Here is a 140,081-nt window from a genome sequence, read left to right on the forward strand (position 1 = left end):
AGAGCACTTTTTTTAATTCACAGACTAAACCACTTAGTGTAAATAACTATGTAATTTTGTGGGAATTACAGAACAGTATGAAAAATCTCTTTGTTGCTGTGCAAAATATTCATTTAGTATCAGAGGTGCACCTAAGTAATTTTGGAGCCTTGATCTAAAGGCCATTGAAGCCCCCCCACAAATTAAGCATCATCATGCTCCACTGGGTGACCACACCACCCAGGATAAACTAAAGAGGATTTGGGGGCCCCCAGGGGCTGTGTAATCCCTGGGCTTCAGCCCCAAAGTCCAGGGGTAAGAGCGCCTCTGGCTAGAATACAAAATTACCCCACAATACCTACTGAGAGTAACCCACTGAGTGTTAAGTTAGTGACAACTAATTATTATGGATACTGCGTTGTAATCATAATAGTCAACATGATCCACAGCCCTCTAGAGAGGTCTGCAGATCTGCAAGTAACTTTTAGCATCCCTGCGCTGGAGGTTGGAGGGAAAGGGAGACACAAACATGATTTTCTAATTCTAGCCCAATAATTGCATAATGATTTCATTGCAAAGCATATTAAAGCTGAACCAGTGTTAATGTTCCTTGCAATGCTGAGGTGCAGAACTTGTGTTACTACCATAGGGCCCATCCAGGGGCATCGAGAAGGAATAAAAACAACTGTGTGCTTCAGTGCAGCAGGGAATGGTGTTGCTTAGCAAAAGGATGGCCACGTATTTAGCAACAGATCCTCTGTCCTCTTCAGTTATACACTTGAAAGAATGGGAAATGGCATCTTGACAACTCCTAGCATTGTGTAAAATCCACTGCTGGATCCCAAATGTTACACAGGCCATATCTGTGTGAGGCATTTATTTCACATCCCATATATCTGGAAAGAAGGCAATGAAAGCTGAGCAGTTTTCATTTGTCTGAGACTGACTGTATTCTGGATTTAAACTGCAGGAAGGTAAGTTTAGATTATCCTCTAGGAAAGGTTCCTAACTCTATCTAAGAGCAATTCAGCCATGGAAGAACCTGCCTGGAGAGTTTGGGTAATTTCCTTCATGGGGTTTTAAAGTAAAGGCGCGCGCGCACACACACACACACACACGCTTGTTGATGTTCTGAAGAGCCTGGTATTGTCAGAGGCTGATACTGCTAGCAGCAGTAAGTATCAAAGAACATTCCATACTAGTACACATTAGGACCACATTGATGTTGGTTCTACTCCATATCAGAAGCCAAAAGGCTCTGATCCCACCCCTCTGGCTTCACTTAGATATTATATTTTGAAAAATCAAATGTTGGCAACCCTATCTGAACCCTTGTATGGTTGAAATAAAAATATCCCAAGTCCATATTTTTAACCCTTCCAGGCTTTTTGAGAAGAATTTATGAGACGTGATGATAAGCAAAACTTCTTTTACTTCTGCTAATATGTTGCCCCGGGAAAAGCACACACCTTCTAGTATTTGGAAACAGAAAATTCTCAATTCACTTGATCTACATCAAGAGAGAACACAGCTTCTCAAACTAGGGTAATAATGACCAAGCAGCAGAAGAGATCCTACCATGGGGATCTTTGTCAAACTACCCAACTCCTCTCTCCACTAAAAGAATTTCCGAAAACTTAACTCAAGAATGCATTTTTTAATGTTGTTACGTTTAGCTGCTACAGATCTATATTTTCCCCTTGGTATCATATCTCACTACCTCCAAAATATTATAACTCTCAGAACTTAATATATACTATCCAAATAAACTTTATATGTATTACCAAGTATACATCTGGTATTATAGTATAATACCAGACGTTGAATCTGGTATTGTAGTATGAATGCTGGTATTTTACCAGTCAGATACATGTATAAAGAGTGAAAAATTGGTGCACCAGTACCTTGTGCAGATGTTATGCCTATCATACATCCCAACGCCTGAGGGGGGCAAACAGGAGTGTACTGGCAGCCACGCCCCAAGGAGTGTGTTGGCTAGCCAAAATGAGTATTGGCCATGCTGCTTGGACCTCTATACATTTGGTGTTTGTCTGCAGAAGGGAATGCAGTGAAGCCCCCTTCCTGGGGTACAGGGTTCCATATCATGTAAAGGATCCCTCCCCAGTTCAGTACTGCCCACTTCAGACAAAGGCTAAATCCATGGAGGCCTGAGGGCATGGCCAATGTGTGTCTCACCAGGGGTGGAGAAGGGTGTATGGCTAGCCCACACAGTCCTGTTTACTCTGTCCTGTGCTATCATACACAACAGGCAAAATCTATGCATAGTGCTGGTTTTAAAAAAACCAGGCAATGTACTTAATATGCAGGCATAGCTGGACAATGCTAAAAAAGTAGCACAAGATAATGTCAGTAATACATGTTGAGGTGAATGGAATCCCAAGGCTCTACCACACTTTAAAAGGGCCAATATATCCTTCTTTTGCCCATGACAAACATCAGAACTGCACAAGCCTTCTGAGCAGAAAGGAGTCATCAGTGGATTTGCTCTGCATTTGTACTGGTGTAATTGAGAAGACAATTTGCCTCCAGGACTACAATAAGCAAGAGCAACCACAAATGAACTGTGAAGGTGACTGGGTTATTCTCTCATGTACAAAAGCAAAACTACATGGCAGATTCCACTCCTGCAGGATGTCATTAACGCCTGTTGACTTAATTGTGTCTTGTGGGCAAAATCGGACCGTGTTGTAACCTAGTGTGGTTCCACAAACATGAAGTCTGACATACATCACACACAATACACACACACACACACACACCCCATACCACTGGTTTTAAAAATGAGAGCAAAGAATAAATCCCTTGTGATTTTTCCTTGTTTCTGGTTCTTTCCGATACAACTTTAGGAGCACAAGAATTACCTTTTTGGGATCAGTTCAAACATGGATCATCTGGGAAATCCACAAGCAGGGCATAGTCACTGATCTCCTTCTCCTGTGCATTTGATTTTCAGAAGTATACAGTCTTTATATATGGAAGTTCCATATAGTTACCCTGGCTAATAGCCATTAACATACATCCTCCACGAATGTATATAATCCTTGTTAAAAGCTATATCAAATAGCAGACATGATCACTTTAAAAAAAAAAAAAGATGTCAGTGGCTAAGCCTGTAAAATAAAAGCACCAGAAATTGTGACTGCTTAAAACCATTTGAATTGCTTTTGTTTCTATTCTTCATTATTTGGCTGAGGGTTTTTTTTTTAGGTCAACTTCAATGGCAGGCAGGGAAAGGGGACATTTTCGATTTGCATACCTGTTAATGAATAAACATATGCAAATGAGCAGTGGCCTATTTTTCTTTTACCTTCGGGAGAGGGACAACCCTAAATCACACTGCTATCAACTTTGTTGGAAAGCAGCAATCATTTCTCTTATGTTGGGTCAGGGAATAGCCTACAATCTGTATATCACAGATTCTGTGGTACCAGTCAGTGATTTAAAAAAACAAACACCATGCAACATATTTTGTGTTGTTTGAGAACTGACACAAACATATTTATGAAAGAAGGAGGCTCTCCACACAAGTGGTGTGGAGAGCCAAGGAGGGTTTGACAGAGAGTGTGGGCTTGGCCTGCTCTCCCTGCAGATTATCATGCTGCTAGCCCTGGGCAGCCAAATTGGCCACTCACATGATAACTGGCTCCATCATGGAGCTGGTGGGGGGGGCGGGATCAGGGCCCCCCTAGCCCCCAGAAGTCCCAGAATGCCCCACGCAAGTGCACAGGGCATTCTGGGGAACTTCCCGATGCCAGGAAGCTTGTTGTAGCCTTCCAGTCAGGAGGTTCCCCGTGAGTCGCTAAGCCATGGCATCTCACAATTTTAAAAAAACGGGGTTAGAGTACTCTCTCCGCTAACTTGATTTTAGGGGAGGGCTGCTTTGGTGCGCTAGCTGCCATCGGACTCGCTCATGAGCCCAGTGGTTCTCACAATGCGGGGGGGGGGGATGGGCTGGGCTCCCTTAGCCTGGTTTTCTCCCATCCTGAGAATAGCCTCAGGCTCTGGGTCAGTTACCAGCTGTGCTATGAACTTACTAGGGAGCCCACATAAGACACAGTCCAAGCTCTCTTTCTGTAATGTATGGATATTGATACTGATCTTATTTTATTTATTTATTTATTTATTTGGCGCATGTTTATAGCACCCCATAAGTAATGCCCTGGGTGGTTCACAATCTAAAAACACAACAATAATTGAAACATTAACACAATTAAAACAATTTAAAATACAGATCAAAATGCTAAGAACTTAAAAGTTTAGAATTATGAACTAAAAGCCTGATTAAACAGGCATGATTTCCAATCTTGCTTAAAAACATCCAGAGAAGGGGAGTCTCTAGTTTTGTTTGCATTCCAAAGTCCTAGAAAAGGCCCACTTTTTGGTTGCCACCAACCAAGCCGGTGGCATCCGTGACTGGACTTCCCCTGATTATCTTTATAAGTGGTGGGGTTCATGAAGAAGAAGGTGTTCTCTTAAATATCTTGGACCAAGCTGTTCAGGGCTTTATAGGTATTAACCAGCATTTTGTATTTCTCCCAGAAACTTATTGGCATTTATTTATTTTTAAAAAAATGATTTAATACGATATCTTTGGGTAACCTCAGAGACCAGCCTGGCTGCTGCATTCTGTACAGGGCTGCTATGAGGATTATTGATGCTGCTGAAGTTAATAATTATCCAGCTGAGAATACAAATGTATTAGCTCATAATGTTTGGTTGTATTACAGACTGAGCACCATGTACCCCAAAAGTTTTCATCCTACTTAGAATGCAAAATGAGATTCTGCATATCACTATCAACAATCAGTGGATCAGGTACCAAAACCCACTTGCTTTGTAGGTACATGCGCAGAAGTTTAAGGTTAACTCTTTACTCTCACTGATCCTCTGGTTGACTGTTGTGATCTACGTGACCAGACCAAGCGGACTTTTATTTGGTGAACAACTTTCTCTATTTGGATCAATTCTCTTGTCTGTTTCTTGTCTGTTTCTTGCAAACAGTATGTGTAGTTGCTGTTCTGCATCTAGCTCTAAAACACGTTCTTGTTCCTAGCTGTCCAGCATGATTGGTGTTGGGAAGTATAATTTCCAGGAGGCAAAGTAATAAAGCATGCATACACATGACATCATCAGCTTGCATGTACTAAGAAATTATAGATCAATTTAGAAATCTTATATATGCATATGTGCATGAATCCCTCAGACCTGTTAATGGAACTGGCCCAGGGGTGTTTGGTCAGCACCCCAATGTTCGGGCTTTGTGAGGGAATTAGCTCTTGAAGGAGGTCAGCTACACCAGTTTTATTTTGTGCAAAGGTTTGGACTCAAGAAATGACTAGATCGAGACAAGGTTATAGTTTCAAAAATAAAAAGAAGAATTTATTTGAGGGAGGGGGAATACAGGAAGAGAATTGTGTGGTTAAAGCAATAAATTTGTTACTAAGCAAATTAGCCATGGTAAGACATTTCTAACTTTAAAGAGCAATAAAGTATGTTTCTAAATAAATCAACTTCAATGAGGCATTTTAGCTTAGAATCCTAATTGTGTAAATTCCCAGGCGGGTGAGAGAAAGAGGCTTGAGAGAGAGAGAGAGAGAGAGAGAGAGAGATAGCGGGCAGCTTGGATCTAAGAAAGAAATAGTTGGGGGTCCAAGAGTGGGGCAAGTGTTCACCTTCACCTGATCAGGACGACAAGACTTCTGGGCTGCAGAATTGCGCTCCTCAGTGTGGCGAGGAAGCAGGAGAGTTTGGATTAGTAGAGGGAGAGGCACCCACGAGAAGAGTTTCTATGTGGGTCCAGCTTCCTATGGGTGCGAGGCAAGCTGGATGGATTGGCACAAGGACCGATCCAGATAGTGGTGCAAAAAGCTAGACACCCTCTGATGCGGTGGAAGGTGAGAAGCCGATCACCCAAGCTGGTACTGATTTCAAGCTCTTTGTAGGTTGCAAGAGAGCATATGAAATGCTCAATGGAGTCCTAAGTACAGCATACGAGTCTGCGTGAAGATCGCTTGTTGGAGTCCCAGGTGGCAAGACCAAAGGAACACACTGGGTCATGGAACTGGGGATACTTATATCCCAAAACATGCCTTTGGGGCACATTCCTACTGTCCTACTTTGCTGATTAGAAGTGCCAGGGCTCTCCAGTAGTCCTATCAACAATTTCAGTGAGTACACCTCTAGATCTACGTCACTGACTCATTTCTTTGTAATGGGTAGACCATTACTACACTACCTTATCTACTTTTCTTCGTGCTTGGCATAATTGGCTCATCATGTTGTTATTTTCTGTGAAAGGAGTGAGGGGAGTGAGGTGGTTCACTCTAAGTTTAGAGTGGCCTTGGATGCCAGTGAACTTGCTATAGTTAACTCTCAAGTCTAGGAACATAGGAAGCTGCCAAATATTGAGTCAGACCATTGGTCTATCTAGCCCAGTATTGTCTTCACAGACTGGCAGCGGCTTCTCCAAGGTTGCTCATGCCGATGATGTTACATTACTGTCAACTATTTGTTAACCATGTTATGTGGATGTTATGTGAATAAAAAGTGGCAACCTGAGTAAATGCAGGTCTGGCCATGCCAAGAGTGAGCAGCTTTCACATGAAATAATGTTATTCAGTATATTAACAGGTCCATTTCCCCATCATGGCAGTGTACATGGGATTCCCATGCAGTTTCCCATTCAGGTATCCACCAGACTTAGCCCTGCTTAGCTTCAGCAAGATTGCTGTCTTACTGTATGTGCCCCCGACTATGTTCTGAGACTCAATCATGCCTTAAATTTATTTGTTTGTTTATTACGTTTATATACCACCCCATCCAAACGGCTCTGGGCAGTGCAGAGCAACAGAAATAAAACCCACAAATTAGTCCTTTAAAAACAATCATTACAAAACAACTTTAAAACAATATATAAAACCATTAACAATCAAAACATTTAAAACAGTTTTAAAACCCTGGAAGGCCAGGCCAAACAGATAGGTACTTTTAAGGGCTCTCCTGAAGGCCAGCAATGAACTCAAACTATGGATTTTGGCTGGGAGTGCATTCCATAGCCCAGAAGCAACTACAGAGAAGACCTGCCTCTGAGTTGCCACCAGATATACCAGGTAAATGAATACAAAAGTTCAGAATCTATCATTAGGGATGTGCACGGCTGGAGTAGTTTCGTTCGGGTTTGAACTGGGATCAAGCTGGGTATCCCAGCTTGAGTACTGGTTTGCCTGAGCCACCTTTAGAGAATAATAGGGAGTCAAACTGCCCCAATTCCCCCCATGGGTAGCACCTCGGGGCACAAAATTGGGTTGCGTTGTAGAGCACCATGGGTGCCAACTACCACCCAACCCCCCAAACAATCAGGCATTCAAGTGATTTTAAAGGACTTTTTTTAGTTTGGAGTGATTTTGGTTTTTCTGCCATAGAGAATAATGCCATAGAGAATGATGGGGATCTGCAGTGGCCCTCTAATTCCCTGTGGGTAGTGCCTACATGCCCCAAAGCAGGTTGGGGTAGGGCACCATGAATGCCAACTACCACCCAACTCCTAAAGCAATCAGGAATTCTGGTGGGGTTTTTTGGGAAATTTTTATGTATTTCAAATTTTCTGGTGTGTTATAACTTTTTCTCATAACGAATCCCTATGAAGAACCCAGGTAACATTAAAGAATCTAAACACAGTGTGGATTCTCGGTTGCTGTATAACTTATTCATAGTGATTCCTTATGACTCGATGTACCATCTACACTGGGAACGATGGGAGGAGCATCACAACTGTGATGACACACTCCCTAGCCACAGACCAGCCTCGACTTCTCAAACAGCGCAAGCAGAGTATAGAGTAGCTCGAAGTAGTGAGCATGCTTCTGACTCGGTTTGGCAGCTCTTTGTGCAGTATGTGGGCCACTAGTATGAAGGAAGCACACCTCACCAGAATGAAAAAGTCAGCACAACACTATGCATGTTTGCTCAGAAATAAATCCCACTGTGTTCAATAGGACTTGCTCCCAGCAAGTGAGTTTAGGGTTCCAGCCTAAGTTATGTCAGAACACTTAGGAAAGGGGCAGGACTTCTACCTAGAAATATCACAAGCATGTTATTTTAAGACTTTCTGGTGGGGGCTAAGCACTACTTACACCTGCTGCAAATGCCATAAGCATTTCATTCCACCACAGCCAATTTTTTTCTGTTAGCACTCTTATAGGTCCTCTAACATAACGTTTCTTCCTTCGTGTGAGTCTTTGAACTTGTGTCTATGGATCCAGTGCGTGATTGCAGAGGCTGTTGGGCAATGTGTGGTGTAGTGGTTAGAGTGTTGGACTAGGACTGGGGAGACCTGAGTTCAAATCCCAATTCAGCCATGATACTTGCTGGGTGACTCTGGGCTAGTAACTTCTCTCTCAGCCTAGCCTACTTCACAGGGTTGTTGTGAGGAGAAACTTAAGTATGTAGTACACCGCTCTGGGCTTCTTGGAGGAAGAGCAGGATATAAATGTAATAATAATAATAATAATAATAATAATAGCTATAAAGGCTGGTCTAACAGTAAGTCTATACTCATGACTGGGCGGGTGGGGGGGGAGGCAGGGAGGAACCTACCTTCCCCTCAGATAATCCTTGAAGGTTTTGTAGGTGCACTGCGGTGCATTGGGGGATTACCCCAGGAGTTGGGTGCCCTAGGTGCCTGACTCTGTTTATGCTCGGGCTGCGTGTTTGCAGCCTGAGCATACACACAACCCTGCAACTGGGGTAGAGGGTGTGCTCACGCCCTTTAACCCAGGTAAAAGACCCGGTACCAAACCTGGGCTTGAGGAGCAGGAGGGAGCTCCGGGAGAGCCGGGTGCTGCATGTGAGCAGCCCTACCCAGGTAGGGCTTCCCTAACCTGGGTAGGGCTGCTCATGTGCATAGCCTTCTTCCGTCATATTTAGATGTTCACAATCACCTTGTAGCTTGTTTTTGCTTTGATCTATTTCAAACAAAATATAACAAAATAAATTCTATTGACTACACAAGACTATGTCAGCCCAGTAACAATGTGTGCACACAAATTACACAACTGTGTAAATTATACAAATGCAAAATTGCACAAATGATGATACACAAGAATAACTCCTTTTTTCCAATGGGTTTACTCTTGTGTAACATGATTTGTGCAGTGTTTGCACAAGTTGTGCAGTTGCACAACTCTCTTGCATCCAGCATTACTGAGCTGACATACCCACATCAGCCAATATTATTAATGGGATACACAGGATAAGCTTTGCAAGAACTCGGGTGCTTGATCAAAGCATGTTTGATCAACATGCTGTTTCCATGTTGTGGTGTGTTGTCTGATATTTGGGTTGAGGAACAGTTGTGTTTGTATCAGTGCTTGCCCTGTTATATTTGGTTCATTGGATGATTTGAGATGTGGATAGGGACATGCAGTTTTCAGGGTATGTATGGCCAGAAATCGTGCCTGATAGATTCTGGGAGTGTTATATGGCATTGCTTTGGAGAACCGAGTCTGTAGGAACACAATGGTAAACATGCAATGATAGTCTAACAAGGATGATTAGACTATTAAATAGCCCAGAATGAGTTGCTGGAAACATGTCATCCCTCAGCATGGTACAGCAGGAGCAGCTTAGCAGCCTTCAATGTACCACTCACAGCAGGCTCTGATAGTACAATAGCTTCTGTAACCTCTGCCTGTTCTCTGTCACTTTTCTTGTTCAGTATTATTTATTTTATGTTGATACTGTCGGTGCACTTAAAGAGATTATATATTTTTCCCATGGCATAAACAAAATGACTTGGATTTCACAATGAGAATAATGGTAATGAGTAGCCAGACTTGGAGGAGACTGATAGCAAGGGGAAATAAATCTTCTGCATTCAACTTGAATTAGGTGCTGCTGTTTCCTAACAAATATCATGTCATCTTATGGGGAGGAAATGGACCGACGTGGAACTGAGGGCACAAATTCATCTTCCAACCAGTCAACGTGTTGGTTTGGTCCACACTGGCCACTGCTCCCCTACATAGGTGTTAGGGAACATATGGGGCTTTCACTAGACTCAGAGCCAGGTCAATACCAGCACTTCTATGTGGATGTTTTATATCTGACCTCTGTGATGGCCATAAATGTCACTTTTTGGATCTACTGTGATCATGCAAATCATAGCTGTTATATATGCAGCCCCATTTCAGAGGTCCTTGTTTACATATAGAATTACAGGATTGTAGAAAGGGACCTTGGAGATCTTCTAGTCCAACCCCCATATCCTGTGCAGGAATCGGCTACAGCATTCCTGACAGATGACTGCCCAGCATCTGTCTGAAAATCTATCGTGAAGGAGCCCACCAGGCAGGCACAAGGTGTTTCTTCTACTGGTAGGAAATCCTCCGCATATCCAGTCTGAATCTGCCTCTTTGTCATTTTAGCCCATTGGTTCGAGTCCTGACCTCAGGAGCAACAGAGACAAACAGAGAGGCATGCAAACACATCCATGTGGACATGGCACAACCACCACCACGCTTGCTGGTAGTCCTACATGCTCCTAGGACACTTGCATGTGCGTAACTGACAAGCATGAAATGGCTCATGGTTACACTCTCCCCAAGTGACTTGTGGGGGAGAGAGTGGCTTTGCACTCCCCTCTTGTCTCAGGCACAAAGCTGAGAGAGGAAAGGTTGGAGCTAGGGAGATGCAGGGGAAGGAGCAAAGGACGGCCGCTGTTAGGCTGAACTCCCCCCTAAGCTTCTCAGTGTGAGGGGAAATGACAGCCAACCCACCTTGGAAGGAACAGTGTAAGATTAGCTGATCACCTTTCCGGGCAGAGTGGGAATCTCTTCTAGAGTTTCCAAAGGTTGGCGGGGTTCACTACTTCACACTGTTTCTGAATAGGTATGGTTATGTAGATAGGTTTGATCACAATAGTTCAATGCAGGCTGGGCAAGAAACAGCATGTCTATATTGGTGAGCACGTTGAGGTATTATAATATTGAAGAGAGGATTATTCAAACCAGTCCCTAAAGACTGTTTGGCACAAGGGAAACTGGGGTGGGACCTCAAGCACAGGTAACTCCAACATTCAAATTCAAAACCTGGGTGGTGGTGGGGAGACTCAGGCACATACACTGCAACCAGCTGGATGATGTGGATATAAATACCACAATATGGATGTGCAAAAATATTTTGACGTTGAAATCTTTTAACTCAAAACAGGCCATTTCAAATGTTTCAAGATCGAAACATAATGCCCTTTAAATAAAGAGCCTGTTTTGACTTTGGAACAAAACAACCCCATTTGCCATATTGGAAGCCTGTTTTCCCCTTGCTGATTGGTTTTCTGGCACTGGCTTCTGATTGGCTTGTGATCTCCTTGCTTCTTTGTTGGCTTGTTATTATGCAAATCAAGTGTTAAATATATTTTTTTTTTAAATACAAATTTTTAACCTTTCCCTCAAACCCCATAGGATTAAAAACCACCTGCTTGCCAATTTCTTTTGTGGGTTGGATGGTAGGTAGCAGCCATCATGCCATAGCATCCAACACACTTTTGGGTCCCTAGGAGATACCTATGGAGAGCAATGGGGTGTTTCAAGTTTCCCCATTGTTCCTATGGCCAAACACTTGAACCGTTTTGTCCACTGTTTTGATGAAACCTTTTGGCCATCTGCATTTTGTTTTGAAATCAAAACAAAACACAAAATCCTATGCCACAGTCCCAAAGCCCCTGACCCTGCAGTAGTGAATATGGGAATGTTCAGCGATATGACTTAGCACCTCATAAAGAAGACAACAGTGGAGTAAGACTCTTGCATAAAACAGTCCTGGGTTGAAACATGGTTTCAAAGACAATCCAAATGAAAACTATTTTGGCTGTCTTTAGGGTGTGCTCTCAAACACTCTCCTCCCCACCATGCAGTGGTGGCTAAGAAGAAACAAAATGATACAAGAGATTCTCTCCAGCTGTGTTGGTTGAAAAGTTCAGCTGGAGATCAGATGCATGTTGTTCCTCTTCTCCCCCTCATAGAGGAGAAATGGGAGTGGTTTGAGGGAGGAAGTGGTGGGGACCACAAAATGCTGCTGCTCGAAATGGCTTGGTTTAGCCTTTTGTTCACTGAGTGGCCAGCACAACTGTGTCATTCAGGCATTTGTTGGCTTCTGTTTCATGTTGTCATTGCTCCTTTTTCTTTCCTTTTGGTTGCCACCCAAATGGCAAATGGTGGCAGCTGAAATGCAGTGTGAGAATAGCATTAAATATGTGTAATGTGCCATAAACAAACAGAAATAGACAGCCAGAAAGCTGCGGTAATCAGTGCTTTGATGTAGCATGAATTATGGTTTCTGTGAAAGCTTCATGTCCCTGGATATGCTTATTTTTGCTCAGTTGAGTCAGCTTTGGGAAGAAATGCAATCCAGTTTTCCATCTGAATCCAGGTTTCTCCCCTTTGTGCTGACAGCTGTTGTCCCTTGATTAAGTGGAAAGTGATCTCCCCCTCTCCTCTCACCCCCACACCCTTGGAGACTGGACTTTTGGCCTCTCCTAGGAACAAACAGGGCGTGTTAGTTCAGGGTGCCTGTGCAAATGTCCAGGCTAAGCCTCAGCTCTCATCGAGAGCAGCTCCTTGAAATCTCCTGGATTTTGTCTGCGTTTGTATCTTCCCTTAAAATGCTCCTGTGTTGAACTGACACCAGCACAGCTCCACTGGGGCTAGCAGCAACACAGATAAGTCTCTTGTGGCACTTTAATCATCATGCTGTCTAGCCTTGCACAGAACAGTTAAAAATAAATAAATAAAAGGCGGGCAGTTGAGTCACTGCAAATCTTGTGCTTCCACCATGGCTCGCTGTTAGCTGCCGATACGGCACTGTCTCGACAACAGGTTTCTATTGACTTTTTCAGGGCGCTGCATAGCAGACTCATTGCTTGGAGAAACCTCCTGTCAAATCCTGATACAGTAGCGAAGTGTCTTATTAAACGAGAGCTGCCTTTTCTTCACTGTTTTTTTTTTAAAAATAACATGCATTATCATGTTAGCTTCGCTTGACTGTTTGTTGTTGTTTTTATTTATTTTTTAAGTTCCTTGGTCTGAATGGCCACAAATGAGATGAAAAGTACTTAAGTGCTGCTAAGGTTCAACAAATGCGCTGACCTTATGATAATGTAGGTGTCAGAGGGCACCAATAAATGCCAAAGAGCTGTCTTCCATTCCATAACTAGCTAGATAACTGCTCCAGAATGCGATAAAGCTTCAACCCTGCCTGCTAGTACTCTTAATGAACTACGAGCAATAAAGTCTCTTTAGACTGGTGTCAACGAGAGTCCTCTAGTGGTAGAAAGTTTTAAGACGCCAGCAGCCAAAGATTGCGAGGCAGTTTTAAGGCACTCTGGCTCAAAGAACTTGGTTACATGAAGATGACATCCCGACTCCTTCATATCCTTCTTTTAAGAAAAACAATTTAGTAATACAGACATGAAAGAGGAAAGATAACATAGAAGGCTGCTGGTTTGAAAATAATTGTCATATCAAACATTGGTACTCAGCCGCACTTGTTCAACATGCAGGCCTTCACCCTCACAATGTTCTCACAAGCCATAACCAACCCCCTCCTCCATATTAGGCTCCTAGCCCTGAAACACCCCTTTTATCTCCTACCAGGCACATATATGATACCATAAAGATGCACACATTATCAGGATTCAGAATATGAAGCCATTTTATACTGTTAAAAATGGGGTTCAGGTGATGGATTTCTAGTGCCTTCTAGTTCCTTCTGACCACTCTTCTTTACTGGACCATAGCTTGCAAATGTCCCCAAGATAAGTTTGATTTTGATTTTTAAAAACCCTGCCCTCAGGTCTCTTATTGATTTTGCAGTGTCTTGGATTCCCTTTCTCTCTTGATTCTTGAAGGTCATATGGGATGTTATCAAATATGGGTTGTCCCTCTAAAGTTAGTGCTGTTTATAAAGAAAGAACTGCATGCAGAAGCCACAAGAAGGGTACTCTCAAGTGGAACCTTTTGCACCACAAATGGAAGTCCCTTCCATTTCAGCTTTTGGATGTCATGTTCCCAGCTAATACCTTACTCCTCCTGTCATACCTTTAACTCAAACAGATTTCAGATCTGTTTAAATACGTGGACTTAGAGCAGCAGAGAGGAATGAGGACATTAGTAACATCCTTTGCTATCTGATGCTGTGAGTCCACAAAAAAGACCAGTGTGTCCAGAATGATTCACTCATCCATCCATTCATCATATTTCTATACCACCTGATATGTGCATCCCTATGAGGTAGTAGGCAATGACAGCAGTGAGAAGGGTGTGGAAGGGGCTCCTCACAGATCGTTGTGGTTACAGCAGTTGAAGGCTTTACATCACTCAGTTTCATTCACTGGCTCCTCTGTGTAAAAGCTAGGGTTGTGCGTTTTGTTTTTTCCCCTGTTTTGTTTTTGGCCCGAATCCAAAACACCCACGTTTTGTTCTTTGTTTGAAATCAGCCAATCCGAAACACCCCAATTTTGTTCTTTGTTCGAAATTGCAAAATCCGAATCCGAAACGTTTTGGATTTTGAAAAATGGCCCCGGGGGAAAACTAGTGGGTGTGGGTGGTAGTGCCCAATGGGTGGAAACTACCACCCAAATTTAAGAGGAACTGGGCAAAGGGCTGATTTTTGGTGAATTTTTGAAGTATAGGATTTTTCCCATAGGGAAGAATGGAGGTTTCAGCAAACATATAGCTTCATGTTGGGGGGAAAGGGGTGGCCCAGAGCAGAGTAGGCTGGGTGGTAGTGCCCAGTGGGGGCAAGGAAGCTGCCAGAATTATTTCAAAGGAATTGGGCAGAGGGCTGATTTTTAAAGATGTAATGGAGTTTGCACGTCTGTAAAGTTCTTCCCCATAGGGAATGATAGACCTCCATAATTCCTGCCCCATAACTGCACTTGGGAGGCACCAGGGTGGCCCAGAGCAAGTGGTGGTGTAGACCACATAGGGTGCCAATTACCCCCATGGGTTGCTAACCCCTGGGGTACTGGGTTCTGTTGTTTCTGAGATGTTTGAATGTAGATTCAGATTCTCTGGTAGCATGTGAGAGTGGATTCATGGTTTGTCATTGAAAATCTCATATGCTACCAGAGAATCTATACTCAGAACACCTCAGAAACAACAGAACCCAGCACCCCATGGGTCAGCAACCCCAGGGGGTGGTTGGCACCCTGTGTGCACTATACCACCACTCGCTCCTGGCTACCCCAGTGCCCCCAAGGTGGAGTTATGCGTCTTCTGAAACCTCCTTTATTCCCTGGGGGGGGGAACCTTAAAGAAACGTAAACTTCAACAATTCCTAAGAAATCAGCCCTTTGCCCTATTCCTTTGGAATAGGGCAAGTGGCAGGCACCCCTTGGGGCACTGCCACCCAACCCACTGTTTTGCCCCTCAGGCCCCCTTTCTGCCCCAAATCTGCCCCAAAGACATGTCAACTTCAGAAATTCTTTTAAAATAAGCCCTTTTCCCAATTCCTTTTGAATCTGGGTGGCAGCAGGCACCCATTGGGGCACTACCACATGAACCACTCTTCTTCCCCCAAAGCCCCCTTTCTGCCCCAAATCCACCCCAAATAACATCAACATCACACATTAACAACAGCAGAGCTTTGGAAAAAATCAGGCAGATTTCCAAAGGTCATGCACATCCACATCCCTCCCACTCAAAATGCAATTGATCTATACACAACAGTGTGAAACAACAACAATGAAATGCACACTGCCCCACTGGCCAATGAGGGTAAATGCACACTGCCCCACTAGACAATGAGGGTAAAATTAACCCTTAAATTTGCTTAAAAGGAATAAGGAGGCAATTGCCAGCAGATCAGCCTATGCTTTCGCTGGTCAATCTGCGGGCTGGAAGGGCTGGAAATTCCAACAGATGTCAAAACTGAAAATGGAGACTGAAGGAGAAAGACTTTCTGCGACTGCAAAACGGAGTTCCAAAACAGCCGAAACAACAAAACGTTATGTATCCGAAACAGGGACGTTTTGTTTTGGCTACAAAATTTTCTGTTTCGAGCATTGGGTGTTTTGTTTTGGCTACAAAACAGCTGAAATGGCCTGTTTTGTGCACAAAACGTTTTGTATCCGAAACGAAATGCACATCCCTAGTAAAAGCCTTGGAGTATCTGGTGCTGGGGGAGAATCATGGCTATCACAGCTGGTATGAGTGCCATTGTCAGTGGTTGGTTACTTTTGTGGACTGAATTATGACTTAGATGGATTATTGGTCTGATTTAGAATGGCAATTCTTATGCTCCCATATTTCCAGTTGCAAAAAGTTATCATCGTAAAATCTGTCTTTGTAATTGCTCTTTGAAAGTTCACAAATGTTTACCTACATTATTATAACATGTCTATTGCTGTTATGTGTAGAATGCCCATGGTTATGATGAGTGGGATGTACCCCCCCCACTCTAGGCCACCCACTCTAGAGCAGGCGTAGTTCCACCCATGGCAACATTTGCCCAAATTCCAGGACTTATTTTCCCCTTTATGAGTAAATGAAGCATTCAGTTGTGCTGGGAGATTAAAAGGGCCACTTGGGGACACTGTGTTGCTCTTGGTGTCTCCAGCGTTTGTGTAAGGCTCAGGTTTTGCCTCCTTTCAACTGTGTCCAATATTTCAGCCCATTTATTTTGTCCCATTGAACTAAATGGGTGCTTGGATAACCAAGACCGCTCCCATCTCCTTCACTCCACCCTTTCATCTGCATAGCCCAATCCTGAATTCCATTCTTGTTCATGTTTGAGTGTACTAGAACCCAGGAAACTGCCTTTTTGTATTCCTTCTAACCTCTCCCCCCGCTTCTTTAAAACACATGAAACAATACCAATAGTAAAGAGGCACATTTGCAGCCCATCTTGGGGTCATAACATTGTCAAGCTATCTCTTCCTTGTTTACATATTAACGAATCATTTAAATTATATTTCACACATGAACATATTTTTTGCTGTGATTTATTCTTCTTTGCAAGTCATTAGAATATAGTTTCGATTGCATCAGATTCTTCCTTTTTGTGCTGCATGCATTAACCTTTCATTGGTGTGTGTTTGGAGTTACACTCATCCAAAGAATTCAAATTCATCATTGATGGTTGCTTATAAATTCTGGCTTAAAGGACTTTTCCTTCTGATTCAACAATAGGGGAATACAGTATTAAATTGTCTCACGGTTTCTTCCAGTTTTTTCTCTATTTCCCCCCCCAAAATAGAAAAATGCATTCCAATGTGCCCTATTTCATAAAACATATCACATTTGCAAGAAGTCATGCTATTAGAAATGATACGGTTCCAAGAAAATGACCCTATTTCTCAAAATTTATCTTGTTGATAGTTAAATTGAAGCATGCATTGTCTAAATTGGTGAGATTTGAAGCTTCTGTCTCTGTGCATTTTGTTTAAATCTCCAAACGCTTCCTACTCATTGAAACACATTTTAAAAAAAAATTCTATCTGTTGCAATAGATGGCTCTCTTTTTATAGCTATGTCATCTCAGTTGTGAAGTTGAGCACATGCAAAGAGAAACAAGAACAGAAACACATGGGAAAAAATAAGGAATATATATAAGGAATGTATCCCCAGCTTGCTTTAAGGAATGTCTCTTCACTTTTCTCCTAATCCACAAACTTATGCATAGTGCAACAGAGTTAATTTGCAGATTTCACTGCTAGGTGCTTCCACTTTGCTGAACCCCATGTTTCAAAGCAGTTTGGGTGAGAACTAGAGGAAAATACTGTTAATTGATTTTTAATTGTTTTTATTTTAATGTAAACTGCCCGGAGTCATTTTTGGAAGGGCGATATATAAATCGATTAAATATATAAATAATTAATAAAATAAACTATACATGCAAGCACATGTGTGCACTATTTTTTCCTTGAGCAACCCATTCAGTAACTCTTGAGGCTGTTCTCACACATGGGCAAAACCGGGCTAACAAAGCCAAGCCTGGTCCTGCCTGCATGTGAGAACCGCGAGGATCGGACCTGATCCCAGCGGCGCCTCAGCGACAAACTCACCAAGCCAGTCACCCTCATAAATGATGTTAAGAGAGCAAGCACTCTCTAAATCCAATTTTTGTAATCATCTGCCAGCCCCGGCTGCATGCAGCCAGGCTGGCAGACTGCAGAGCACCCAGCCAGCTTCAGGGAGGGTGATCCCCATAATGCACCGCACACTCGTGTGGTACATTATGGGGGTTCCAGGGGTGGGGCGATGCCTCCTAGCACCCCAATCTCCACACTGCCTGGGGAGGCAGCTGCACGTCTGGGAGCGTGATATCTGTGCCCAGACTAACAACAAGGATTGTCTGTGGGGAGGTAAGCTTTTTAAGGCTTCCTCCCCACTGACTCTGTAGCCCTTTCTCACCAATAGCAAGAAAGGGCTCCTTGTGTTAAAACTCTTATGTTTTACAACGTGGGGTCGTTTAGAAACTTGTGGGTTCAAAATGGCAAGTTTGGCTATACTGTGTGTATTCTCAGAATTAGACAAGGGCTGCATTCACATGTAATGCGAAACCGCATTTAAATGGGGGCAGAGGTTGGAATGTAAAACTTATTGCATAAAATATAGGTAACATATGGTCATACCTATCTTTTATGTGGTAAGTTTTAATCCTAAATATAGATGTATTAACAAACATAGAAAAAGACATAGAACACATATCTGTGTTAAAGGGGGTTCTTAGTTAATCAGCATACTTTCCTTGAGCCCAAAAAAGTTTTGTTTAGTCACTGCTCACATGCACATGCATTTGTGGTGGCAACATAAAAAGGGCAACCCCATTAGATCGCAGGGATGGTAACATATGGCAGGGCAGTGATACTCAGGGTCAGGTTTAAACAGCAGCCCCAACCAGGGATTTTTCAATGGCCCTGGTCTATATTTTGTACAGTGATGTTGAGGAATGGGGACCCAGCCCCTTCCCCTTGTGTTAACACATGCTGTACCTAGGTTTACTCATGAGAAGGGCTGGACAGCATGATCAGCATTGCCTCCAGTGAATGTAGTGATTCTACATGTGTGGTTATGATGGATGCTGCTCCTGAGCAGACTGCTCTCTCATGAGAATGAAAGGCCATAGGGATACCCCTTCACAATGCATGAGAAGAACCATCCAGGGGGAAAGGGGGGTCAGGTAGAATCAGTAATAATGTGTGATGAAAACCCTTCTCCCACGGACTGCTCGATCATGAGAGTGTTAGGTCATGGAGACATGCATGCAGGCCAGATGGCAAATGCCACCCAGCCTGGTTGCTGTACACAAGCAAGCCGCAAGGATGGGTACTCCAGCAGCATCTCTCCCTGCCCTGCTGACTGCTGTGCCAGCCAGTCCTCCCATTTGAACATATCAATCTTCAATTTTGCCCAGAATGTGACTCCACACTTGTGGGGGCGCAGACAACCGGGACTGTCCTCTCCCGCGATTCCCCACTGCAGAAGATCTGTATACACCGCAATGCCGGTCCAAGCCCAGGAAACTAGAATGAGAGTAAATATCTGTCCCTGGCCCCAGTGTTTCCCCAGTCTGCCCACCCGGCAACACCCAGACACATGGAGCGTCAAATTCCCCTTTGGGTGTTTCAAAGGCTTCCTTGGAGAGGAGGGGATCACTATGCAAAAGTTCTATCATTAGCCAGAGAGCCAGAAAAACACCCCTTTTTGGGATGGCTCAACTCATGAGTGCGCAGTCTGATGGAAAATCAAAGGCTTTCAAACCTAAGGTCCTCCCCAGAAGACTAACCCTCTCTTACTAATCCCCTGGTGGTAAGCTGCCACAGGGGCAGGAGTGTGGTTTGGTTTCCATGGACTACTTTCCCGGGTGAGCTATCGCAAGACCATCCTTGGTCACAGCAGGCCAGACCTCAGGATCCTTTGCCACCTTCATATACATATCTCCTCCTAGGAAGTCATCATGTTCTCTTCCCTTTCCCGGGTAACAGGAAAATATTGCCCTTCATCATCCCCCTGCTGCCAGAAATTGTGCTTGTGTGAGATTATTTTGTTGCGGGCTTTTACAAGGGTGGTGGTGCAATCGCCATCAGATGAAGGGCTTGGATGGTATTTAAAGAGATTTAAATGCCCTTTCCCTGCCAAGGGTGGGTGCAACATTCCAAAAAGGCATGATCACTCTTGGCATTCCCCTTGAAGATTGTGGCCAATGGTTGTTGTCCTGCAGATGTTCTGACGCCTTGCCCACAATCTGGCAACGTGAATGCTACAGAGCTTGTTGGGATGTAAACTTGGTGGACCAGGAAGAGAGAGGGGCTCCCCTGCTCTGAATATGGAGGTTGCTAGGCCGCAGTTGGGTGAACGTTTACCATGTGGTTCATGGTTAGAAAAATTAACTGCGGGTTCAGCAACCTCCAATTTCATGTTACAGTATGTGTGAATGCGGCCAGGGTTTGCTTTTGTTTTGCAGAAATAGATAGCTGATTGTAAAGGAGATAGAGTTGAGACTTTATGGTCCTTGGTTCCCTGAATGGTACATATCTTGTATCACATTGGGTTTGGCATAGTAATTGTGTAGGTTTTTAAATTGTAATCTTGTAGTTGAGTTAATCTAAATGGAAGCTGCTAATAGGGAAACTCAAATTAACTGCAGCACAGTGTCTGAACACTGCAATTCTGTCCTTTACATTTAAGAAAGGCTGAATCCCAGGTCTTTGTATATCTTTGGAGTGCTCTACTCCTTAGCTGCAAAAGGGAGTACCAATGTTTACTTACCACACAGGGTTGTTATAAGACTTGCATCAAGATAATACATATGGAACATATATACATGTTTTTTAGTGTTTGCACACCCCAAAAGTGCTATATAAAAGCTAAGTACTATTATGCTATCCATCACAGTTTTCTGTTCTTTCCTAAAATACACTTAATCATGGATTTCCCTAAATACTCCATGAAGCTATTTTCACAAGCAGTGTTTTGTTTTGTTTTTTAATTAGGTTTGTTTCCTTTTAGCACTTATTCTGTTAAGGCACTTACCAAATTATACAATTAATAATTTTTATACATCAGGATTTTCCTTAAGGATCGTCACAATCATGATGAAGCCCAGAAGGCCTTTGTCCTCAGGGAGATTTACTCATTCCAGCAAGTTCTAAAAGGCTTGTTTCTTGTGGGTAAGCAGGGCTCACACTTAACTGTCTGTAAGTACGTAAATCTGTACTTAACTGTCTTCCTCTGTGTGTGTGCACTCTAAGGGGACTTCCTTTGTAAGGATGTACAGAACCAGTTTTCAATCGAACCGGACCGCCACAAACTGGGGCAGTTCGAGCGGTTCAGTTGCAAACTGCTTCGAACTGGTTTGTGCTAGTTCGTCAAACCGACTGGCCCAGCTAATCGGTTCAACTGATCCAGTTCACTTTGGTGTGGTTTGGTCCAAATTTGGACCGAACCACACCCAATGGTTTCATGTAGGAAGAATTGTTGCTCCAGTTTCTGCATTCTGTGACTGACCAGTTTAGGTTCTCTCATCCAGTCTCTCACTTCTGACAAATATACTTGTATTAAGCATTTAACAACTATTGCATTTCTAGAACTGAAACTATTGCTAGGTGGCGGGGGTGGGGGGAGACTGATATGAACACCAAACCTGTGGCCTGTATATCAAACATGTCAGAACCAAAGATTCTGATATTCAATATCAGGAGTTAGATGGTCTTTCACGGCAGGAAAGGGGAAGAGGAGTGCATATGACACACTGAGCAGAGGAATTAAGAGTAGAAATACCTCTTGTAGCACAAGCCATTACAAAAAATATGAAATGGCCTTAAATCTCATCAGACCACAGATCCATCTACTTCAGTATTGTCTACAGCAGGGCTGCACAACTTTGACCCTCCAGATGTTTTTCGACTACAGCTCCCATAATCCCCAGCCACAGTGGCCAATAGCCAGGAATTTGGGAAGATGTAGGCCAACATCTGCAGCAGGGCTGAAGTTGTGCACTGCAGCCCTGGACTACAGTGGCTACAGTAACCCTCCAGGATTTCAGGTAGGCATCTTCAGCTCTGGCTGGAGATGTCAGGGATTGAATCTGGGGCCTTCTTCATGCAAAGCATGTCTCCATATTAAAGGCCATAGCATACCAGAAAGAAACATCTAGGAACATGGAAATGTCAAACCTAGCCCCATAGTTGGCCATAGCCACACCTCTCATGTAGCGGTGATTGTGAGTGAACTAAGCAATATGGTTTTTCCTATGGTCTTACTAGCAAGCTGCATGATGGAAGCAAAACTATTGCCAATGAATGGCTTTAGCTCTTGCTGCACAGATTATCACCATTTTAAACCTCAAGGACAACGCAAAGTGTTTTCTCTATTTCATGATAAATCTGGGTGAGCGGCAGGCATTACACCTTTTGAAAGTCAAATCAATGTTTATGCAGTGCACTTCTTTCCATTTAGCAGTTTTTAAATGCTCACATAAATTAATAGATAAACTTGTTAACATCGGCTGAAAAAAATCTAATTAGTTTGTTGATGTAAATTGTAACTCAGCAGGAAATTTGGGTCTGCGAAATTATCACACAGTTTTAGTTGTTGACAGTTGCAATGCTTTAAATCAATTATTTTCACAACTCTCATAAAACACCAAAGAGTTATAGCTAGTTTGCTGAATTCTCTTATTTAGAGCCATGTTGACACCAGTTTGATCTTTCAACATCTTAATTCTACCTTGTATCCTAGAACCTTTTCCTTCATTCTAAGGACTGGTTTACAGATATGGCAGTACTGCTGAATTCCCTGTGCATGACTGTGCTCAAGGACATGCCTGACTGGATTCATGTAGATAGAACAGGGGTGTACAACTTCATCCCTACTGCAGAGGTTGGCTTACAGTTCCCATCTGCCCTGGTGATTGGCCACTGTGGTAAGGGATGTGCATGGAACCAGGGAGGGGTGGTTCGAAGGTGGTGGTGGGGGTACATCTTTAAGGGTGGGGGAGTGTGCACTTATCCCTCCCACCGCTGCCCCCCCCCACCGCCTCCCCATTTTCCCCTTTACCAGAAGTAACCGGAAGTATCTGATGCAGCTGCATGCACTGGGCACGGGCGTGTGCACCCCGTGCATGTCATGTGTACGTGACCACCATGTGTGCGCCCTCCCATGATGTGCGTGCACCCGTGTCTGGTGCATGCGGACACGTCGGATACTTCTGGTTACTTCTGGTAAAGGGGGCAATGGAGCGGCAGGGAAGTATGTTCAGTCACCCAGCAAGTATCATGGCTGAATGGGGATTTGAACTCAGGTCTCCCTGGTCCTAGTCCAGCACTCCAACCACTACACCACGCTGGCTCTCAATTTTTAAAAGTAATCAGGAAATACTCACGGAGAAACATGGAAGAAATGTAATATAATACCAGAGAATTGCAGGGGAAGGGGAAATAATGAACATCAGAGTCTCAGAGGACCACTTTTAAAATGTGAGTTTAAAAATGGGCTAAAAACCTTTTAAAACTAGGTCTGAGCTGAAATGATCATCACTTTTCACAAATGCTTTCATGAACAAGTCTCAATAGGATTGCTGTTTCCTATACATTGCCACACCGTTTGAGCTATGGGCACCACACTTTGCACAGTGACTTCCTAGGACCCTTCAAGTAACATAGGGTACCCTAGAACCCCTAGGGTAAGGAAAAACAAGTTTCCATCCAGTGACTCTAAAGACTGCCTCCGTCACAATGGAAAGGTTGCAAGATTGGTTGTTTGGTTAATAGCATAAGCCTGCTGTTTGGGCTCATAACTCAGCTTTCTAGGCAAAAAGGCACGTTTCCAAGTCAGGGCTCTCTTAGCAGGGGGAGAGCAACTGTCCCTATTCCATCCTAGCACAGATTTCTTCCCAGTGGCTGTTACTGGTCTCTCCTTTTATGTTTCAATTTAGGTTGTGAGCCTTTTTGAACAGAAAGCAGTTTTCTCATTCCTTTTGTCATGAAAACCACTTTGAAAAGTGCTTTTGTTGTTGTTAAAAAGCAGTATATAAATATTTTAAATAATTCGTATACTATTACTGCTACTGCTACTAATAACAACAACAAGAAGAAGAATGGCCAAAGTATCCCAGAATGAGTTCCTGAATCATTCTGCCAAGTGATAAGAAGACTTTAATCAGATATCAGGTGTAGATGTCTATATCCACAGTGGGCTATTTTGGCCAATGGCCCATCCTAACTGTGTGAGGGAAGAGCATGACTGTACATATATGCACACATATCTCCCCACCCAGAGCACTATCCTGCCATCAGTGAATTGCGTATCCAAACCACCCCTTAATGTGTGGATGAAATACTACTTCAGACTTTGAGGGATAGTATAGGTGAAACTGTCCCCTTCAGCTGACGGCAGGGAGGAACTGGTGCATCAAGTGGGAGGAAAGACATATGTCCCTATGCTTCTTTCCTGTGCAATTGGGATGGGCCAGTGGATGTATTGTCCAAACAAGCCCATTATGAAACTTCATATCTAATATCGTCTTGAGCCATGTCAGGTTTTCTGACAGGGAGAACAAAACAAAAGTAAATGTCCTTGAACAAATATAGATGTGTTCATATTTGAATAGTGATGGGATATCTAAGTGTTATGGTCTCCACCATTTTGAGGATTTCTCTGCCAGATGGACCTTATCATCACAGAGACTGGGGCATTTGGCCATCTGGATGGGTTAATACCAGACCATTGCCTGGGATGGCTGAGACGATAGTGCTTAGATATCCCACCACATTTCAGATGCAAATACAAATAAATCTATATTTGTTCAAGGACAACATTAAATGCTTTGATTTGTTTTTTTCCAGTCAGAAAACTGGACAATTGAGTATGGTCTGTGGTGTTCACTGATATAGTAGTGCTGTGACTATTGCTGGGAAAGATTCCATGCATTCCACTGACAACTGAATGCAGGGGATTCCTTTTCCAGAACTAGTGGCTGGCCAGCTCTTTTGTGCTGCTAAAGGACGAATTTGGGGGCATTATTTTTTCAACAATGGGAGATGGGGTAGGCTGGCTGTGACTCAACCACAGGGAATATGAAGCATCATCACCCATTTTGCTGCAGCTGTTAGGCTCATTATAAGCCACACTCTTCTCTGGATCCTGCAGATAAACATGGGAGTTCAGTTAAATGTATTCTTTTATTAAGGGTGACTTAACTCCTGTTAGAATTTAGTGGACTTTATTTATTCACTGTCATGGCTAATTGCAGATGATTAAGGGTGCAAAGGTCATCAATTTCCTGGATAATGGGTAATATCAATGCCCCTGTGTTTTGATGTAATTCTTTTAATTGCTAATTTACTTATTTAGAAAACTTCTACTGCAAGGCAGAATGTGGGGTTTAGCACTATGCCGCATATTTATTAACCCTTCGTTCTAGAGTAGGGACTGTGCACCTTTGCTTTAGTGGAACTTCCAGAAAGAGGAAATCCTAAACTCAGTTACCTGGAAATGGGAATGATAGTTGGAGGCTATTCACATGAGGGGAGAAAATCGGCCTCCGCTAGCCTGATTTCCTCCCATCGTGAGAACCACTGGGCTCGGCTGTGAGCCTGGTGGTTCTTAAGCAGGTCACCTGCTAAAGTACCGCCCTAAGCCCAGGTTAGCAGAGCGAGCGCTCTGCTAACCTGGGCTTTCTGATGGTCAGTTGCCACTCTGCAGCTCTACACTGCAGCAACTCATGAGTAGACCCCTGACTGGGAGGCTGGAAAGCAGCCTCCCTGTTCAAGGCTCTCTCCAGCATGCCCTGCTCACTCGCGCAGGGCATGCGGGAGCTTCTGGGGGCTGCGCGGCCCCCGATCCCCCCAGCTTCTGCCAGCTCCGTAACAGAGCCAGCAGTTGTGTGGGTGGCTGGTTCGGCCGCCCAGAGCAGACTGACTGCTCGTCTGCCGGGAGAGCGGGCTTAGCCCACTCGCCCTGCAAACCCCATCCAGGCTCTTTTCACTAATCATGAGAAGAGCCTCTTGGCATTGTGCAACTGTTGAAAGCGAGCAAGAAAGGGCTGAGTTCAAAACTCAAGCTTTGAACTCATTAGGTAGCATTGCATTGTCTTGCAGCCTCTGGCCTACATTACAAGGTTTTTGTAAGGATTACTGAGATTGTATTAGAATGTCCTATTCCTGAGGGTCAGCTTGTAAATTCGTAAAATAAATAAATACAGAAATAATAGGCTCCCCGTTATTATACATAAATAATAGCCTCCCCAATGTTTAGTAACTTTTCTTTGTTATTATTAGCATTTATTAAGCCTGCCCCCATTGTACAGAGAGAGGTATTTTCCTTAGCACTCTGAATGCTATTCACTTCCTCTCTTTAGTGCTGAAGCAAAGCTATACTGGGATATTCTGTTTTAAGGATGAAGCAATATGTCTGCTACCAGCAATGCTATTTCCCTCCTCTAACCTTTATATATTTGTTGATATCATAGTATTGTCCTGAAATCAGAATGTGGGCAAACACTGAACAAAGGATAAAAAGTGGTTGAGAGATGCATCCACTGATCCTTCGATTATTCTCTTGCAGTTCATGGGGAACTGAAACTGATGACAATCTCCTACTGTACTTTAGTTATGTTACTTGAAGTTGTGGGGTCATAGTGGAAAGCTAGTTGGAATTGTCAACTCAGTGCACGGCAGCTGTGAAAAAGGCAAATTCCATGCTAGGGATCATTAGGAAGGGGACTGAAAATAAAAATGCTAATATTATAATGCTCTTATACAAATCTATGGTGTGGCCCCATTTGGAGAACTGCATACAGTTCTGGTCACAGTATCTTAAGAAAGACATTGTAGAACTGGAAAAGATGCAGAAGAAGGCAACCAAGATGATCAGGGGCCTGGAGCAGGCTGCAGCATCTGGGCCTTTTTAGATTGGAAAAGAGGCAACTATGGGGAGACACGATAGAGGTGTATACAGGTATGCATGCAGTAGTGATTGTGGACGGAGAGAAGTTTTTCTGCCTCTCTCACAACACTAGAACAAGGGGTCTTTTCATGAAACTGAAGGCTAGAACCGACAAAAGGAAGTACTTTTCACACATCGTATAATTAATCAATGGAATTCTTTGCCACAGGATGTGGTGATGGGCACTAGCTTGGATGGCTTTAAAAGGGGTTTAGACAAATTCCTGGAGGACAGGTCTATCAATGGCCACTAGTCTGGCCACCTCCAGCCTCAGAGGCAAGATGCCTCTAAATGCCAGTTGCAGGGGAGCAACAGCAAGAGAGAGGGCATACCCTCACCTCTTGCCTGTGGGCTTCTCAGAGGCATCTGGTGGGGCACTGTGTGAAACAGGATGCTGGACTAGACTGAGCCTTGGGCCTGATCCAGCAGGGTTGTTCTTCTGAATCCTGAAGAACAGAGTAGGCTCCCTTTCCACCAAAGGCTGAAACAGGCAGAGGAAGAGGGAAGGGGCTCCAGGCTTCCTCTTTGGCTTTCTTTGCACTTAAGGAGAGGAGCAGTTGCCAGATACCACACACAGTGCCAGCTTCAGGATTCTGGGGCTATCAGGCAAGGCACCCTAGGTTGCCCTCTTTAACTTGGAATAGATAAGGCATATATACCAGGAATTCTTTCATGCCACCTCTGACCTTGGGTCATTATTATTATTGTAGTAGTAGTATTCATTTATCTATTTATCATATTTTTACACCGCCCAAAACTTACATCTCTGGGCCGTTTACAAGAAGATTAAAAGTAAAACATTAATTAAAAACAAAAATGAAAAATTTAAAAGCAAGAAATTTAAAACACAATTTAAAATTTTAAAATAATATTCTAAAAATAAACATTAAAACAATCAAAACAATATCAGTTAAAAATCTGGGTGAAGAAATGTGTCTTTAGAGACTTTTTAAAAGATGACAGAGATGGGGAGGCTCTTATTTCACTAGGGAGCGCATTCCAAAGCCTTGGGGCAGCAACGGAGAAGGCCCGTCCCTGAGTAGCCACCAGACAAGATGGTGGCAAATGCAGATGGACCTCTCCTGATGATCTCAATGGGCGGTGGTGGTAGTAGTAGTAGTTGTGATAATCATCTCAATACTGTTGAGGCAGTGGGTCTTTTACCAGCATTTGCTGAGGCAGTGGGCCTTTTGTGGGCTTCAGCAAATGCCTGACCTTGCCACTCTCTAGAGCTGCCTTTGATGTGGGGAGGGGCTGTTGTTGATTGGCAGGGGCTGTACTTTAAGCTCTGTGAATGAGCAATCTTTTCTGTTTGAGAGGAAGCTTTTCACAACCCCTGCATTCGTATTTAGTGGTCACATAGTAAAAGAACGCTTTTAAAACAGGATTTAAGGAGTTTTGCATATAGAAGATTGCAGATTCAATCCTTGGTGTATGGAGGGAAAGACCCGCCCCCCCGAAACCGCTACATGTGGTAGTGAGCATGAATTGTCTCCTTTGCCAAGCAGGGTCCACCTTGGTTTGCATTTGGATGGGAGACAACGTGAGTGCTGTAAGATATTTCCCTGAGGGGCTGGGGCCATAGCTCAGTGGAAGAGCATCTACATGCCTGCATGCAGAAGACCCCAGATTCACTTCTGGCATCTCCAGATAGGACTAGAAGATCCTGCCTGAAACCTTGGAGAGCTGCTGCCAGTCAGTGCAGATAATAATGAGCTAGATAGACAAGGGTTTCTTAACTTTGAGCTCCCAGATGTTGTTGGACTACAACTCCCATCATCCCCAGATATGGCATTTGTGGCTGAAGATGAAGGGAATTGTAGTCCAAAAATATCTGGGGGCCCAAGGTTAAGAAACCCTGAGATAGACCAATGGTTTGACTCAGTATAAGGCAGCTTCCTGTGTTCATTTTGGGTGTGGACAGTAGCACCTTGCTGTTTTTAAAGCAGCAATACTTCATCTGGCAGCATCCATGTTTATGAAACAAATTAAACCTCTCAAATTAAACCTTGAGAATGGGGGCAATCCTTTCTGTTTGATAGGAAGCTTTTTACAACCCCTGCATTCTTATTTAGTGGTCATATAGCCACAGTGTGCTTTTTTAGGATTTAATTAAGGAGCTACTCCTCTCCAAACCAGATTTGATTGTCTTATTCTGTGAGTTGTCTTGAGGCAAAGACCTTTGCAAAAGCATATGCATAGCTCAGATCCTCCTTAAATAACTGAACCATTTCTTCCTGAAAATCGTTTCATTCCCATTAAATGAGATGTTGTTTTAAAATGTATCTTTCAAATAAACTGCACTATAACTGTTGCATATGATGATAATAATTCTGCACTGCGAATCTGTTTGCAAAGTATATTGGCGATACTTAGGGCTATATTTCTAAACCTTATGCCTGCTTAACTGCCATTTTGGGGCACTGTTGCTAGCAGTGCTGTGTAATTTGCACTTCCAGTTGGATGCATCACAGCTAAACAGTGGTGTATTTGGATAAGAAATGCAAACATTTAACTTATGGTGAAATTAGGCATAATAAGTCATATTAAGAGAAGGCCCAGGTAAATAATCACCCAAATGTGTAGATGAAAACAGTGCTTACTGTATTTGTCCATATTAAGCACTTGCATTAATCTGACAGGAGTCATTTGAAGTGAAACAGTTTGAAACTCAATTTAAATGTTCACAAAGCTCTGCTTTTCAAGGCTGCAGCCATATACTCTCATATTCTTATCATGATGATAGTCAAACAAATTGATTACTCATAAAAACAATGGCTGACATCCAGATGATCGCAGCGCTTGTGCTATTAATGCTGTGCAGTTCCTGAAGAGGAATTTTTGTTGATCTTCCCTTTTCTCTGAAGCTCACTTTGCTTGTGAAAATATGTCCCTGAGGGATGCTTGATCCTCAGGGACATATTTTTCACTGGCACAGTGGGCTTCAGAGAAAAGGGGAGATAGATGAAAATATTCCCTTCCTCCTAGCACCAGTGTAACATTAGCAGCACAGACACTGGCCGCCTTTGGACGTAGTGTGAAACCTTGAGTAGATGAACCTGTGGTATGTGAGCCCAGGAATCATCCCACAGACGCATTGAGCCGTGGCCTAACAGTCTCCAGCTTGTGGACAGAGGGGCTTCTTCCTCTTCCAAGTCTGCTGAGGCCACATCCCAGCAAACTCTGTAGCGCTTGCATCATTAGACTGCAGGAAAAGCATCAGGATGTTGGTAGAATGTCAACATAAGGACAGCCCTGCTAGATCAGGCCCAAGGCCCATCTAGTCGAGCACCCTTTTTCACACAGTGACCCACCAGATGCCACTGGGAGCCTACAAGCAGGAGTTGAGGGCATGCCCTCTCTCCTGCTATTACTCCCCTGCAACTGGTACTCAGAGGCATCCTGCCTTTGAGGCTGGAGGTGCCCTATAGCTCTCCGACTGATAGCCGTTGATAGATCATCTATCATCTGATGATCATCATGGTTGCCCTCTTCTGCACCTTTCCCAGTTCTACAATGTCCCTTTTTTAGATGTGGTGACCAGAATTGTATGCAGTACTCCGGGTGTGGCCGCACCATAGTTTTGTATAAGGTCATTATAATATTAACAGTTTTATTTTCAGTCCCCTTCCTAATGATCCCTAGCATGGTATTGGCCTTTTCCACAGCTGCTGCACATTGGGTTGACACAACCATTGTTCAATATCTTTAAGGGGTGTGTGCCCAGTGTGATCATGCCTTTTCAGCATTGATCAGCCGCCCTCAGCAGGTAAAGGGCATTTAAGCCTGTTTCTCATACCACTTGCATCATTGCCCTTGAAAGGGCCTCACAGCCATCCAGTCTTGCACAAGCACAACTACTGGTATCAGAGGATGCAAAGGGGTGCTAGTTTTCTGTTACTCCGGGAAGGGGTCATGATGACTTCCTAGGCAGAAACATCTATATGTGGGTGGGTAAAGGATCCTGGGGTTTGGTCCACTGTGGCAAAGGATGATCTTGGAATGGCAAACCCGGGCCAAGCAGTCCAGGAAGCCCCAACACGCTCCTGTCTCTGTGTCAACTTTCTGGCTAGGGATTAGCCCTACCATGGGAGGGCCAGTCCACTGGAGAGGACCAGAGGCTCCTTGAGTGTTGGGTCTCCATTGGACTGCACTCTCATGAGGTAGGCCATCCAACTCTAGGGGTCCACTGATGTGGGCCCCCTGATATCTCTGGTTAAGAATAGAACTCATTCTCCATACCTTCCCATCTCCACTTAACCCTCCACTCAACCAGGGAGTCCAGGGTGTTCCATATGTCCAGGTGGTCTCCTGCTCCGTGGCAGTAGCTGGGACTGGGAAAGATGTTGCCAGGTTACCCTAAGGTTTGCAGTAATCTAGCAACTGGACTGGGCAGCAACAGCCCCCGGCCTGCATGTATGTCTCTATGGCCTGACACTCTCATGAGAGAGCAGTTCTTGAGAGAAGGGAACGTACATCTATTTCACATTCTGTCATCACACAGGGCTTTTGAGCCCATCCCTGTTCAAACATCATCCAGGTTTAACCCAGGATGGTTCTTCTCATTGGGTATGGCTGAGGCTACATGCTTGCACCCAAGGGGAAGGAGCTGGGCCCACCTTCCTGGTACAAACTGGTACAAAAATTAGAACAGAACCACTTAAGAATTCTAGGAGCTATCTTTTAACCCAAACTTCAGGTTCTCCCTTGGATGGCAGACTTTCCTTTGCTGGTACACATGATACCGCACCAGTCTGGAGCATGTCCAAGCTGGGGGGCCAAGGATGGACATTTGGAGACACATACATATATGTGCAGTGTTTAGGGGAGCACTGTATATTGTTGGTGGGAGCAGCACCATCCATGTTCTTATTATCAATGGCTACTAGTCTGGTGGCTATAGGCCATTTCCAGCCTTAGAGGAAAGATGCCTCTAAATACTAATTGCTGGAGAGCAACAGCAGCAGAGAGGGCATGCATTCACCTCTTGCCTATGGGCTTCTCAGAGTCATCTGGTGGGCCACTGCGTGGAACAAGATGCTGGACTGGAAAGGCGGCCTTAGACTTGATTCAGCGGAGCTGTTCATATATTCTTTTGAACCTTAGTAATACAGGCACTGTCCAGGCATCCAGGGAAATCAGTGACCTGCTGACTGACCAGACTCCACATGCAACACTTTAGAAAGGATCCCTTGCTGGGCAGCTGCATGTGATAGGTGTGTTATTAATTAAAGAGCTCCTTGTGCGTGTCCCTCTCCCCTTCTCTAGATGGAAGCTGTCAAAATGTCTTGTATGGGAACTGCACTTAAAGATCCTGCATTCCGAGCAACATGCTAAGGTGTGCATTCTAAGTTGCTCAAGTAACACAAGCAAATGGACAGATACAAACAGGAGATTGTTGTTTCTTTCATTATATGACTGGACAACAGGAAAGTTTCCACAGACGGGGTTTTCACAAGTTTCTGCACTGGGTTGGCACATTGGTATTTCTGCCAAGCTATGTGGTATCACTCCCCTGGCATGTGTGATCTTTGTTGGGGGAAAACTGAGTTGCCAGTTCCTGGTGTCACTGGGGCTCCATGTGTTTGTGCACATACTTCTGTAGCCGTTTATTGCTGGAGTAGTAATGTTCCCATCTTGACATCCCATCCTTTTTCTGTGGATTGACTAAGCGGGGACCATAAGATACAGTAGAAAGTGGGCTTTCCCCAATGTGGGTCTCTCACTTTACATGCATTGAAGCTGGGGACGTGGCAAACTGGTGTTCCTGTTTGCTGGGCAATGGCAGGAGGAGTGTGGAGAGTGAGGAAGGCAGGACAACTGATTGGAGAGGCAACTAGCGAGAAGCGCACAGGCATAGAACAGATGCATTTCTGGTCTGAGCTGAGCTGCCCTCGCTGTGGTTCAGGAGCAGCCACAGCACAAAACCCAGATTGCAATGGTGGCAAAATTCGGATGACACAACTCCACCTTCAAACCTGAGGTTTCAGCAGTAAAACTCACTACAGCCCAAAAGTTCAAATTACAGTTTGGGTAATTTGATCAGGTTAGTTGGGTGATAAAACTGCAATTTCACACATTTGAATAACCACAAAACCCAAACATGATTGAGAAGGAGGCCATTGTATGTCCTGTATGTCAGGCAACAGGTTTTGTAATGTATGTAGGAAGATCCAGTTTTGCCAGGGTGCAATGTCTTGCAGTCAACAATAGTTCTTTTAATCATAATTTCCATATTTTGCAACTCCCTTCATGCACACACAAAACCATATCTGCACCATGCATTACATATCTTTGAGATTATCCATCCAGATCACTGCATGGAAAAGAATGGAAACAAATTAGGCTTAACTCTCAACAGAAGGCAAATAGCAGTTTAGTGTAACATTTTTCGTGGCTCAAGCAAATGAGCCACCCTGCATCGTACAGACTAAGAGCTGATATACAGGTGAAACTCGGAAAATTAGAATATCGTGCAAAAGTCCATTAATTTCAGTAATGCAAATTAAAAGGTGAAACTGATATATGAGACAGACGCATTACAAAAGCTGGACCTTCCTCTGCTGCCCCACCGCGTTTCTCGGTGTGGTGCTTGCTGTTCAAAGGGCAACTTGCAGCTGCAGCACTGCTCTCAGCAGCCTGCGTATGGTGTCGGCACGCACATGGTTGCCGTGCATAGGCTACTGGGAGCAGCACTGCAGCCGTGTGCAGCCTTTTGAACAGCAAGTGCCACACTCGGAAAAGCAGTGGGGTGGTAGAGGAGCAGGTACGGTCCTGCTTACCTGCTTTTTAAAGGAACCAATCCCTGCCTTGCCCACAGCTGCCCGAGCCATTTGTGCAGATCCTTAATCTATTGCCTTACCAGCTCCAGTCGCATAAGGGGAAATCCCCTGTGCTTCTGCTTACAATAGACAGATGCAAAGGAATGCAGAACTCCTATAACTTTAATAGTTGTACAGAAGAAGGAATGTTAGCATCTGCAGGTTCCATGAGAAAAGCCATACCTGTTTAAATTTCCTCTTAAAGCCACAGGAACCCTGTCCTCTGACATTACTGCCACCATAGGTCTGTTTTGAAGCCAATCATGTTCCATTTCAGTCATGGGCTATATATTTCACTGTTTTTGAATCAGTGGCTGACATCCAGACTAAATTATTCCCAAGCAGTCCTATTGACTCTTTTAGAGTAACTTCTGAGTAGAACTATTGAGTAACTTAGTCTGGATGACTCCAGTGTTTTGAAATAAATTTTAGGGCACATCAATCTGGTCATGAATGTGTGTACATTGAGCCATAATCCAAAGCATGGTTAGATCAATTTAAGGCTTTGCCTTCAGTGGCTGACATCCTTGGGCTGTAGGCCACTTCCAGCCTCGGGGGCAGGGTGCCTCTGGGTACCAGTTGCAGGGGAATAACAGCAGGAGAGAGGGCATGCCCTCAACTCCTGCTTGTGGCTTCCAGCAGCATCTGGTGGGCCACTGTGTGAAACGGGATGCTGGACTAGATGGGCCTTGGGCCTGATCCAGCAGGGCTGTTCTTATGTTCTTACTAAATTGATGGTCAAGTAATTTCAATGCGAAGTCGCATTGAAATTCATAGGACAATTTAGTCATGACTAGTTTGTCCTATTTATTTCACTGGAATTTCTGTCAAGTAATTTAGTCAGTAATTGGTAATGTTTGGTATGTAAGCATGCCAAACCCAGTGGTGGATTGGGGCCCATGGCAGAAAAGCCAAAGGAAATGTGTTTTTTACATCAACTATTTGCCTGTAAAACAGAACATACAAATCAGTTCTACAGCTACCTAAGATTACTAGCCAGTTTGACTGTAGGGGAAATTCCTTCTGAACCACAAATGGAGTGTGAATCAAAACACACCCTTTAAGCCTCCCCAAGACAACCTTATTGAATTTCTATCAACAAACAGATATATCATAAAGAAAAGTCTATCTGAATGGGGTGGCAGAAACAAGATAATTCTTCTCACTCCTTCCATAACCATGTGTTCAAATGGAGAATAGTCCATTCTCAGGGGGGAAAGTGACATCAGCATGGCATATATATTTACTATTTTTAAAAAAAGTTGGTTTAGCTGGAGGAAACACTACTAACATGCTTTTATCTTTGCTGAGAGGGAATTAATTTTGCAGCTTCTCGATCCTAAGGGAGCAAAAATTAGTTATCTACTGTGCTGTGTTATAATAAGAAATGTTTAGTAGTCATACACCCACAATTCACAAATATGTAATAACAACAACAAACCAACAACTGTTATTGTTATTTGTTAGCCACCCCATAACAAATTGTTTTCTGAGTAGCTCACACTTAAACAGTAATAAAACAAAATATTCAATTAAAACACACACACACACACACACAAAATTACAATATAAAATACAATACAAAACATTTTTTAAAACTTAAAAAAATACACACAATTTTAAAAAGCCTGAGTGAACAGGAACTGGTGTCTAAAAGAAGAAAGTGTTGATGCTAGGCATAGTAAGAATGCAGTAAGAATGCTTGGAAAATTCTCCCCATCTAAATATCCTTCAAAAGCATAAAAATAAGTCCTATAGCAACCCAAGATCACACACCAGATTGATCAGAGGGAAGATTCTTCCTGAAAGATCATACTTTTCATTGTATCACACAACAATTTTGTACAGTATCACCTAAGATGTCAACAAATACATGTACACAGATTTCATAAATGCAGAGGTGGGAAATATTACTCTTACATTTTACACAAGTTATGTGACAGCAAATTAGGCAGTTTTCTTTTATTAAATTGGCCAACATTTGCTTATTTTAAAAGGAAATTTAGTAGCTTGCACATGATAGGAGGGAGGCAGACATTCACAGTGTTTTCAAGTACATTCTTCTTCTTCTCTCTCTCTCTCTCCAGACTTTGTTCAACTACTGTTCATGCGCGTCTTTTTTCTCATTATGATTACCAATGAGCAAGAGCACATATGCACATTGATTCAATCACAGTGCGAAAAGGAATGCAGTCGTAAGCCTGGCCCTCCTTGCAAAAATGTTCATTTGTTTTGCCTTCACTGGTTCTCCTCAATTATTATTGCACTGCCAAAGCTGATTGGCCGTGCAGAACTGTGACATTGTGGAATTGCCTCAATATTCTTTTGTGTGTGTCTTTTAATCAATGCACCTTTAGGCTCATGTTCATTGATAAACTGTAGGGAAGAAAAATAAGTATGCTACAAACTGTACATGTGCGAATTCTAAAATTAATTTTAGAAATTTCCCCAGTTAAACCAGTAGACAGGTGGAGTGGAACCAGGGGTGGCCACTGCAGATGAACTGGGGGTGGGTGGGACGAGCTGCAGGTATTGTTCACCCTGCCCCAGGCTGCATTGGCTCTCACTGGCCCAAATCCCCAACCATGTGATGGAAATCCTCAGTCACATGGTTGGGGATTCCTGTTCCCAACAAGGCCAATGGCAGCCTATGTAGGCACATTTTTCTCCCCCAATCCCAGCTCACCTGCAGGGGCTGCTCCTTAGTGGAACATGGAGCAGATACAAAAAAGAATAGGGGATATCCACTCATCCCTAATACGTACAACCTCAAAGGAAGGGATTCACAGGGACACTTGTGCCAACATAGTAGGAACTTCCCATTCCAGGATCTGTGGTTTTCCTGTTTGCAACATTGATTTATTTATAGAGCAAAGTGAATGAGAATCCCTCTCACTCCTCCTCAACTGTATTTTTACTGCTCACCAGCTCTGAAGTGCAATAACTTCTCTGCCAGAGAATGTAATTTCTCTCACCTCTTTATATATAGCTGCAGCCTGAGAGATCGTTTGCTAAATATATGGGGAAAAAATGCTTTCAGTATGCAGCTTGAGGTTTTTTTGGGTGCCTTCCACCAACCACAAATCTATCAATAGATTTGCACAAATGCATCTATGGCTAATCGTCCCAACCAGTTCTGACAAACAAATAAGAATGGAGACAAACTGATTCAAAAAGTCCCTTTGTTGTGTGTGTATGCATGTGCGTGCAGGGGGAAGAACTCTTTACAAAAATATTCATTTATTTTGCCCTCTCAATTACCCTCAGTAACATTATCTCATAGACCCATGGTTTCCAACCTGGGTTCCTTCATATGTTGCTGAACTACAACTCCCATCATCCCCAGCTACAACTGCCATCACTCCCAGCTACAATCTATTGTACCTGAGAATTATGGGAGTTGTAGTTCAGCAACATCTGGAGCACCCCAGGTCGGGAACCCCTGACATAGACAAATCTGGTTAACAGCATCCTATACCTTGTATGATCCCTGCCTAAAAACATATTCACACAAACAGCCTAGCCCAGGCTAGGGCAGCCCTGCATGGGCTAGGCTGTTTGTGTGCAGCACTGGGATTGCAGGCAACCTGAGCAGACACAGAGACTGGCTCCTAGAGCGCCCATCTCATGGGGGTATTGCCCAATGCATTGTACTCATCAGGCAGTGCATTGTGAGATATCTGGAAGCCGGGATGCATCATCTCGGCCTAAGAGATCCACATGGCTTGAACTGCACAGATCATGTGGGCACATGATGGTGCACCCACAAAAGGATACTGGATCATTTGTGGGGCAGTTGGTAGAACAGACATACACACCCCACCTGCCTGCCTCGTGGTCATGTGCATGGCCCCTAAGTAGGAACATCTATGGGACTGATCAAGGAAGAAGGAAGCAGCTGCAACCCCAGGGGGGAAATGACATCAAAGAAAGCAGCAGCTATGGGAAGCAATGGTGTTAAATTAGATAGAAGAAGTGAATGTGTGCATCCAAGTTGTTTTGGGAGGGGGATAATCTGACCCAAATTGCTAGTGTCTAACTCAGAATTAAAAATGGAGAATATGCAATGCAGCTCTAAAACAAATATCCATATACACAATGGTACTGTGTAGAATATCTCTCTCTCTCTCTCTCTCTCTCTCTCTCTCTCTCTCTCTCTCTCTCTCTCTCTCTCCCTTTTATTTAAATTGGGTTAAATCCTAAGATCTCTGTGTATGAGGAAAATTGCTTGCATAAACATGTATGATCCCTGAGAAGCTTGCAGGAGAGAGAAGAGGAGAGACAACATCTGCTCCTAGGTAGACCCTAGGGTGTGAGACTGGGTGCCTGCCTGTTTGCTTCTCCTGCAGCCCCCCCGTCTGTTATCTGCCCCCCAAGACTGGCTGCTGTGCTGAGGTGAGGCCTTGCAGGATTGGGGCCGGGGACGTGGGTGACTTGGCAGTTTTTCCTGCAATCCATCCACCTAGAGCTGCCTGCTCAGGGCTATATAGGCTTCTGCCAGTGGCGGCGGGCCTGCCACTGGTGGGGTTGCCACCAAACGGGTGACTCCAAAGGGGGTTGCCCCTTTGGGGGAGCCACTTCGGGGGACAGTGAAGGCCAGGTCTCTTGGCCTACGTATTTGTATATGGGGGGGGGGTGGCATTTAATAGTGGAGCTTCTGTTTTAATTTGTCCTGGGTGAGACAATCTTAGAATATGTCTGGGCCTAACTGGAGATGGGGAGACAGGGGGCGTGTCCACTGACTGTGGGGCACATCCACAGATTCATGTCCGGCGGAGATGTTCAGGGTTGTGAGAGGGCTACTGAGTGCCCCCCCTCCCTTGAATCAGAATCTGGAACCATTGATTATCCGCTGTGATGTGTTTAATGAATTCTTTGTGGGGGGAAATCTCTAGTATTCAGGCCGACTTAGACTCCGTCTCGACAATTACCTCAGAGTCTGATGTGGAGGTGTCCAGCAACTCCTCTTGTGTGATTAGGTTGGATCAGTTCCAGTCGGTGACTCCTGAGGATGTGGACAAGCTGATTGGAATGGTGTGGCCTACCACCTGTTCTCTTGACCCTTGTCCGACATGGCTTATATTATCTGGCAGAGGGGTTGTTATAGAAGGCCTGGTAGAGATTATAAATGCGTCTCTGAGGGAAGGTAGGATGCCTCCTTATCTTAAGGAGGCAATTATTACACCTCTTTTGAAGAAGCCTAACCTGGATCCCTCGGACTTGAACAACTACAGGCCTGTCTCCAACCTTCCATGGCTGCGCAAGGTAATTGAGAGGGTGGTGGCCTCCCAGCTCCAGACAGTCTTGGATGAAACTGATTATCTTGACCCATTTCAAACTGGCTTTCGGGCTGGCTATGGGGTGGAGACTGCCTTGGTCGGCCTGATGGATGATCTCCAATTGGAAATTGACAGAGGAAGTGTGATTCTGTTGGTCCTTCTGTTTTCGATACTATCGACCATAGTATCCTTCTGGAGCATCTGAGGGGGTTGGGAGTTGGAAGCACTGCTTTGCAGTTGTTCCGCTCCTACCTCTCGGGCAGGTTCCAGATGGTGTCCCTTGGAGACTGCTGTTCTTCAAAATCTGAACTTTTGTATGGTGTTCCCCAGGGCTCCATATTGTCTCCAATGTTGTTTAATATCTACATGAAACCACTGGGAGAGATCATCAGGAGATTTGATGCAGGGTGCTATCAGTATGCTGATGACACCCAAATCTATTTCTCCATGTCGGCATCATAACCTCCCTAAATGCCTGCCTGGAGTTTGTCATGGGTTGGATGAGGCATAACAAACTGAGACTGAATCCAGATAAGACGGAGGTACTCATTGTGCAGGGTCGGAACTTGAGAGAAGATTTTGATCTGCCTGTTCTGGATGGGGTCACACTTCCCCAGAAGGAACAGGTACACAGTCTAGGGGTGGTTCTGGATCTGAGCGTCTCCCTGGTGTCCCAGGTTGAGGCGGTGGCCAGAAGTGCCTTCTATCAGCTTCGGCTGATACGTCAGCTGCGTCCATTTCTTGAAGTGAATGACCTCAAAACAGTGGTACATCTGCTGGTAACCTCCAGACTGGATTACTGTAATGCGCTCTATGTGGGACTGCCCTTGTATGTAGTCTGGAAACTACAGCTGGTCCAGAATGCGGCAGCCAGGCTGGTCTCTGGGTCATCTCGGAGAGACCATATACTCCTATATTGAAGGAGCTACACTGGCTGCCGATATGTTTCCAGGCAAAACACAAGGTGCTGGTTATAACCTATAAAGCCATAAACAGTTTGGGCCCTGGGTATTTAACGGAATGCCTTCTTTGGCATGAACCCCACCACCCACTGAGATCTGCTGGAGAGGTCCGTCTGAAGCTGCCACCGGCTCGTCTGGTGGCCACTCAGGGACGGGCCTTCTCGCTGCTGCCCCAAGGCTTTGGAATGCGCTCCCTGGTGAAATAAGAGCCTCCCCATCTCTGACAGCTTTTTAAAAGTCTTTAAAAACACATCTCTTCACCCCGGCTTTTAATTAATGTGTTTTAATGGTTTTAATGCTGTTTTAAAATATTATTTAAAAATTTAAAAATTGTTGTAATGCCTGTGTTCCCCTCCCCCTCTTTTCTGTCTTACTAATGAATGTTTTACTTTGTTTTTATTCTGTTGTAAACCACCCAGAGATGTAGGTTTTGGGCGGTATAAAAATGTTTTAATAAATAAATAATAATGAATTAAAAAATAAACTTCATCACCCCCTCCTCTCCACAGCAGTCCTCCTGAAAAGCTGCTCTTTAGGGAGACTCTGGGAAGGGGAAGGGGATGGGGCTCAGGGAACCAGGAGGAGGCAGAAATCCTCTTCAAACTGGGCACAAACTCTTTGATGGGTAGAGGAGGAGAAGAGCATGGGGAAGTTTGCTTATAAAATGTTCTTTGCATTCACATGTGTCAATTGACATGTAGGTTGCATTTTCTCATATTTTCCCAAATACAAGTGAACTTTGAATTTAAGATGAACCCCTTAAAAACAGAGGTTAAATACAAGATATATCTATATTTACACAAAAGGAAGAAGACTCTGAATTTAAGATGACCCCCTGATTTCTTACATCAAATAACTTGGAAAAAACTTAGTCTTGGATTCAGGTAAATAGAGTATCTTCTCCACAAAAGTGGCATTGAATGCTGTAGTGCCTGTGCCATCTTTTCTCCACAGAATCCCTGTTAGAGAGTCAGGAAGCATCACTGAAAAGAGCTAAACATCATGATTACGTGCATGAGTGATGGCAGGGGTGGAGCCACCATTGGGCAAATGGGTTCAAAGAACCTGGGCCATGCCCAATCAGGGGCCGCGCCTCGTGACCCCGACACACTCCCCACATCTGACATCAGATGCAGGGGTGCTGGTGTAGTTCCCAAGCAGGAGCTGCATGGCCCCCGTTCGGGAGTCAAATGGCCAGTGCTGTGGTGCCTTTAGGGCAGAGAAGAGCTGCTCCTGGCTGCGCTGCGAATGCAGCATCAGCACAAGGCTAACTCCCGAAGGGGCCATGTGGCCCCTTCAGGAGTTAAATGGCCAGTGCTGTGTTCGCGGCGTGGCCAGGCACGGCTCTTCCCTGCAGGGAAGAGCCACTCGTGGCTGCGCCATGAATGCAGTACCAGCCCGACTAGCTCCCGAAGGGGTCATGGCCAGCGCTGCGAACTCAGCACCAGCCTGCCTCCCAACGCCAGAATGGAGCTGTTGGGCTCTGTTCAGGAGCCAGATCATGCCCCCCTGCATCTGACGTCAGATGTGGAGGCATGGCTAGCCCCCGCGTCTGACCTCAGATGCAAGGGGCAAGTTGAGCGGGGCCGCCGCAGCCACACATGGGCCGCTGGTGGTCAGGCTCTGCGCCTGAGAGATGGGGTGGAAATCCTGAGTTAAAACTTCAGCTCTCCTGTGAACTCTTTGGGGATGGTATTACGTACACCATATGAAGTTGCCTTATCTGACCACTGGTCCATCTAGGCCAGCATTGTCTACCCTAACATAAGCTCTCCAAGTTTTAGACAGAAGCCTACCCAAGCCCTTCTTAGTGATGTCAGGAGTTGAATTTGGGACTTGCATGCAAAGCATGGGCTCTGCCACTGAGCTACAGCTCTTCCTCACAAAGTACAAAGCACTGCCTTCCAGCTCCCACCACTGTAAACTTGTTGTGAGAGTTTATACTGCCTTAGAAGGCTGCTGTAAGGATTTCTGAGATGATGTAAGCAAAGTGTTTTGAACAGCTGTGCAAATCACTGAATAAAGACCATTATTGTTATTCAGCAAAGCTGAGGCTGGTACAGAATGGTGCCATGGGTCTCAAAGGCCCACAAGAAGCCAACCAATCTGGACGTCAAAGGTTTTCTTGTGTCCCTCTTCACAATGTAATGAAAGCCTCCTTATATCATTATATGTGGCTGTCATACTATATTAGGACCAGTGGCAAATGCCACCCAACTGGTTGCCTCCAGAGCAAAGCCATACTTTGTGATATTGCAATGATGCACTATGATATTGCAATGATGAGTCCGGTGCAGCTGCTCTGATGCACTGCATCACTCACACAGAGCCTCCCCTGCCTGCTTGAGCAGCTGTGACAGACTGGTAAGTGCCATGCAGGCACTTGGTGCTCAGCTCCCGGCAAGGTATGTAAGTCAGTTTCCATTCTTCCTGGGTTAGTTACATGGGTGATCTCAGCCAATTAGAGAATTGGAGAGTCAATGGGATGACATCACAATGAACAATGAGAAATCATCATGGAAGCATTACAGCTCAGTGGTAGTAGACATGTTTTGCAAGCAGAAAGTTCCAGGTCCAGTCCCTGGCATCTCCAGGCAGGGCTGGGAAGTACTCATCTGAAACTTGGAGCACTGCTACAAGTCAGAAAAGACAATACTGATCTAGATGGACCAATAGTCTGACTCCTATCTTCACAGTCAAATGGCTACACGTTCATATACTGAGAGCAAACGAAGAGAAAAATACTTTCTAATCAATAACCAAAATTCATTCAAAGTGTGGTGATGTGCTTCTTGATGTTGCTAAAACGTTTATGAAGTAGTCCTTTCAGCTCAGCTCTTGGTGGGTTGTTTTTTTAAAAAATAATGTTGCATACTTTATGGCAAATCTCAAAATGTAGTCTAGTCAATATGTTGCCTGACTACATCATGAAGATTAAATGAATCACAGAATTCTTATCCTTACGATCTCTGCTAGTTACTGCTACACTTTCAAACTACAAATGACACTTGCTAATGGCAAATGAGAAGTGCACCTTGACTTGAAAGAACAGGTTTTGATTCAAATGTATGCTGAATAGCTATGGAATGGATGATGGGTTTCCCATATATGGGGCAGTGTGGTATATTTTAAATGCAAGACTCTCTTAATGAAACAATAAAGCTGCAGATCTAAAATGAAAAAGGTCAGGAGGTGCAAAATGTAAGGTTTCTATAGCATCACTAGCTTGGCGGCATTCTGTGGATGAAATATCTTAATAGAGCCATAGCATTGCAGAACTGGATGGAAAACCTGCAGACTATCTAAGTTTAATATCTGCACTGCAGCAGGATGTCCTCGATCCAAATTATTTGTAAATTGAAGCACATTAGGAGATGCTTGTTAATGAGGCTGCTTTCTGTGAGTACGAAGGTACATGTTCTCAGCTTCATAGAATTCTTCTCTTTTAGAAGGACTGATTGCCCATCCTTTGATATCAGATGAAGGAGAGCATGCTCCATGGTGATGTGCAGCATTACAGCCCCAAAATACTGTGCCTCAAGGTTGCTGTCGACTTGGACTCAACACGCACTGCTGAGGCTGCTGCAGGCTCAACACTGTTGAGAATGAGAATGGTTGGTTGTTCCAGCAGTGCTTCCACAGTTTTCTCCATTACAATGAATGGGAAAAACTGCTGAAGCACTGCTAGTGCAGTTGCTCATTCTTAACAGCGTTGGGGTGACATTCCAAGTCCTTAGCAGCCTCAGAGCTGTAACACCACATATTATGGCAGCAAGCAGGTCCATCACCACAGGCATTCACATACCACTGGCAGCAAGGAAGCAAAACTGCTGATGACATATTTATCCTGTACAGAATTCTAAGAAATCATGTCTGGACTGTGGAGCTTCGGAAACATTCATGCTGAAAAACCACTATAACACTACTGCTAAATATAAAGGATGTCTGATCGAGTGCTCCTAATATAAAGCTCCTAAAATTAGGGTACTCTAAGATAGGGCTGTGCATGGTTCAAAATATTGGAGCTGATCTAATTCTGACCCAGTTCAGGAGATGGTTGTATTGTTCTTCCAATGCAAATGGACTGAATTGGTTCAAAACACTGTATCAATGCATTACCCCATAGGAAATAATGGTAAACCACCAAATGGCTTGATTACCATTGATAGTGGTGAACCACCAAATGGATTTCATGTAGAGGTGTCAGGATTTCTGAGAAGAAGGTGCACCCCACCTTTTCGCTTTTCTGATTTGCTTAGGTGCCTGGATACTTGGATGCCTGGAGGCTATGGTAGCCCCTTCTAAATGTATTTATGTGCTGGAGTATTTTTTTAGAAGAAGGCACACCGCTTCTACCCTTCACAGTTCTGCTTTGCATGGATGCTTTGCTTCTTTGAGGACTGTTCTTCCTAAGAGTCACTAGCAAAAGGGCAGGGCTTAGCCTGAGAGAGGTTAATATGTTATTTCTACATCCACCCCCCAAAGCACTGTGATTTGACAGGTACTGAGATGCAGATGAGGCAACTGAAACATACTTTCATCACCTGCAAGCCTGTGAAGACATTCAAGCAATGGCCAACTACAGATGTCAGTCAGATAACTCCTCTCCTTCCCCCCTCAGAGTTTTCCATATATGCAACATCACCAGATTCAAAAAGATATAAGCTTTGGAATGAAACAATACGGGGGGAGTGGGGGAGGGGAGCTACCTGATCTTCCAATACAGTTTGATACATTTCTGAAAATATCATGCAGTTTTGAACTGGATGGAGCTCACTTATAACAAATTTGCATTTGGAATAATACAGTACAAAAGCTATACTATGTGTGCTGTATCAAATCAGAAACAATTATTGTCCTGATTCAATGCACAGCCCTGCTATATAGCAGGCATACATTGCTCACTAAATCAAATAAAGCCCAACAGCCATAAGTTGTGCCCTGTCCAGTTCTTGAGAAGCCCTTTCCCACAGCAGTCCCAGGCAGGCAGGCAGCAGCAGCAGGTTTCTTGATAGCCTCATGGCCACCAGACATGACTGGCGGTATGGTGGGAAACAAATTGAACCTTCATGCTCTTTGGTGATTTGCCATTGCTTTGCCACATGAAGAAAGCCATTGTGGTCCAGAGAAAAAGGCTTTGGAAAACAAGAATTCAACTGGTGAGCCTGTAGGGGACACTGGATAAACCACTCTCTCCCAGCCTTAGGGTAGGACTACAAGTTATGATGAGGTACCTGGACATTCAGATCTGCATTTGCTTCATGAGGCAATTGGGACATTTGAGATCATCAGAGCAGAGGCAGGGGAGTGTTTCTTCCCATGGAGAAATGATGCAAATAGAGTCAGTTTCCTGCCAGGGATTATGGCAGTCCAAAATCCCAGTTCTTGGCAGAAGTTCTGCTAGGGTCCCAGGAGTACTACCTGTCACTATTTTCCTCTTCCACAGTCTCAAAGATAAGCCTATGACTTTTGGGGCAGGGGAAAGTAGGGATGTGCACAAAACCAGAAAACTTGGTTCAGCTCGAATTGAACTAGACTCGAGCCAAACCACGTCCAGTTCAGTTCTATGCATAGTTGAGCTGGGCCTGGCTCAGTTCAAATAGGAACCAGTTTGGGCCTGGCTTAAGAAGGGCAGGGGGCAGTAAAAGCATTAAAAATATGACAAACTTATCATCGCCACGGACTTTGGTAGCCTCAGGGGGTGCTACAGTGGCTGCAGGGTGCTTCTCTGAGGCTCTCCCTCCCCCTGCCAACCCCCTGGCCTCCCACAGGCTGTTTCAGCCCATTTTGTGCTGTTTGGGCCTTCTGTGTGTGCACGATGGCCATTTTGGGGGCTGCCATGGATGTGCGCTGGCCATTTGCATGACCTTAGTAATGCAAACGGTGAGTGTGCATGCATGGCAGCCCCCCAAATGGCCACCATGTGCACACAGAGCACTGAAAAGGCCCTGAAATGGACCAAACCACCCTGTGGGAAACTTGGGGGAGGCCGTGGGGGGAGGGGGAGCCTCCAGAGACCCCGCCCCCACGGCTGCCACAGCACCCCCTGAGGCCTCCAAAGCCCTCCGCAGTGATAAGTCTGTCATATTTTTAAACACTTTTACTGACCCCTGACCCCCTCAAGTCTGTCCCAAACTTGCCCAGCCATTCAGCTCGAGCCTCTGAGCCAGCTCAACCTCAAACCGGCTCACACATCCCTAGGGGATAGGCAAGGCAGTGATGGAGATTCACAACACTGAGACAAGTACATGTCTGCTTGAAACAGCCCTGTGCTCTTTTGATCCTGCTCGCAAGCATTTGAACAAGGGCCATATTTTTTTTTTAGCACTCCAAATTGAATACATGTGGCACTTCTAAAGTTATATGGCCCCATGGCCCCTGATAACTTGGCAAAGAGGTACTTTTTAACGTGGTGATTCTCTTTATTTAGCAGGGGGAGAGTAACAGGCCCTCTACACCCCCAGCACAGTACCTCCAGTGACTGTTGCTGGTGTCTATCTTATGTTTCTTTTTAGATTGTGAGCCCTTTGGGGAAAGGGATCCATCTTATTTATTATTTCTCTGTGTAAACCACCCTGAGCCATTTTTGGAAGGGTCGTATAGAAATCAAAATAAATAAATAAATAATAATAATAATAATAATAATAATAATAATAATAATAATATAAAAAAATAATAATATGGGTGGTGACCAGTGAGACAAGGGCTGTTATGCTGTCTTACATATGGAACACTCACCTTCCTCAAAGAAGTTTACTTGGCCCAACTCTGATATCTTTTCAGCACTAGGCAAAGACTTCTTTATTCACCCAGACATTCCAGCACATTGTGCTGCTGGTTTTAACTGTCATGTTAGTGGCTTACATACTGCACAGTGAGCTGTGCACCCAAGTGGGATGTGGTCTCACTGCTTGCCACTCCATTGCCAGTCCATTGTCATTCCATAGGGAGGCCTGTGTGCAACAACTGCTCCTGACTCCAGTGGTAAGTACTGCGCAAGCAGTGAACCCATGCTGCATCCCTCTTGTAGGGGTATGCAAGCCAGCTTGGTTCAAGCCAGGCTCAATGTCAAGCTGGCTCGTTTGCTGAGTTTGGGATTGAACTGGGCCCAATTCGAACTGAGCTGGCTTGGAGCTATACTGGTAAGGGGGGATCCGGTAAGGATTCCCCTATACCAGTACAGGCAGTAGAGGGAGGCTTTCCTAAGCATAGAGGGGACAGAAGGGGAGTAAATATGTACTTACAAGTATAAGCCATGACTGCAGCAGCCACGGGGGTTGGTGTGGCAGGGGCAGCCGTAGTGCCCCCTACCCCGCTGGCCTCCCTCTGAGTAGCCTGAGCCAGAGATGGCCCGGTTTGGGCCTCTATGCATGTGTGGGGCCATTTGACCTCTGCACATGGGCAGAGGTGATTTGTGTGACCACACAGTGAAGTTTCAAACTGGGCTGCCATCGGCCTGGGCTACTCATGGGGTGGCCAGTGGGAATGGGGGAAAGCCCCCTCCACTCCTGCCACCCCCGCCCAAGTGGCCGCAGCTATGGCTCATTCATGTAAGTACATATTTACTCCCTTCCTGCCCCCTCTATATTTTTGACAGCCCCCCTGACCCTGTACTGGTAAAGGATCATCCTCACAGGATTTCCTTTTACCAGTATAGCTTCAAGCCAGTTGAGCCGGCTCGGTTCAAACTCTAACTGGGTCCAGCTCGACCGGGCCAAAACTGAACTGGCAAATCCGGTTTTGTGCACACCCCTACCCTCTTGGGTGTATGGCTCTCTGTGCAGTATGTAAGCCACCATTTGAATTGATTACATATATTATGTGGCTACAGCTCCCTGCTATGTTTTCCCCTGTTTTATTATCATTTTAATTGGTACACCACCCTTGGAACCTTGTGCTGAAGGACACTTAATATATTTTCTAATTAAATAAGTATATATAAAGCAGGGAGGCTCTTTCAGGTTTTAATGGGAGGGGGCAAGATTTCTATCAAAGTTCAAGGTCCTGCTCTTGGATATATTTTAGATTAACTGCCAAAAAGTAGTGCAATTTAAGAGCACTGTGTATCTTTTTGCAATCAGAAAAAACCTCAGAAAAACAACCAGGGTGAAAGGTGTTCCTTCAGAATAAGCTGATACAATCAGAAGCCCAACAGGGAGGGACAGCTGTCAGAATAGCTGTCCCTGTCCTACCAAAATGGTGCTCTTGGTAGAAAAGAGCACCCCAAAGAGCACTTTTTCTTTTCAATGTTTTGCATGCCCACCACATGCCATGAGGAGGGTGTTCATCGAATCACCCTGTCCCAGCTCATCAGGGAGGAGGAACAAAACTTGCCAAAGGATGGTGGCATGCAGGAGGGCTTTGAAGGGTAGTTCCTTCCATCCCAGACATGGATGCCATAAATGGGTGAACAAAGCAGTTCTGTTTGGCTAGGACAGTTTCCCCATGCCAAACAGCCCATGCCAAATAATCCGTCACAGCTCAGAGGCTGCTGCCCAAACTTTATTCACTTAAGAGAAATGTTTGTCTCTGGGTAATGCTTTAAGTCAGACACCGAGGTTTCTAGGGCATGAGAATTCTCAGTCCTGAGAAGTGAATAAAAGGACTCTGCCATTCTCTGCAGGCAAGGAGAGACTCTAAATTCCCCTCTGTGTAGGCTTTTCTTTGTTTTTAGTCCAGATACTGTCTTAGATCCAAGCCAGACCAAACAAAAGCTGATTATCTCACCTTTAAATAGAAGGATTGCTGTAGAAAGCATTTGAAGCTGTAGAGAATCCATGGGCTGCTCTTGACCAGCTGAGAATACAGCACTGCATGTGAAACAAAAGTGGAGGGAGAGGGAGAAAAATAGCCCATACTGCAGTTGTGCCATTGGTTCAGCCATTTGTTGCTGTGTGGGGGATCATTTATAGTTCTTTGTATAATTAAGAGGCATTATCTGCTAAAGAGATAGCTAGGCAGAATGCTTCTCTTGATTTTTGAGCACTATACAATCCTTTTTTAGGTTTTAGGCCTTAATAATGGCAGAGTTAAAACACACCCTGCAAAACTGAGCAACGTGAAATGCAAAACTGAGCAACGTGATACTTGGCCTGCTCTCATGATGCATGATAGCAACTTGGGACTGTTTATAAGAAGCACACTAAATGAAATGCTGTGAGTATGCCAAATTATGTACCATGTAGGTAGGAAAGGAGTGTGAGGGCGGACAGCATGAGCATGCCATAAAAACAGGCAAATACAGGGCTAGGGGAAATATCCTGGACAGGATGGGGGAGGAGCTTTCTACAATGGGAAATGATGTAGAGTGTTTCCTGGTGGACAATGGAACTGAGGTAAGAACTGCAAAAGCAAAAATGGTGGAGGGAAGTGTAGTATTTTGGAGGAGGTGGGGGAAGTATGTCACAACTGAAAGCATGTTCCAATGCAGGATAATATTCTTCATGTAGTATCACCTGGAAATACTTGGTTTCACTGTAAACCCTGATCATTATGGTAAAAAATTTTTTTTGCAAAGGGCTTAGACAACATTAACATAATTTTAAAAACACCCAAGAGCAAGGAAATGCAAAACTGAGCAATTTCCCCCCTCAGTGAATTGCTTTTTACTGCTTCATGTTTGTACTGTGACAAGTACTAGTGAAGGAATGAAGATTTCTCAAAAGGACACCTGCCTAACAATCATGTGCAATATGGAAATGCAAAAACAAATTATACTTAATTGTGCTAAAATCCATGTGATTAATATTTGCCATAATGTGTGGGAGATGGAGACGCTGGGGGGTGGGGGGAGTGAGCAGAGTTTGAATAGAAACATTATCCTTTTAAGCTGTGGCTTAATTTACGAGTCATGTGTGGACATAAAATGTGTTGTCGAAATAATGAACAGTTTATGGGACTGACTAGAAGATGTGCTGAGAGAATCTGAAATGCAAACTCCCTTCCAGTACTGCCATAACGGAGCTGCTTTGCCATTTGATGTTATAGAATGAGATAACCTATATACATAGAAGTATTACCCAGAAGCTTTTCTTTTTCCAAATGCACAGGCACTCTGTTCTGATACATGCAAGGCTGGCATTAAAAATCAGCTGGTTTTATCTATGCATTTGGAGCCCAAGATTCAGTTCAGAACATGACCACCCCATGACTTATAATGGATGGTTCCTTATTCTAAAATATCAGAAAGATACTGTGAGGGATTTCTTTCTTCTTGTGGCCTGCAAATAATCTGGATTGGGCAAGACAGTGCATGGTAAGGTGAGCAGCAAAGATGTCAAGAAGATCACTGCTAGGTGTGAAAATATCGCACAGCAAGTGTCAGAGAGGTTCAATTTGTAGCTGAGGTGAAGAGTCAGAAATCTGAGTGTATCTGAAGTCCATCTGTCCCTCAGAAAAGCTATTCTGCAGAACCTGATGTGATTATGGTACAGAAGTGAATGAAGAACTCTGGGAAGAGTAGAAGCAGAAGCTGACCTGTGAAGGTAAGCAAGCTTTTCTACAAAAAAAATCAAAACAACTCTGTTTCTTCAAACAATCAGCTGCGGTGGTGCAGTGGGGAAGCAGCTTTCCTAGAGAGCAAGAGGCTGTTTGTATGAGTCCTTGCGGTGTGCTTCCCAGACTGTGCATAGTAAATATATATTGTAGTCACCTATATCAGGCAGCAGCGATATAGGAATTAGGGGTGTGCATGAATCTATTTTTTTCATTTTGATTTGTACCTGAATTGAAACACCCCTGATTTGTTTTGGGTCTGAATTCTGACCCCCCGCCCCCCGCATCATGCCAGATTCTATTTGCACCCAAATTTTCTGAATCTGAGTCTGAATAGATTCAGATTAAAAAAGGGCCCTGAGGCCAAAAGAGTGGGGTGGGTGGTAGTGCCCAATGGGTGGAAGCTACCACCCAAATTTCAAAGAAATTGAGCAAAGGGGTGATTTTTAAAGAATGCTTGAAGGTTTTTTAAAATAACTAAGTAAACAAACAAACAAACAAACTTTATTTGTTAGCGGCCGCATAACAAATTGTTCTCTGGGTGGCTCACAACAGAGGATTAAAACATACAATAAATACACATAACACATTAAATAATAACAGACAAAAAAGCAGACAAAAAAGGTAAAAAGAAAATACAGAATGCAATTCAAAACAGCTTAAAAATTCATTTTAAAATTAGTTTAAAAATCAGAACTAATCTGAAAACTCGAATTTAAAAGGCCTGTGTGAACAAAAAAGGACTTTACCTAAAAGAACAAAGTGATGAAGCCAGGCAAACCTCACTGGGGAGGCTATTCCATGAGGGACTGGGTGCCTGCCTGTCTGCTTCTTCTCCCCACTGCTTAGTATCTGCCCCCCAGGTCAGGCTGCTGGACTAGGGTGATGAGTTGCAGGACTGGGGCCAGGGAGGGTGACTTGGCGTTTCCATCTGCCGGAGCTTGCTGCTCAGGGCTATTTAGGGTGCTGCCAGTGGTGGCGGGCCCACCACCGGTGGGGTCATCACCAAAGGGGCAACACCAAAGGGGGTTGCCCCTTGAGGGGAGCCACTTTGGGGGACAGCAAGGGCGAGAGCCAGGCTTCCTGGCCCAGGTATTTATATGTGGGGGGGCATTTAATCGTGGGGCATCTGTTTTAATTCATCCTGGGTGTGTTTGTTTTAGAATATTTCTGGACTTACCTGGAGATGGGGAGACAGGGGTCGTGTCCACTGACTGTGGGGCAGCCATTCTGGTCCTGGTGGGGAACAGCAGAAGTAACGTTGGCAGGTCAGCGGGCTGTTAGGGGAAGGGGACTTGGAAATCTGTTTCCCCTTCCGGCTGTCCTGCCAGCTCTTTGACCTTGGGGAGCAGTGCCAACCACCCTTAGAACCTCACTTTGCTCCTCTGTAATGCCAGGTCGGTCCAGAACAAATCAGAAACCATCCATGATTTGATTCTGGATGAAGGCACCAACCTGGTATGTATTATAGAGACCTGGTTGTGGGAGGCTGGTGGCCTGGTCTGGTCCTAGTTTCTCCCTTCAGGGTACTCTGTTGAGGAGTGGGAGAGGGACCGTGGGCGGGGATGTGGAGTGGCTGTGGTCCATAAGAACAATATCTCCCTTACCAGGAATCCTGTTGAGGTGTCAGACCACATTGAATGTGTGTACCTAAGTTTGGGGACCAGAGATAGAATGGGACTTCTGTTGGTGTACTGATCACCCGGCTGCTCAACAGAGTCCCTAAATGAGTTGGCGGACTTGGTCTTGGACTTGGTGTTGGAGTCCCCCAGGCTTGTGGTGCCGGGGGACTTCAACGTTCATTTTGGGACCAAATTGTCTGGGGCTGCTCAGGAGTTTATAGCAGCCAGTGGGCCTATCCCAAGGATAGGCCCATAGGCCAACTATGGGCCTCTCTCAAGTGGTCTCGGGACTGATGCACATTGCAGGTCACATGTTTGACTTGGTCTTTCACTCTGATCCGGGTGGTATTCCGTGGGTGAGGACACTTGTGATTTCCCCATTGTCATGGACGGACTACCATCTGGTTAAGGTTGGACTTACAGTCACTTCCCACCTTTGCAGGGATGAGGGAACTATTAGGATGGTCCACCTGAGAAGGTTATTGGATCCAATAGGATTTCAGAAGCCTTGGAGGGATTTAGTGTTGGCTCTGCCAGCAATCCTGTTGATGCCCTGGTGGAAACTGGAACAGCAAACTCACTGTGGCAGTAGATATGCTCGCTCCTAAGCATCCTCTCTGACCTGCTTCAAAGTTGGCCCTTTGGTATACGGAAGAATTAAGGGGGCTGAAGCAGCAAGATAGATGGCTGGAGCGCAAGTGAAGAAAGACTTGACTCGAATCCAACAGATTACAATATAGAGCTCATTTGAAGATCTATGCTCAGGCGATATGTGAGGCAAAGAAGTGATTCTTTTCTGCCCATATTGCATCCACAAGTTCACGTCCGATGGTGCTGTTTAGGGTTGTGAGAGGGCTAGTATGTGCCCCTCCTCCCTGGAATCAGAATCTGGAACCATCGTTTACCCGCTGTGATGTGTTTAATGAATGCTTTGTGGAAACAATATCTGATATTTGGGCCGACTTAGATTCCGTCTCCACAATTACCTCAGAGTCTGATGTGGAGGTGTCCAGCGACTCCTTTTATGTGGTTAAGTTGGATCAGTTCCAGTTTGTGACTCCTGAGGATGTGGACAAGCAGACTGGAATGGTGCAACCTACCACCTGTTCTCTTCACCCTTGCCTGACATGGCTTATACTGTCTGGCAGGGGGGTTGTTGTAGAAGGTCTGGTAGAGATTATAAGTGCATCTCTGAGGGAAGGCAGGATGCCTTTGTCTTAAGGAGGCAATTTTTAGACTGCTTCTGAAGAAGCCTACCTTGGATCCCTCAGACTTGAACAACTACAGGCCTGTTTTCAACCTTCCGTGGCTGGGCAAGGTAATTAAGAGGGTGGCGGCCTCCCAGCTCCAGACAGTCTTGGAGGAAACTGATTATCTAGACCCATTTCAAACTGGATTTCAGGTGGGCTATGGGGTGGAGACTGCCTTGGTCAGCCTGATGGATGATCTCCAATTGGGAATGGACAGAGGAAGTGTGACTCTGTTGGTCCTTTTGGACCTCTCGGTGGCTTTCGATACTATTGACCATAGTATCCTTCTATAGCGTCTGAGGGGGTTGGCAGTGGGAGGCACTGCTTTGCAGTTGTTCCACTCCTACTTCTCGAGCAGGTTTCAGATGGTGTCCCTTGGAGAATGCTTTTCTTCAAAATCTGAACTTTTGTATGGTGTCCCTCAGGGCTCCATATTGTCTCCAATGTTGTTTAACATCTACCTTAAACTGCTGGGAGAGATCATCAGGAGATTTGGTGCAGAGTGCTATCAATATGCTGATGACACCCAAATCTATTTCTCCATGTCAACATCATTGGGAGGGGACATAAGCTCCCTAAATGCCTGCCTGGAGGAGGTAATGGACTGGATGAGGGATGACAATCTGAGACTGAATCCAGATAAGATGGATGTACTCATTGTGTGGGGTTGAAACTCAGGAGAAGAGTTTGATCTGCCTGTTCTGGATGGGGTCACACTTCCCCGGAAGGAACAGGTATGCAGTCTGGGGGTGCTTCTGGATCCGAGCCTCTCCCTGGACTCTCAGGTTGAGGTGGTCGCCAGAAGTGCCTTCTATCAGCTTCGGCTGATATGCCAGCTGCGTCCAACCTCAGAACAGTGGTACATATGCTGGTCACCTCCAGACTGGATTACTGCAACGCGCTGTATGTGGGGCTGCCCTTGTGTGTAGTCCGGAAACTACAGCTGGTTCAGAATGCAGCAGTCAGGTTGGTCTCTGGGTCATCTAGGAGAGACCATATTACTCCTGTATTGAAAAATTGACACTGGCTGCCGATAAGTTTCTGGGCAAAATACAAGGTGCTGTTTATAACCTATAAAGCCCTATATAGCTTGGGCCCTGGGCTTTTAAGAGAACGTCTTCTTTGTTATGAACCCCACCACCCATTGAGATAATCAGGAGAGGTCCGTTTGCAGTTGCCACTGGCTTGTTTGGTATCTACTTGGGGATGGGCTTTCTCTGCTGCTGCCCCAGAGCTTTGGAATGTGCTCCCTGCTGAAATAAGGGCCTCCCCATCTCTGACAGCTTTTAAAAAGTCTTTAAAGACATAACTGTTCACCCAGGCTTATAATTAAATATTGTTTTTAACAGTTTTATCATCATTTTAAAATGTTGTTTAAAAAATTTAAGTTGTAATGTTTTAACTTTTATTGTTTCATTTATTTTGTTTTAACTACTGTTTTTTTAATATATATATTTATTTACGGTACAAGACCAAACATAACATACATACAACAAACAGCAATAATACAATTTTCAGAAGAAGAAAAAGCGGGGAAAGGAATAACGCATAAAACAGATCAATTAAAATTTGTTAAAACATTTCTTATTTTTATAGCAGCTGCACAAAATCTGGTTGTGGCCAAAGTAATTCCCTTGTGCCGACCTGACAGGAAGAGCTCAACACAGAACTCATCCTGATGTCCCCAAAATTTGCACAAATAAGGTTCGAGCCAGAAGGTACGGATGGTTTTGTAAAAAGTACAATGTAAGAGCACATGCACAGTTGTCTCAACCACTTCTGCACCACAGGGACATAGTCAATCCTTATAAGGAATGCCCTTATACCTTCCCTCCTAAACCATAGATGGTAAGACATTAAATCGAGCCTGGGAGAATGCTCTCCTTTGGGTCAGAGCAGACAAGTACGTGAGATACATTGCTGGAAGTGGGTAACTTGAGAAGTAATCATTATAAACGCCAATGGAGACCCTACTCAGGTCCCTTTGTTTCTCCAGGTCCCAAATTCTCTATTTAAATTTTTTTTTAAACTAAATCTGGGCCTGAGCGGCATATGAATTGCTCAGAAAACCCACAATTACCCAGTATGACCTGTACTGTTTTAAGTTTTTTGTTGTCATTTATTTTAACTAATGTTTTAATTTTTTGATTGCTTGTTGTAAACCACACAGAGATGTGAGTTTTGGGTGGTATAGAAGTGTGTTAAATGAATAAATATAATAAATAAATGGGGTGCAACCACTGAAAAGGCCCTCTCCCTGGTAGCCACCAGCCTTGCCTCGTTTGGCAGGGGCACCCAGAGGAGGGCCTTTGAAGAATATCTTAAGGAATGCGTACGACCATATGGGGCAAGGCACGCTTTCACATAACCCAGTCCCAAGCCATTTAGAGCTTTAAAGGTTAAAGTCAGCACCCTGAATTGGTCCTGGAAACAGACTGGGAGCCAGTGAAGCTGACGAAGCACTTGCATAATATGATCAAAACATCCAGTCCCGGTTAATAAACTTGCAGCTCTATTTTGAATCAGCTGCAGTGTCTGGACTGTTTTAATGGCAGTACAGTGCATTGCAGTAATCTAAGCGAGAGGTTACCAGAGCATGAGTAACTGTGGCCAAGCTAGCTCTGTCCAGGAAGGTCGCAACTGGCGTATCGGCTGAAGCTGATAAATGGGGCTCGGAGCCACATAGGCCACTTGAACCACTAGTGACAGTGCTGGATTGATGAGCACCCGCAGACTGTGAACCTGGTCCTTCAGGGGGAGTGCAAACCCATCTAAAACAGAGAACGGGCCTCGAGGTAGGTGTGGAACCACCTTCAAGAAGTGCTTCCCACACCCAACTCAGCCAGGATATCATGGTCAATGGTATCAAAAGCCGCTGAGAGATCCAAGATAATTAAGAAGATTGCACTCCCCCTGTCTCTCTCGCTCTCTACATCGGTCATCCCACAGGTTGACCAAAGCAGCTTCTGTTCCAAAGCCGGACCTGAAGCTCGATTGAAATAGATCTAGACAGTCCATTTCCTCCGAGAGTGTCTGAAGCTGGTCAACCATGACACGCTCAAGCACCTTGCCCAGGATGGGAATATTGGTCACAGGCCTATAGTTGTTTGTATCCTCTGGGTCCAGACTGGGTTTCTTTAGGAGTGGTCAAATAATAGCTTTTTTTCAATGAAACTGGGGCCACTCCCTTTCTAAATGAGCCATTTAGAACCTGTTGGACCCAGCTAAAAATCCCCTCCTTACTAGATTTAATAAGCCATGAAGGGCAAGGGTCGAGCATGCACATGGTCGGCCGAAACCAACTAAACACCTTGTCCACATCCTCAGGGAACAATAATTGAAACTCCTCCAGCACAACTAGGCCAGGTTTTACTTTGGGCACTCTCCCATTGATCCTGCATCAGCCATAGTGTCCAACTCATGGAGAATGTGAGCGATTTTATCCTCAAAGTGCTGTGCAAATGTAATCACAGCTTGCTTCCAAGGGTCTCAGATGTTTGCCATCCTCAGTCTAGCAACCTCCATAGCATGGTGTAGTGGCTAGAGTGCTGGACTAGGACCAGGGAGACCCGAGTTCAAATCCCCATTCAGCCATGAAACTAGCTGGGTGTCTCTGGGCCAGTCACTTCTCTCTCAGCCTAACCTACTTCACAGGGTTGTTGTGAAAGAGAAATTCAAGTATGTAGTACACCGCTCTGGGCTCCTTGGAGGAAGAGCAGGATATACATTAAATGTAAAATAATAGTAATAATAATAATAATAATAATAATATTTTTTTCGGTTAAGCGACGTTTCTTCCAGTAACCTTGCAGTCTCCAGCCCTGGTTGCTCAACTGAAGATCCTGAGTCCTGTTGCCCACTTGCCACCAGATGTTCAGGGATTATAGCACCTGGCGCGGTCCTTGTTGACCCGGGCGACGACCAATCCGGTATAGATTTATTAAAGTTACGTCTCACCATATTGTTGATGGGAGAGGCACTCTTTGTCTGCCAATTACAAAAAGCAGCTTTACTGGGAACAGCCTGTATTCTGCGACGATATCTATAACAGCAACAATATTGACAATAAAATTCAGCCATCCTAGGTCCTTGGGAAGGACTCGAGGTCTGGATAAAACAAACCAGTCAATAACACCTGTCTGACTGTGTAAACAAGAAATAATAATAATATTCAGGACAGGAGAGCCTCTCCCTCTTCCTTTTCTGCTGAGGCCAAATCTCAGCAAGCTCCATCGCGCTCACATCTCCAGACTGTGGACAAGGCATCAGGACATCTCCAGAGCGGCAGCCATTGGCCACAAACTTCAAGGGGATGTACTGAGTGTGAGCATGCCTTTTCAGAATGGTCCCCCTGCTCTTGTCAGGGAAAGGGCATTTAAATCCCTTTAAATGCCATGCCATGCAAGCCCTTCTTCTGACAGCGATTGCACTGCTGCCCTCATAAGAGTTCCACAACAAAACAATCTTGCACAAGCACAATTTATGGTGGGGGGATGCTAAGAGGTACTATTTTTCTGTTACTCCGGAAATGGAAAGGAGCATGATGACTTCCTAGGGGTCTGGCCTACTGTGACCAAGAATGCTCTTGCAATGGCTCACCTTGGCAAAGTCATCCATGGCGACCAAAGCACACTCCTGCCCAGGGCTGTCCCTAGTGGGGTGCGGTGCTGGGGGCGAATCAGCATGTGCGGGGCCTCCTTAACATTTCATATCATTACAGAATCATACTGATTGATGACATACAGTATGAGGTTTGGGGACATGTCCAACCAGCTTGGACATATAATGCATTTCTAAAGAATTAAAAATAAAAAGCACAACACATGCTTCACAGTTCTCAGACCTTCTGGGATGCAAATCAACTTGAGCATAGTGCATTCATAAATAAATACATATTATATATTGTTCCAGAAGTTTTTGTCATTTTTTGTCATTTTCTGCCATGAAACAAACCACTTATAGGACTTTTGGGATGGTTAAAAACAAAACAAAACAAAAAAAACACCCAACAATTTGTCCAGTCCACTTCAATGTAAATTTACATATTTCTCCCACCCTGCCCTCCATCTCTGCTCAGTACCGAAGCCCTATGCCAAGTCATTCCAGGACAGGTGATCTAAAGGCTGGGGCAGAAAGGAGGGTGTTTTACCTTTTTTATGAAGGCAAAGGGCAGATTCTTCCATGGGGAGAATCCCATGGGGGTGGGATGATGATCTAAAGGGGTGGGGGCTTAAGTTACAGACATTTTTGTAATTTTCTGCCACAAGGCAAGCCACTTATAGGACTTTTGGATAGGGTTTTTAATTAAATAAAAAATAAATAAAAGCCACAATCCACTTCAATTTAAAGATACATATTCCTCCCACCCTGCCCTACGTCTCTGCTCAATACCAAAGCCCTATGGCAAGCCAATCCCTAAATATTCAAGGGGAGGAGGGGAATAATCACAAAAAGGAAATCACATCATACCTCCGTTACTAAGGCTGGGCTGGGCAGAGCGCCTGCAGAGAGCTCTGCAGCTGGACACTCTCTGCCTGCCTGCCTGCTTGCTTCTTTCCTTCCTTCCTTAGCATCAGGCTTCAGCGAGGCCTGCATGGAGGCCTCTCTGGAATCCCTGCCCACTCACCAAACAGCTCAGAGGTGGGGAGAGACTGAACTCTAGCAGCTTGCCTGGGAGCCATTCAAGCTGTACACAGACACAAAAGATCGGCTCCTGCTGGACTGCAGGGTGGCTGGGACTGGGGGAGAGAGGAGGGCAGGTTGCACTGCAGTGTGCCAAGAGCGGGGCCTGTGTCAGCACGGGGCTAGGGGCAATTGCCCCGGTCACCCCGCCCTAAGGACGGCCCTGCCTGGAAGGTTGCTGATAGGAACTGGGTGGTATCTAGTTCAGTGAGCAAAATCCCCTAAGGTGTGAGGGTGCACACATTTCAGATAAGCCAGAAGGGGGCAGAGTAGAGCCAGGAGTTGACCAGAAGGAAACATGACAGCTGGCCAAAAAGGTCAAATGATGGTAAGAGGAGAGGAGAGCTGGTCTTGTGGTAATAAGCATTACTTGTCCCCTTAGCTAAGCAGGTTCTGCCCTTGTTGTATTTGAAAGGGAGACTACATGTGAGCACTGTAAGATATTCCCCTTAGGGGATGGAGCCACTCTGGGAAGAGCATCTAGGTTCCAAGTTCCCTCTCTGTCACCTCCAAGATAGGACTGAGAGAGATTACCTCCTGCAACCTTGAAGAAGCCACTGGCAGTCTGTGTAAACAATACTGAGCTAGATAGACCAATGGCCTGACTCAGTATATGGCAGCTTCCTGTGTTCCTAAGGGAAATAGCAAATGACATCACCAGATGAGGGACTCAGCTATGGGTGTCTATATACAAATTCCAGAAGCCTCCAAGTGAAGATGGGTGAACTGGAGTGCTTGGTTACTAATGGAAACATAGATCTAGTGGGTGTAACAGGAATCTGGTGGAATGGTGAGAACCAGTGAGACTTTGTTATTGCTGGAAATAAACTCACAGAAGGGACAGGGAGGGGAGGATTGGGGAGCACTGTATATTAAAGAAGGGATGGATTCCAACAAGCTTGAAAACCTAGATAGACCTCAGAATCATTATGGGTGGCAATACAAGGATCGAAAGAAAATGTGTTATTAGGGACGTGCTATCGCCCTCTGGACCAAAATGCTGAGAGTGACCTGTAGTTGGAGAAACAAATAAGAGAGGCATCAAAGAGAGAAAGGGCTATAATAATGGGTGTCTTCAACTACCCACACATAGACTGGGTAAATTTACATTCAGGCAATGAAAGAGAGGCTAAATTTCTAGACATGCTAAAATGACTGTGCCTTAGAACAGTTAGTTGCAGAGCCAACTAGAGAGATGGCAAGCTTGGACTTAGTCCTAAGTGGTGCCCGGGACCTAGTGTGAGATGTCAGAGTTGCAGAACCATTGGGGAGCAGTGACTATAGTGTGACCCAATTCAGCATATATCTGGGTGGAGAACTGAATATATGTGACTGTCAAGGAAGTTCAGCATAAATGAGTAGGACTTCAGAAGAGGAAACTTCTCAAAAATGAGGGGACTGGTAAGAAGGAAGTTGAAAGGGAATGTCAGGAGGGTCAAATCACTCCAGAACCACGATTTAAAACCACAGTACTAGAAGCTCAGTTGGAATGTATACCAAGAAGGAGGAACAGTACCACCAAGTTCAGGAGGATGCCAGTGTGGCTAACAAGAAGAGTCAGTGAAGCTATACAGGGGAAGAAGACTTTCTTCAGAAAATCAAAGTCCTTCCCCAATAATGAGAACAGGAAGGAATACAAACTCTGGCAAAAGAAAAGCAAGGACACAATAAGGGATGCAAAGAGAGAGTTTGAGGAGCATATAGCTAGAAATGTCAAGGGGAATAACAAAACCTTCTTTAAATACAGTTAGTTTAAGGTATTCATCAGTTGAAAGAATTAGAAATGTATACATAGGTATTATTTAAAAATGCCAAACTGAGAGACATTGCAAATGTGGCTTGTGCACAGTAATACTCAACTCGTCAACTCCTGGGAACTCTGCTTGTGGCCTACTCTAGAATAAGTGTGATTCCACAAAATCAATATATGTGGGTCTTTCTGTAGTGGGTTTCTTAAGTTAGGATGCATTTATCTATTAAAATATCTATCCACTCAGAAATGGAACAGGTGAGCGCATGTTTTCTTCCTTCTAAATATGCTGGGTTGTGATGTATGCATTCTGTCAATAGGGGCAAGCAGTACTAGATATCCATAAAATCTCTTCTTCATGTTTACACAAAAATGTATATATAGTCCAGAAAAGAAAGATTTTTCTGTATAAGATAAAAATAGCTTTTGAGGCAACAAAATGTGTGCCTATGATTGTCATCTCCCTGTCTTTCCAGAGTGCCCAGAAGGGATTTTAAAAATGATAACCCAGTAATACATTTTGATACAACTCAGTTCATTTATTCTCTTCTGAAAGCATTCTAATTACCAAACCGGAACCTTTAACATTTATAGACAATTGTGGTCTACCTTTCTGACTTAGTGATATTTCGGCAGCTGTTATTCTTGGAAGCATTTGTGGGTGGCGGTGAGTGATCTACCTCTAAGGAGTGACTCACCACAGTTTTACTATTTGCCAGCAGAAAGTCTATTTCTTCTTCAGATTACAGAACTACCAACAAAATAAAATCTTGCCAATGACTAAAAAAAAGGTGTATTTTTTTAAAATGAATAGTATAAGGCAGTGACACACAGCCTGTAAATGGGAATGGACACAACACAACATAACATAAAAAGACTCTTTCTGGATCAAAGGCCTTCTTGTTCAGCATCCTGTTTCTCTCAATGACCAATCAGATGCCTCTGGGAAATCTACAAGATGAAGGCAACACTCCTCTTTCACCATTACTCCCCAGCAATTGGTGTTCAGAGATATACTGCTTCTGAATCTAGAGATAGCATATAGCTATCATGACTAGTAGCTACTGAGATACTTGTCAATTAATTTGTTTAAAGCCTCTTTAAAACCATCTAAGCAAGCAGCCATCACATCTTGTGGTTGCTAATTCCACTTATTAATGATGCACTATGTTGTGCTTCCTCTTGTCCATTCTAAATCTCCTGACAGTTAGTTTTCAATACCTCATTGTAGGATTATGGAAAGGTGGTGGTGGTGGTGGGGACAGGATGCTGGACTAGATGGGCCTTGGGCCCGACCCAATAGGGCTGTTCTTATGTTCTTCAACTCCTCTCAATCCAGTTACTACTATGTATAATTTTATAAGCCTCAGTCATTCAATTGGGGCGGTGGGGAGGTGTCACACACACCCTGTCACTTTTTCTCTACATTAAAGAATTCCAAATGTGATAGCCTTTCCTCATATAGAATATGCTCCAGCTCCCAGACACAAAGGTAAGGCAACATGTTTGTGGAACTATCTTCCATAGCTTCTGTACCACTTCAATTTCTTCTGTTTCAGCTTTCCTCTTCATTTCTGGCACAGCTTTAAATATGTTAAATCAAAAGTGCAGAGGTCTAGGTTACCAGTGAAGCTGATAACATGTTACAAACTCTTTCCATTCTAGGTCACTGGTTTGAATCAACAGAAGCAAGGAACTACAAGTAGTTACTATCTGAGGGCAGCTCAGTGACCTCAGTAAAATGAGTTTATTGGCTCAGGCCAAAACAGCCAACTTCAATAAAGAAAGTGAGATTTGTCTGTGTATGGACTGTGAATCAGCCTTTCACCATATTGCCACTGTGCTTAGGCACTGCTACTGAGGTGGCTGTAAACAATGTATTACTTGTGTTATGCAGTGATTCCCAAACATTTTGCCAAGAAGCTCCACAGATACTCTGCTATTAATTATAAAATGATGAGGGCATTGAACACTCCTTTTGATCTCTGCACATTATCCAAAAATTCAATTCTTGATAAAAGTGCAACCCTTCTATAAATTGATGGTATCACTATTTGGATATACATCATTATAGTATAATATGATTCCTATCCTATACATGTTCAACTTCCAGCAAACATAACAGACAATAAAGGTAAAGTTGCCATCAAGTCGGTGTCAACTCCTGGTGACCACAGAGCTATGTGGTTTTCTTTGGTAGAATATAGGAGGGCTTTACCATTGCCATCTCCCGCGCAGTGTGAGATGATGCCTTTCAGCATCTTCCTATATTGCTACTGCCCAATATAGGTGTTTCCCATATTCTGGGAAACATACCAGCGGGGATTCGAACCAGTAACCTCTTGCTCCCTAGTCAAGTTACTTCCCCACCACACCATTAGGTGGCTTATAACAGACAATACTGAGGCTGAAAATACTCCAAGTAGGGGTGTGCAAACCAGTTCAACTGGCTTTAACTCAAATGGACCAGCCCTCCAAAAAGGGAGGCCAGTCTGAGCTTGAACCAAACTAAGGCCGGTTCAGATCGAACCAGTTTAGCCCAGTTTGACCAGTTCTAGTGCTTGGAAAGTAGAATCAAGCAAACGTTCACATTCCTCTCTCACACACATAACACTAGAACCAGGAGTCATCCCATGAAATTGATTGCCAAGAAATTTAGGTCCAGCAAATGGAAGTACTTTTTCACACAACACATAATCAACTTGTGGAATTCTCTGACACAAGATTTGGTGTTGGCTACTAGTTTGGATGGCTTTAAGAGGGGTTTGGATAACTTCATGAAGGAGAGGTTTATCAACAGCTACTAATCTGAGGGCTACAGGCCACCTCTAGCCTCAGAGGCAGGATGCCTCTGAATACCAGTTGCAGGAGAGAAGGCATGCTACCAACTCCTGCCTGTAGGCTTTCAGCAGCATCTGGTGGGCCACTGTTTGAAACAGGATGCTGGACTAGATGGGCCTTGGGTCTGATCCAGCAGAGTTGTTCTTATGTGCATATTTACAAGCACCAGGGGAACCCTATGGGGTTGGAAAGGGTGGGTGGCAGTAGGTAGAGGTTACCTCACGTGCTGTAGCAGCAGTGCGGCTCCTTGATGGTGGCAGTGGGCCAGCGGTGGCCCCATCCCCCCATCAGCTCAGGCCAGCAGGGACCTGGTTCAGGCCTCTGTGCAAACACAGAGGCCATTAGAGTGACCTCTGTGCTTTTAGAGAGGCCCTAACCAGGCCCCTGCCAGCCTGAGCTAATGTGGAGATAGAACTGGTGAGGTCTAGGGGAGCCAGTGGCGGGCCACCACCAGCCCTGAGGAACCGTGCCACCACTGTGGTGCATTAGGTAACCTCCCGCCCAACCCCCCACCTGCCCTTTTTCAACCCAATAGGGCCCCCCTGGTGCTTGTAAATGGGAACCCTTACTAGATTCCCCTTTGCAAGCACTAGAACCAGGTTTGAACCAGTTTGACTCAGTTCAACCCTGGTTCCAGGAACGAACTGAACCACTGGCTGGTTCATTAGAACTGGTACATGGACCAGGCAGTTCGGTTCAATTTTGATTCAAAATCGAATCGAATCCAGCAGTTCCGTGCACACCCCTAACTCCAAAGATGCAAAGTGCATTGATCTTCCTTTCATGTCCATACTGATCCTGGAAGAGTATTTTTCAATCTTATGTTAGGTAACACTTGTATGCAAAGGCCTTGATCATTCTTAATCGACACAATGGGATAAGTGATTGCTACTTCCATTTTTTCTCCAGTTGAAGAATTAAAGTTGAGATATAGTGACTTACCCAAGGTCACCCTTTCCTCTACCTGAATACCTTATTACTACATGGAATCACCAATATGTTTTAGCCTTTGGGACCCATTTCTGAGTCCTAAACCATGACTAGTCTTCTATTTATGTTTTCAGCACATGATTCACATATTGTTGGTAGTCTAGTGATCCACTTTAAAACTCCCAGTCTTTGGGTGGGTGCTGAGATTTCAGATGGGATATGTAGGCACTGTATTCTGTAAAGAGTACATGTGGCAGCTAAGTGGTGAAGCCCCCACATGTATGGTAACATGGAGGGTAAGACCAACTAGTTCATACGCAACCATCTTTAGAATCATCACATTCTAAGGTTCATACCTTAGAATCATCATGCACATCTATCAATCCTTTCTCCTCACTGTAAGTGTTACTTGGCCACATCACTCAGAATTTACTTGCTGCTGTGGGAATCAAATTCCCACTGTGGCACTTATGCTCCTTCATGACTTATAAGAGCTTGGAGAATGAAGATATATTGTACATATGACATGTTCTTCTCCCTATTGCTATGCTTGCCTTGTGATTGCCACTTGACCATAAATTGATGGCTGATGATCATACAACATATGATAAGGAACTATAACAGTAATGTGCAATATTAAAACATTGACTGACACAGAGCAAGATTGCACCACTGCAGTGAGAGAGAAGTCTAACTTCCCAAAGAGCTGTACCAGTGTAGTGGAGAAGTTGCGGTTTTTTATACCCTCTCTGTCACGCCCTCGATCTCCGACAGCGAGGAGGAAGGGGAAGCTGTCAACTTTCCAGGCGATGTAGGAGTGTCTGAGGGGCAGAGCCCGGCTGTCAGTGTTCATGAAACAGCTGTGGATAATGACTCTGAGCAGGCACAAAAACCTGAGGCAGCAGAAATCGTGAAAGACCAATCGGAAGAGGAGCTATGCAACCAACCCCCGCTGACTCCCCAACAGCGGCGTGTCACGAGACGCAGGGATCAATTGGAGACTATTAGGAGAAGCAAACGCCTCTTGCAGAGGGCTGATAAGCCTTAAATCCCTGTCAGCTGGGAGCTCTCGGCTTGCACTATAAATCACGTCACCAGTCTTCTACTCACTGCTGAAAAGCAACATTCGTCAAACTCTATGTCGACAGCGTGCAGCCAAGTCCGGTCAAGACGAACTTCCTAGCCGTATCCAGTTTCAGCAGCTCCGCTTTGTCTCGTGATCTTCCCTGGCAGTTGGCCAGACCTTGAAACTCTCCTTCCCCAGAAATCCATCTGTGTCACCTGAAAATATCCCCAAGGGTTGTGCAGCCCTCGGGGACATATTTTCAGGTGCAACAGAGGGCTTTCTGGAGAAGTGGAGGGTGTAAAAAATTGCTGCTTCCTTGTTGCACTGGTACAGTTTATTGGGAAGGGGTATTAAGGTGCTCTCTCATTGCACCAATGCATTCTTGCTTTGTATGTCAGCCTCTATCTATTCGAATGCATTTCCATATTGTTTTAGACCAAGCTTGCTCAGCCCCCTGCCCCCCGCCCAGCTCTGTTTGGACTACATCCCCAGCCACAGTAGCCAATAGCCAGGGATTATGGGAGTTGTAGGCCAACATCTGCAGCAGGGTCGAAGTTGAGCAGGCCTGTTTTAGACTGGTGAGGGTGTACATGTACAGTCAATGATATACAGACACCACCATGCTATTTAGCAGAGGATATATATACACTTATACTGTCTGGAATGTTAAGCAGCTGCAGCAGTAGAGTTACAATGTGTTTATTGGAGTTTCATCTTTGCTGGCTTTCAGAGGGGTTTAGATAACTTCATGGAGAAGAGGTCTATCAACGGCTACTAATCAGAGGGCTATAGGCCACCTCAAGCCTCAAAGGCAGGGTGCCTCTGAGTACCAGTTGCAGGGGAGTAACAGCAGGAAAGAGGGCATGCCCTCAACTTCTGCCTGTGGCTTCCAGCAGCATCTGGTGGGCCACTGTGTGAAACAGGATGCTGGACTACATGGGTCTTGGGCCTGGTCCAGCAGGGCTGTTCTTATGTTCTTAGGTGTGGAAGATACTGATGGGCACCTTTTGCAGAATAATTTATGGCTAGAAACTTGCTTCTTGCATGGCTGTCATAAGCCACACTTGGACTCAGCTGTGCTATATGGCTTGTGTGGTTTTTTTAAAAAAGAACAAACAAGTAGCAATCTGGTATTTCTTCCACTATATTATTAAGCCTTCCCATTTCTTATTAAACAAAAATGAACCCACAGACTGTAAGCTAAGATTTGCCTGGCAAACAGAAAAGGTCTCCATTTACAAAATGGCTACTAACAGCAAGCTGACTGAAAGGAACATTATGTACTTCAAAATTTGCCCAGACATGTTCCATATATTTATACAGGGTGACAAACACTCATCCTACATTATGACCTATTAGATTGATACACTGAGTGAAATGGATATGTTCTCTGCCTCAAAAGCAAAATACATGTGACTTGTCTTGTTCAAACCTTCCCACACACTTTAAAAAGGCATTTTACTAGATCTAAGGAGTGCCTCGTGGCTCTAAGCAGCTGTCTTGATCTGCTCCTACATTGTCCGTGGGCTGGCTATAGCTAGCAGCCATATGGCTTGCATTATGTCTCCATAGCCAGGCTTCTTTCTTGAAGTCTAGCACTGTAGATGGATGCTTTTAAATTAAGCAACAGTTTGCAAACACTTTGTCAGGTGTTAGGGCATAAGTATTTGGGGCTCAAGCCTAGCAACAGTCATAGATTTTCCAGTTTACAGGAGTTCTAAGAAATGTAACAGGAGAAATGGGGCTCTGGGCACTTTTGTGCATGGACATGCTAGTCCAGAATCCATATAAGTGAAGCACCTATTTTAAGCAACATGCTTAAAGTAATATCTATCTATTTATTAAAAAAAAATTATACTGCTTCTCTAAAAATACATTTCTGTGAAGCAGTTAATAATAAAACATACAAGAAAAAAATCCAATCATAAAAGAAAGCTAAAGAAACTATAAGCGAAACATCAACAGAATAACATATTATAAAAACGTTTAATTTTTGTTCTTAGTTAAAAATGTCAATGAAAAGCCAGATAAAATGGATAATAGGAGTTCAAGGCCTGTTTGAAACTTATACGTGTGGAGGTCTGATGAATTTGCTTGCATAGGGAATTCTGTAATTGTGGCACCACCATAGATAAGACCCTTTCCATGGTCTCTACAAATAGGACCTGTGACTACAATGGACCAGAATGCGGAGCCTGAGATGGACATCTTAAATCCAAGCAGATACATGTGACAAAGATGTATGTAACTTGGACCTAGACCGCAGCATCTTTTAAAGACCAGTTCATAAACTCACTTCCTGGGGACATAGGATAGAAGAGTGGGCAGGGCAGGCATGTATACAGCTCTCCCTGTGCATATGAAATTAGTTTCATGTGGCCAGTATTTGCATATTTCTAAATCAACACAATCACACAACACAACACAATGTAACTATGGGAGAAGTTACATTGTTACCTGTGACTTAGCCAGAGTTACTCCATTTTGATTGTAGCTGAAAGGAACAGGAGCCTCCTCCATTTTGTGTTCCTGCCTGCATGTCATTTGGAAAGAATTTGCTTAGATTGCTTTGGTTCTCATCCTCTCTGCCTTGCTAACCTTGTACTTGTAACATATTGAGGCGGGTCTCACGATAGGTGAGACTCGCCATAATGCAGGGAGAGCAGGCTTAGCCCGCTCTCCCCGCAGACAATCCCTGTTGCAGCCCTGGGTGGCCAGAGCGGCCGCCCACACGACTGCCGGCTCCATCATGGAGCTGACGGGGGCTGTGGGGAACGGGGTCTGCACGGCCCCCGGAAGTTCCAGCATGTTCTGCGCGAGCATGCTGGAGAGACTCCCGAGCCGGGAGGCTGCTTTTTAGCCTCCCAGTCGGGGGTCTCCTCGAGAGTTGCCGCGGTGCAGAGCTGTGTCGCAGCAACACACGATCTGAATGCCCAGGTTAGCAGAGCACTCACTCCGCTAACCTGGGCTAGGGGGAGGGCTCCGTAAGCGCGTTACCTGCTTGTAAACCACCGGGGTCGCCTACGAGTCCGGTGGTTTACACAACCAGCAAAAATCGGGCTAGGCTCTCCTAGCCTGATTTTTGCTGGTCATGAGAATAGCCTCATTATCTACTCACTATGCCTTCTTTGTTCTGGCTTACTGGTCAGGAGAGGGAATGATGCTGATAATGTAACTGTCTGTTAGAGGCTGTGTAGTGAAACCTTAACAATGGCAATGGTGTATTCTAGTGGCCTAATAAGGTATTGTACTACTGGACTACCTAGCTAGTGTGTTGTGAATGATGACCTGCTTGAAATGTATCAATCATTGTAAAAAGGTACAGGGCAGTCATGCTTTAGGCTGCTACCCTGCTGTGAAGCTATTCCATAGGGTTGTAGTTTTGCTCTGCAGAGTAAATAAAGTTTTGAACTATATCTCCTGTTCTGGTGAGTTATTGGCTGTTCACACCAGGAAAAAGAACTCATTTATTGGAGTTAACATAAATTAGATGTGTGTACCTATATGTGGCTGTATACATGTACTGTATACATGTATACATGTACTGTTCATATCATACATAATCTCACACATGTAGCTGGCCCACCCATGAGGATGACTGAGGTGGTCACTTCAGATGGCAGACTGGTGGGGAGTGCCCTATGTCTGCCCTGTATCCATCAGCCTTAGGCCACCCTCCTCCCAGCTACCCTTTTACCTAGAGACACTCTGTTTGAGCACCACCACCACCAATGCTAACCCAGACTTTCTCCTCCTCCTCCTCCTCCTCCTTCTCAGAGGCATCTGGTGGGCAACAGGGTGCTGGACTACATAGGCCTTGAGCCTGATCCAGCAGGGCTGTTCTTGTGTTCTTATATTCACATGAGGATGTGCACTCCTCTTTCTCAATTGTGTATATAGAATTCCTACCAGGTGTGTCTGTTAACCAGTCTAAGAATGTATTTGGGCATTACAATTCATAGGTGCTTGATATAGTTTCTGAAGCCACTCATTGTATGGAAGGTGAATGAAAGCTGAGCTTGATAACTCAGGCAGAGAACTGTTCATCCATCCCTCACAGAACACAACACACATTCATAAGTAATTGGTAAATGTGCATCATGTTTTTAGGCCACTAGAACAAGATTATAATGGATATTAAGGAAGTAGTTTATTGGAAGAAAAACCTCACAGTTAAGAGAGTATATTAGTCAAAGATTATTATTCTGCAGAGAATAACAACTTATTATTTCCCACTAATACTCTCTGATATCACCACAAATTTGATGACATTCCATCAGGGAAGTTTCTGTCTGAAGATGCTGCTGCTTGTGAGGTCATGCTGTTATCTCATTTCATTTTGAGGAAAAACATGTCTAGACTAGCAACTGTCTCCTATGTTAATGTTCTGAGGCGATAGCAACTGGCAATCGTTTCTTCAAATAAATTCATGATAGGTTGGAAGTATGATGTAACAACTAATGGAGCTGGTGTAGCCAATATGCAGTAGCATTTGAGGTGATAAAATTTGTTGTTTGACATACCACTGACATTAATATATACTTAACAAGTTCCACAGGTTAGAGTGAGTCTGGATAGATGGATGGATTTTGTGTTGAAAGGACATTCCTGCTTCTCAGGGGAAGTTGGTCATGAAGGCTTTTTAGATTCCAAATTGCATGATGGAGCCATGGAACTTTTCAAGAAAACATTGAACATGCAGCTGTCTGAAGGAATGGCCAGCAGGCCCATCAGAACTAAGCATGCTTTATGAGTGCAATCACGCCCACCTCCACATGTTCACTAAACACACAAGGGGCAGATCTGAAAAGGGCTACAGATGCAGGAATTACCCAACCTGCTCCACACGCCCTCTTCTAAAGTATGAGTGATTGCATTTTGAGGGGGTGATTTTTGCCACTCTCCCCCTTCCCCAGGAGTGCTCTGTGCAGCATGCAATTATCTCTCTGAGGGCTGCTCAGAGACATAACTGTATGTTGCCTAGAGCACTTCTGGGGGAAGGAGAGATCGGCAAAAATCACCTCCTCTGACATGTGAGCATCCGTACATTAGAAGTAGGAGTGGAGTCACTGTGGCTCTGTATCTTTTGGCTGCCCACCTGCAGTGCTAGTGAGTCTGTTGACTGCTGTACATAGTTCCACTCTTATATGCAATGTAGACTCACAGAAAGGTAGACATTCAGAAAGCTAGATTAAAAATCAAATAATAAGGGTATTTGCACAACCTGCGTGTGGACAGGCAGGCAAGCGGGGGAGAAGGCAGGGTCCAACTCACCTTCCCTCCAGATGACAGTGTGCCTCCTCTTTGGGTGCATGGTAGCCCGAAGCAGTGTGGATCTCCAAAGGCTGGGATGCTGCATCTCAGGCTCCAGATATCCCACAATGCTCTGTGTGATGAGTATAATCCGTTGGGAAATTCCCCCATGAGATGGGCACGTTAGGAGCTTGTGTGCGCTCTGGCTGCAAGCAGCCTGAGCTTGCACATGATGCCAGCACCCAGGTTAAGGGTGCGCTCACACCCTTAACCTTGGCTAAAGGCTCAGCTTAGAAGTTGGGTTTGGCTGGGCGAGAGTGCTGGGATCCACATGGAGGCTGCCCTAGCCTGGGCTCAGCTACTCGTGAGAACAGCCTTAAAGTTTACAGAAAAAAATATCAAGGTAAATCAATTTATGGATGCAATTCCATGGTGGATCTCATTCATGAAGGTTTTATGTGGCAGTCTTGCAAAACATATTGTATGAAAACCAAAGACACATATGATCATAGGAGTCAGAAGAATCACGAGAAACAATAAAACATGTTTAAATAGACAATTTCTAGACGCTCATACACTCAAATGCAACTTCTGTGTTAATCTTGGAAAATTGGCCCACTGTACATTTTTCCATACACAGTTTTTAGGTGTCTCCTTCATTTCCTTCATCAGTTAAGGGTGAAGCAGAGATGTTTTAAAGAGAACATTCAGAAACTGCATCTCAGTACATGTATTTAATGCCTTCTGCTTCGGTTGTCAATCAGACTATCCTAGTATAAATGGAATATACCGTCCTATATTGCAGGACTATAATGAGTTGGATTTACCCCTGCTAACTTGGCAAAGAGGCATCTTTTAATATGATGATTCTCTTTATTTAGCAGGGGGAGAGTAACAGGCCCTATCCACCCACAGCACAGTACCTCCAGTGACTGTTGCTGGTGTCTATCTTATGTTTCTTTTTAGAATGTGAGCCCTTTGGGGACAGGGATCCATCTTATTTATTTGTTATTCCTCTGTGTAAACCACCCTGAGCCATTTTTGGAAGGGTGGTATAGAAATCAATCAATCAATCAATCAATCAATCAATCAAATCAATCAATCAATCAATCAATCAATCAATCAAAGAAACCTGCTATGTAATGTAGGAGTAGATAGGAAAGTTCCTTTCCCCCACCACACACCAAATTAAATATCTGTAATGAAGAAAGGTATCATAATGAAGGAAAATTAATTGGAGTCTGCAGCAGAGTGTGACAAACTGTCCAACACACATTCATAGTGTCTCCTGTGCTTTTATAAGTTAAACCTAGGGAGTCTGTAATTTATTGCCATTTATCAATGATGTAATTAAAGAGAGTATTAATGTTTGGTGGGAAAGAGAAGGTGCAATTTAGCAACAAAAACACATACTGAAAATGACAGTATTGCCTTTTGGAACCTCAATAACCAATACAGCTCAAGCTGCAGTTTATCCAAAATATGGAAGAATATCCCTATAAGAATTGTATTTAATCATTCTTAAAAATTTTCACTCTATTCTGGAAGCTATCTGTTATAGACCTGTAAGTAACCTTCATGAATGAATGCTTCCTTTTATGGAAAAAAAGCCAAGAAAACCACAACACTGAAAGCTTGCACTTCAAGAGTAAGGGTTCTAGCCAAGCCTTCTGCCTGATATGCTGGTTGTCTATGTAAAGGGAGGGTTTAAAAAAAAGAAAATTGAGATCATGTGAGCCTCCGCTGGAAGTCTGACTCTGAAGTGACATAGCCCACGTACAAGTTTACACTTACGTGAGAAGTATGTCTACCAGTGTTCCCTCTAACAGGGATTCCCAGATGTTGTTCACTACAATTCCCAGCATCCCAAGTTGCAACGTCCTTTGGCTGGGGATTCTGGGAGTTGTAGTAAACAGCATCTGGGAGTTCCTGTCAGAGGGAACACGGACAACTACTAAGAATCTGAAAAGACAAATCTGATAGAATCCATATTCTAGTGTAGCTAAATGTGTAGTGTAACAACTGAAATTATTGCATATTATTGCCTGTTTACGCTACCAGCACCTCTCTTTCCTCTTTTGTCTCCCCTGTGGTGAATGTCACATTGTAGGGACATGCAAATCAATTTGTGGCCAAATCTATTCAACTCAAATCTGGTAGATTTGAGTGATTCAGCCACAAAACTAATCGCCCTGGGGTCCAGTGGCCAGATTCAAGCTTGAATTGATTCAACTACTGGAGTCACCATTTTGAGGCTGTGAGTCTTGGTCTCCATTTTGTTTCCCTGCAAAATATCTTGAAAATCCTGCCCTCCGAGCTTCTGGTTGGTCATTTACAAGTATGATGTGATTGGCTGGCAAACCCCTTTGTTCTTGGTTGGCTTGTTGTCATTCAAATCTTGTTTTTGCCGGGGGGAAGTGTGCCAGCATTGGCTAGGGGGGAGGGACAAGGGAGGCAGATGGAGGGAATTTCGAATGTACTTCAGGAGGACACAGTCAGCCATTCTGCCACATGGGAGAAGAGAGAAGACTCAGAGAGAAGCGCTGTTGCTTGAGCCCCTGCCTTCATTTGGATTCTGCTGCTTGCTCCTCCTTGCTGCTACTGGGATGAAGAAGATTGAAGAAAGAAGATTTTCATTCAAGATCCCCCCCCCCCATTCCTGTTTTTCACCCCGTTTCCTGCTGAAAAATCATTGCTGCCTGCTTGGTCTGTGGAGAGAGGAAACCCTGTGGCCACTGGCCCTAGGCCAGACCATATATGCCCCCTTTTGCCCCTGGGTGGCAATAGTAAATGAGAGTGTGAAAAAGTGAAAGTGGGGTCATGAGAGTTCTTTAATTGAAAAAAATCTCATTTGCTATCATTGAATGAGAATTCACACCTCAGAAGTTTTTCTGAAGGGATGTTATTCCCTTATTTTCTGAGGTGTGAATTCTCATTCAATGATAGCAAATGAGATTTTTTTTCAATTAAAGAACTCTCATGACCCCACTTTCACTTTTTCACACTCTCATTTACTATGAATATCAATCTAGCAAACTGCACCTTATGAAGAAAAACCTCAGAAATTCACCAAAATCCAGCCCTCTGCCCAATCACTCTGAAATTGGGGATGGGTGGTAGCCTCCACCCATTAGACACTATCTACCAGCCCACCCTGCTCTTTTGGGGCAGATCCACTTTCTGCCCCCAATCTGCCCCAAAGACACCAAAACTTCAAAAATTCCCAAAAAATCAGCCCTCTGCCCAATCCCCCTGAAATTGGGGTGGTAGCCTGCACCCATTAGGCACTACCACCCCACCCCACTCTTTTTGCCCAGATCCCATTCTATGCCCTCGAAATGCCCCAAAGTCACTAAAACTTCAAAAAAATCCCCCAAAATCGGTCATGAGCCGAATCACCCAAATTTTTCGGCCCCGAAATTCGGGTGATTCCGCTCAGCCCTGAAAAATATCGGGGGACATCGAGGGTGATTCGGTTCGGCCCCGAATCACCCGAAATTGCTCATTTTGGGCACAGATCGATCTGTGCCCAAAATTTTTTGCACATCCCTAGTGAGTACCCCATTTATTTATTTTCTCACACACACACACACACACACACACACACACACACACACACACACACACCAAACACAGAGACACAAATTAAAGTATTGTATTGTGTATATTCTGTATTGCATTTTTTCTGATTGGGTTAGGGAGGTTTAACTTGGTGGGTTTTTTAAGGTTTCATTTTTTAAAAAGTTTATTTAGCTTTTTAAAAAAACATTTAATTTTAAGCAGGGGTTCTGTGGGAGGGATACTCATTAGGTGGTTTTAGGAGAGGGAAGAGTTAGCATTAGTTGGTTTCTTTTGTCCCCCCCCCCCATTAAGAATTAATTTTAAAAACTTCAAATTCCTGCAGCTCTGTGTGTGTGTGTGTGTGTGTGTGTGTGTGCGTGTGTGTCCACCAGTACAGCCTACATGCACTGTGCATGTGGGACACACTCTGCTGAACCCCCGCTACACCCAACCACTAGCCAGCCATGCCCCTTGCTGTTTTGTGTCCCCCACCAAAAAAATCTAAAAACGTTTAATTCCATTTGCTGCAAGCTTTGTGTGTATGTGTGCCCATCACAGCCCATTGGCACTGGGTGTGTGGGATGTGCTCTGCTCCCCCCACACACAGTTTGGACGACCCTGGCACTACCCACAGGGAGTAATGGGGCTGCTTCAAATCCCCATTATTGCCTATGGAAGAAAAAAATAAAACCACTCCAAATTCAAAAATTCCTTAAAAACTAGCTGACCCCGCGCAGAGCATCTGTGCAGTTGTGCTCTGAGCTTGTGGCATCCCCCCACAGCCCTCTTGCTTGCTCACTCTCCCCCCGCAGCTCGCTCGCTCTCCCCCCCACAGCTCACTCGATCGCTCTCCCCCCCGCAGCTCGCTCGCTCTCCCCCCCACAGCTCGCTTGCTCTCCCCCCGCAGCTCACTCACTGCTCTCCCCTCCACAGCTCTCCCCATTGGGCGGGCCAGGGCCAGGCCATTCCGCCGCTGCCTTCCACCACCACCTCCCGGCTGGTAGGGCTTTGCCCGACGTCTGCCCACCTCCTCGCTGCTGCCATTATTTCTCCCTGCCACCGCCTCCTCTTCCTGGCTGGCGGGGCTTCACCCACCTTCCACTCACCTCTTCTGGCCGGAGGTGCTTTGCCTGCCAGCCCTCCACCTCTGCATCCTGACTGCCACCATTATTTCTCTCTGCTTCAATGCTGGAACTCTTGCACACTCTGGAGCATCTGTGCTTTAGTACTTGATTGCTCCCCTCACCTCAGAGATCTCCCCACCCTCACCTGAGCTGCACTCCTGCTCCTCCTCCATCCCATTGCTTCCATCCCCCTGACCCTTCTTGGTCGTGGCTACAGCATTGCTGCCGCCTATTGGCCAAGCTGCAGCCCCATATCCCCAGAGACCTCCTCACCCTCACCTGAGCCCTGCTCCCCCCCCCCCCCGCCAGGAGCAGCAGCAGTGGTTGACCAGGCTGTTCCTCTCTGCTGCCACCACCATGGCTGCTCGTTCCCCTCAGGCCACTGACAGGCCTGGGCCCATCCCTTGCCTGCCTGTCTCCCTCTGACAATGGCCTCAGTAGCCCCAAACAGCAGCAGTGGTTGACTGGGCCGTTCCTTGCTGCTAGTGCTGCCATGGCTGCTCATTTCCCTCAGGCTGCTGACAGGCTCAGGCCCGTCTCTTGCCCTTCCTTCTGTCTCTCTTTCCCCTCCCTTCTTTTTCTCTTTCTCTCTCCTCCACTCGCTCTTCCCCACTCTTTCTTCCCCCTCCCTTCATGTTTTTTCTCTCCCTCCCTCCCTGAGTTAACAGATCTTGTTCATCTTGTTTCCTCATTTAATTCACACAATGGCATTCTCTTTCTCCTGAAGGGGCTCCTTCCTCCCTCACAACCTGTCTTTTTGCAGACCCCTGCCTGCTATCCTTAGATAGATAGATAGATAGATAGATAGATGTCTCTCCTCTACAATCAAGAACATCTTCTGACCAGTAACAGTTGCATTCCAACTGACCTTAACCATCACAGTCCTCCTCCTTATCTGCATAGGGAATCCCCACTGCCCAATCACCACAGTGCCACAGGCTCCTCCTTCCTATCTGTATATGGAATCCCCACTGCCCAATCACCATGGTGCTTCTGCTCTCACAGGGTCCTTCTCCCTATCTGCATATGGAATCTCCACTGTCCAATCAGGTGCTTCTGCTTGCAAACTCTGTCAGCCAATCACCTCCTTTCTACCACATCCCCACGCATGGCCCGTCTTGCAGAATTAATAATATAGATAATCCCTTTGCCCAATTTCTTTTGTGTTTTGGTGATAGTTGCCATCCATTGGGCACTACCACCCTCCCTACTCTGGTGCCCTCTGGCCCTTTAATTTTCCCCAAATTGATTCAAGTTCAAATCAAATCCAAATCAATTTGAATCAAATGTGGGCTGATTCGAGGGGGTCAGATTCAAGGTAGAATTGAATCTGGCAGATTCGATTTAACATCAAAGAAAATAAAAAATCAATTTGTACACATCCCCATCAGACAGTCAAGTCCTTGGAGCAGAAACCTACCCCCTCATACTCTTTATGTATTTATAGCCCTAAACAATGGTAGATGGAATTACAGAAAATGGTTTTGGTTTTGTATGTCACCTTTCTCCTTCTCCACCTAGGTTAGTCTCCTTTCCCTCCCTCCATCCCTCCTTTATTTCTCCTTTTTTATTTGTGCCTAGAGAAGTCGCTGCCTCTTCTGTACATGTTTTTCTGGCCTTCCATCTCTCCATTCTTCTTTCTTTCCTTCCAACCCTTCCTTCCCAGCATTCTCTTGGGCTGTTGGTTACAGTTGTTCACTGTATGTGTTACGAGTTTAATAATATTATTATTTTTTCAATTTGGGCAGCTATATTTTTAACTGTGGTTTGAAGTGTTAGCAATGCAGTTTCTTAGATGGACAGCAGATGTCACTGGTCAACATGAGCATTGTGAAAATTAAAACGAGGGGCAATGTGAAACAGAATAGACATGCCTGCTTGCCTTTCCAGAGATCTGGCCCCCAACTGAAAACAGCAGAACTTATTTTAAGGGTAACTAAAGAAAATTAAGCTTCTTTTATGTATAGGTCTTTTATGTTTAGGTTCTTTTATGTCAGGTCTGAATTTTTAAACTCTTAGATGTCTTGGAACATGAAGGGAAGGGGAAGTATGGATTCTGGAGCATGAACAACCAACCCACAGCACACTTGGAAATTATATGTTAGATAATAACAGCAACAATAACAGTAATGCTCTGGATGAATCAATCTTGTGTTTAATTCTGCTTTTATTTGTTTTGTTGCCACAGTAATATTAATTTGTAGTAAGAGTTAGTTATATCATAGTTGTGTCACTTTTGAAACACTTAAAATGATGCTTGTGAAATATTTTGAAGGATGCTGTCTCTCTTAACTATATACAATTTTTGTAACAGCGATTAAAAACAAGTTCGTTCTCAAATGTGTGGGCTGTGCTAAAGGTTTATTCAGCCGCAACTGAACATGAATTAGTGACATACTTTCTAAAGCAGGAGTTCTCAACCTTGGGTTCCTATATGTTATTGGACTACAACTCCCACCATCCCCTTTCAAAGGCCATTGTGGCTAGGGATAATGGGAGTTGTAGTCCAACAACATCTGGTGAACCAAGGTTGAGAATTCCTGCTCTAAAGGGTTGCCAGTGTGCTATACTTGCAGAGAGGTGGAGTGGCAAGCCCAGGTTGGGACACACCTTTGTACATTATGTCTGAGTGACAAATACTTTCATCACAATCCAGGTTGGGTTTTTTTTTACCTTTTCCCTTCTGCTGAGAACCATCAAGGTCCTTTCTATGGTTAGCTTACATGAGCTTTAAAACTGGAATGCTTTAAAATCTCTAGCATCATATAACAAAGCCAGCCGTGCTGCCCAGTTGGCACAACAGCCCCATGTATATTCATCACTTGATGACTACAATGTCAAGGAATGACTTGTGTTGAGAGGAAGAACCATGCAGATCAAATACCAAAGAATAAAGTTTCAGGGCCAGCACTAGGTTTGAGGGTACCCTTAAACAAAGAGTGCCCACTGCAGGTCCCCCTCCCTCCTGCACTGCTTCCTCCCAGCCACCCCATATGCAAAGGGAATGTTTACCGATGGGAGGGGTGCCTGGAGGAGGCAGTGGCGGTTTATCAGGGGGGAAATTCCCATTTGCCGGCAGGAGGAGGTGGTGACATGGTGACAGTCTTGGCCAGGAGAGTTTCTGTGCTTCCATACAATTGTGGGCTGTGGGCACACCAGGTTATGGCAGTGGGTCCTCTGAGGCCCCAGGGCACAGCAACTGCCCAAAGGTGTCAACCACTGGTGCCAGTCATGGGGGGCCCCATGTTATCTTAAACACACTACTTTAAATAGAGTAGATGCACTTCATTCAGTTAGGAACATATAGGAACACAGAAAGAGAAGAGCTGGTCTTGTGGTAGCAAGCATAATTTGTCCCCTTAGCTAAGCAGGGTCTACCCTGGTTGCATATGAATGGGAGATTTGATGGGTGAGCACTGTAAGATATTCCCCTCAGAGGATGGAGCTGCTCTGGGAAGAGCAGAAGGTTCCAGGTTCCCTCCCTGGCATCTCCAAGATAGGGCTGAGAGAGATTCCTGCCTGCTGCCTTGGAGAAGCTGCTGCCAGTCTGGGTAGACAATACTGAGCTAGATGGACCTTTGATCTGACTCAGTATATGGCACCTATCTATGTTCCTATGAAGCTGCCATATACTAAGTCAAACCATTGTTCCATCTAGCTCAGTATTGTCTACGCAGACTGGCAGTGGCTTCTCCAACCTCCGGAGATTTACAAAATATTAAATTTTCATTCTTATGTTGGATTTATAACTGCTCTGTCCAGACATATTACTATGGTAAGAGTAAAGTATTTGCATGCATATATATATATAAATATATATATATATGTTGTAAGTAATTAAGATCCAGTTCACACGTTATTCGATTAATGAGGCATCACATTATTGAAGCCTTTGTATGCCTGTTGAGAAATACAAGTAAATATTGACTTTATGCCCATAACCAAAACCTTGGGTTGTGTCTGTGTAAAATATATATATCTTCTGTCAAGTAAGCCTCAGACTGCTTTACACTATATGCTTATGGGCTATAATACTGTAGCTATAATATGCTATTTAGCTGTAATAAACCTTATTAGGAGCCAGTTTAAAGCATTTTAAAGGGTGCAAATGGTAAATGAAAGGCACAAAAAAACTCAGGGAAATCAAAGGGTGTGGTTCTGTAAGAGCAATTGGTGAAGAGTGGGGGGATTAAGATGTTTTCAAAAGTGTAAAAAGGCTTTTAAAATGCAAATTGTCTTTTTTCAAATTGTCCTTAGGTCTTGTGCATTTCCTGGCTATGCACCCTGTAGCGTTAGAATGCTTGCAAGGTTAGAAGTCTCACTTCGGAGAAATCTGTTATAAATGTATAACTAGACAAAAAGTATATGTGCAAAAGGAAATCTAACCTATAATTTAGTTACTCAATAAGTAAGAACCAGATCCAACCTCTGAAGGTTTACAAAGTATTAAACTTTTGTGCTCATGTTGGATTTGTAACATTGTAATATGTCCAGACATATTATTATGGTAAGATTAAAGCATTTGCATATATATTTGTTATTTTTGAAAGATAATTAGATATCTTCTGTTCAATATGATTTATATTACTGTGAGCTAAATTTCAGAATGTCGTCATTTCCAGACAGTGCATATTTAAGACTAATAACTGTGAATTTTACTTTTATTTCTTGCTTAGTAGATTAACTTTCTCTCACAATTATAGCAAGGAATAACACAGAAGGCATGATCCAACCAAAGATATGCACTTGAAGTTCCACTGATTTTAATCAGAGAAGTTTACCATATGTTTAAATTGTTTCCATTGAAAACAAATGAAAGTTCAAAATGCCCAACTTTTAAGTTACTCAAACTCAGTGGGACTTTCTTTTGAGTAAAAAGGGGAATTAGGTGCCTTGATGTAGCATCTCTATATATAATTCTCTAAGGCGTACATGTGGCTAATCCCGTGTGTGACAGCTCTTGTGAGGAGAGTTCGCAAGCAGAAGCATCATGGTGATTTGACAGTGGGTATTCCATATGCAGATGAGGATCCTGTGGCACTGTGGTGATTGGGCCATGGGGATTCCCTATACAAATAGGGGTGAGGAGCCTGTGATGGTTAAGGTCAGTTGGAATGCAACTGTTACTGGTTGGAATATGTTCTTGATTGTAGAGGAGAGGAATCTTAATTAATTAATTAATTAATTAATTAAAAGTTGTAATATATTGCCCAATCCTCAGGACGGTGTACATGGCAAGAACAGCATCCGAGATTTAAAAAACAACACCTAAATTAAAGGGCAAACAGCTGGCTGAAAAAATGTCTTCAATAAGGATTTAAAGGCTGAAAGGGAGGAGGCAGACCAAATCTGGGGGGGAAGAGAATTCCAAAGTGAAGAGGCAGCAACAGAGAAAGCCCTTCCACGGGCCCTAGTACTATGGACCTCTCTAAGACCAGGACCAAAAGAAGGGCAACCTAAGAAGATCTCACAGGACAGGCAGTCATGAAGGTTAACAAGCGCTAAGCCCTGAAGGGTTTTGAAGGTGAGAACTAGCATTTTGAATTGGACCCAGAAGCAAATAGGTAACCAGTGCAGTGACTGCAAGAGAGGTATCACACTATCATACGTTCTAGTGCCCATAAGCAGCTGGGCCACCACATTCTGGACCAACTGAAGCTTCCATGTCATCTTCAAAAGGAAACCCAAGAGCACATTACAGTAATCCAAACGAGAGATGATGAGGGCATGAGTTACCATTGCCACGGCCTGCTGGTCGAGATAGGACCACAACTGGCGGACCAGCCAAAGCTGGGCAAAGGCACCTCTGGCAATTGGCCAGGTTGAGAAGTAAGTAAAAACAACTCGATCTTTGTGGGATTCACTCTGACCTTGTTTTGGCCCATCCAGACCCTATCAGCCTCCAGACACTGGGCAAGCACAGAAACAGCATCTTCAGAGTGTCCCAGGGTGGCAATATACAGCTATATTTAAAAGGATAATTGGCAGGGGTCTGTGAAGAGAAGGGTCGTGAGGGAGGAAAGAGCCCCTTCAGGAGAAGGAGCCTCCTGTTGTGTGAATTAGATGAGGAAACAAAATGAACAACATCTGTTAACTCAGGGGGAGTGGGAGAGAGAGAGAGAGAGAGAGAGAGAGAGAGAGAGAGAGAGAGAGAGAGAGAGAAGAGAATGGAGGGGAAGAAAGACAGAGGGGAAGAGCAAGTGGAGGAGAGAGAAAAGAGAAAAAGAAAGGAGGCGGAGAGAGAAAGAAGGAAGGGGAAGGGACGGGCCCGAGCCTGTCAGTGGCCTGAGGGGAACAAGAGGCCATGGCGGCACCTATTGGCAGCAAGGAATTTCCCAGTCAAGCACTGCTGCTGTTTGGGGCTACCAAAGCCATTGGCTGAGGGAGGCAGGCAGGCAAGGGATGGGCCCGGGCCTGTCAGCGGCCTGAGGGGAACGAGCAACCATTGTGGTGGCAGCAGTGAGGAAGGGCCCAGTCAACCACCACTGCTGCTGCTCCTGCGGGGAGGAGCAGGAACAGGGCTTGGGTGAGGGTGGAGAAGTCTCTCCGGATAGCGGGCTGAAGCTTGGCCAATAGGCAACAGCAACGCTGCCGCTGTGACCAAGAGGGGTGAGGGAGATGGAGTAAAGTGATGGAGGAGTGACCAAGAAGGATGACGGGGATGGAAGCAACTAGATGGAGGAGGAGAAGCTCAGGTGAGGGTGGAGAGATCACTGAGGTGAGGGGGGCTGTGGCAGAGGGTGAGGGGAGCAATCAAGTACTAGCGTGCAGATCCTCTGCTCAGGTTAAGCTAGTTCTTGATTCATATGTGATGGTGGAAGTTATTTTAAATTACATGTAGTATCTCACATCTCCATTTGTTAAATTTCTGACTTGTTCATCTTTTACTCTCTGCTCAGCACCTTTTTTTGGGAAGGTTTTAACCTAAACAGCTTGGGATCAGGTTGCCCCAAAGAGCGCCTTATCCCATATGTTTCTACTCAGACCCTGAGATCTCTTCAGAGGTCCTGCTCAGATTTCTCCTGCCAAATGAGTTGTGGCAGGGGCTACTAGGGAATGTTCCATTGTGGCACCCTGTTTATGAAATAGGCTCCCCAGTGATGTGTCTGGCACCATCATTATGGTCTTTTAGGTGCCAGGTGAAGACCCATCCTTTTTAATAGTCTTGATGTTTTAAAATTTTGTTTTAATTTTTATGTGTATTAATTGTATGTTGTTTTTTGGCTTTGTTTTGTAAGCCACCCAGAGAACATTTATTGTGGGGTATCTATAACAACTATATAAGTAAAGTTGTTATTGCTATTGTTGCTATTGTTATGGAAATCTCATCTCAGTGAAACATATGTTTAGTAACTGAACACTATGAGCATTAGCAGATAGAATGCTATCATATAGCTTAATATTTAAGAGCTATACATGGAGAACCAGATGTTACCTTTCTACTAGCAGATGGCTAGGAAGCCACAAGGGTTAAGTTCAAAAGATGGGGGAAATTTGGGTCACTAATTTTATGACAGTACAAGTCCCCAGCTTAAATTCCTGACATAGAACATCTTTCAATTGAACTAGAATAACTCCTGGCATTCTTACTTTTCACCAGTAATTCTGCAATCTATATAGTGAGCAATGAGTAATCCTGGTCAAATAATGCTCACAGAACTAAATATTAAGTGCTCTCTCTTCTCCCAGGGAAACTGGTCCTGTAAAGCAGATCTGTTCAGTATGTGGATAATAAAAGACAATATGGATCCGCATTTTTGGATGAAAAGTCTCCAAACTAACATCAAATAGAGCCCCCCCACTTCCTGGGGGCCTCTATTGCTGGATTAGAAATGGTTCACTAATCCATGTGGTGAGTCCTTTACAAATATCATGACAGCAATATGGAGCTTCCACTACATGAAAGCATGCTTTGACAGCTACTACAATGCTGCAGTAATGCACAGAGAAGCTATCAGATCCTGCATTCTTGGTGTTTGCTCCATATCTGGTCATAATCAAAACAAGACTGAAATAATGATTGTTGGCAGTGTTGTGACTTAGACAGCATGGAGACATCCATCACTAGCAGGTTTAGCTTCCCCTGATTCTCCCAGATTGGGAGACTTGAAGTGTCCCTAGATCCATCACAGTAAGTGAAACTTCAAGCTACAGTTGTAATGGGAAGCCTGTAGCTTTTTAATTTCAGATTAATTCCTTGCAGTGCCATCATGCTCTGTTTTGATGGCCATGTTGTCCACAATCACAGTTTGTGGTATTAGTTTTCTAAGAATGTAGAATTCATGTACCTATCTTAAATTAAGGTCTTTTCAAGATTGCATTCTTTCATCAAATGTTTTACTCTACCATCCAAAATGCAATTGCAACAAATGGGCCTATGTCACATTATTTTCTGCCAACTCTTGAAGAAACCTGTGACATTAATTCATTAATTCATCCAAATAATAATGAGGCAGTTAATGCTTACCAAATTGAGGATAATTCTGATGATGTTTTTACAGATTGTGAGCTCTTTGTTTTCTCATCTCAGAACATTATATTTCCCTTTCATTTTTATCTATGTTATTTCCAACATTTTGCAGCAGCAGAAATGGCAAAATTATCTGAGCACTTAACCATTTTTGGTTGTTACAGCTCAATAGCAGCTTATGGCCATTTAGGTAAATTACACACAGCAGTCATCCATAGTTAAATGAAATCCTCATTGTAAATTTCTCCCCTATACGAATGTAGATTTGCTTTCCCTAGGATACTGTAAATCTTTAGCAAATGTGTGTCATTACATCATTTGAAAGTTGCCTATTTTGGTACTCTCAGAAAAGGGCTGCCTTTATCCTTTTTCTATTAGAATAAACTAAAAAGCTGCTTCTTGAAGATGCTCTATTTTAAAATGTACTCTTCATTTGATTGTTGTAATGGCCATTGATTACACTGAGAAATGACTTATTGGTTCTTATGCTTGCAGAACAAAAAGGTTGCACCATGTTCCAGTTTACAACATCCATGGGAGATGGGATTAATTTAAAACACAAATTTACTGTGTTGAAAATAGAGTTACAACTGAAATTTCATTTGAAAAGAAATTCAAAATGAATCTGAATGCTAATCCTTCAGCAAAATACATCAGTCCTCAGCAAAACACATGAATCCTCAAATCAGCAAATCACATGAATCCTTGTGTGATCAATATGATCCTCAATGAGACCACATGAATCCTTCATGATTCATGAAAACACATGAATCCTCCAGCAAAACACATGAAGAATCTTAAGGGGTTTCAAAAACCCTCATCAAAGTTCTCAGGGAGATTCATCATATCCCTTAGGTTGTTACTGGATTTTGCCTAAAGTGAACTTCATCAAGAATTTGAGGTTTCTCAGGCAAACATCTGAGAAATGTCAAGGTTTATGAAAGTTCCTGCATCAGGGGAAGATGGCTTCACATTACTTTAATTACTTAAAACTCAACGCATGATGGACTAAATCTGAGAAATGTCATGACACAAAAATCTGGTCTTTCCCTATAAATCATATTGCTGGGTTAAATATAATGGGAACTATATGGCTGAGGAAAACATAGATTATTGTATGTATTCCCACAGAAAGGAAATTATGTGAAGAAGTTTAACTTCTCCCACATCTCCAAATTTGCTTTTCAGTTTAAAATGCAGTCCAATAAAAATATAACAGAAATATATTATAAGAATGTAGAGTGACATTTAGTTTATTGTACATGTTGCCTGCATCTTGAAGCTAGAAACTTTCTCATAGATATTGTAAGTTGTGTAAACTCTATAGTTCATCACCACAAAGTAGAGTATACTGAAGATGAAATATTCTTAAGAGAAGAGCCCCATATTCAAAATTTATTTTGTAGAATCATAGAATCAACGAGTTGGAGGGGACCTTGTCCACCCCACTGGTCAATGCAGGAAATTCAGAGCTGGAACATCCCTAACAGCCTCTGCTTGAAAACCGTCAGAGGAGGAACACCCATCACCTCTAGGTAATTGGTTACACAGTTGAAGTATTATTACTATTAAGAACTTTCTCCTAATGTTCAACTAAAATCTACCCTCCTGAAACTTAGGCCCATTAGATCTAATTCTGCCTTATGAGAAAGCAGAGAACAAGTATTTGCTCTCTTCTTTGTGACCATCATTCAGGTATTTGAAGAATGCTGCCATGTTCACCTTTAGTCATCTCTTCTCAGGCTAAATATGTCTGGTTCCTTCAACATTTCCTCATAGGTCTTTCCCCCCAGACCTGACCCAGTTTGACTGCATCCTTTGTAAAATGTGATGTACAGATGGACAAAAGACTCCAGAGAAGGCTTGATTAATGTGGAATGAAGTGGAACTATTAATTCTTGTGAACTGGAATCTATATTTCTGATAATGCAGCCTAAAACTACATTAACCATTGGGTTTTGTTTGTTTGTTTGTTTGTTTGTTTACCAGCTGTATCACACTGCTGATTCATGTTCAGCTTGTGATCAATAAAAATCCCAAGATCCTTTTCACATGTGCTAATACCAAGGAACACATAACCAGTCCTATACCTGTGTATTTTATCTCCCTGCCCCTCCCCTCAATAAATATAGAACATTCAATATGTCTATGTTGAATTTCATTCTGTTCATTCCAGGCTAGTTTTCCATTCTATAAAGATCATTCTGAATTTTATTCCGATATTCCGAGGTGTTAGTTACCATTCCAGTCTTGTGTTATCTGCAAATTTTATGAGGATTCATTCCACCCATTCATCTAAGTCATTGATTAAAAAATGTTGAAGAGCACCAGGGTCAGGAGCAAACCCTGCAACACCTACTCACAACCTCTTTCCAATTTGATGAGAAGTCATAGATGAGCACTTTTTTGAGAATGGTTTTCCCAGCCAGCTGTGAATCCATCCGTTAGTGGTATAGTCTAACTCTTATTATACTTGTTTGCTACCCAAAATATCATGGAAAGCATTGTCAAAAGCTTTTCTGAAATCATGATAAATTAGTATTCCCACAATCCATCCGTTAGTAGTATAGTCTGGCTTACTGCAAGTAGACTGACCAGTTTATCGTTATGTGGATTGTCCTTCCCCCTCCTTTTTGAAGGCTGAGAAAACAGTGAGGCTATTCATATGTGTGAAGGAAACCAGGCTAAGGTAGCCCAGCCCGGTTTCCCCTGTGCTTGTGAACTGCCGGGAGCTGTGCGGCTCCTGGTGGTTAACCCGTTTAATTGCACCCTCAAAAAATGAGGTCAGCGGAGCGAGCGCAGATCGTGTGTAGAGTCTCAGTAGTTCATCTCCAGTCTTGTGGCTCCTCACACATTCTCCAGGATTTCTCAGAGATGATAGAGGGAGGTTCAGGAGTACATCAGGCAGTTCTTTTAGTATCCTAGGAAGCAATTCATCCAGACCTGAAGATATGAACTCATTTAAGGCAGGTAGGTGCTTCCTGGCCAGCTCCTTATCAGCTCCTTGAATGGCAATGCTTACTTCTTGGCATTCATGCTACTTTTGTGAGGTTGCATGAAGTTCTACTTTGGTTAAATTGAAAGCAAAACAGGAGGCTGTTCTCATGCACAGGCAAAACCAGGCTAGGTAATCCCAGCCCAGTTTTGCCTGCGTGTGACAACTGTCAGGAGCCGCATGGCTTCCGGAGGTAGCACGGTGGCAAACCCACAAGGTAGTTTCAGCAAATACATCATTAGCCCTGGGGTAACTGATAATGTGTTGGCTCCGTGTGGCACCCACACACCAATCGGGGGACTCCCCATAATGCATTGCGCTCTTTCACAGTGCATTATGGGAGATCCGGGAGACTCCTGGCCCCCAGACCTCTCAGCTGCTGGCAGAAGCCAGCAATCATCTGGGCAGCTGATCTGCCTGCCCAGCAACAAGGAGAAGATCATCTGCGCGGGAGGTAAGCTTTTCAAGGCTTCCTTCCCTCGCCCCTTCAAGCCTTTCTCATGGATCATGCGATAGGGCTCTAGTAGTTGAGCAGTGTGCCTTTTTGGCACCCAATAATATTTCATTGCCCTTCCTGAGTAGTAGGCCTACCGTTTCCTTCCTCCTTCTTTTACTTCAAGCAAACCTGAATAAGCTCTTCTTGTTGTAGGAGAGGAGAGCTGGTCTTATGGTAGCAAGTTTCAGGAAAGTTTAACCCACATCCTCAATATGGCAATCTGTAGTAGTCTTCAACTACAGTGTTGTTTTTAATTTCCTTCTCCTTTTATTTTCACCCAGATGCTGTCCACTGGGCTACGATGTTTATTTTCTTGGATTTCTACGTAGATGTATACATTATATACTGTGACTCCCCCTCTCTTTCTATTGTTTTTGAACAAGTTATATCCTTTAGTTGATAAATTCTAGTCCTGGCAGTAATCCTACCAAGTCTCAGTTATACTATCAAGTCATTTTTATCTTCCTCTTCTAGAAGCTCAGGCCCATCTTGAGTATTTGCTAAACATTGTATATTAGCGAGTAGACAATTTAAGCCATGGATATAATGCTCTAACGTCTCTGCTGCTCTTTTATATTAGGACTTGCTAGGCAACCCCACAGCTTCTCCATTTTCTCCTGTGGTATTTAAGTCCCTAATTTTCATATTGTTATCTTTGTATTTACCTCAGGTTTTTGTCTTGGTCCCCTAAAGTATTTAGTGCCCTGCTTTCAAAAAGGCAAATTTAAATTGTTCTCTTTTTTAAAAATCTCAACTTTTTGCAAAGTGTAACTTTTAATATGCTGCAAGACTCACAGCACGAGTTCTGTAGATGCAATACTGGTTTCCTGTACCACCAGGACTACTAGTCAAGGGAGGCAATTAAAACCATTTCCATTTGGGGCACCATACTATAGCCCATAACATTCTGGCTTGAGAAGCAAACGATACCAGAGGACTAAACTGGTGCCACTGTTTGATATAAATTGTCTGTGTCTTTTTAATCTGGCTAAATTGTTGTTGAGACTGCCAACCTTCAGCTTGCTGACCAACCTGTCCCCTTCCTGCCAAAGATACTCTTCTGTCACTGAGCTTGTGTGCCTGAAACAGTGATAAAATTTTGTCAAGGAAATCTGCCATTCAGTTGCTGTCATGGAATAAATTTTACAACAAAAATTCCACATTTGTTCCAAACTCTACTTCTGAAGTTCAAATTTTGAAATTTAGCTTAATAAATCTGTATGTTTCGATGAAGTCACCAAAGTGGTAACCAAATTTATTTATGAGGCAATGAGACAGACATCCCGCCACAGTCTTTTATAGGTTTGATTTTATGGTAGTTTTAGTATTATCTGTATATGTATTGTTATATTTCCTTTATTTACTGTAACTCTGAATGGTTGTGTTATTGTCACTTTTGTTTCTATTTGGCCTAGGGCTGCAATAAAAGAACTAACTAACTGTATATTTCAAACTTGTTTCAGGGTTGGCTACTATACTTTGTTTTTGTTGGGGGTTGTAATTTTTACCCCCCCCCCCCGATTAATTAGCAGAGCACTAAAGAAGCTACCCACTCCAGTTACAGAGTAGAATGCAGAGTTTAGCAGTTGCAGCTACTTAGAGAAGACACATGGAGATTCTTGTAAAACAGGCCTGCACAACATACAGCCAGTGGGCTGCATGCAGCCCGTGAGTCCTTTGTTCCTGCACCCTGGGGCTATTTCCACTTCCTCCCACTGCTGCTTAATCCCCCCCCCCAAATTCCAGTCACTGCGCGGCCGAGGAGATGGCTGCGGGGGTGCGGGTGTTCCTCCTTACCCTCCACCACAGCAGCAGCGGCGCACAGCGGCAGAAATCAGAGCAACGCTTAGGCCTGTCATTTGGCCCAGTGTTGCTTCCCAACTGCGAGGCACGCCTGCGCAGTTAAGTCTCTTAACTGTGCAGGCATGCCTCGCAGTTGGAAAGCGACGCAGGGCCAAATAGCAGGCCCGAGCGTCGCTCTGAATTCTTTTGCCGTGCGCCTCCGCCGCCGCCATGGGGGAGGGTAGGGAAGGACACCCGCACCCCCGCAGCCATCTCCTCGGCTGCACGGCGGCTGGAATTTTGGGGGGGGGTTAAGCAGCAGGGGTAGGAAGGGGAAATAGCCCCGGGGCATCTCCTCGGCTGCGCGGTGACAGGAATTGGGGGGGGGGGTGCGGCGGCAGCAATGAGGTAGGAGGCGGCGGTGGACAGTGGCCCCACGAGGGAGTCCAGTGGCGGGGGAGGGCAAAAATGGCAGGGATGGAGGGAGCCCGGTGGAGAGAGAAAGCGTTTCCGAGGGATGGGGAGGGAAAGCTGTTAGTGGCAGGAGGAGAATGGGGACCTCCAGAACAACGGGGAATGGACTGTCTCTAACCAAGATTGCTCCATTAACTCTCTCTCTCTCTCTCTCTCTCTCTCCCTCCCTCCCTCCCACCAAGATTGCTCCATTCTCTCTCTCTCTCTCTCTCTCTCTCTCTCTCTCTCTCTCTCTCTCTCACACACACACACACACACACACACACACGACTGCTCCATTCTCTCTCCCTCTCTCTCTTTCGCCAAGACTGCTCCATTCTCTCTCTCTTTCTCTCTCTCTCTCTCTCTCTCTCTCTCTCTCTCACACACACACACACACACACACACACACACACACACACACGACTGCTCCATTCTCTCTCCCTCTCTCTCTTTCGCCAAGACTGCTCCATTCTCTCTCTCTCCAAGCCTCCTGCTGCATCCTTTCCATCTTTCTTCCCCCTTCTCCCTTCTTTTCCAAAATTATGAGAAGAGCTTCTCATATTTTTTCCCTTAAAAGTGTTCCATGTTATGTGTGATGATTTGGCAGAGGTGGGAAGGAAGAACAATGCATTTTATTATGTACAGACTGTATAATATTTATATTATTAGAATGAATTTTAATTCAACTTATTTCATATTAATTTAAATCAATCTTGGCCTGCCAGAACATCAAAAAAATATTGATTAAATTCATTTTTAATTCATTTTTAATTCATTTCACTTTAATTTGGTTGATTGATTGATATTAAGTGTTACTCTAATAATCTATATAATGAGTTAAAGAAAATATTTAAAATGACATCTCCTAAGAAGCCAGAATCCTTCCTGCTGGGAATAACACAAGGAGTGTTTTCTACAACTAACTTAATATTTTTTATGTACGCTACCACGGCGGCCAGAATAATATATGCACAGAAATGGAAGAGCAATGAACTGCCTTCAAAAGAAGATTGGCTGATAAAAATTTTGGAATATGCGGAGATGGCAAAACTTACAGTACTGATAAGAGATCAAAATTTAGAATGTTTTAAAGAAGATTGGAAACCATTCTTATTGTATTTAAAGAACTATTTTCCTAATATTGATTTTACAGCAGGGTTTGAAATTTAGTAATATTAGCAGGTTGAGTAGATCAAAATCGTGTTTGTAAGGTTTAAATCTATGTTTTGAATTATTATTATAGCAAGGGTTAATTCTATAGTTGGTGATTCACGAGGAGGTGTGAGCGGGAAGTCCATATTTGTTTAATGTGTTGTGAATGATTATTGTTAAAATTAATAAAAATTTAATATTAAAAAAAGTGTTACTCTAATAATCAGCACCCTAAGAATTGACCTTGGTCCCCATGAACCAAGTCATGGTTGGTTTCGGCCCGCCAGGTCATTTGAGTTGTGCAGGCCTCTTGTAGAACTAAATACTAAGTATTTATTGGTGAAGTACCCTTTGGATAGGAACAAACTGATCCTAATCTACAGAACTACATAATGATTAAGCGGGGTGGGTGGGAGAGATGTTTCCATCTGCTCTCTAAGAGGAAAGGAAGGGATTCTGACTCAAACAGAAATACCTGAGAAGTCACATTAGGGGTCATAGACTAGGGACAGGTAGAACAGCTAGGGAGAACCTTACTCACTATCTACTCCCAATGCCCCTAGTGGTCATTAGGATAGTTGGTGCAGAAGGTCAATGCACTGGAACTCCCAACAGTTTTACCTTTCTTCTTGGCTTTTCAAAGTCTTATCTGACCATACCACTCATCCAGGCTTGAAACAAGATTGAAATATAAAGATCTTTATAAATTAAATGCTGGATATCCATATTAGAGAAACATATAGTCATTTCTGCAAAGCTGTCTGTCAGAGGGGTCAGGAAATATAATTAAGGCAATACACACTACACTGTCCATCTAAACACAGGTGAGGTTGATTGAACATAATTATGACTATGGGGTAAAGTAAATGCTAGGTCTTTGACATTATGCCAACCAGGAGCTGTTATCTAAAAGGCATTTCCGCACAAACAAATAAAATGAATAAATACCTGTAAGATATATCTAAATGACAAGAAGGAGCACCAAAATGAGCAGTCTGTAGTTTAAGTTACATTTGACATTATGAAAATCTCTGTGAAGTTAATTATTCACTGAAGTCCCACCAGTAGTATTCCAACTGTTCCTCACAAGTGCACTTGTTTAAGACATAGCAAAGACTTGCTTTTCATAACATACATTGCTTAGCCTCCTGTTAGCCTTTCTCTGGTGTCTGAACTTTATTAAGGCTTGGTTCACTCAATCACAATGGCCCTGGTTTAAAAGTTAATCAAGATTAGTGAGCCCAGCAGAGCTGACTGTGTGAACCCAGAATTCCAGGGTAATCTTGGTCAAACCGCTCTGGTTAGCCAGCATTTAGCCATGTATAATCAAGATTCACAAAGTTCCCCCACTCCCAACCCCTGGTGTCAAAAGTCACTGAGACACTGAAGAAAATTAACAGAGTTCTATACTCCCTCTGTCATTTCCCAGCTGAAGATCTTCCATCAGGCCAACCAAGGTAGTTTTGGCCACATAGACCATTGGAAAGTTAGTCTGAATTGGCACTAGATCCTCTAAAACCTCCTGGAGCTGAGAAATCACCACCCTCTCACCTTGCCCAACCATGGGAGATTAGAGACTGGAATATAATTGCTAATCTCTGAGGGATCCGATGAAGGCTTCTTCAGAAGCAGTCTAATGATTGTCACCTTAAGATGAGCCTTCCTAACCTCCCTCAGTGAAGTAATAATGTTGATAAGGCCATCTCTAATAGCCTCCCTGCAGGAAGACACAAGCTTTGGTTGAAAGATGTGGCACAGCAATTGTGGAAATCACCACTATGACTGCATCAGTGGAGGGCCTAGTTCACACATTGTGTACTGGTTTATACATTTGAAAAACATGTACATGAAGTGATGCCTCAGCACAATCACATAGGAGGAGTAACTATGAGCAGGGTGTCCATGCAGCTACCCAATCCCTGAGTCTTCACACACACAATCCCCCACATTCTTGGAGAGAAATCACTTGGGGCTTCTGAAAGGACAAATGTTACTGTGGATTTCCTAACTCATGCCTTATTTTCCTTATGCAGTTGTACCAAGCAGGCTATTCCATGTGGAAGATTTCTACAGTGTAAATTTGGGGTATGATTGTGTTGCAGAGTGTGTTCTGTCTGTGTGGTTTACAGAGCAAACACCAGTGAAAAGTTTAAGATAACTTTACTTGTGAGACAAAGGCACATAGAGATCAGTACAGAACTTGCTAATTCATACACAAAGGAACAGGAACAAACAGGAACAGGAAGGAGAATAAAAATGCCTAGCTAGCCCAACCAATACAGAGGAAACTATAGTGCCCCTTCTTGCTTCATAGTAGATTACATGCAAACTATACAGCAAGCTAAGCTGCAGCGGTTGCATTTTGTTTGTTTATTTGTTTGTTTGTTTGTTTGATTGATTTCCATACCACCCTTCCAAAAATGGCTCAGGGCAGTTTACATTAAAACAAAACTAAAGTCAATTAACTATTAAAATCAAAAATTGTAAAACCAACATCAAACCATTATTAAAACTATGAAAACTGTTTTTAAACTGTCCCAACAGATTGCACCCAGACAATAAGGACACAAGACACCATACGTTTGGGTATAAAGGGTCAACTTTATTGATTGAAAAAAGATTTGAAAGGGGATTGACTCTCCACCCCCTACAGTGCAGTTCCTAAATACTCACCACTGTGGGCGAGCCTGCCCTAGAACACAAACGGTGAAAACACCTTGGCTCCAGACAGCATCCTGCCTAGAGCTGATGCTGTCCTTAGCTGACCTAAGGTCTGGTAACTGCCTCTACATCAGCAGTCGCAAGCCATACAGCGTTTTGAGCTGGTGATGTTTCTGCAGATTAGAAGAACCCCTGACCAGCACCTTTTGAGCTATTCAGTGTCCAGGGACTGACAAGGACTCTTCTTAACATCAAACACTCTAAAGTGCTCACCAATAAAACTTGAAACCCAAATCCGCACTGTACCTGCCACAGTGGAGAGTTAGCCTAGCTTGGCCCTTTGACCAAAGTGGGGTGCTAAGGACCAAGCTCAAAGTGGTAAGAAGGGCAAAGGAGGAACCTTCTCCTCTAATCCTATCAGTTTTGCGGTGGCTTCTGGCTGATTATCCTACTCGTTAAGGGTTTCACAGATGGCTCTCAAATTCCCCGCCAGTTGCACTTCCATGAGCAGCAGCCTGGATCACCTGAGACTGCTGCTCATGGAAGCGCCAGCCATCATGGTTTACAGCGCTTCCCCCTTCTCACAAACAGGGCCATAACTGCGAGAAGCTGGCTGGAGGAGGTGAGTGACAGCACCAAGGCAGGACTCCCTCCATGCTTTCATAGCTGTGACCTTGAATGCTGCTGCCCTCCATAAAATCTGAATGGGGCTTATGTATTCTAGAATTTCTAGGTAGGAAGTATGAGGGAATGGATGTATCATCTCCTGCCAAAGTCAGCAGAGGGAGTTATAATTCCTGGATTCCTCTTAGAATATTTATGAGGAGTTGGGGAAGATTGATTTGGCCACTGAGGATAGAAATACAAGCATCCGCTCTAATGGCAGCAAAAAGAATTAGACACATCAGGTACAGTGATACAGAAGGATAGTGGCACTGTTTGCTCTTAGAATATTAAGGACCATTAGCTATTCCCTGGCATGCAAGAGCAAGTTCAATTCTGTGCTTTGAGAATGGTTTCTGTTCTCATACTACTGCTCTTCCACAGAACAATGCTATAATTTTGCCTATGTGGCTCTGTTGTGCATGCACACAGGGCAGAGAGACTGGCAGGAGAAGCCAAGTGCAATCCTACAAGCATCGCAGTAGGGAAATGGCTCATGCAGCCAAGGGCAGGGTGGGGATTGGTTCCTTTAAAAAGCAGGTAAGCAGGATCTTACCTGCTCCTCCGTCGCACCCCACCACTTTCCCAAACACTGCACTCGCTGTTCAAAAGGCCACACGTGGCTACAGCGCTGCTCCCAGCAGCCTGCATGCAGTGTCAGCATGCATATGGCCGCTGTGCATGTGCAGTGGCCATGTGTGTGCCAATGCCACATGCAGGCTGCTGGGAGCAGCAATGCAGCCACATGTGACCTTTTGAACAGCGAGTGCCATGTTCGGAAAAGTGGTGGGGTGGCGGAGGAGCAGGTAAGATCCTGCTTACCTGCTTTTTAAAGGAACTAACCCCTGCCCTGCAGGACCAGTTCGAATGCCCAAACTGGTTTGGCATTTCCCTAAGGAAATGAACCAGTTTGGGCACATCCCTGTTGTGCTCCTTCCATTCATTTGAATACATCTTATTTGAGTATCCCACGGAATTTCCATTGCAACAAGTGGAGGATGTATTCAAATTGTTTCTGCAGTGGAAGCCCCAGATAGTGTTTAAAGCAGATCAATTGCATAAAAACCCAATAGAACAAAATCCAAACAGCATAAACAAGAGAACAGCAACTGGTAACACAGTGATGGTGGTGGTGGTGGTGGTGGTGGGGATCAAACCAGTCCAGAAGTGCAGCAAAACAAAACAGTCTTAATGCACTGAAAGGCCAACAAGGACGAAGCCCTCCTGTGTCTCCTGGGGTGAGTAGTTCCACAGTCTACATAACATAGCTGAAAAGTCACTGCCTCATGTTCCCAACATCTGCACTTTTCAGGGCAATGTGATAAGAAGCAGGGCCTCTGTTTATGAGCTTAGTGAGAGGACAGCATCATGTGGGACATAGCCAAATGAGGTAACTGGCTCTCCATAGCCCTATTCACACATTATGTTCAGCGCATGGACAGTACTACAGATGTGAAGGCACATACAGTTATTCAGACATTAGGTTCAACAAAAATATAGTCATACAGTCCCTATCTCTACCCTGTATTTGGGGTGTGTGTGTGTGTGTACCCAGGTTCACTTTTAAAATGAATGCATGTCGAGTCATTCTAACAAAGCCATGTACATGTGTATAGACACTTAGGCTGTATGCATGTAGAACATAATGCCTGAATAGGGCTCAGGTAATTGCAGCTGCCAAATGACGAGCTTAGAAATGGCCACAGGAGTGTACATAGTTGTCTGAATCCTCCTAGAGGCTGTGCAGTGGCAGTGCTTGACAAACTGAGCCTGTAGATACTTAACTCCAGTTGCTGCTTTCATAGAGCACAAAGGGTCAATTCAGGTGACACTTTATCAGCTGACCCCAGCACAGGTGATAAGGGCATGCATGCACCATAAGTATGCACATCCTTTCCCCCCTCCATCATGCTAGGGCACCTTTTTCCTAATTGTACTGCTGCTCTGCACATACTAGAAATACCAGTTACACTAATATTTCTAATGCATGTAGAGCAGCAGTTCAGATGAACTGCCCCCCTATGCACAGACAGGGAAAGGTGCCTCTAAGCTCCAGGAGTGGGGAAGGATGTGTGCACTCATGGTCTATGCACATACAGATCCCGTGGCATCGGGACAGTGGACAACGTATTGCCCAATCTCACCCAAAGTGAGTGTAGTTGTGCTTGTGAAAACACCATGGTTGTGAATCCATTCTTTTTGACACTGCACTAGTAATACAGGGGGCACTCTTCAAAGCTGGCATAGGAATTACTTCAGCATTCAAAATTCTTGTTTGAAACTATGATTTAGGTTTTCAAATTCTAATAATTAGCAGGAAGTATCAGACTTAGTTGTAGCATAGTCCCTTTGAAATTAATGGGGCATATACTTGCCACGAATTCATAACTTTAGAGCAGTGATTCTCAAACTTGGGTCCTCAGGTATTATTGGACTTCAACTCCCATAATCCCCAAAGGCCACTGAGGCTGGGGATTATGGGAGTTTAAGTCCAATAACACCTGAGGACCCAAGTTTGAGAATCCCTGCTTTAGAGCATGCTCTTAGCTATTTACTTTAGCGCATGCTATTATTAGCATGCTATTTTTCCTCTTCCCTCACAACCAGCCAGTGATTTAAGTTACTGTTACCATTTTTTCATCATGTGGATGGGAACGAAGGTGCAGAGACAATGACCTTAACCAACACTTCTATTGATGACCTGGAATTTAAGCCAAGAGACACATTCTCACAATCAATATCAAGGTAGGAGGGAGCACCCAGTTGGAGTAAGAGAGCTATTCTCCCAATCGGCAGTCATTTGTTTGCAAAGGTCAAAGGAGGAAGAGGGGAGAGTGATAGTCTAGGAGCTGGGTAGGTCAAGCATGGCCAAAGCACATTCTTTACCCAACATTTTAATGAGAGTGGGTGAAAAGCCGTCCTCCCCAGCTCCTGGCTCCCACACAATCATTCTCTTCTCATCTTCCTTGATCTTTGCAAACACATACACACCAATCAGGAGCACACACAGCTCTTCTACCCTGGCTGGATGCTCCTCATATCTTGATTTTAATTGTGAGAACTAAGGAGGCTGTTCTCATGCACAGCCTAAACTGGGCTATGGATGCCCAGCCTGGGTTAGGCTGTGTATAAGAACTGCCATTATTTATATATATAAATAATGCAATTCAAATGCCTTGGTTTGTTGTTGTGCCTATATTTTGGGTACCTCATGGATGGGCACAGGACAGGTTCTTTCTCTCTCTCTGTGTGGACTTCTTTGCAATGAAGATTGGGTCATATTGTGACTTCTAGCATCATCATCATTTTTATTCCAACTAGATTGCTTGCATCTAGAATAGGTTGTGTGGTGCCACAGGCTCTGATCTGTTGCAGAAAAATGTCAAAAAATGTGCCCCAAATTGTGTGCCATTGTTGTCATCATCACTTTTCTACTTGTGTGTGTGTGTGTGGGGGGGGGAAGCCTCGCAGTTCCACTGGCAGAATGTTGTTTTGCATCCTGACTGAATCTGCTTTTATAGCCAGGTGCCACAAATGTTGCTGTGTCTCTGTTGCTTTTGGACGAAAAATGCTTGGGGGAGGGAGGGCAGGGAACATTTGATGCTGTTGTTGGCCCTAGTCTGCTGCATCTGTGATATCATGCTTGCTTGGGAAACCTGGTTCTTTGCAAAGCTCTGCTGTTGTTGATGTGTGCTGTTAATGTTCTTTGGGGCAGATTTGGGGCAGAAAGGGGACTTCAGGGATAGAAGAGTGGGTTGGGTGGTAGTGCCCCAATGGGTGTCTGCCACCACCCAGATCCCAAAGGAATTGGGCAAAGGGCTGATTTTTTAGGAATTGTTGAAGTTTGCACATCTTTAACTGCACTTGGGGGGCACTGGGGTGGCCCAGAGCGAGTGGTGGTGTAGTGCACATAGGATGCCAACCATTCCCTTACCCACAAGTCCATGGGGTACAGGGTTTTGTTGTTTTTGAGGTGTTCTTCGTATTGATTATCTGGTAGCATATGAGATTTTCAATGACAAACCATGAATCCACTTTCATCTGCTACTTAAGACACCTCAGAAACAACAAAACCCAGTGCCCCATGGGTTAGCAACCCATGCGGCTGGTTGGCACTCTATGTGCACGGCACCACCACTCACTCTGGACCACCCCAGTGCCCCCCCCCCAGTGGAGTTATGGGCTGTTGAAACATCCATTATTCCCTATGGGGGAAAAAAATCATAAAGACGTGTAAACTTCAACAATTCCTAAAAAATCATCCCTTTGCCCAATTCCTTTGAAATCTGGGTGGTAGCTTCCTTGGCCCCATTGGGCACTACCACCCACCACACTCCACTCTGGTCCACCCCTTTCCCCCTGATGTGAAGCTATACGTTTGCTGGAATCCCCATTATTCCCTATGGGAAAAATCTTAAAGATGCATAAACTTAAAAAAAAAACCCAGCCCTTTGCCCAATTTCTTTGAAATGTGGGTGGCAGCTTCCACCCATTGGGCACTACCACCACACGCTCTTTTTGCCACAGGATCCTTAAAAAAAAATTCAGATCAATTTGGAGTCAGATTTGTAGAAATTTGGGTACAAATCGAATCAGGGGTGATTCGGGGGGTGGGATCAGATTTGAACCCCAAACAAATCAGCTGTTTCAATTTGGGTACAAATCAAAATGGAAAAATCGATTTGGGCACACCCCTAACAAAAAGGTAAGTTTAAAATGCAAAACTACTTTTTCATTTTCTTTCTTCATTGTCAGGATTGGTTAGGCCCTGCAAATTCCATTACAATTGCAGAGAGTTAATGAAACTCAGCCTTCCCCATCACCCGTTCAGTAGCTCTCTCACTCAGTCATGAAAATGGGTTCAAGGTTTCTTTTATCTGGATCCCAGCACTCTATTCACTGAAATACAGAAGGCCCTCAAAAAATGACCTTTTGGATATAGGCCTAACTTTTTCTTATAAATATCTGGAGGTCCTCTCAATGTTATTCTTGCAGGTAAATTATATTTACTGAATAATTATGTCATGAAATAACTACTTTTGCATTTTCTTTCTTCATTTTCAGGATTGCTTAGGCCCTGCAAATTCCATTACAATTGCAGAGAGTGAATGAAACTCAGCCTGGGACCCAGCTATACACTTCACTCCCCTGTGGAGCAATCATTTATGATTTCACTGGTTTAAAGAATTTCAAGAGTGTTTGCAAAGATCTAAATCTTGTAGAGATATGGTCTGTTCTCAAGCTTAGTCAGAGGGACTGCACATTCTATTTTCCCCTCTCATAAAGCATGTTATGGGACCGAAGCACTGTTAATGTATAAATCTTGAGCACTGAATGTTCTGTGGCATTGTGTAGTCTCTTGCTTTAGACTGGTACACCTTAGCAACTAAGGGAACTTCTAAATGTTGGTTTTTTCACCAGTTGTGGTGCTATTGTTGGTGTCTGGCACATGAGGGTCAAAGCAGACATGACAATAAACATGTCATGATCTTTCCCTCTTGTTAACCTGCTTTCCAACAGGAAGAGAGTTTATGAGATCACCACATCTCTGTGTGTGTCCATAACACACACCCCAATAACAATGTTTGTGTTTACATTCCAATACAACCCAAATTCACAACACATGGGAGAAGGTTCTATGAGATTTTGCAGGACTATTTTTATTATCTGCCATGTTGTTTCAAGATGGCAACCACTCAAAGTATAGACAACATCCCTTTGTAACCCATGTGATGACAGTTGGATACAAACCAAATTCACAGCCAATGGGATTGGTTCTCTAGGTAAGAGTCACCATGTTAAAAAAAGAAAGAAAATAGACTCAATTAGTTCCACTTAGAAATACTTGCTTTAATAATCGGCACCCATAAACAGCTTACCTCTTGGAGCAAATACCAGCAGAATGTGGGGGCAGGGAATTTTTCACTGGGACTAGTGTGTGAGGGAAAATTTGCTTTCCACACATGTGTTAGGCCTAAACCAGATTAGGGGCCCCACAACTTCTATTGGTTTTTTAAAAGAAGACAAAAAGATTACGACACATTTAGCATTACATCTTGTTCAGCCTGACATGCTCGACCAATAGGCAATGGTCAACAGTGCTGATTCCAATGCCTGTTGTTACTCGTCAAAACACTGCAATTGTGGTGGAACTAGAGACTTCCTTGTGAAAACAGGGACAGCATCTCCAATAGCTGCTTCGTCTGTTATGTATTTCCTCTTTTGCTTCTGGGTTTGCAACTACCACCACTGGGGAAGCTTATGCCAAGAAACTCCATAAAAATAAAATGCCATTCTATGAACATTGGTGCTATGAACATTGGAATAAAATGCCATTCTATGAACATTTATATTTTAACATTTTTATTTTTATGTTTTAAAAAAATTACCATTGGCTGCAAGTTACCTCCTCTTTATTATTCCATCACAATTTCTTAAACCAGAATTCTCCCTTGACTCCTGTGTGGAAACTCTTATAAACATAAGAAGTACATAAAGACGTATTCTCAGTGGCTTAATATTTTTCCATTTCTCTGAACATTCACCAAAACTTGAATCCTGGTATTTTGGGAAACATGATAGATAGATAGATAGATAGATAGATAGATAGATAGATAGATAGATAGATACTTGATTTGAACTCACTGGAACTAGTTTTGGATGCAGACTTGAGTAGTGATGCAACATTGGCATAAAGTAGTTTTTTTAATTAAAATAAATAAATAAAATAAAGTAGCTTTTTAGAACTTGCAATATTAGCAATATATAGCACTTTAAAACAAAATATTAAGGGATTTGCATTTTTATTTACCACCATAAGCCTTAACAGAGATTCAAGCAATTCAAGTAAGTAGATAGGTAATAAAAGAAGCCCCCCAAACATTTTTTTGGGGGAACATCCAGTCTAACTCACAGAACTGTGTGTGTGTGCATGAGTGCAGTCTGAGTCTTGATCTTCTCATTACACTCATCTGTTGCTTCACACTCTTAAGTTATTTCCCAGTCCACAGGTATGTGTGGGGTATGTGAAGGTTTGATGGATCAATTGGAGCAAAAATGCATCCATCCGGCTAGATTCTACCCAAATCAACCCAAATCAAACCTCAGTCTGGTTCTGGTCTCATTACTGTAAGTTGAATCGGGACCGATTTGATTCAGCCACAATTTGGTTGTCAAACCCTTGCTTTATCCCACCACTACATCTCTGACCGTTGTATTTACTGGACATGGGTAGAAGACAGGCTGCCTTTACTTTATTTTCACTTCTAGAAGCAAGGAAGCAATTGCTACAATGCCATTTCATTTTAAAAAAGAGTCACACTGTTAGTTTTTCTTCTCCCTGTAGGGTGGCAGTGTTGCCCCCCCACACACCCCACTCCTCTCTACAGAGTTTCTGGGAGTCATAGAGGCTATTCTCATGATGGAGGAATAAGGCAGGCCCAGCCTGGTTTTCCCCCATCATGAGAACCACAGGGCTCATGGGCAAGCCTGGTGGTTCAACGGTGGCTAGCCTGCCAAAGTAGCTCTCCTGTTAAAGCACTCCACTAACCTTATTTTGGCGATCGGGAGTCGCCACAGCTCGTCACAGGGTGGCAGGTGGGAGCAAGGGGCCCAAAATGTCCCAGTTTGAACTGAAACCTATTAATTAGGGCAAAGTATCAAATTGGGGAGCCCAATTTGTTTGCTGGAGCATTATTATTTTGGCAGAAGTCACTGTTACATAAATAAGTTAATTTTTATCGGGAATCAATTTTTTCTGTGACAAGGACTCCCCATTTTAAGTAATTGTTATGCTCTTAGTGTACTCAGATGTGTGAAGAACTCAGATGTGTGAAGTAAAACTCAGATGTGTGAAGTAGCCAACCATGAATTTTGGCAGTAGCAACAGGGTAGTCAGTAAAGCCACTTCCCTCACTGGGGAGTGTGGGCAGAGCACACCCTACTAGCAGCTTCTCTCAACTTCCTCACTCCAGGGGCATAGCTAGGGGAGAGGGGGCCTGTGTTCACACCTCTCACTGGCTGTCCCTTCAAGTGAGAAAGATAATGAAGAAAATAGGGAGGGGTGGTCTGGGAGCCCTCAGGAGTTGAGGGCCCTGGGTTCTTTGAACCCATCTGCTCAATTATAGCAACACCCTTGCCTCATTCCCATCACTAGCTCCTCCCATCCTTTCTCATTTCCCCTGTTTGGCTCACATAAAGATGCATCAAAATGGCCCTTAACTATTCTATTCATGTTTGCCTCCTTTCTGGAACCCCCATCAATTTTTCAGATGTTCTGTTGCATCGTTTGCTACAACATCTGGCACTAACGTTGTTGTTTTCAAAAGATCTCACATGCCTGTAATGACCTCACAATATATGAACTTCACTTCAAATCCCTACACTAGAGCTCTTCTCATGATCAAATGAGGAAGGCTCCAGCTCTGTCTGCTGGGAGAGCGGGTTTGCACAACACTCCTCGCAGTTGAGCAACTGACTCCACTCACCTCATCCCTGTGCAGGCAGATTGGCCACCCAGACGAGCGGTGGCTGAGCTGCGGTGCTCCCTTGCCTCGCCCGACAGCTCCAGGGGTGGGGCGCAGGGAAGTGCCACCATGCGGTGCCCCCCCGAGCCCCAGTAATGCACCACGTGGGTGCACGGTGCATTTCTGGGATCCCCCCTCCCTGAATGTGCCCGCCGCTCACACACTACAAGCAGCCGTGGCAGACACAAGACCAAATAAAAAGGAGGGTAACCTCATTTAAGAGGGTGGCTACACAAGTGGGCTTGCCGCCATGGAGCCACCGGGCTTGCCCTCGAGCTCGTTGGTTCTCACAAGCTGCAGAAACCGGGTTGGGCTCCCTCAGCCCAGTTTCTGCTGCTTGTGAGAAGAGCTTCACAGGCTTTCATATAAACCCTTTTTGCATGCACCACAAACTCATCCCTATGTTTAAGTCTCTATGCAGCTGTGCCCCACCCTAACCTTCTACCCTTATTTTCTGTTATATCCCTATTTGCAAAATTTTGCTGCTGTAAAATTCTTAACTACCCCAATCTCACCTGGTCTCTTGAGGCGAAACTGTATACACAGTATTAAATTAATCACATAGTATTTGGGGGGGGTTAAATAAATATATAGCATTTGTCTAATACATTTATACACTGCCTTTTGGCATTTTAATCCAAAATAAGGGACTGTTCCTTGAAATAAGGTGGCAAGCCTACCCATGGGAGAAATAGCAGAGCAAGAGAAACAGCAGCCATAGAGGGCCCAGTGCAGATCAGGACCATGATGGAGGACCAGTGCTGATCTGGATCTCCAACTGATTTTTTTAACACAACACACACACAAAGCATGCAAAGACAAAATTGTGCATTTAATATAACATGTCGGTTGGCCCTGAAGGTACTTGGCCTGTTCTTCCTCATTGCCTGCTATGCTTGCAACCCCTTCCCAGCACATCATGTACTCTGCTGCCTCTCCATTTTCCTTTAAATCTCCCCTCAAAACCCACCTTTTCTGGAAGTTTTTGGCTTAATACCACACTACTCATCCTCGCCTGGGATTATACATCTAATTGCAATTCCTCCCATTCTTCCCTCGTTACTCGTTTCTCCCTTGCTTTCCCTTACGGCAGGGACCTGTCTTTTTTGCTTTGTTATTCTATGCAGTGCCATAGACAGTGATGATGCTACATACATAGTGTAATGTGGGTGTGATTGTCCATCAGAGCTCACCTGATACTGTATGCAGAAGCAGGGCTCCTGGAACCAACCACAAAAGCATAATGGTAAGCAGAATGTGAGTGAAGCGTGAATTTCTGTGATGCATATAGAATAAGGGAGTTGGGAGAAAATGGCAATAAACCCGTTTTAGTGAAGGCACAGAATAAGAAGAAATTAGTAAATTCCATTGAAGATATATTGCTGAAGAACGCCCACATTTTATTTCAAATTCTGAACAAACAAAAAGCTGGCAAAGCCCTTAATTCATATTCCCTTTCAAACTCTCTCAACTAATGCAGACCAAACTAAATTCCCTTCTATGTCCCCATCCGGAATGTTGTTCCCTAAACTGTGATTCAAAAGAAGTTCTGAGACATTTTTGACTATCTGGAATAATCCTTTTAGGCACATTCCACCAGGATGTTCTTCTGACTGTGCACTTAAGCACTTCCTATTTGTTTCAATGGGATTTGTGCAAGAGAACTTCCCCGTGGATTACCAAAATGTGCATTTTGAGGCTTCACAACTTTCAGTCATCCACTTTGTTCCTGAGAAAATGAGAGTCAGATATCTTGTTTCCACAGGCTTTTGCCCTCCCAAAATTTGAGTGTAAGGGTCTGGAAGGCTGTTCAACCTCAGAAATGCACATATGAAATCCACCTGATTTCAAGGAACTTTTATTCACTATTTCTACTCTGGAATATAAACTGCAAACTGTGTTTTCTCATCTCTTGTCATCCAGGCATTGTTAGAATTTCTATGATTCACATGCATAATATATTAAACCAATTCTAATTCCTCTACAGATTTCACCTTGATATCTGCAGCGCTGCGATATGTTCTGCAGCTTGTTACTTAGTTGTTTATTTATGCAGTAAAATCAAAAGGTTTATGCTGCATACATGAGTGAGCAGAGCAACCATTACAGAAACTGCCATAGTTCACCAACTGCAGTATAAATGGCAAGCCATTAGATAAAGACCCCCTTCTGCATTACTAAATCCCAGGGAGCTCTCCCTGTATCAGAGCAGCATCATATAATAAATTACTGTAGGGGTGAGGGGGTGGAGAATGAAAGCTGCTGAATTCCATGGAAAACTGAGTTTAAAAGGGCATGAGTAAAGGATGAAATACTAACCAGCATATTTCAGTCCAGTTTATTTGGAAGAGGATGGAGGAGCTGTATAATTTATGCCTCAATAAAGCTTTAAAGAAATGTTGAAGCTATTCTCACGATAACTGGAAAGCGGGCTAAGGGAGCTCTCAAGGCAGCTAGCCCGCCTAACTACCCCTCCCCTAAGACGAGGTTAATGGAGTGAGCACTCTGTTAACCTCATCTTTTTCCTCATGTTTTGCTTCAGCTCATGGCGACACATGAGTAGACCCCTGCCCAGGAGGCTGCAAGCACCCTTCTGGGCTTGGGGGGGTCTCTCCAGAATGCCCCGCACACTTGCGTGGGGCATCCTGGACCTTCCGGAGGCTGTGCCGCCCCTGATCCCTGCCGCCCCTGCCAGCTCCGTGACGGAGCCGTGATGGAACCGGTAGTCATGTGGGTGGCCAATCTGACCACCCAGCTACGGATGGCTGCTTGTTTGCGGGGAGAGTGGGATAAGTCCGCTCTCCCTGCAGTTAGCCCCCAAGCTCTTCTCACAGATTGTGAGAAGAGCTACGTTGTGTGGGTCAGGCAACAGAGAGACTAGAGGTGCAGGCTACAGTCACACATAACGAGGGACCACAGGTCCAAAGGACTTGTGGTTCTGCACCCCTCCCCCCACTCTCCTGTACACGTTCATTTATTTGGGAGAGGGGCTTCCCTGCAGTCAGCATCACTGCAGCATGGCGGGGGAGCTGGCTGTACGGGCTTCCTTCTTTCCTGAATGACAGCCCGCATGGCCAATAGGAGCCAGAGCAAGGGAGGAGCTTCCTCTCTTAACTCCAGATTGATGAAACTGCGTGTCAGCATTCATGTGTAACACTGGCACAGGCAAACTGGAGACCCAGCAGAGGAAACCAAGATAGAATTGAAGGTGACAACGTGCGGTTTAGGGAAGGAAACCACGGGTCCTTTTTTTGGGGGTGGGGACTCCAATTTCCGATTTCAACGTTCAGGATTCGGAATTAGAGGTGAAGGGACCTCCAGTTTCCTATTATGTGTGAATGCAGCTAGAGTATGTGAATGCCATCTTTCTTACCTGAAGAGTCAATGGGTCCGCTTGGTAGCATGAGTTTTTTTTACTTGGGCTATTACCAAGATAGACAGACACAAATGCACACTTCTACCCTGGTACCTAGTTGTGTGTCTGCTCAGGCTTCCTGCAGCCCAGGCAGCCACAGAGCCAGGCTCCTAGAGCACCTGGCTTGTGGGGAAATCTTCCAATGCACCACACTCTTTGCATGGTACATTATGGGATTTCTGGAGGCTGAGCTGCATTTCCCTGGCCTCCAGATTGCTGTGCTTCTTCTGGCAGTGCTGCCAGTGGTGTAGCTAGGATAGAGGGGCCCCATGTTGCACCCTCTGTCTGGCAGTCCCTCAGAGTGAGGGAGATCATGAAGAAAATAGGGAGGGTGAAGCTGGTGGGGGGTGTTTCAGAAATCAGAAATCAGCTTTTATTTCGATCAATGACCAGAACAAAAGAGAGAGAGAGAGAGAGAGAGAGAGAGAGAGAGAGAGAGAGAGAGATCATAAAATGGCAATACACAGCTTGCATGCCACAGAATTAGTACTCATACTATCAAAGTTAGGCAGTAATAAATCAAGATAAAAGTCATCTGAATGGCCAGGAAAAGACTTCAACAAGGGTGAAATAAAATCTAAACGGGCATCCCTGTAGAGGTCACTGTAAAGAATAAAATGTGCAGTAGACTCAATAGCACCTGAGCCACAAGGGCAGAGGCGCAAAGCGTAAGGAGTCCCCTTGAACCTTCCCTTAAGAACAGCTGTTGGAAGAACATTAAGACGTGCAAGGGTCAAGGCACGCCTAAATTTAGGAAATGTTATGTTACTTAGGTAATCAGCGGGCTTAAGATTGTAGAGCTGGTTACCTATATACAAACCTCTAGGTATTTTGGAGGTTTCAACCTGTAGGTCAGTATCAATTATTCACTGTTTAATAACCTTCATAGCTGTGGTAAAGCCCATCCTAGCAAGTTCTTCAAGTGGGATCCCATAAAGTTGAGATTTTATTTTGAGCGACCGTTTCTATCTCGAATTAAAGGAGTCGATCATAGTGAGAGGGACTAATCTCGCTTGTGAGAATTTCAAATTTAACCAGAATAGGCAAATACATTTCCAATAAACCGATTCCAAAGTATAAAGGCCTGCCTCCCATCTAATAGCTGCATTTGAGACACTATGGAAGACTATGCCAAGGTATTTAAATATTTTAACTTGTTCAATTAATTGGCCATTTATTTTCCATGCATGGGGCTTGGGGCATTTGGCAAATACCAGTACTTTAGTTTTCTGGTAGTTTACCACAATAGCCTTCTCTGCACAAAAAGAGCTGAGTGATGCAAGCGCCCGCCTTAGGCCGACTCGAGTCAGTGACAGGAGAACCATGTCATCGGCATACAGCAAAATTGATATATGTTTATGAGCCAGTTTGGGCGGATGAATAGAAGGAGCATTCATATGGGTTACTATAGAGTTAATATAGATGTTAAACAAGACAGGGGCTAAAATACACCGCTGTCTGACTCCTCTATGTGTGGGGATTTCAGCAGAAAAGTGACCCCATGCGCTACAATGAACTCTAAGGGACGTATTTTCATGTAGCTTATAAATTAATAATAGGAGACACTTATCTATGGATAAATCCCTCAACTTAGCCCAAAGGCGACCCCTAGAGATGGAATCAAAAGCAGATTTTAAGTCAATGAATGCCGCATAGAGGGCAGAGCCAGGTTTGCAAGTATATTTCTTAGCCAGGTGTTGGAGTATAAAAGCCTGCTCAATGGTCAATCGGCCTTCGCGAAATCCGGCTTGTTCAGGAGCCAGAATGTTATAGGCATCAATCCAGTCAACCAGTTTTGTCAGGAGATGTTTCGCATATAATTTAGAAATAATGCTCAAAAGGCTAATTGGGCGGTAATTTGTGCGATCTTGTCTTGAACCCATCTGCTCAATTATAGCTGCACCCCCGAGTGCCACTCATGTGGGTGCATGAGCAGCACTGCCAAGAAGATGATAAAAATCATCTGGTGGAAAGGTAGGTGTGATCCTGCCGTACCCCCCCCTCCCCCCCCAATCACAACTCACGATTTGACAAGTTCTCTCTGCTTTTTCCAAGGGAAGCGGGGGAGGGGGGACAAGAAAGGTAGCAGCAGAGCCCTATTTTTAGTTGAGCCCATCTCAAACTGACATGAAATGGGGCCAGACTCTTTTGAGTGGGGGAAGTTTGCATTTTGTATTCTTGCACCATCTCTACGGAGTGCTGGTGAAGTTCTGTCTCCAGGTCACATACGATGTACAGGTGCTGACAACCTGACAAATTGCACAAGTAAAGAGTGACCATGGGCGGGTGCAATTGGGGCCAACATGCAACTCTCCCAGTCCCTTTATGTATGCACTGTTGCACAGGTGGGCAAGCCACCCTTCTGTGTCCACACTTTAGAAGTGCTTTGGAAGAGAAAAAATATGTTGTTGTCCTTTGGTGACATGTTTCCTCTCTTCTATAGTGCTTCCAGAGTGTGGGCAAAGTGGGGACATCTTGCCCTCTTGTGCAACAGTTCTCACAGATAGGGAGTGGGGGAGCTGTGCACAAGTCCCAGGTGTATCCTCACATTCACTCTTTATGCATGCCTTTTTAAAGTCAGGATGCCAGCCAGGGTTGTTTTCCCCTTAATGTGCCAAGTCTATAACACTTTTCTGGCGCAGAGAATGCTTTGCCATCTGCAAAACTGAATAGTATGGGTTAGATTTTGTGCTGGTGTTGGAAAGTTGTTGTGATCTCTTGCAAAAAAAACCAACCTTTTTTAGTTTTGATTCAAAGGAAAAAGAAAAACTGAAGAGGATTCATGCCACCACAATTTAGAAGAATTGTTCTCAAAAATATGTTCACACAGACCTATCAGTATTTACAGGAACAACTGTAGTTTAAATGTCTGACAGCCTCTAAGTATGACAAATGCTACCAAATGAACAAAATGAAATTTTGCTAGATGCTAGGATGTATTTGACAGAATTTAATAGCCATATTAATTTGCTCTGCTTTGGAACATTAATATACAAGAGTTCTTTTTCAGATCATTCCATAATATTTATAATAACCCTTCTGCTAGGTTAGTTGTTCACTCCCACATGTAAGTAGACGCCACATACATTTCCTGCTATTATTTGTTTCACACTGGGAACCAGCCAAACACTGCAGACATTCTCTTCCATTTGGTTACTGTCTCCAAACTGCTGAATGTTGAGTTTTATTGTTTATATCTGCTTTTTGTTTTGCTTCAAAGGTATCTATATCATACTCCCCAACTGTGCCTATTTTCTTGGACAGTCCCTATTTTCTTGTTATCTGCCCATGGTAGAACATTGGCCAACATCCAGAACAATGAACCACCTGTGGAAGGAAACGGCACTAGAGCAGAACTGTTGCACTAGCTTGTTGTGCTAAATCTGGAGCTTAAACTCCAGATTAGTATTGCACTACCTCAAGCATGCTTGCACTTGTGCAACAGTTGCACACCTGAGGCACACCTCAATTTTTTAAAATGGGGACATTTGTGCATGAGTGCTATAGCACAATTTTACCCACACCAGAAGACACAGTGTGATAACAACATAACACAATGATATTGGGTGAAAGGGCCACCACTTTATCAAATGTTTGCATCAGCAACAAACTCCACCCCCAAACAGCACGGACCTAACTTAGGCTGGGGTTTAGCCAACACTGTCCTTCCTGATAACCTTGTGTGCAATTACACCCAGTCTCAGAGCAGCAGATCACACCATTGCTGAGTCCCATTGTTCCTTGCCAACCCCATGGAGAATCATGGCCCTTTCAGGGACTTCACTCTCCTAAGACATTCAGTCTTTGAGGTTGGTGGAGCCCCCAAGTGGGCAGAGGTCCCAGTGCTAGCCCCTGAGCCACAAAGCCTCTATGAGTCCATTGATTACTTTACCCTTTTAACCATCCTACAGATTAATCTACTCTATTCCCACTTCCAGCCCACACTGTACCTGCCAAGTTGTGACATAATTAGCTGTCTAACTAAAGGGAAACAGATTGGAGTTGACCAAAACACTCCTTCAAATTCGGCCAATTGGTTGGAAGCCAAAAAAAATAAAAAATAAAAAAAAAATCCTACTCACTCCTCAAAAGAACATCCAGCTATGCCCAGATGTAAGGGAGAAGAAACGAGCCTGTGGGAAGACTGCACTGCCAGAGGGGTGAGCACAGCCATGGCCATTCAAGCTCTGCCCCAATTATCTCAACCAACGGAAATTGCCTTGAACCTTCTCCATATGGAGGGTGAGGCAAAATGTCACCCCCAGCATGAGGCTGGGGAGTGGCTTCATTCTTCAAAATCCCCAGGTTTTTTTCTCAAGTAAACTAGCTATTGCACAAGCGCAACTTTGCACATGCTGCAGGTGGTTCATTACTCTGGATGTTGGCCACTGTTCCTCTTTGCCTTTTGCGGAAACCTTGGGGATGCTCTTGTACAATATTGTTAGTGTGCACATAAAAGCATTAGAGGTTTCATCCTCCTTCCCTGGATCTCTAGATGTTCAATATTGTGAGTGAGGAGAGGAAGTATCTTGTATCTTGTAATGAAATGTACAAACGTGGACACAAAATGTCAGTGCACTGCTTCCCTCCCATCCCCTTGCCATAACCATGCATCTAGATAATAAATGTGATAGAATGTATTTATGCTGCAACAATCTCATAACAAGTACAACCAGATTCATTGCAAGATTAAACATGCCATTAAGCTTCTTTAAGTTTTGCTAAAAGGAAAATGGTCATGGTCAGTTTACTAAAAAGCTCTGCATAAGAAGCCAGCACAGGGCAGGCTGTTGCAATGTAAATGAATACACTATACAGCAGGCAGGGAAGAACCTACAGCCCTGTGCAATTGGGGTGGCACTGCTCTCAGGCAATGACCCTTGGCAGGAGAACAAGAGTGCCCAACAAGAACAGAAGACTGCCTGTATTTGCTTTTTAAAGCTGTGGAATGTTAGAGGGTATGCTGTGTTTCAGGAGGACAAGCAAACTCTTACTCTCAACTTCTTAAGGTTTTGTAATGGGGCAAGTGCAGGAGGTGGGAAGAGTTTTAAAAGCTACAAACACAACTCCATACAAATATTATCTGGATCCCAGAAGGATGTAGTAAATAAAAAACAAGTTGTTCTAGTAAGAACTAACCAGCCTACTTTCCTTTCACTGTCTCTACATCTGGACTAAATCTGGTGCTCAGTCAGTCCTCAAGTTAGTGCACTTGTGCCTCAAAGGTTTATGCATCTGCCATCTTGGATTGAGGTGGGTGACATCATCACAAACTACACCATTGGGGCATCCCTATGTGTCCATTCAGCTGTAGCAACTTTGGTTCAAATCAGCTAGACTGTCCACAAGTTAGTGTACTTGCGCCTCCAAAGTTTATGTGTCCACCATCTTGAATTGAGATTGATGACATCATCACAATCTTCACCATTGAGGTGTCCCTATGTGTCCCTACATCTGTAGCAAATTTGGTTCAAATCGGTTAGGCGGTTCACAAGTTAGCCCACTGGAGCCTCAAAAATTTACACATCCGCCATCTTGGATCAGGGTAGATGACATCATCACAAACTATGCTGTTGAGGTTCTCCTATGTGTCCCTATAACTGTACCTGATTTGGTTCATATTGGTCCAGTTCAATGATATTATCTTTGCAACAAACCCATATAATGATTGGCATAGTGAGATTGTTTTGGCCCTCTTCAGAAACATACAAACACTGTCTGACTTACTGCACAAGGGTACATCAGCTCAGTAATGTTGCCTGCACACAAGTTGCACACCTGATGTTACACCAGAATAAACCCATTAAAAATAATAGGCTCACTCTGTTATAATGTTTGTACAGTTTGCGTCATTGTGCAACTTGCATGCACATGATGTTACTGGGTTGAAGTATGTTTGTGCAGAATGCCAGCCAACATAGTCCAGCATAGACCTTAGCGAATTGCCTATACGTACTCACAGACACACACACACTGAAGAGGGATGCAATGAATTGCCACAAAAACAAAATAACCAACATCTCTATTTCCCGCCCCCCCCCCGCTGCCCAGCCTAGTTAAAATGAAGTGCCTTTTGGTATATGGAAAGGCTGTCGTCTATGTGGAGGTATTCCATATGCCCAGTGCCAAGAGCCTTTATGATGCTGAGAACCTACTAATTTTTTTAGTGCCTCCAAATTGAACTCTCAGCAAGTAAATTGCACTATGAAGCAAATGAGGATAAATGAAAATTAAGTTTCAGTTCCAAAAATATTTCTTCCTACAATGTTTGTGTGTATCAGGGGCAGGTGGGGGATGAGAAGCTGGCTTGATGACAAAGCATTTCTGAAACAGGCTTTGGAATTTATTAGAAGTGGGAAACTAACTTCAGCAGAACTTGCCTTGCTGTGTCAATATCTTCAAAAAGTGCAAATGCGGACAAATGTAACTGAGAGACTGGAGCAGAGAGGAAGATTTAATAAGGCAAAGATGCTGTTCCCTTGTACTGCTGAGCTCATCCAATAGACCATCAAACATCTTGGCACAAATTTACAAGCACTCACATCACCCAGAAAAACACACACGGCACATTCCAGCTACACAATTCATGAAATTCTGTGCCAGTTAAGATTTATTACCCAGCCAATAGTGTTAATACATAAACACAAAGTAATGTTTCTACAAAGATTATGAAACCAGCTGACTTCTTCACATTACATTAAATAATAGAATTACAGCAGTAAATACTGGAGGTAGGAGACCTGTGTGGACATAGATAGGTTACAAGCCTCCTACTAAAATCATAACATGCCTGTTGTGTCCAGGTAAAGGTAAAGTTGTGCCATCGAGCAGGTGTCAACTCCTGGCGATCACAGAGTCATGTGGTACAGGAGTTTACCATTAGGAAGATTTAAAAAGAAAAAAGTCTGGGAGACTATTCAATTGGAACCTCCCTACCCCCATGCTGAAATAATGGAATTCCTGGAAAGGGGTACCATGTGTTTTTGCTGAACATGTAGGTCAGCTATATGATTTAACCTTAAGTTTTCTAGATTCATTATTTTATCTGTGGACCAGCTCAAACTTTAGGCTCAAACTATGTGATAGTCTGTTTTGTTTAAAACTTGGTCTGTCAAAAGTGGAGGAGGTCCTAAATTTAGAGCAAAGTAGGGTATGCCGGTGATGGAAATTGAACCTTCTCCTTGCCTTCTCTCTCCATAGCCGCTCCACCAAGTCATTTTATCTCAGCCAAGCTCACATCAGATATCAAGCACTGGACTGAGGAGAAAAGTGCATGAGGGGACAGCCTGTAGGGAGATAAGCTATATATACAGTATATAGGGTGGTTAGTGCCTCCCACCTGTGCACTCCATTTGTGATAAAAAGGGAACAGCCCCATCTTTGCTTTATACCTACTGGAGCAGATCTTGGCTTTAACAAATGGGTCTTCTGCCACCACATTTACTTGGAGCCTTAGAAAGCACCTCAGGTTTTATTGATGGGTTCTCACTCTGATGTTCATTTTTAATGAAACAAAATTGCCTTATAAAAATGAGCTGTGACTCATCTTGGTGTCACACCTCATTTTGTCCCATGGTGTGACTTCTACCTCTTTATTTTTATCAGGTGACATTTCTTCTAAATGCATGTCCAGCTGGAAAACTATGAGCTTAGCTATTTATCTTTAAATGGATCTATGAACTGGATCTGTTGAAAGATAAAGTTCCCTAGGAAGTGAATATCAGATGGCCAGAATAGGCATGATCAGTGTGTGAAAATGAAGAGGCAAAAATAACAGATGACTTACCTGAACACATCAGAAAAGAATTTGAGAATTGCCCCTCAGATTATCATAGTCCTAAAAATTAGATTGTGTGGTAATGAACTATGACAAGAGATATCAAATGGTAAACAACCTGCAATTTCAGTAGCCATGGATATTGTAGGGGTGCTGCAAGGGGCCACAAAAGCTCAGAGGAAAAGAACAATTATGTTTTGAGTTTCTTGATGGAGTATCATGTTTCAGGCTGCTTTCTAAAGCCTTTATGTTCTGCTTTCACAACAGGATCTTTTACTGCTATTTATTGTGTTCCCTTACAGAATAGTAAGACTTCAACTGGGCAATTTAAAAATCTCTTGACAAATACATTTTCATGTCTAACAGTATGCCACAGAACTAACTAATGACTGCCATAATACAAAAGAACAGAGGGAGGTGGAAAACATAATGAGTTACAGTGGGATAACACACTTATTCCCACTAGTGAGGAAATGAGCCATAAGGGGGATAGTTAAAATGGCCTGGTTTTTGCACCACTATATGTTATTCCCCCTTTGTGTTCATTTAATTTAGGCTACTTTCTTTCTTAAGAATATTCTTTTCAACAAAGGGCACTGAGCTACTTTGCTTCTCTGCCAACACAACATACATTCAAATATTCTATAATATTCTAGTGTTAGCAGTACATATCTAACTGACTCAGAGTTTGAAAATGCATCACAGAGGGGGGGAAATCATAAAAATATTTCTTTTATAAATTTCCATCTTTTACTAAATGGTGGAAGATAAAACTGGCCCATGCTGCAATCGGCAAAATACCTTACGGTTGTTTAGTTTCAACATCAGGTTAACCCATTGTTTCCAGTTATTATGGCTAATCTGAACTAGGAACACAGGAAGCTGCCTTAGTCAGACCATTTCCCCATCTAGCTCAGCATTGGCTACACAGCCTGTCAGTGGCTTCTCCAAGGTTACAGGCAGGAGTCTCTCCCAGCCCTACCTGGAGATGCCAGGGAGGGGACTTAGAACCTTCTGCACGCAAATGCTCTTCCCAGAGCAGCCCAATCCCCTGAGGGGAATATTTTACAATGCTCACATGTAGTCTCCCATTCAAATGCAAGTCAAGGCAGACCCTGCTTAGCAAATGGGACAATTCATGCTTGCTACCACATGACCAGCTCTCCTCCCATGGCTGATTGTCAGCCAGAATACAACTGATCTAGATTAAAAAAAAAAAAAACTAATAGGGAAGAATGGACAAATAGGATTCCCAAACCATGGTATAAATAATAGGACTGTGCACATTCAGAAAATTTGGATTCGGATCCAATTCAATCAGACTTAGACAAGGTTGGATTTGGATACTATGGGCTCTTGTGATGTCAGATATTGGGTCAGATTCAGAATCCAAATCCAAATTCTGACTTAAATTCATCTAGAGCCTTTGGAGTGAGGTGGTATTTAAATAAAATAAAATAAATAAAATAAATAAATAAAATTCAGACTTTTCCCCATCGTGGCTTTTCAGACTTTGCCTCATAATTGAAAACAAATCACCAAAAATCACTGGTTGACCCTAGAGCTTTGAAACTTGCCAACGTGTGGGGAAGGATGTCAGGGCCCCTCCTCTGAGTTAACATAAAATAAAAAAAATGTTCTTTTCCCTCCACATGGGGGTGGAATGATGGTCATAAGATGACTTCAGATCCAGAACCTTTTGTAAAGTTCTGGTTTGAAACAGGTTTGGACAGATTTCTCCACATGGTGGTGGAATGATGGTCCAAGGAGGGTCAGAAATTTTTGTAAAGTTTTGGCTTGAAACAAGCCAAATTTCACCATTTTTAGCCATTTTTACAAAAATTTCAAAAATTCACCAATCAAAGAATTGACTGATTCTCTTCAAATTCACTACAGGGGGCCATAAGCTCCTCCCCCACATGTGTGGCATGTTTCAGGGCTCCAGGATTAGGGTTTTTTGTTTGTTTTTTGCTCCAGGGCCAACAGTGATTTTTTTTTTAAAAGTGAATTATTTTCTATCTCCCCATTCACCTCTAGAGGGAAAATCCTATTTTTGAAGGTTTTAAAATGATAGTTTCTGCCATTTTGTACTTCTGACCTCCCGACACAACTCCTGACATGAATTCTGAATTTCTGACATCATATTGCACATTTCCAATCCAATATCAGAAAGTCAATGTCAGATCAGAAATGTCAGATTTTTAAAAACTGAATTTGCATATTTCAGATGAATTCCAACATTTCTGATCTGACCTATCACAGGCTTAATAAATACATGAATTGGTACTGGATAGGCCACTGGCCACAGATAGGCAAGAGACAGACAGAAGGCAGGGCCAGCCCTAGAATAAATAGTGCCCGCCCTCAGTTAATGTATTAGTATTTTGCAGTTCTGCAGCTTGTGCAAGATTGCAAAACCTAATCATGGGACAGTACCTATTATTGTTCCCAAGCTTTCCCAGCAATACTAATGAAAAGGGCCCAGAGTTACCTCTCAAATGAGCTTGTCTCATTTGGTGCTTTAATGCTCATGAGCTTGCCTCATTTGGTGCTTTAATGAAGTCTCACAGGCCTTCTGCAGCTTATTCCTCCTCCTCCTCCTCCTCCTCCTCCTCCTCCTCCTCCTCCTCCTCCTCCTTTGTCTCCTCTTAGAGGAACCTAGGAAGCTGCCATATACTGAGTCAGACCATTGGTCCATCTAGCTCAGTATTGTCTACACAGACTCTCTCCAGGTCTTTCCTTTCCCCCCATCCTAGCTTTGCCTTTCCCCCCCAACCTAGCTCTTTCTCTGACAATAAGAGAGAAATTGGGCAGAGAAAGCTCTCTCCTCATTGTACTTCCTTCCTTCCTAGTTCACTGCAGACTCAACAGTGAGCCACCAAGCTCAGCTTGGCATCCCCTTCAGGTTTTTTCATCTGCAAAAGTGATCAAAATTGTCATTGAAGGTCACCTGGGCATGAGCTTGACTAAAAGGCAAATCAGAGTAAGTTTTTGGTGGCCAGGTATGGACAAACACATTGAAGATGTGATCAGGCACTATATGGCTTGTGCTGTATCTGACAAGTCACAGAACCTTTTTGCCACCACCTTGACAGCAGTAGAATATCCCAGTGGTCCCTGGGGAAAACTTGCTCTGGATATAATGGGACCTTTTAATAACCCACCCACAAACCAAAGATGTGTTATCGTGATGGTGGATTACTATTCCAGGTGGCCAGAAGTTTCATTTGCTGACAACATTACTAGTGATATAATTTATGGCTGCAGTTTTTGTGAGAGGTCTTCTAAAAGAATTAGTGACTGAAGATGGGACACAGCTTACCTCATTTGCAATGAATCATTGGACCGGGTCTCACGATCCGTGAGACCCAGTTTGGGGCAGTGAGTGGAAAGAGCAGGCTAAGCCCGCTCTCCCCACTCACGAGCGGGGAGGGAGCCCTGGGCGGCCAAATCAGCCGCCCACACGATTGCAAGCTCTGAGACGGGGAGGGCATACTGGGGAGGGCATACTGGGGAGACCCCCGGAGCTGGGAGGCAGCTTTTTGCCTCCCCTCTCGGGGGCTACTCACGATACTGAAAACCAGGTTTGCGGAGCGCTCACTCCGCAAACCTGGTTTTTGACCAGGGGTTCTTGAGTGGGTTACCTGCTCTAGAACCACCGGACTTGCAGCCGAGCCCGGTGGTTCTTACGACTAACAAAAATCAGGCTAGGCTCTCCTAGCCCGATTTTTGTTAATCATGAGAATAGCCCCATTATCTGCCAAACTATGGATAAAGACCCAGATAAAGACCCAAGACCTTGTACCATCCTCAAGGGAGTGGCTTAGTGGAAAGAATGAACAGATTAGTGAAACAAAGTTTACAACTGGCTAATTCACAACAACAATCCTTCAAAGAGGCAATCAGTGAAACTCCAGTTTTGACCTCATGGGGGTGGGGTGTGGGAGCTGATGAAAGTGATGACAATCCTCTTTAATCACTAACAGTTTCTGTGCCAGAGAACCCAAGAATTAAGTGCAGCCCTGCTGGATATGGCCCAAGGTCTATCTAGTCCAGCATCCTGTTTCACACAGTGTCCCACCAGATGCCTCTGGGGAGCCCACAGGCAAGAGGTGATGGTGTGCCCCCTCTCCTGCTGTTGCTCCCCCACAACTGGTATTTAGAGACATGATGCCACTGAGGCTGGAGATGGCCCACAGCCACCAGACTAGAAGCCATTGATAGACCTGCTCTCCATGAATTTATCTAAACCCCTTTTAAAGCCATCCAAGCTAGTGGCCATCACCACATCCCATGGCAAGGAATTCCATAGACTAATAATGGAATAATTATATTGTGAACTGCCCAGGGACCTTTTTGTATGGAGCGGTATATAAATGTACTAAATAAATAAATGTGCTGTGTGAAAAAGTACTTCCTCTTTTCAGTCCTAAATTCTCTGCCATTCAGTTTTCATGGGATGATCCCTGGTTCTAGTGTTGTGAAAGAGGGAGAAATATTTCTTTCAGACCAATCTCTCCACTCCATGCATAATTTTATACACCATGTCTCCCTTTAATCACCTCTTTTCCAAAGTAAAGAGCCCCAGATGCTGTAGCTTAGCCTCATAAGGAAGGTGCTTCAGGCCCCTGGTCATCTTGGTTGTTCTCTTCTGCACCTTTCCCAGTTCTACAATATCCTTCTTAAGATATGGTGAACAAAACTGTATTCAGTACTCCAGATGTGGCCGCACCATAAATTTGCACCATAGCATTATAATGCACCATAGCATTATAATATTAGCATTTTTTATTTTCAGTCCCCTTCCTAATGAACCTTAGCATGGAATTGGCCTTTTTTCCACAGCTGCTGCTCACTGAGTCGACAGTTTCAATGAGCTGTCCACCACAACCCCAAGATCTTTCTCCTGGCCAGTCAATGACAGCTCAGATATCATCAACATATATGTGAAGTTGTAGTTTTTTGCCCCAGTATGCATCACTTTCCACTTGCTTACATTGAACTGCATTTTCTATTTTGTCCCCCAGTCCCTCAGTTTGGAGAGATCTTTCACAATCTGTTATGGATTTCACTACCATACTATCAAATGACACTACCAAAGTTTAGTGTCATTTGCAGATTTGGCTACCTCGCTGCTTACCCCAACTTCTAGATCATTTATGAACAAGTTAAAGAGCACTGATCCCAGTACTGATCCCTGGGGTACCCCACTTCTTACTTCCCTCCATGGTGAGAACTGTTAATTTATCTCTACCCTCTGTTCCCTGTCCTTCAATCAGTTACCAAGTAGAAGCATGCATGACAGGAGAGCACCTAAAAGACTTTGTCACTGATTTTTAATTAAATCAGTTCAATTCTAGTTGTTAGGGGAGGGATGTGTTGTATTCTTTCCAGTATCTCTTATGTTTTGTTGTTTATAGGTTTGTCCCAATGGGGATCCTGTAGTGTAGAGAGTGTGGGGGGTGGAGTCAGAAAGGAAAAGGGCGAGAAGGGAGAAGGAGAAAATTGAGTTGTTTCTGAATAAACTCTTAATTACATCTATATAAGATTATTTTGTGTTTGTGAGAGAAGCATGTTTCTGGGATGTTTCCTGTATTGCATAGAGCTTCTTATATACTGCCAAGGAACCAATGAGAGAACAGTGAGTCACAGAAGATAGGCAACTGGAAATGGGACTAGTCCTCAGCTGCTATTAGCTTATGGTAGTATGAGGAAAAGAGGCCTTGATGGGGATCTGGATCCTTATAGCTTTCAGATTAGCAACAGCTGTTGGTTCTTAAAGATACAGTCAATTATTTTCAGCAAAGTGTTGCTCCAGAAAAATAACCATAGAGCCAGTTTTCCAGCAGTATATTCTTATCTAGAATTTAATTAATAACATCTAAGTATGGCATATCACAGAGAAACAAACTGATATGTCAGGTCATTCTCCCTTCTTGAATCACATATATCTAACAGTGCTTATGGAGAGAGAGCAGTTCAGCATGTTTCTGTAGTACCATCAAGGGAATTCTGACTCTTAGCTTTTCCCAGCAGTTGTCCAGCAGCTTTCTGTTGCACAGCTGACACAGATCAGGCTTGTAGAGGACGGACTGCTTTGCTATTACAAGCCATGCTTATTTAAACCACAGTAAAGGGGTGAACTCATAGTCCACAAGAAGGCCTAGATTTTACTATGGGGAGCCAGCTCTTATTCATGATATATGACTGAAATTTCCCACCTAAACTGAATTAATCTGAACTTTCACTTTGCCCCTTTTGGTAGAAACATGGCAGTAATTCCCAGTTCTCCATTGGCTGTTGTGAAAACCCATGCAATCCTTAAACCTGTTTGAGAATAAGAGGACGGGAGGGAGGGAGGTGGGAACAAATTGCTGTTGGTCAGTCTCATTCATAATTTTTCGGCATTATTTTTCATTCTGTTTATTTTTGAATGCTTGTTTCTCATCCTTTCTTGTAAAGTTGTGTGCTGTCACATGCCTGCTGTGGCCACAATGCATGCAAGTGATAGATTCTAAAGGCTAACAAGCTAGCGTTAAAGGCTACAGTCCTGCCAAAATGAAGCACCATGGAATAATTTAGAAGTCCTGATGGGACCAAAAGGAAATTAAGGATCCATTTGTGCTCTTCTTCTCCCCGACTCCTGACTCTTTCTGAAATGTTGTCCCTTGTAGGTGTTTGCCCACAAAAGACCCAAGGAACTTGGCCAAATCAGACATTTGTCTTCATTATGTTATGTGCACGATAAGGGCATTGCTACCACCAACATGACAGCTTGTGTCTTAAATGGTGAGAATTGCAGAGGTGGCTGCTTATTTGCATGCAAGAGATGTGAATGTAGTGGAGGAGGTGTTGTAAATCACCAAAGAGCAACTTGACAGTGCCACTCTCCAAGCCTGGTTGAGAATTATTAATTAAAGTGGGGCAAGGATGGTTTGTTTGCATATCAGTTGAGCTAAGCCATGCTGGTATCCCTGTAAATAATAAAACAGCGTGATTAGGCCTAGTCATTAATTAAGTGCCTTCACTGTGAATAAACACTGAAATCCTTCGGTTTGTAAGGGACCCTATGACACCGTGATAAATATGCCATCGTGGATACGGCTGTAACATAGTTTGACATCTTCATCCATTAATAGCAGCGCTCTCCCAGGATGACAGTGGGTTCAAGTCCCATGACAGATGATACATCTGTCCAATTTTGTTCCTTAAAGCAAACAATTTAGAAGGTCTACGATAATACAAGTCGAGAAGACGATAGTAAGGAGAAAACAAAAACTTGTTAAAACTCTTAGCTGCAATGTTCAATCATCTATATGGGTGGCATTTTACTGGTAGGACAACTGAAAAGGTTTTTGGTTTTGTTTAAGTCCTGCTTTTATGGTTCTTGGGATGTAGAAGCTGGCTGTTATTTATTCAACTAAAAGGATATACATGGCAAACCGAATTACATTTTCCAGATATAAGCTGGTGGTCAGACTTACCAGTGTAGTTTAAACAGTCAGTTCAAACCAATTGAAGACAACACAGTAGTATATAGAATGTAGAAATCATCTCTGCAAAACCCTTCTCCTGCCATGCATATTATTAAATGCAACTGAGGCTACTTTCGCAAACCAGAGGTGAACGAGGCAGAGGTTTGATTTTGTGGTCATCGGAATGTGTGAAACCACGATTTCATCACAAAAGAAACCTGAGGTTTGATAGCCCAAACCATAATATGAACCTTCGGTTTGTAGTGAGTTTTGCTGGCCAAACCTCAGGTTTGAAAGTGTCATCCATATTCCACAGCTGTCATAACCAGGGTTTTGTGCTGTGCCTGCTCCTGAAATCATAGAGAGGGCAGCTCAGACCAGCCCAGAAACACATTAGCTTTATGTCTGCAGTGCTTCTCACTGGCTGCCTCTCAGAGCCTGCCTCCTACCTTGCTGCCTTCTCCTTTCTCCTCCTCCTGTTGCCTGGCAACAAGGACACCATGTCCCTCCAGCCAGAGCATTTAAAGGGATATAAGCACATTGAAGGATGTCTACTTAGATCCGCTGTGTGCTTCTGCACTGGGGTTCCCGATTGTATGAAAGGAATGTCAGACAGGGATGATGACATTGAGAGGTTCTCCTGTGGCACAGCAATTGCGGTGCCTTGAGGAACACAGACATGGGTCCCTTGTTACAGAATTCACAGAGTGCACCCCATGTCACTCTAATCTGTTTTGCCCCCCACTGCAAGGATAACCCTTCCAAAGATAATCCCTTGGAAATTTAGGGCCAACAAAAGGAAGTACAAAACAAAAAAACACTTCACAAAGTGCATAATTAATCTATGGAACTCTCTGCCATGGGATGTGCTGGTAGCCACTAGCTTGGATGGCTTTAAAAGGCGTTTAGACAGATTCATATGGGGCAGGTCTATCAATGACTCGATATCTATTTCTAGGTTCAGAGACAGAATGGTGGGAGAAGGGACTGTAGAATCTGTAGGGGAAGAATGGCAGTTCAGTTCCCAAATAACAGAGCAAAACCAGTTTGGTGAGGAAGCAGCAAAGCAAGATACAATACAGTTCTTCTGTATGGAAGAACTACAAGGATTTATTTAAAGAAAGGATTACAAACAAATGTGAAAGAGCATGCAGCTCATTTCAGCTGTAGCTCATGGCTGAAGAGAGAGAGAGCAAAACAAACAGCCATCTCTGGAGAGACAAAATGGAGACTAACACTGGAAGAACAAAGAGGAGAGTCCAGCACTTTTCTCCATGGCCCTAAAGTCCCCCAGTGGTCATTGTGAGATATTGCAGCTGAGAGCTGATGCTGCCAGGGTCCTAGCTCCAACAGATTCCAGAGGAAAAGGTTGTGGCACACAAGGACCAGGCAGTGGAGTATAATTAAGAATATTAATTGTTTAAATAAGTAATTCTTGATTACAGAAAGGCAAGTAAAGACTGCTTTTTATTCTCCAGCAGCTTGTTTTTTCTCTACTCTGCCTCTAGTCTAGGACTGAACTAAAACTGTAACTAATCTAGAACCTGGCCTGGATCAAGAAATGGATTCACTAGAAACAGAACAGGGACATGCCTTCATTTCCTGATTGTGGGCTTCCCAGAGGTATCTAGAGGGCCACTGTAGGAAACAGGATGCTGGATTAGATGGGCCTTGGTCCTGATCCAGCAATGCTCTTCTTATGTTCTAATGTTCACTATTGGTGCTATTAAGGCTGGACTTCTGGGTGCAAGTCCACTCCATCCCTAGTGTGTGTGGAAGCCCCTGGCTTGTCTCTGGAGGAGTGTGGAGAATGCCTGAAAAAGCCTCACCCTGAGCCACAGAACTGGCTGCTCCTCTCTTCCCACCCCTTCCTTCTTGCTGGAGAATCTGTTCAGGTTGAAAGGCAGCAGCCAGCAGTTCACCTGGTGAGCTGTAGATCAGAGGCTGTTCCAGGTTCTCGCCCTGCAGTTGGTCTGCTGAACTACTTCTAGGCTCCCTTTTGGTGACTCAAAGGGCTGGGCTCCTGATAGGCTGCTGCAGAATTTTCTTATATCTGTGGCTGCAAACTGTAATATACAGATTAGGGGATGTGTCCAGGGCGGGGTGATTGTCATTGAACACAATGGAAGATTTACACTAAGTCACAACCTTGAGTTTAGCTGGCCAGAGAACTCCCACTTGTCTCTCATCTTATCTATCTATTAGTTTCTTATTTATCTAATATTTATTTTTCTAGGTGAACTGCTTTGAGAACTTTTATTGATGGGGGGCATAACAAGGGAAGCCCCCTGTAAGGCCACTAGGTTTAGAGTCTGAGATTAACTAGCTATGTCTCTGATGTTCACTGACTCATGCATAGTTGTAGGGTCAGCCTCTTCTGTTTGCTATTACTTGAGTTCACAGGACTTTAATTGCTTTGGCTGCAAGCCTATGCACACTAACTTGGGCATAAGTCCTGTTGAACCCTATGGAGCTTATTTCTGAGTAAACACGCCTAGGATTGCACTATGAATTAATTAATTTCTCAAAGCACCCTGGAACACAGTTTGGGAATTACTACTCTTTGTATTATATTTAAACTCTCAATTTTGGAGCTGTGATCCATCATGTTGCTATCTGCTTCTTCTCTATTGTACAATGGTAAGTAAATTGCATAGTTTGTAGCCTTGGATATTTCACTCTCACATACAATTTAGGAAGCGCTAACCTCCATTTGTATTCTTCCCCCAGTCTTCAAGAAGCCAATCTTTATTTAAGACAGTGCCTTCTTCTTCATGAACCCTGCTGCCTATTAAGATCATGATTGAAGGAGCTCCGGTTGTGGTTGCCACCAGCACGTTTGATGGCAACTTGAAACCGGGCCTTCTCTAGGACTGCCCCAGGACTCTGGAATGCACTCCCAAATAAAATCAGAGCCTCTCCATACCTTTTTAATCAGGCCTTTTAGTTAACAAGTTCCAACATTTATATGGAGATATATAATTTTAAATTGTTTTAATCATTTTAAGGTTAATCATTTAAATTTGTTTTTATGTCTTCTTAAATTTGTTATGCACCACCCAGAGCTTTTGGATGGGGCAGTCTATCAATCAATCAATCAATCAATCAAATAAGAAAGATATTATGTTTGTTTGTTTTCAATTGATTTTAGTGTGTAAACTTCGCAGAGATGTATATATTGGGCAGTATAAATAAATCTACATGGATCAGATAGATGTTTTTCATGCATATATAGTTCTGAACCATATTCTGAATAGTGCATTGAGATCAATCTCCCTTTCAGTGTATGCATATGATTTAGGATATAGATTGCCCAGTGACTGGAACAGACAGAGGGAGAAAAAATCACCCTAAAATTATCACTCCAGCTTATATAGACATTGTGACATTAATCAATTATTCACACGATTATGCTAATCTCAATTGATCAAATGAAATTAACATTCAAACACCAAAAAGAGTTTATTAAAAGATTTACCCTATAACCCCTGAACTCTCATCATCAGTAGAATTATATGAGTTACAGAAACAGCATCACAGCCTCAGCTAAGATGAACAATAAATTTCACTGCCCTGGTTTACTCCACAATTATTATGAAAATCACAAATAATTATAATTTATAAACTGCCAATCCACACATTGCAATTTCAAAAGCAGAATGATCCTACCACCCCTCCCCACCAAAAAAGCGATTTTCATTAATTATATGTGAAATTCTATTTTATAATTAGCTTAAACATGTTAGCTTACCTCTGTTTTACCTGCTTAGCTACTATTGTTTTGTTTTTCCATTTGGGAATTTCATTGTTTAGGCAATATTCCAGAAAGCAGCGTTAAGAACATTCAATTTAAAAATGCTTATAATTGTTTTTAGAAATTGATTTAGCCATTTGTGACTTAATTACAGCCTGCAGTCCTCTTCCTGCCCTTCCTTTATATCCTAAAGAAAATACTAAATCTTCTGACAGGAGAACATGCAAATATACAAGAGGAGGCATTTTCAATAAAAAAATATTACTATATCCCTAGAAGTATTTCAAATTGAGAGATACTTGAGAAGGAGCGATAGAGTTCCTTTAGACAGCAGCTTCTGTTAGTGGCCATTTTCTCTGCCTTTCCCTACAATGCCCTCAACATAAGAACATGCCCTGCTGTATCTGGCCCAAGGCCTATCTATCCTGCTTCCCATAGTGGCCCACCAAAAGCCTCCGGGAAGCCCACTGGCAAAAGGTGATGGCATGCCCCCTCTCTCTTGCTGTTGCAGCCCTGCAACTGTTATTTAGAGGCATCTTGCCTCTGAGGATGGAGGTAGCCTATAGCCACCAAACTAGAAGCCATTGATAGACCCATCCTCTATTAATTTGACCAAGCCCCTTTTAAAGCCATCCAAACTAGTGGCCATCACCACATCCAGTGGCAGAGAATTCCATTGATTAATTATGTGCTGTGTGAAAAACTACTTCCTTTTGTCGGTACCAAATTTCCTGGCCTTGAGTTTCATGGGATGGCCCTTGGTCTAGTGTTGTAAGAGAAGGAGAGAAAAATGGTCTCTGTCCACTCTGTATCTACTCCATGCATAATGTTATACACCTTGATCATGTCCCCTTGTAGTGGCCTCTTTTCCAAAAGAAAAAGCCCCAGATGCTGTAGCCTTGCCTCATTAGGAAGGTGCTCCAGGCTCCTGATCATCTTGGTCACCCACTTCTGCACCTTTTCCAGTTCTACAATATCCTTACCACATTTAGGTAATGACAAGGAGGCCAAATTTCTAGATACATGGAAATACTGTGCCCTAGAACAGTTGGTCATGGAATCAACCAGAGAGAAGGCAACCTTGGATTAATCTTGAACGGTTCCCCGGATCTGGTGTGAGATATCAGTGTCATGGAACCTTTAGAGAAGAGTGACCATAGTGTGATCAAATTCAGCATACATGCAAGGAGAGAATTACCAAGGAAGCCTAACACAGACACTTCGAATTTCAGAATAGGAAACTTATCTAAAATGAGGGGACTGGTAAGGAAGCTGAAAGAGAAAAACTGGAGAGTTACTTCATTCCAGAATGCATGGAGTTTATTTAAAACAACAATAATAGAAGCCTAGTTAGAATGTATACCAAAAAGGAGGAAAGGTACCACCAAGTCTGGGAGGATGCCAGCATGACTAACAAGTAAAGTCAAGTAAGCTATAAAGTGGAAGAAAATGTCCTTCAAAAATTGGAAGGCCTACCCAAATGAAGAGAACAGAAAGTAACACAAACACCGGAAAAAGAAATACAGGTGAAACTCGGAAAATTAGAATATCGTGCAAAAGTCCATTAATTTCAGTAATGCAAATTAAAAGGTGAAACTGATATATGAGACAGACGCATTACATGCAAAGCGAGATAGGTCAAGCCTTAATTTATTATAATCGTGATGATCATGGCGTACAGCTCATTAAAACCCCAAATCCACAATCCCAGAAAATTAGAATATTACATGGAACCAAGAAGACAAGGATTGTAAATAGAACAATATCGGACCTCTGAAAAGTATAAGCATGCATATGTATTCAGTACTTGGTTTGGGCCCCTTTTGCAGCAATTACTGCCTCAATGCAGCGTGGCATGGATGCTATCAGCCTGTGGCATTGATGAGGTGTTATGGAAGACCAGGATGCTTCATTAGTGGCCTTCAGCTCTTCTGCATTGTTTGGTCTCATGTCTCTCATCCTTCTCTTGGCAATGCCCCATAGATTCTCTATGGGGTCAGGTCAGGCGAGTTTGCTGGCCAGTCAAGCACAGTACACTGTATACTTTTCAGAGGTCCGATATTGTTCTATTCTACAATCCTTGTCTTCTTGGTTCCATGTAATATTCTAATTTTCTGGGATTGTGGATTTGGGGTTTTCATGAGCTGTATGCCATGATCATCACAATTATAACAAATTAAGGCTTGACTTATCTCGCTTTGCATGTAATGCGTCTGTCTCATATATCAGTTTCACCTTTTAATTTGCATTACTGAAATTAATGGACTTTTGCATGATATTCTAATTTTCCGAGTTTCACCTGTACAAGGAGTCAATAAAGGAAGTGAAAAGAGAGTTTGAGGAACATTTAGCTAAAAGCATAAAGGGGAATAACAAAAACTTATTTAAACACATCAGAAGCAGGAAACCTGCCAGGGAGGCAGTTGGATGGTTTGATGATGAAAGGGGAAGGGAGTATTAAGGAGAATACATAAAGAAACTAAATGAGTTCTTTACATCTGTCTTCCTGATGGAGAATACAGAGCATATGCCTGTGCCTGAACCGAGCTTCTCGAGGATAGAGGCTAAAGAACTGAATCAGATAGAAGTGACAAGAGACAATGTTCTAAACTGTCTGGGGGAACTCAGAAGCCCCGAGAGAACTCCTCCTGCCCACATACGGGCTCCGGAGAGCCCCTAGAGAGCTCTCCCCTCACTTTTCAGCCAGTGTTTGCTACCTCCTCCTTCTCCTCCTCCTCGTACTACTACTACCACTACTACAGATATTTATATACCACTCTTCAACCAAAGTTCTCCAAGAGGTTTACATAGAAAAACAAACAACACCTAAATTAGATGGCTCCCTGTCCCCAAAGGGCTCACAATCTAAAAAGAAACATAAGGTAAACACCAGCGACAGTCACTAGAGGCATGCTGTGCTGGGGTTGGATAGGGCCAGTTGCTCTTCCCATGCTAAATATAAAAGAATCACCACTTTAACAGGTGTCTCTTGGCTAAGTTAGCAGGGGCCAGCCTTTACAGCCTTTATTTCCCTTCCTGACAGCCTTTATTTCCCTTTCTTTCCAGTGAGGAAGAGAAAGGGAAATAGATGCTTTCAGGCAGCAAGTGCTGTCTGAAATGACAGGGGAGAAGTCGCTCAGGCTCTCTGGAGCTCAAGGCCATGCCCCTGTTGCACATGACATCAGGGAAAGGGGCCTCAAACCTCTTCCTTATGAGGCAAGGCTACAACACCTGGGGCTTCTTCTTATTTATTGATTGATTGATTTGATTTTCATACCACCCTTCTGAAATGGCTCAGGGCGGTTTACAATTAAAAACAGAAACCATTAAAACCAATAACAATTAAAATAGAAATATAAATATGAACACCAATTAAAAAATCTTTAAAAACAATTAAACTATCAGAACAATTAAAACCCTGAAAATTAGGTTAGCATTAGAACAATTAAACCTAATTAAAACCCTAAAAGGCCAGGCCAAACAGATGAGTTTTAAGAGCTCTCTTGAAGGTCAGTAAGGAATTGAGATTGCGAATTTCTGCTGGGAGTGCATTCCACAGCCCGGGAGCAGCTAAAAGATGAGATAAATATAAATTATCATCCAAATCTGGGTATAAGGCAAGTTCAAGGCAAATAAGCTCAAATATAGCATCATTATAAAACTGGCAGTGTAAAATAACATGGGCTGTACTTTCCATCTCTCCTGAACCACATGGGCACACCCAATCTTTCTGGGAGATACCATGAAGCCTTCTTTCCAGCACGGCTGTGTGCAAAGCATTACAGCAGGCTAAAGTCAGGGCCCGACGAAATTTAGAGATAGATAAGTGGTAAAGGTATGTTGCGGGTGAATAATTCGAAATCTGGCTGCCCAGAAACACATTTGCCAGAATGGCTCCTTGAGCAGTCTGGCATTCCATGTCAAAAATTCTCTCTCGCAGCCTGGTCCTTGCAGTATCATACTTTAGGGATAGTATCGCGGCTGGAGAGAAGCCATAGTATGTTAATCTATCCTCCACATTCTTAATCCAGTCAGAATGGTATGTGTCTTTAAGTACTAAAGTTACGAGGCCCTTGAAGCAAAATAAAAGTTTTGACCAGTAGTCAAAGATAGCTACCCAAGCCCGGGCCTCCAATTTCACCATCCCAGCTTCAAGTCGCAAAACCGCTCTAGGCACACAGCCAGGAACTTGGAATATATGTTTCAAAAAATTTGATTGTACAGCTTCCAGTTTATTAAAGCAAGGATAAATGCCCAACTGTATACTGTACAGAAGCTGTGGACATACTTTAGCTTTAAACAGTTTGATTGCTGCTGGGATGAATTGGGCACCTCTTGATCGATAATAAGACTGAATCGAAAAAGTGCTCTTTTTGGCAGTCTGTATAGTATATTCTCTATGGGCTGTATGGGCTCCTGAAGCCTGGAAGATAAATCCAAGATACTTAAAGTGCGTAACCTGCTCTAGCCTACAACTGTTTAATAACCAAAAGAAAATTTTGGGCACTTTGCAAATACCATGATTTTGGTCTTATCACAATTGATTTCATGAGAATTTGATTTACAGAAATCATCTAGCGAGCGTAGTGCTCGTCTTAGGCCAACCTGAGTTTGCGAGATAATCACTACATCATCCGCATACATAAGAGCTGTAAGGTGTTTATCTGCTAGTTTTGGTAGATGATGTTCTATTTTAGATAAATGAGGAACAAGGGGATTAATAAATATGTTAAATAACAGTGGCACCAATATGCAGCCTTGTCTTACCCCTCTATGAGTCGGGATTTCTTTGGTAATATGGCCATATTTACTGCAGCGGACTCTTATTCATGAGTTATTATGTAGACCTATTATCAGCCGCAACAGGCGGTGGTCTATTGTCGAATTCGAAAGCATGATCCATAGTTTTACCCTAGGAATCATGTCAAAGGCTGCCTTAAAGTCCACAAAAGCTGCATATAGGGCTCCACCTGGGTTAGAGGTGTACTTTACAACCAAATGATGTAAAATTGAAGCGGGATCTACTACAGAACGGCCAGGCCGGAAACCAAATTGCTCCTCATTAAGTATCCCATGGTCATCACACCAATCTAGTAGTTTGTTGAATAGGTGTCTAGCATATAACTTGCCTATAATATTAAGCAGGCTAACAGGGCGATAGTTTGCCGGTAACTTACGATCTCCCTTCTTATAAATGAGGATAATTATCACCACTCCCCTAAACTAATCTCAAGATGGTTTACAAGACAATTATAACAATATAAAACTATAAAAATGACACAATAAAAACTAAACTGGAATATAAAAATACAAATCATGTATTGGTAAAAACAAATACAATAAAACATGTACAATATAACCATAAGATTTTTAAATCTTTATTGAAGACTTTTCTTTTTTGCCAGGCTTTTACCCTGTAGTTTACCTATTTGTTTTTCTTTCTCCTGTTAGTTACTTTAGTTTTATTTAGAATGTAATTTTAATGCTGTCTTGTTTTGCATGTTTTTGTACACCGCCCAGAGTCTTCGGAGTGGGCGGTACATCAAATGTGTCAAATAAATAAATAAATAAATAAATAAGAAAGATACAAAGCAACAGCAACAAAAACACCCATATGAAATCCCGGGTAAAAAGCCAAGATTTTACTTGCTTCCTAAAAACTGTGATGGAGACTGAACAGCAAGTGCTCACTGGGAGAGCATTCCAAAGTCTGGGGGCAATAACTGAGAAGGCCCTGAGAAGGCTGTTCTTATGTTCTTAAGATATGGTGACCAGAACTGAACACAGTACTCCAAATGTAGCTGCGTCGTAGATTTGTATAAGGCCATTGTAATATTAGCATTTTTATTTTCAAACCCACTCCTAATGATCCCTAGCATGGAATGCCATGCACTGAGTTGTGGTGGAAAGCAAATGGCACCTGGGCAGATGCCATATGCGCGCTGGTGCCACGTGTGGGTTCTGAGGGGCCGCACCATCCCAGCAGGATGCTTCATGCGACTGCAGAGAGGAGGTAATGACCTGCTCTCCTTTTTCTTTACAGACCCCCCACACACACCATCCTGTAGTGCTGAACTAGTAGTGCTGAACATCCCTAATATGATCTTGGTTCCTGCCAGCCCATTTGAAGTTTCTGGTGTTGATACAGCCCATTCTTTTATTCTGGTCTCATTCATGTCCACACCCAATCCTGCCCTGCCACTTCATCACACCCCAGTGCTGCCAAAGACTGTGCAAAAGCTCTTCTAAGTCTCTTAAAACTTGTTGATTCTGTTCCGGACATTTCACTATCATACTGCCTCTTGTCTTCCGAGTTGGGTTATTCTGTGGCAATAGATGTAATTCTTCTAGTTTGCCTCCTCTTTAAAAATAAACTCACGCAACAATGATGCCCACATTTTGTTATCAGGTAGTTTCTTTTGCGTTCTTTGTTCTTTCTCCTTAGGGAGATAGATCCTTCAAACAGTTTCCAGTGTGTGAATACCGGATAAACCACAACTTATATTTATTCTCATGTATTAGTAATTCATATTGTGGCTGATATAGTTCAAGTTGCAAATGCTTCAAGTCAGCCTTGCTCTGGGGCAGGCTTCCTCAACCTGCAGTCCTCCAGATGTTGCTGAACTACTACTCCCAGCATACCCAGCCACAATACATTGTGGCTAGGGATGCTGGGAGTTGTAGTTCAGCAACATCTGGAGGGCTGCAAGTTGGGGAAGCCTGCTCTGGGGTAGGACAGACATGCTGGAAACATTGGTGATTCAGTGACTTGTAGAAAAGTGGGTGCTTTGCTCATATAATTGCCCAACTGCCAGAACAAAAAGGGAATTAAGCAAAGACCCCATATAAATTAATGTGTATGATACCCTACAGTACTCCGGTTAGGGGTGTTAGCAAGGCTGAAAGAGAACTGGAATAACCTGCCATTTTAAATGCCTCCATTTTAAATGAGATGCAGAAGAGGCTGTTCACACAAGCAGACCCTACCCAGGCTTGGGCAGCCCTCCTTGGGTAGGACGGTTCATGTGAAGTGTCAGGATTGGCACACAACCCGAGCATACACAGAGCTGGACACCTACAGTGCCCGACTCGTGGGGGAATCCCTGAATGCACCGCACTCATCACATGGTGCATTGTGGAATATCTGGAGGCCGGGACACATTTTCCTAGCCTCCAGAACGGCCGTGTGTGGGTGTGTGAAGTGCACAGCTAGGATCACGACTGGATCATCTGGAGGGGAGGCAGGGGATCTCCTGCCTCCCCCCGACTGCCACTCATCCTCCCCAGCCCAGCAGAAGGCTGTTTTTTTCCCCTATAGCACCTTCCACTACAGGTGCTATACTATATCATGGTGCTGTGATCTGGGGGGGGGGGGCAAAAGGACAATTTTCCAAGGGTTCATATCCCTTTTATTTCAGCTGAGGCCCCATCTACAAATTGAATAGGATTGTACTGCTAGAGAGATATAAAAATGAGGGTGCCTTTTAAAGATGTTACTTAATTACAGACCATAATCAAGCAAAAGGCAGAACCTGATCTATGAACTCTTTCAGTACATGCCATTGTTATTCTGAATTCCATGTCTCCCTTAATCAGACTTGTTGTTGATGATAATTTTGCCATTCTTAGATAATCACCAATTAGGAAGCAGGATGGCACACTGATATTATCGTCCCAAGCCTTTCTACACTACAGCTTCTTTTGTTGGCAGCACAGATTGGTATATATACCATTGGTGCAAAGAAAGCCTATTTTTCTTTAAACAATTTCTTTAAACAATTTTTTAAGGTGGACAAGGGAAGGGCCTCCACTGAAAATAGCACTTTGGCAAGGGCTATTCTGAACAAGACCCACCTGGAGTCACTATTCTTTCTGTTTTGTATAGCAAAAGCATTATTCACACCTAAATTGCTGAGCACAGATAATGCTACAGCATGTCTCCAACACACTGACATGTGTACATCTGTCTGGTGGCATGCAGTTATCCATCTGTGAAAGCCCCTTTGTATATAGCCAAAGACCTGTGAAGCAACAGAGAAACACCGTTAGCATCACAGTAATGGAGAACACTTTCACAGGGAGGAGGTGGTGCAATCTGGTTGAAAGTATTCTGACAAGAAAAACTTATGTTATTGTGTAAATATATTTTTTAAAATCTTGCATAAATAGGCTTTATAAAAAGCTAAAAACACTAGAAACCTAATGAATTAATCAAAGCTTTGTTTCAAGAAACTGAACAGAAATTAAAAGCATGGCACTAGAAGAGAAATATTTTTTAAAAAAAATAGGAAAACCAATTCCCAGGGGAGGTTCTGCTCTAAGAGAATCTGAAAACAAACCTTCTGAAACAGGGAGTATAGCAAGGGGGAAGCAAAGCAAACAAGAGCCCATTTTCTGGAGATCAAGAAAAGGCATTGCATTTTCTAGGCAAAGCCAAGTATATTCTGGATTGTCATGAAATCCAGCTGGGCTAGGAACTAAAAAGCACAATATATGTGATATATTAGGGGTAGAGTTCAATAAACATTGTTGTAGAGAATGCCTTAGGGCAATCTATTGGGAGAATTGACTTTCAGGCTCTGTGCCAAACAAACCAAGGGAAGATTCCAAGATCATCATGGATGCTAGAATCCAAATCAAAGATTGCAGCACAACAATGGCCTGCTAACTCATGCCTTTTTCTTCAAGTACCTCCCTGCTCTTCTCATTCAGTACACATTCAGCTGAACTGAAGGCTGATGTAACCAAAAATGAAAAAAGGATTATTAGCACATTCTTCATCTGTGACCCCAGCTATGCAGCTGAAAGAACAGGTGTGCATATTGGTGAAGTGAACAATGGAGGGTCAGTTTCGTCTTATCATCTTTGGTTTTGTACTGCAGCATCCATTATGATCTTGACATCACCCCATGGTTCCACAGAGCCCACGTGAGCACAGAGCCGATATACAGAGCCCATACTGAACTGAACATCAGCTTTGCACCTGCCTTTCTTCTAAGATGGTGCCAGCCATCTGCAAGGTTTATAAGTTAAAATGATAACGTTTTCCAAATAAAATGCATTGCTCGGTTAATCAATAGTTGGCCCATCTGCACGTCCGTTTGGGAGGGCGGGCCAGGAGGAAAAGCTGCATAACCTTGCATTCCCTGCAGATGATTACTAAGACGTTGTTGGGCACATGGATCGTCTGTCCAGGCAGCACGGAAGTACAGGGATCGGTATGCATCATCCCAGCCTCTGGAAATCCCACAATGCACTGCACAAGTGCTCGGTGCATTGTAGGGATCCCCCTGGCAACAGCTGGGAGCCCACTCCTATGCCAGCACTGTCTGGGAGCAGCTGGAGCTTGCATATGAGAAATTACCCTGAGTTAAGGGCGTGCTCGCACCCTTAACTTTGGCTAACTGGCAGGCTCTGTAGGCGGGTTTGCCACCACTGCGCCGCCAGGATCTGCGTGGATCCTGGCAGTTCTCATGGGCAGCAAAGCCCGGTCTTGCCTGCCTTAGCCTGGTCTTGGCTGCTCATGAGAACAGCCTCAATGGGGCTATTCACACAATTATAGAAAATCGGGCTAGTCTCCACTAGCCCGATTTTCTACAATCGTGAGAACCACCGGGCTCGGCTGCGAGCCCAGTGGTTCTTGAGCGGGTAACCCACTTAAGTAGCCCACCCCTTAAACCGGGTTTACGGAGTGAGCGCTCTGCAAACCCGGGTTTTTTTAATCATGAGTAGGCGTGGCATGGCTCCGCACCATGGTTACTCACAAGTAGACCTCCAGCGGGAGGCTGAAAAGCAGCCTCCTGGCTCGGGGGTCTCCTCAGTATGCCCTGAGCTCTCGCACAGGGCATACTGGTGCTTCCGGGGGCCACGTGGCTCCCAAACTCCCCAGCCCCCAGCTCCGTCATGGAGCCAGCAATCGTGTGGGTGGCCAATCTGGCCACCCAGGGCTCCCGCCCTGATCATCTGCTTAGCCCGCTCTCCCCGCTGAGCTTCCCAAACCAGGTCTCACTGATCGTGAGACCCAGCTCAGTGTCTTCTTAAACAGTCAAAAAGGGCTTTAATAGAGCAGCCTAACCAATTAATTAGTTAGAGGTTGTAGCCATCATGTTTATATGAGAAAGGGCACATCTAAAGGCAAAGAATATATCGGAAGCTGCTCTCAGCTGTGGGCTTCTTCTTGACTGGCTGAGTGATTAAGGCATAGAGGACTCAAGTCTCTTCTATTGTAAAACAATGTGGGCTGTGTTTTATAAAGAAGAGGTACTTCTCTTCCAAGAATTGACAAAAAGAAACTAGGAGGGCTGCAAGCTGTAATCAGTTTATCAATCAATTCAAGCTTTAGTTGATTAATTGATGGGGCCAGTTTTAATTGGTGAGGGCAAATTTAAATCAGTGGAGCTGAGAGTTAAGGACACAAACCAATAGAGGCCAATTATAATTGGTGAGGGACAATTTTAATCAGTGAGGATGTGAGGTAAAAGCACACTTGTGAATATTTTTAGACTGTTTTTTTAAAATCTGCTGCTTTATTGTAATAAGGAATGGAAAATAAAATGTTTTGAGATTTCTTTCTAATAATGAACAATAGTTTCTGTGTATTAAGCTGTTGTTAGGATGGGCCCTGGGAGGCTTAGCTACCTCAGGAGGAGATCCCCTTTTGAGCCTCAGAATAGCTGTTGTGACTGGGGAGGTTACCTCACTTTGGACCACCAGTCTTTAGCAGCCCCGCTGGGCAGCTCCAGGGAGGGAAGCCCTCCTCCTCTTCTGTCCTCTCACCATCAGCTTGATCTCATTTAAATAAGGTGCTGCAATCTGGGCATCCTTCTCGGGAGGCAGGCCCCATGTCTCATGGAGGCACACGCCCCCAAGAAGGAGGAGAATCATCTCCTTTTCTTAAAGGGAACTCCCTGTGGGACAGGCTATCTGCCCGTCTGTTGGTGCTGTGGCCGCAGCTGCCAGGCATTGGCTAATTACTTCAGCTCTCCTGACCACTTCTGGGAATGCTCCCTTCAATAGTCCCCGGGCCGAACACACGCAAGGACATGCTTAGACAAGGTGTGAGAAATCCATTGAAGAGGGACATGGCGTGGAGACCCCTCACATCCCAACAGCTTTAAGTTTTCACTCTTCCATCAGTGTCTCAAAAGGTGCTCCAGAAAATAGGCATGCATGTTTCCCATAAGTTCCAAACCATAATATTGAGAAATCCAAGTGAATGAACTATATCTATAGGTACTGATGGGATGTCCCTCCAGAGGCAATTTGGAATGCTGACTTCAACACATGCAGAATTTGAATTAGGATGAGTGCAATCTACCCCTGCACTTGACAAATGCTGCTTCTCAATTAGAGAACTGTGCTTGCAACCAGCTGTCTTGATAATAAAATAACATCTACATACATTAGCCAAGAAGCCTTAAGGTTGACTCTGGGTGCACACCTTTTCTGGGAATGAAAATGCAATGCCATCTTACAGACAGTCTTATCTTCATAATATAGTGCCTTATTGGGATTTTAGCAAGCAGTAGAACATTATAATAAATAAAAATGACAGGAAAGTTAAAAAGAACCCATGCATTATCTTGAAGGTCACTCGGCATCAGTGGCTTATCTCTGATCAGAACAAAATGTTATGTGTGGATTGGGGGAGCCAAATTGCATAAAGGTCCCAGATTTTTCAGTGGAGTTTGAAACAGAATCACAGCATAAGATCTATAATTCAGAACAAGAAAAGAGGAATTGGTTGTAAGTTGTTGACCATGTCTACAAGAATGTTCAAAACAGAGTAAAACAAACACTGGCTGACATCCAGATTAATGAAGTGTACATGCAGTAAACATGCAGCATGTGCTATGGGGCAGGGGAAATGTCTGAAGCCCTTCCCTTTGTAGCTGACCATGATTCCTGAAAATATATCCCTATAGATTTTCAGGAGTTGCCATTGGCATGAGAAGGAAGGGGTGATCATGAATCAAATTCATGACTGATGCTATACAGGAGAATCTCGTTAATCATGGGTCCAGCAACCGCGGTTTCACATATCCACAGCTGGGTAATGGATACCCGACCTTAATATATGTGGGAAAAATAGCATATCTGCAGGTCGGGGGTGGCCAGAAATTACGTCAGAGGTCATTTCTGGCTGCCATTTTGAGATTGGGAGCCATTGTATGGCTCTTTTTACACACACAAAACCAGAAAAAGCACATGATTTTCAGTTGATTTTCGGTGATTTCCTTACTTTTGAAGCACATCCTTGGACTCTTGAAGGGTAGAGAAGCATGGTAGGGCACTTTATTTAGCTTATTTTCCCCACCCCTTTGTGGGCATATTTGTTCAGTGCAGGAACCTAAACCCATCCACCCCCCAATTTACATATATATTTAATGCTCCATTATTTGCGGATTCACTATCCATGCCCCCCCATGGAATGCAACCCCCACAAATAAAGGGGTTCTCTTGTATTTACAGGCTAATCTACTTGTTATGCTTGGTTCCATATTTGTTAGCATGGTATAGATTAGGATCTTCATTCCATTCACAAGCATGGATTAAAAGTATAGAAAACTTTCACCCATACTTTGACCATTCTGACTCTGAACAAAACATATCCAAGGAGATAAAGACACTTCTTTATCTAGCAATAACTTATGATGCTGGGCCTTAAACAGTCTTAAAAACCTCCACAGCAATGAAAGCAGGAGGCATGAATCCCAGGGACCAGGCATTTTGTAAGATGAAATTGGGGGGGGGGGAGCCCAAGCAGCATCGAGGAGCAGGTTCACCACCATTGCCATGACCAAAGAACATGTGATGATGGAAAAGGGGAGCAGAAGTTCATGAAACATTTTGGGGGCCTCAATTGCCCCCCTTTCGAGCCACAAAAAATTTACCAGTGAACTTTCATCTCAGCCTAGTTAAAATTTAAATGGAAGTACCTTGACCTTCCAACTGCCTTCCCTGGGACTACCACTTCTTAAATCCAAGTAATTTACTCAGATTAGGACTCAGCTAAATCCTAATCTGAGTAAAGTACTTGGATTTACTCCCCATTTGATGCCAGAGTAATCATCAATAAAAATATGGTTTGGGAAAGACTCTTCTTTACTGGTACCACTTCAACATATACGGTTGCATTAATGTTCTTGCAGATACTTTACAAATGAGGCGGAAGGAGAAAAGATGTAAAGTGCCTCTGATCTGAACTTTCATGAGCCCAGCTGATTTTCTTGATGACCGAGGCCACTATTCTGTCTCAGAAATGTGTTAATGATGAGCTAACCCACCCCTGCACCACCACCATCACAGTATCTTATGAACTGAACTGGGCACATTTCCTTTATACTGTAATTTGAATGTGATGGTTGTCTTGCCCATGAAATAAAAAAAGCACCTTTTTTAAATGTTTTATGGTACACAGTGAATCAAGATAATGTACAACATACCAAAAGACTGTTTAATTTTAATGGGTTGCAATCTACATTTACAGTAGGAGGTTTTAGGATGAGTTGAGATAGGGTTGTCTGGTAAGCTTGGGAGGCAGTCTTCTAACAGGAACAATCAAAATTTATTGTTGTACCCTATTGCTTTGCACGGTTACGGGTTATGCTTCTGCCTCTGTTTTTTTCAGAGCAATATCTATGATCTCCTCAAACTTATTCCTTATGAAGAGGTGGCCCATCCTGGAAATACATATTCAGAAGACAATGGCTCCATGGTATTTTCTTGTCTTTGGTAAACTGGACAAGAGGAGATTATTCCACAATGAAAATGAGGGAGATGACAGGATTGACCATAGGGTAACAATTTTGATAGTTTCTTTGGACCAAAAGCGAGAACTTATCCTTGTAGGCTGCTTTCTCACAATCACAACAATCCTAGTTAAAAAGTTAAACAGGATTACTGAGCTGGTTGTGAGAACACAGATTTCCTAGCCAATCCTGGTCAAACCACTATGGTTAAACCACATTTAAGGAGGATAGATAACCAGGATCAGATCCTTTAACTCTTTAAGCAGGTAAATTCCCAAGCTAGGGGTCAAGGCAGCACCAGGATCAGGCTCAGTCCCAGCAGTGCACACAGGCAACCAAGCCTTGGTTTGGCTACCCATGTGAATAGTCTCAGTGTGTTATTTAGCATCAACATATTTGTATTTCCCCATCACCGCAAGTTCTGGTTGTGGAGAACCAGGGGCATAGTAGGGTTGGAGTTGGCCCAGAGACAAAATTTTAAAACTGCCCCCCCCCCCCACTGAAGCTCAGCTCATGAAGTAAAGAAATCTTAAATGAGGCTGAATAGTGGTAACAAAAAGCATAGTGTGTGTGTGTGTATAAATTGTGGACAATGCAAGTCATTTAATGATACTAGAGAAAGACATGCTGTTCTGGTAGCTCCAGGTCTTAACACTCATATCAATTTTGGAGGATAAATACAACTGAAGGAAGCCTGGGCGGATGTGCGGCTGGGGGAATCAGTCATGTGATTTGCCTCTGGCCCCCCCAAGGCAGTGGGCCCCCAGACAACTGTCTCCCCTTGCCCTATTATAGTCACGCCCCTGTGGAGAACTGATGAACTCTTTCAGAGTGAAAGGGAACACTCAGCCACATGATTCCAGAACTGCTCTATGAAGAGGATGTCAGAAATAGTTTTATCACTGAACTGCACTCTGTGAAATAGTCTGGAGCCTTGGCTGATCCCCCAGAAGACTTTGTGATGATAACTTCATTCATTTCCCAATATTTGGAATGCACTCCCAGCAGAAATCCGTAACCAGAATTCATTGCTGGCCTTCAGGAGAGCCCTTAAAAACTATCTGTTTGGCCTGGCCTTCCAGGGTTTTTAATTTGTTGTAAATTGTTTTTAATTGCTGTAAATGTTCAG

The 140,081-nt window shown here is 43.7% G+C and overlaps 1 long non-coding RNA gene across 1 annotated transcript; it reads left to right on the plus strand.

Moving 5' to 3' along the window:
- The first annotated feature begins 42,257 nt into the window (after positions 1 to 42,257).
- Positions 42,258 to 99,708, plus strand: LOC128339546 (uncharacterized). Its single transcript, XR_008313083.1, has 6 exons — positions 42,258 to 42,412; positions 49,012 to 49,163; positions 50,402 to 50,491; positions 80,802 to 81,409; positions 85,457 to 85,585; positions 99,320 to 99,708. It is a non-coding gene; the product is annotated as an uncharacterized LOC128339546 (long non-coding RNA).
- Positions 99,709 to 140,081: the final 40,373 nt, after the last annotated feature.

This window comes from Hemicordylus capensis, chromosome 1 (assembly GCF_027244095.1).
Source record: "Hemicordylus capensis ecotype Gifberg chromosome 1, rHemCap1.1.pri, whole genome shotgun sequence".
Taxonomy (NCBI): domain Eukaryota; kingdom Metazoa; phylum Chordata; class Lepidosauria; order Squamata; family Cordylidae; genus Hemicordylus; species Hemicordylus capensis.